This window comes from Entelurus aequoreus, linkage group LG10 (assembly GCF_033978785.1).
Source record: "Entelurus aequoreus isolate RoL-2023_Sb linkage group LG10, RoL_Eaeq_v1.1, whole genome shotgun sequence".
NCBI classification, from domain to species: domain Eukaryota; kingdom Metazoa; phylum Chordata; class Actinopteri; order Syngnathiformes; family Syngnathidae; genus Entelurus; species Entelurus aequoreus.
The window spans coordinates 3330859-3475037 of record NC_084740.1 but is presented as its reverse complement, the minus strand read 5'-3'; the positions used below and the strand labels follow the sequence as shown (position 1 = coordinate 3475037).

The window sequence follows — 144179 nt, the reverse complement described above, 5'->3', positions numbered from 1 at the left end:
CTCTCCACACCCTCTGACACCGCCTAATATGAGCCCTAGTCGAGGGCACAGCGATTTCCAGTTCCTGTTGGGGAAACAAGGGGGGTTGATAGCCCAACGAGCACTCAAATGGGGACATACCGGTAGCGGAGCTCTTCAAGGAGTTGTAGGAAAATTCCACCCAAGGCAAAAACTTGCTCCAGGACGTGGGTTAACGACTGGCGACACAGCGTAGCATGGTCTCCAAGCTTTGGTTTGCCCTCTCAGCCTGCCCGTTGCTCTGGGGATGGTATCCCGATGTGAGGCTGACCGAGGCCCCGATTCCCTTGCAGAAGGCTCTCCATATTTGTGACGTAAACTGAGGCCCTCGGTCAGAGACGATGTCCACCGGGATACCATGTTGCTTGACGACGTGTAGTGTGAGAAGATCAGACGTCTCTGAGGCAGAAGGTAACTTGCGCAGAGGAATGAAGTGGGCTGCCTTGGAGAAACGGTCAACAATAGTAAGAATGGTGGTGTTACCTCTGGAGGCTGGGAATCCCGTGACAAAATCCAGGGCGATGTGTGACCAGGGACGGGCAGGAATGGAGAGAGGGTGAAGGAGACCAGCAGGAGGCCTGTGTGATGTCTTACTACGGGCACAAGTAGTACAAGCAGCGATGAACTCACCTGTATCCTTGGCCATGGATGGCCACCAAAAACGTCTTCGCAGCAGCGATAGGGATCGTTGAAAGCCAGGATGGCAAGAGAACAGACTGGAGTGCCCCCAATCCAGGACCCTGGATCGTAGCTCCCGGTGGACATAAAGCTTGTTGGGTGGTCCACCTCCCGGTCCTGGATTGGCGCGCAGCGCAGACTTGACCAGGTCCTCCACCTTCCAAGTCACCATTCCAACGATGCGAGTGGGAGGGAGGATGGGCTCCGCCACTGACGGACAAGTGGTCTCTTTCACGAATAACCGAGATAGTGCGTCAGCCTTAGTGTTCTTAGACCCAGGCCTGAAAGAGAGCACGTAATTGAAGCGGGAGAAAAACTGCTGCCACCTTGCCTGGCGATTGTTGAGTCTTTTGGCAGCTCGGATGTGCAGAAGGTTGCTGTGATCGGTCAGGATCTGGAACTGGTGTCTAGCTCCTTCCAGCCAATGTCTCCATTCAGCCAGGGCCTCGTGGACCACCAATAATTCCCTATTCCCAGCATCGTAGTTTAGCTCGGCCTGGGTCAGGCGCCTAGAGAAAAAAAACACAGGGTGAATCAAATTGTCACTTCTGGACCGTTGTGAGAGAATAGCCCCAATCCCAGAGTCTGAGGCGTCCACCTCCACCAGGAAAGCACTGTCTAAGTGGGGGTGGACGAGAATGGGGGCTGAAACGAAACGCTCTTTTAAGTCCTCAAAGGCTTTTCTAGCCAAAAGTGTCCACACAAAGGGCACGTTAGTTGACGTGAGGGAGTGGAGCGGTGCAGCAACCCTACTGAAGTCCCGAATGAATCGCCGGTAGAAGCCGGCGAAGCCAAGGAACCTCCGAAGTTCCGTCCTAGTAGTAGGTTGAGGCCACTCTACTACGGCCTTAACCTTCTTCGGGTCGGGTCTTATGTGCCCCTTTTCGACCACAAATCCCAGGAACTCCACTGAAGAGGAGTGGAAGCTGCATTTCTCTGCCTTCACGAATAGACGATTCTCCAGGAGACGTTGCAGGACACGCCGGACATGTTGCTGGTGGTCAGAGAGGTTACGGGAGAAAATCAGAATGTCGTCCAGGTATACTACCACGAATTGGTCCAACATGTCCCGGAGGATGTCGTTGACAAGTGTTTGGAAAACTGCGGGTGCGTTGGTAAGACCAAAAGGCATTACCCGGTACTCAATGCCCCATATGGGTGTTGAAGGCCGTTTTCCACTCGTCCCCCTCTCTGATCCGTACCAGGTGATAGGCGTTACGGAGATCCAGTTTGGTGAAGACGGTAGCAGGTGCCAAGGACTCGAAAGAAGAGTTGAGTAGCGGAAGAGGGTACTTGTTCTTGATGGTGATGTTATTTAGGTGACGGTAATCAATGCAGGGCCGAAGGGACCCGTCCTTTTTGGTCACGAAAAAGAATCCTGCGGCCAACGGAGACTTGGACGGGGTAATGATGCCCGAGGCAAGGCCCTCCGTAATGTATTCCCTCATAGCCTCCTTCTCTGGAAGAGACAGATTGTAAAGGCGGCTAGAAGGCAGAGTAGCGTCAGGGAGTAACTCAATGGTACAGTCATAGGGTCTATGAGGGGGTAGTCCCTGTGCACGTACCTTGCTGAAGACATCGGCTAAGTCATGGTAGCAAGCAGGGACCAGGGATAAATCGGCCGGGGGAGTCGTGGTAGTGGAGTGGTGGACCGGAAGGGACGCTGACCTGAGACAGTTAGCCATGCAGGGTGTGCTCCAAGCCAGAATTTTTCCGGAAGTCCAAGAGATATGGGGGTTGTGGAGACGAAGCCAAGATCTTCCAAGAACCAGTGGGGCTACTGGAGCTTCCAGCACCCAAAAGCTGATGGTCTCCCTGTGGTTACCGGAAATGGTCATGGAGAGGGGCTCCGTGCGGTACTTGATGGGGCCCAACGGCCGTCCATCCAGGGCTTGTGCAGGCAGTGTCTTGTCCAGGGAGATCAGGGGAATGCCCATCTGCCGGGCAAACTCGTAGTCCAAAAGACTCTCGTCTGCTCCAGAGTCCACAAATGCCTCCACTTGTACGCTCCTCTTGTCCCAGGCCAGAGTAGCGGGTAGCAGAATGTCTGGGTTTTCTTCCTTACGGGGAAATAAAGTATGGCTCACCAGGATTCCCTCCGCCTTGAAAGAGGGAAAAGGTTGGTTTCTAGAAGCTGCTCTCTGGCCTCGCTCAGCTGCACGTTCACAAAGTCTTAGATCAAATTGGAGGGCCAACTCGATGAGGTCTTTGCAGGAAGTAGGTCTGTCTCTCAGCAGACCGTCCTTAATCTCCTCAGAGAGGCCGCGACGGAACGCGCTTTGGAGCGCCCGGTCCTCCCAACCGCTGTCCGCCGCCAGGGTCCGGAATTCCAGGGTGTAGGCTGCCACGGAGCGTGAGCCCTGCGAGATGGAGTGCAGACGTCCGGCCGCATCCCCCCCATCCTTGGGGTGATCGAAGACGGCCCGAAATTCAGCACGGAAAGCACAGTAGTCAGAGTTGAGACCCACGGTCCTGTCGACGGCGGCCGTAGCCCACTTAAGTGCCGGTCCGGAAAGCAAAGCAAAAATGAATGCAATCTTGGCGCCATCGGTGGAATAGCGGGAGGGCTGATGACAAAAAATGAGGTCACATTGTACCAGAAAACCCCTACATAGCTCAAAGTCTCCCTCAAAGGGCCTCGGACTGGCAATCCTGGGTTCCCGTTCCAGACTGCAGTGTTCAGGTCTCCGGACTTGGGACGCATGTGGGGGTACCACGGGCCCGGGACTGGCCCCAGGGCATAGGCTGTCCAGCCTAGTATACAGTCGGGAAAACGCTCTATCCAGACTGTCCTCAAGGGCAGAAAAACGAACCTGATGCTCGCTCACGACGGAGCTAAGGATAGCCAGGTCAGAAGTTCTGGATGGCCGGGCCTGGGCTTGCCGTTGTCGCCTGGTTCCGACATGTTGTGGCCAGAACGTACTGTTATGTACAGAGAAGGGAAGGAGGCGACAACCAGGGCACAACTGCGGTTCACAAGATTTATTCAAACCTTTGATGATTACGTGGCGTGTGTATGCTACTCAAAGTGAATGAGTGTAGACTATGTGTAATATTAATAGTGTAAATGTTACCAGGGGTTGTGGTCTGTGAGTGTTGGTTGTATCTTTCGTCGAGTCCAGAGGGGCAAGGCAAAGAGGCAGTTTGTGAACAGGCAAGAGGTCGAGGGCAGGAGCGAGGCAGTGTGGTCTGGGTCCGAGCAGGGAGGTCGTGGATCGAGGAAGTCAGTCACTGCGGAAGACACAAGGGACATGAACAAGGGAGACACGGAGAGAGAGCAAATAGCAAAGCACAGGGGAGGGAATGCCAGACGTGATGCTTACTGGGAAGATTAGCGACGTCTGGCAAAGGTTCCTCGGGTCCGCTGGTCTTTATGCCGCTCCCCATTGTCAAGTCCAGCTGTGCTGATAAGTGATTGTTTGCAGGCTTGTTGCTGTGTGGGTGTGTTGTGCTCAGCGCGAGCAGAGGCGTGTCTGAGCATGCTGCCAGCAGAGGGGTTAGCAGAGGTGCCTGCAGCTCCAGCTGTAGAGGAAACGCGGGTTCAACTCCGTGTCATGACACTAAGTCTGTGTAATAAGACTTTGGAGTAATAAAAAGGATGAATCACTTTAAACTGCATGAGTCTAAGTCTGTGTAATAAGACTTTGGAGTAATAAAAAGGATGAATCACTTTAAACTGCATGAGTCTAAGTCTGCTGTTCATTGAGCAATTGTCAATTTGAGAGCGTGTTCGTTCCCATTGCTGTTTGGGTATTGTTGTTCTTACTTGCTGTTCCCAGGCTCTTTTAACACCGTCTGCTGACGTCATGGACATAATCAAGCAGCTGGCAAATTTGCCTTTTTACTTGTGGGTGATACATTTAGTAATTCTAAGAGAGGGTGTTTTTCATTTACAAGCAGAGACTTTGAAATGTTTTCTTTAATACATTTTCTTACCTGCAAATAGCAAAACCAACTGAATTGAATTTGATTCGCAATTGCTCAAATGACGCAAGACTGTCCTCGACATAAATGTCTTTTATGCATTTAATTCCATTTGAGTACCAGTTAGAAAATGTTCTGTCTGTTATAGATGGAATAAATGCACGATTGTGGTGAGTACATAGTTACATTGGAAATATGTCATTGTTTCTTAATTTGAGAAATCATTTTGATATCATTTTTTACTACTACACTATGGCTTGTTGATTTCATAGAAGAGACTGGTTTAGTAAAAAGTAGAGATAGTAATGATGTGTAAGGTTGAACTAATGACCGCAGTTCCAATTTCAGCCACAAGGGAGCAGAATGAAGTGATTCCTTCTTTGGGAACCCCATCTTCCAGGAAGTCAATGCTTCAGATTTGATGCCCAATAATCATTTTTGAACATTGGAAGACCCAGCCCCCCTTCCCTTGTAGATCTGAATAAGTGCTTTTTAGATATTCTGCATTTTTTATATCCCCACAAAAAATCTAGAACTAAAGATTCAAGTTTTTGGAAAAAATCTGCAGGAATTAAAATTGGTAAATTGGTAAATTTTAGCAGAGTAATCATTGTGATAGCATTCACTCTACCTAACATAGAGAGAGGTAGGGTCCTCCAATACTCTATACACACTTTCGTGCTTCAGTAAAGTTCAATTTGAGTAATGATTCAGAGATTCAGAGATTCAGATTCAGAGCTTTATTTGTCCATTCTTAACATGTACAAGACACATAAGAACTGAAATTACATTTTCGGCACAATCCCGCTAAGAGCAGACATACGTTACAGGGAGACAAGACGGGACCGCCAACGGATCAGCCACTTAGGGCGCACCTTAAAAAGGTGGGAAAAAGGTGACATTGGGGAAGGGGGGGAGAGTAAAAAAAATATCAGTCTGAGGCTGGACCCTCAGGAATGGTCCAGACTGAGTCCGAGGAAAAAACCTCACATAGCATGGCACACATAAACATGGTACATGTAATCACAACAACTCGCAACAGAGTCATCCGACAGGACTTTGGAGGCCGGCAGCTGCTGTTGAGCGCTACTCAGCCCCCACAACCCCGGAGGAATTAAGCAGTGGTGAAGGCGTTGATTTGGGGAGGGGTGTGTGCTTGCATGTATGCCCAATTAACTTGGGTGAGATGTTGGAATTGTCTTTATGGGCCGAGGCCGGCCCCAAGAGTTCAAGAGTTCAAGAGTCCGACCCAGGTGCTTTTGAAAAAAAAGGGAAAGGTCAAAAGCGTCCATCTTTGAGGAGTCCTCAGGGGAGTGTTTTCAAACAGCCTGTTCCTCAAGGCCATTTGAGGGAGTCAAATCGTAGATTAAGATGTTGTTTTTTCTTCGAGCAGTCAAAACAATGACATTCCTGCTCTATATGCTGGCTCTGACAATTCCAATTTATTCTTTCTCTAACTTCATCAAGATGGAATCTACCTTGCGATTCAAATCAGCAATCGCTCCAGTCTGTGATCCCACAGCACGACCCAATCCTTCCATTGCGTTGAACAGCCTGTTGGCCCCTTGAGTGGCTGCCATCGTCTTCCGAATTTGACGATACACCAGAGCAATGCCCAGCCCAATCAGCAAATTCCCTGCGATCACAGCTCCAAATAGGTAGATGTCTTCCACGTCCTCGATGGAAAGGACTGAGAGGCACATGATTCTCCAAGTATTCCAGGAGTCTCTCACGTACCCCGCAGCAATGGTTCCATCAGGGCAGCCAGGCTCCCCCGAACCTCTTTTCCTTGTCGAAAAGACTGTGTCAATTGCGTCGAGAGTCCAGTTGATCAAATTCATTTTGATGTTTAGATTTGAGGACAGCTCAAGAAAAGAGGCTTCAAAAAGTTCGGACAAAGACAAGGACACAAGAAAGCAAGCGGGAAGGAGGAGGAGCAGGGAAAAATGCGACCACCCTCACCAAGAGGCAAGACAGAAATTCATAATCTTTAGATATTTTTAAGCCGAGCTAGGATATATACTGTAGTTTTCTGCAACTTTAACTGGGTTTTGACTGATCTTCACATTATCTCCTAGGAACATAAGCTCGCTTTTGGACCAGTTTATTTTATAACCAGATATTCCACCAAAAGAGTCGACATATTCTAAAAGAAGTGGTAATGCAATTTCTGTCTCAGTAAGTGTAACAAGTACATCATCTGCATGAAGTGAGATGAGACTCTGATGTGCCCACTGAAAGTCCTTTAATATTAGAGTTCCTTCTTAAGCCCAGAGCCAGTAGTTCTAGGGCCAAATTGAAAAGTAAGGGTGAAAGGCAGCCTCCCTGTCTCACGCCGCCATGCAATTCAAAACTATCCGATATTACATTATTAGTTATGACATATGATTTTGGTGCAAAATAAATTATTTTAACCCATTTTATAAAATGTTCTCCCAACCCAAATAATTAGAGAACATGAAGTAGATAAGCCCACTCAATTGAATCAAAAGCTTTATGAGCATCCAGAGTCAGGACGGCTGCCTTTTTGTTTCCTGTGCAGTCCGAGTACAACAAGTTCAATCATCTCCGTACATTCCCAAAAGAAGGTCTGTCCGGGATGAAACCCACCTGATCCCGATGGATCATTTCTGTTATGTGGTTGCTTAACCTTGTTGCGAGTACCTTAGTTAGAATCTTATGGTCTAGATTGAGCAGGGAGATAGGTCTATAATTGGCTGGATCGAGTGGATTTATTCCCTTTTTTGGTATTATACATATATGAGCTTCATACAAGGAGCTTGGAAGTTTATTGTTTACGGAAGAGTCATTTAACATTCTTAGTATTATAGGGGAGAGCATTTTCGTTGTTAGGCCTATTTTAGGGGGGCTCGAGCCCCCCTAAAATATTCTTAAGCCCCCTAAATAATTTGGTGTTATATATATATATTTATTTATAATTTATTTATTTTTTTACAAATACATGCCGACATATTCATTATAAAGTGGCCCGAATATAAATAATCATATAAGCTGTCATTATTCCCTCAGTTTCCCCTCACTTCATAGCGTAAGGTAGAGAGCCACTTTAGTGCGTCGCTATCCAATCTATTCCACTTGTTCATATAGAAAATGCCCACATCACTCAAAATCCAGTCCGCATTTTCTCTGCGACCTTGCTTGCGGTCCTGCAGGTGTACGAAGCACATTAGCACACAGCACTGCAGAACAAGAACGTGAACGGATGCAAAATGGACGTAAGAAACTTTTTCAAGAAAGTAAGTATTCATCACTGCTTGTAGTTAAATGTATTAGCTCCACTTTACACCACGTCTGTGTTTGACAAAAAGTTACATTCCCGCTCTAAAACAATGCTGCTACTTAGCTAGCTAGTTAGCCTGAAATGCATCATGAAGGTCCTGGTTATTTATAAAGTTAAATGTGGAGCATCAGCTGTGTTTCTCACTTTACACATGGAGGAGAACAGGAGCTGAGCTCATTCACGTATGACATCATCAGTAGATAATAATAATAATCACTCCACAACCCCTATTGACCTGTAGGAGTCAGGGCAGAGGAGCACAGAAAGTGAGAGGGGAGAGGCCTCTTTTGGAAAGGTGAGTAGGAGAATAATGATACATATAAATAAATATTAAAACAATTTTTTTTTAAATGGTTTATCGATAAGCCATTTGTTTTATTTATTTCTGGGTGGATCATGTTGGCTATTGGTCCTCCTAATTGTCAATCATTCTGGTGATGTTACGTAAGGACATACAGTATATATATATATATATATATATATATATATATATATATATATATATATATATATATATATATATATATATATATATATATATATATTATATATATATATATATATATATATATATATATATATATATATATATATATATATATATATATACATATACACTAGCGTTCAAAAGTTTGGGGTCACATGTAAATGTCCTTATTTTTGAAGGAAAAGCACTGTACTTTTCAATGAAGATAACTTTAAACTAGTCTTAACTTGAAAGAAATACACTCTATACATTGCTAATGTGCTAAATGACTATTCTAGCTGCAAATGTCTGCTTTTTGGTGCAATATCTACATAGGTGTATAGAGGCCCATTTCCAGCAACTATCACTCCAGTGTTCTAATGGTACAATGTGTTTGCTCAGAAGGCTAATTGATGATTAGGAAAGCCTTGTGCAATCATGTTCACACATCTGAAAACACTTTAGCTCCTTACAGAAGCTACAAAACTGACCTTCCTTTGAGCAGATTGAGTTTCTGGAGCATCACATTTGTGGGCTCAATTAAACGCTCAAAATGGCCAGAAAAAGAGAACTTTCATCTGAAACTCGACAGTCTATTCTTGTTCTTAGAAATGAAGGCTATTCCACTAAATTGTTTAGGTGACCCCAAACTTTTGAACGGTAGTGTATATAATTTATTTATATAATAGATTGTGTGCTACAGAATTACAACCATTGGCGTTGTTAGGCCTATTTTGGCGTTGTAATAAACAAATAAATAAAAAATGGCTTATCGATAAGCCATTTTTATCGATAAGCCATCGATAATCATGTGTGCTTACGGACTGTATCCCTGCAGACTGTATTGGTCTATATTAATATATAATGTATATATTGTCGTTGAATGCAGCTGTACTTGTAATGTTCATGTACCTTTTTTACTAAATCTATACTTTGTGTCCATGGATGTTTTGTTTCTTCCATACATTTCTTTAGTCTGTTTTTAATTGTTACATTTTTCCTTTCCACTAGTCCTGCACTTTGTGGATGATAAGCACAGTCATTTTTTAGATCAATGTGGAATAATGGTCCTATATTCTTGATTAATTGATTTGCAAAATGAGGTCCATTGTCACTGTATAGATTTAGTTATACCATATCTTGGTATTATATCTTTGCATAATGCTTTTGCTACTGTTAGCACATCTGCTTTTCCTGTAGGAAATATTTCTACCCACTTTGAAAATGCATCTACTACGACCAGACAATAATGTTCTCCTTCACTCCTATTTTGTTCAATAAAATCCAGGCCTAGATGCTGGAACGGGTGTTGTGCTTTGGGGAATTGGCCTCGCACAGGTCATGCATGCCCTGCAACAATTGTTTGGAATAAGAATAAAAGCTGTAGGTAGTATAGTACAGAATAAAAGCTGTAGGTAGTATAGTACAGAATAGAAGTTGTAGGTAGTATAGTACAGAATAAAAGCTGTAGGTAGTATAGTACAGATTAAAAGCTGTAGGTAGTATAGTACAGAATAGAAGTTGTAGGTAGTATAGTACAGAATAAAAGCTGTAGGTAGTATAGTACAGATTAAAAGCTGTAGGTAGTATAGTACAGAATAAAAGCTGTAGGTAGTATAGTACAGAATAAAAGCTGTAGGTAGTATAGTACAGAATAGAAGTTGTAGGTAGTATAGTACAGAATAGAAGCTGTAGGTAGTATAGTACAGAATAGAAGCTGTAGGTAGTATAGTACAGAATAAAAGCTGTAGGTAGTATAGTACAGAATAAAAGCTGTAGGTAGTATAGTACAGAATAAAAGCTGTAGGTAGTATAGTACAGAATAAAAGCTGTAGGTAGTATAGTACAGATTAAAAGCTGTAGGTAGTATAGTACAGAATAAAAGCTGTAGGTAGTATAGTACAGAATAGAAGCTGTAGGTAGTATAGTACAGAATAAAAGCTGTAGGTAGTATAGTACAGAATAGAAGCTGTAGGTAGTATAGTACAGAATAGAAGCTGTAGGTAGTATAGTACAGAATAGAAGCTGTAGGTAGTATAGTACAGAATAAAAGCTGTAGGTAGTATAGTACAGAATAAAAGCTGTAGGTAGTATAGTACAGAATAAAAGCTGTAGGTAGTACAGTACAGAATAAAAGCTGTAGGTAGTATAGTACAGAATAAAAGCTGTAGGTAGTATAGTACAGAATAAAAGCTGTAGGTAGTATAGTACAGATTAAAAGCTGTAGGTAGTATAGTACAGAATAAAAGCTGTAGGTAGTATAGTACAGAATAGAAGCTGTAGGTAGTATAGTACAGAATAAAAGCTGTAGGTAGTATAGTACAGAATAGAAGCTGTAGGTAGTATAGTACAGAATAGAAGCTGTAGGTAGTATAGTACAGAATAGAAGCTGTAGGTAGTATAGTACAGAATAAAAGCTGTAGGTAGTATAGTACAGAATAAAAGCTGTGGGTAGTATAGTACAGAATAAAAGCTGTAGGTAGTATAGTACAGAATAGAAGCTGTAGGTAGTATAGTACAGAATAAAAGCTGTGGGTAGTATAGTACAGAATAAAAGCTGTAGGTAGTATAGTACAGAATAAAAGCTGTAGGTAGTATAGTACAGAATAAAAGCTGTAGGTAGTATAGTACAGAATAAAAGCTGTAGGTAGTATAGTACAGAATAAAAGCTGTAGGTAGTATAGTACAGATTAAAAGCTGTAGGTAGTATAGTACAGAATAAAAGCTGTAGGTAGTATAGTACAGAATAAAAGCTGTAGGTAGTATAGTACAGAATAAAAGCTGTAGGTAGTATAGTACAGAATAGAAGCTGTAGGTAGTATAGTACAGAATAGAAGCTGTAGGTAGTATAGTACAGAATAGAAGCTGTAGGTAGTATAGTACAGAATAAAAGCTGTAGGTAGTATAGTACAGAATAAAAGCTGTAGGTAGTATAGTACAGAATAAAAGCTGTAGGTAGTATAGTACAGAATAAAAGCTGTGGGTAGTATAGTACAGAATAAAAGCTGTAGGTAGTATAGTACAGAATAAAAGCTGTAGGTAGTATAGTACAGAATAAAAGCTGTAGGTAGTATAGTACTTCTGTATAAGATCCATATTCCCTCCTGTAGAGGCATGAGTACAACTATGGCTCAATACTGCTGCCCACTTATACACATTTGTTGGTAGGATAGATTTATTGTCTGGACATTCGTAGATGTCTTCTTTGTTCAACATGGCTCCGTTTTTTAAATTATTTTTTTAAATCCATTTATCATTTTCTTTTGGAGTACTTTGTTGTTGCATGTCTTTTAGTATATCATTCTTCATGTCACTAGTTTGTAGTTTAAAAACTTGTATTTCTTCTTCTGCTGTTTGTTTTGCAGTTTTGTCCGCAAACGTGATATTGCGTCCGTTCCGTTGGTGTGTGCCGCACATTTGCATATTGCTATTTTAGCTGGTAACTGTACCGCTTTTAATCATTCTTTTAATAGTTGTCCATGTGTTACAGCTTTTCCTGTTGATGTTATCATTCCTCTATTTTGCCAGTGTTGTGCAAATGTGTGTACTGCTGAGAATGCATACAGGCTACCTATGTATATTGTAATATTTTGATCTTTTATTAATGTACATGCTTTAGTGCTACTAGTTGCATTGAGTCATTTGATGGTCATTTGGTAGCTTTCAAAAGTTCAGTTGCTGTAACAACCGCACATCCTATTCTATTTTTATTTCACAGAAAGCTGCTTTAGCTTCTAAATTCCACTCTACATGTGTTGACATTTTTAGATCTTTTTCATACATTCATTTACTTAAAGGAACTACTATTTCAGCGTAATTTGGTATCCAACTTCTACAGTAATTAGTTCATCCTAGAAATGACATCATTTGCATTATTCAACAATATTCAAAGCAAACAGATGTAATGGTTATAGTTACTCGCATTGTACTATCAAAAGTCTATAGCTCACTGAAAGATGTTGAGATTGCCATGCCTCCTTATTTATTCTATGTTATGCCATTATCTTATCTTAGCTCAGCACCCAGATGTATGGTGTACTGCAAAAAATATTATAAACTAAGAATGTTAGACTACACTTTAAAGTTAAACCACTTAAAACTTACACTTAATACATTCAGTTTCAAACGTCCACTCCAGATGTGCCACACACACACACACACACACACACACACACACACACACACACACACACACACACACACACACAAACACACACACAAACACACACACACAAGGTTGTGTGTGTGTGTGCGTGAGTACACACACACACACACACACACACACAAACACACACACACACACACACACAACCCTTAGTTACACGCTTTTTGTATGTGTCGTAACCCTCAGTTACACGCTTTTTTTTCCTTCTATGCGTCGTAACCCTGAGTCACAGGCTATTTTTCCTTTGTAATTCAAAACGTACCCACTGAAATCTGCGTTCCTTCCTCTTGTCCTCGGTTTCCCGTCAGTCGTGAAGATCCCAGGCCAGGGTGCAGAGAATCCGCTCCTCAATGGGAGATGTGTGTGCCACGGTCTTCTGACTTTAGTAACCCAGCTGGAATCGTCAGACGTGTTGGAATCCGGCTCGAAGGACCACGAAGATGTCAGGTTCAAACACTGATGACATCTATTAATCAGACAAGAAGCAAGGAATCAATCAGAGACAGAGTTCAATTTAGCTCATGAGGAGAACGCATGGAGCCGGACCCTTAGTCCCAGTCTCACCCTACACTCTAAGGTTCAGCTCTTGCATCCCTCTTTTTATTCAGGAGTTCCACAGTCAACAATACTGAGGCCGCATCTAAAAGGAGTGGTCACATTTATTATGCAAAGCAGGTCCAGGACGCACGATACGTGACGGAATGTGCTGGGGGCCTTGTGATTTCGCCTTGTCCCCGCTTCGTCTGCGTGTTGGAATCTTATCTTCGTTGAGGTCCTTGAAGTCTCTGCTTCGTCCGCGTGCTGTCATCCCATCCCTGCCGAGGTCCCTGAAGTCCTTGGCTGCCAGCGGGCCAAAACAAAGATAACATCTGTGGCTGAGGCCACCCCTCAGACAAGAAATTTGTGTCCTTGCATGGATTAGAAAAAAGTCTAACTTGAGCACAATAGCTAATAACTAAAGCAACGGACTTTAAGCATACTAAAGTTAGTGTGATAATATATACACAATTATTCTAACATGTGGACTCGTCAGACCACAGAACACTTTTCCACTTCATCAGTCCATCTTAGATGAGCTCAGGCCCAGCGAAGCCGACGGCCTTTCTGGGTGTTGTTGATAAATGGTTTTCACCTTGCATAGGAGAGTTTTAACTTGCACTTACAGATGTAGCGACCAACTGTAGTTACTGACAGTGGGTTTCTGAAGTGTTCCATGTGGTGATATCCTTTACACACTGATGTGGCTTGTTGATGCAGTACAGCCTGAGGGATGGAAGGTCACGGGCTTAGCTGCTTACCTGCAGTGATTTCTCCACATTCTCTTTGATGATATTACGGAGCGTAGATGGTGAAATCCCTCAATTCCTTGCAATAGCTGCTTGAGAAAGGTTGTTCTTAAACTGTTCAACAATTTGCTCAGGCATTTGTTGACAAAGTAGTGACCCTCGCCCCATCCTTGTTTGTGAATGACTGAATCTACTTTTATACCCAATCATGGCACCCACCTGTTCCCAATTTGCCTGTTCACCTGTGGGATGTTCCAAATAAGTGTTTGATGAGCATTCCTCAACTTTATCAGTATTTATTGCCACCTTTCACAACTTCTTTGTCACGTGTTGCTGCCATCAAATTCTAAAGTTAATAATTATTTGCAACAAAAAAAAAAGTTTATGAGTTTGAACATGAAATATGTTGTCTTTGTAGCATATTCAACTGAATATGGCTTGAAAAGGATTTGCAAATCATTGTATTCCGTTTATATTTACATCTAACACCATTTCCCAACTCATATGGAAACGGGGTTTGTATGTATGTGTATGTATATGTATGTATGTATGTGTGTAGTATGTATGTATGTGTGTAGTATGTATGTATGTGTGTAGTATGTATGTGTGTGTGTGTATGTATGTATGTGTGTGTGTGTGTATGTATGTATGTGTGTGTGTGTATGTATATATGTGTGTAATAACTCATCATGGCTGCCTCGGTGCTATCATGCGTGCACCAAGAAAAATTCCTAGTTTGTGATCCCGTTCTCAAAGAGTGGCAATAAAAACTACTGTGATTGTGATTGTGAAGTATGTATGCAAGTAAAATGCTGTGTCTTGATGTCCAAGACACATTTCTCCTCTGAAACAATAAAGCTAATTATTATTATTGTTATTATAAAAGGGGCATTCCACCGAATGTGTCCCATCCCCAGGAATGAAAACATCTACATTATTTAATGACACAGTGTCCTTCACATTCATCTCAATGCATATGCAAACACATCTACGCTAATAACATTTTAAATGTAATAAGTTAAACCACATTGAAGACTGAATAAAAATGTAATAAGTTAAACCACATTGAAGACTGGATAAAAATGTAATAAGTTAAACCACATTGAAGACTGGATAAAAATGTAATAAGTTAAACCACATTGAAGACTGGATAAAAATGTAATAAGTTAAACCACATTGAAGACTGGATAAAAATGTAATAAGTTAAACCACATTGAAGACTGGATAAACATGTAATAAGTTAAACCACATTGAAGACTGGATAAACATGTAATAAGTTAAACCACATTGAAGACTGAATAAAAATGTAATAAGTTAAACCACATTGAAGACTGGATAAAATAGAATGCTGCATGTCCTCCTCACATAAATGATGTAGAAATATTTTACTCCTTAACAATTGTTGTATCTTGTACAGAGTTGTGTTACTACTTATCCCAACTATTACTAACCTTCATTTGCTTTCAAACTACTAATGTTTGTGCTGAAACTCACACTTGAGTCATGTTGCTGGTTTTAAACACACAGCTGTCAAACTCAAGGCCCCGGGGCCACTTCTCCACATTTTGTCATTTATGTGATTATTTCAGGCAATGACATAAAAAGTACAAAGTTGACAACACACAATAATATAACTGAATATAGTGCAAAAGGTCATGTAGTACAGTATGTAATGCAAGATTGTCCAGTTTAGCCTGAAAGGGAAGAAGAGAACTTCTTGAGTCGTCATTTGGAGTGGCCCGTGAAAGCCTGCAAATGAACACTTCCTTCTTTCTGACTAAATATATTTCTTCTATTCATTTTTTAAGATAACATGCTAGAGCTGTGCGGTATGGACCCCTGGGAAAAAGTATGAAAATGATGGAGGATGTTCATTCCGTTGTTTCATTTTGTAGAAAAAAAGCAACTAACAGACATGACACGAAACTAGCCAGGTAGCAGATCATACTGCGCCAGATCTGATGTCAAATCAGCAGATCTGATGTCAAATCAGCAGATCTGATGTCAAATCAGCAGATCTGCTGTCAAATCAGCAGATCTGATGTCAAATCAGCAGATCTGATGTCAAATCAGCAGATCTGATGTCAAATCAGCAGATCTGCTGTCAAATCAGCAGATCTACTGTCAAATCAGTCACACCCGCTCAGTGAATGTGTCTGGGACTCTCAGATGGACGGTCCAAAGGATTGATTAGGGTCAGTTGAGGGAAGGACTCTGCAACCAGTCAGCTTGTGACCTCACTGCAGGAGAGCACTCATCCCCACAACACCAAAACATTAGTAAAACACTTCTATCGCGCCAAAATGCTTGTTGCCTGCCATTCAGACCAGGCTCCTCTCTCACATTGGTCATGTCAACAGCACCCGCTCCTCTCATGGCACTTAGCCACTGATGCGTTTATGGCCACACAAAAAGTGGGCCAACTCTAACACCACACAAAGTGTAAATTCCAGGTGATTGCACTAGGACTCCTCTAACAGATGTGTGCATATTCTATTTTCATTTATTAAGGATTTTAATTTACGGATATTAATCATAAAACGCTGTTACTAGATTACAATAATGCTAATAAAAATGTATATGTTTCAGGAATGTACAATTTATTCCATGCGTACATCTCATTGTGCAAAATGTAAATGTTTTAGGGGAACTAAATGTGATCTTTGAAAGGGGTTCAAATACTTTCCCCACATAGACAGTAGTACATAGTTGATGAAGAACAATATTTGTTGTCATTTTCATTGTCAGTGGGCTAAATCACCCACATTGCAAACTAATCTCACTTGTTTATATGAACAAGAGGATAGTCGGGTGTTGCTCACAGGTGCTCCACTGAAGGAATCAATAAAGTACTATCTATCTAATGCTCAGAGTGTTGATTATATGAACAAGAGGATAGTCGGGTGTTGCTCACAGGTGCTCCACTTAATGCTCAGAGTGTTGATTATATGAACAAGAGGATAGTCGGGTGTTGCTCACAGGTGCTCCACTTAATGTTTGCCTTTGCTCTCACACATGAAAAATAACACGGAAGAGTGTAAATATTTTTCTTCACAATAAAAACCATTTTAAAAATCCCGTACTCGTCTTCATTTTCTGTTATGTTTAACATATTTATTTGGCAAGAAATCCCATGTTAAAAATAAAGACAAAGAAAGATGCTGGTGAAATTCTGCTTTTATTTTCTGTATGTTCAAATGTGTCTGCTTTCACTGGCTTCTAGAAGAACATCATCCCTTCATCTTGAGGCGCCTTCTTCTGGGATTATTGTGTCAAACCCACAGCATTCAAAGGGGTCATGTCATATGATGTTGGCCTACATTTCAAACACTTTCTTGTGGTCTACAGAACATGTAATGGTGATGCATTGGTCAACATTTTGTTCCACAGACCATCTTCAAGTCTCTTCAGGATGCTGCATTTTAATTTTGGGCTGAATGAAGCCCCCCTGCAGGCCAAAGACAGCATCTTCACCATCTTGTAGTGCTTCCATATTGAGTCTACTGACAGATATAAGTCACAACTAAATGCCACTTATTGTGACAAGGGAGAATTTCAGCATTCATGTGCACGTACAAGTCAGAAAAATAAGGATTAAGTGAATAAAAATGTCGGACTCACACAAAGCTCTTTGAGGAATCTTCTGGCATATACTGTACATATCCAGTGATGTCACTAAAGTCTCCAATTCCAAACGGCTCGTTCGGAGGAAGTTTGAAAGAAGGCAAGATTGTTTTACAAATATCTCAGGAGTTATGGGGATCAAATCCACAAGTAGGATAGGACTCCTGTCAATATACTACCACCGTATCTGTCCTTAGAACACTCACAATAAGAACTTTCTTCAGTATACAAACATCACACTCTGTAGTTGACATTATTACCTAGTGACATTTGTAAGAGGGCTGAGTATATGATGCTTACTTTGGACACTTTTCAAACATTGCTAAGTAAGTTAGCGCCCTCTAGGCCTCCTCTTTAAATGTGTGTCAGTTATTAGAAATGACACATTTCATTTGTTTCCAACATATCAGTTACGTTTGGTTCTGCATTTCTTAACATATGGAAGTCTATTGCAAATTCTACTTGGATGGTAATAGTACTGAGAGTTTCCTCTTGGACACACAGCAATATATCTTAAGTACGGGTTAGGGTTAGGGTTAGGGTACCCTAAGAAGTGAAGACAATCAATGAAGGCTACTTTCACTTGATAGATTAGATATGATTCTTATCAATCATGATTTAATGTTGATGATGCTTTTATTTCTAAGAGGTCTTTGTGGTATGCTCTTCATGCTCTTGCTTGCCTTCAGCGTCACCTACATTCAGCTCAGCCAACATGTCTTGCTTGCCTTCAGCATCACCTACATACAGCTCAGCCAACATGTCTTGCTTGCCTTCAGCATCACCTACATACTGCTCAGCCAACATGTCTTGCTTGCCTTCAGCATCACCTACATACTGCTCAGCCAACATGTCTTGCTTGCCTTCAGCATCACCTACATACTGCTCAGCCAACATGTCTTGCTTGCCTTCAGCGTCACCTACATACTGCTCAGCCAACATGTCTTGCTTGCCTTCAGCGTCACCTACATACTGCTCAGCCAACATGTCTTGCTTGCCTTCAGCATCACCTACATTCAGCTCAGCCAACATGTCTTGCTTGCCTTCAGCGTCACCTACATACTGCTCAGCCAACATGTCTTGCTTGCCTTCAGCGTCACTTACATTCAGCTCAGCCAACATGTCTTGCTTGCCTTCAGCATCACCTACATACTGCTCAGCCAACATGTCTTGCTTGCCTTCAGCATCACCTACATACTGCTCAGCCAACATGTCTTGCTTGCCTTCAGCATCACCTACATTCAGCTCAGCCAACATGTCAGCCAGATTGAGCCCCAACACTGGATCCCTCTCCTGCAGGATCAAAGCACTACTTCAAACATGTGTTTGTTTGGGTTAAAGGGGAACTGCACTTTTTTTTGGAATTTTGCCTAACATTCACAATTATTATGAAAGACATGACTGATGGATTTTTTTAATGCATTGTAAATATGAAATAAAAGTAAATAAAAGTCCGCTTACAACGGAGCTCCACTATTCTGCCCATAAGATCTGAAAACCATTCAAAAAGCCCCAAAAATACTCCATTTACATTTTGTGACTTGAATATTGAGCAAGTATTATTGAAATTGTTATTATAAGTGCTAACGCAGACAAACTATTTCTAACTAAGGAAGTAATAACTTCCTGTGTTCATCGAGTGGTCCGCTGTTTCCTCGCTTCCCTGCTCCTTGGAAGTTTATTGTAGATCGTAAATCATGCCTCTCACCTAGAAATAGTTGGCTGAGGATGTAATCTGACAAGTTGGGACACTTTACCCGCCATTTAGGACTTGGTACTGGCGAGAACGACATGAAAAGCGCTTGTTCTCCCCACCCTGTTTGTTGGTGAGGAATATGAGACATTCTTCATCTAAATGGGAAAATAGGAACATCTGAGCAGTCGGCATCCTAATGACAGCAGACATTGTACAGTAAGTGAGGTTTTATTATGTTTGTTGACTCATGAAGTCTGCAGTGAGGAGACATCTGTGATGTAGTGGGGGGGGGGGAGCAAACTTTGTGATGCATTTTTTAAATTGATGCTGAAAATGATCAAAATACATAAATATTAAATATGATTTATGTGCCAGTTATTAAATTACATATACATCATGTATATAAAACCTTAATTGATGAAGGGCTTTTATAGGCAGACTATAACGACTCCCAAGGGCTTCATTGAAAGCAGACTTAATTGTATTTATTTCATATTTAGAATGCATAAAAAAAGTAAAACTAAAGTGTTTTTGTCTTACATAAGAATTGTCAATGATGAGCAAATTTCCCCAAAAGTGCAGTTCCCCTTTAATAATCTCATGCAGTGTTAGTAGAACACTTACTCTATTTTTGAAGGTCTGAGTGCTTCCGGTCAAAGGTAGCATTGGAATGCTTCTTCTCCTCAGTATGATGGCTTCTGCGAGTAAAGACTTGGCCGTCTGCTCAAATAGAAGAGACGTGTCCAAGTCCCATTGGCTCTTTAACTCTTCATACTTGTTGACAAACCTGCAGCAGCACAGCACGAGTACGCTTGAGCATTTACCACTAGACATATCATGTCATCACCTTTTCAACACACACACACACACACACACACACACACACACACACACACACACACACACACACACACACACACACACACACACACACACACACACACACACACACACACACACACACACACACACACACACACACACACACACACACACATTTGATAATCCCACTAAAGAAAAGTACACAATAGTCAGAGAAAAGAGTAGAATAGAAATGTGCAGACTAACTACAATCCCACACTTGCTTTTGAGTTGTACAATCGTTAGAAAGAAGACATTCATTGGACTGTCTGATGGTTTAAAGCAGAGGTCTCCAAACTTCTTGACTCAGGCTTCAGACCCTCAAAAACCCTCAACTTGAGGTATTTTTTTACATTTAAATTCATTAAATGACATCAAAGATACACATATATAGATGAAAAAGTGGATTTATAAAGTAATGTGTTCTTTTGAACAGACTTGAATACTGTAGATATGTATACTATAAATAAAACATCAGGATGTTGTAATATTTATCTGTGGTCATTTTAACATTGATTTGTTCAATTCCACAAGTATTGGGACCCAAGTTATTTATACTTGATTTAAATGATATTTGTTCAGTATGTAATAAATGTATTATGTTTGCAGATGATACAAATGTATATTGTTGAGGAGAATAGTTGAAGGAAGTGTTGAAGATAATAGAGGTTGAGTTGCTTCAGCTAAAATAATGTTTGGATATGAATAAGTTATCATTACATGATAAGAAAACTACATTTATGGTGTTTAGTGGTGCAAGGACTAAATGTGAAGCAAAATTAAAATTGAATCAAGTGGAAATTGATACAGTATATGAAACTAAATTCTTGGGAACCAAATGTGGACAGTACTCATACTTGCCAACCTTGAGACCTCCGATATCGGGGGGGGGGGGGGGGGGGGTGTTCGTGGTGTTCGTGGTTAAGAGGAGAGTATATTTACAGCTAGAGTTCACCAACTCAAGTATTTCATATATATATATATATATATATATATATATATGAAATATTTGACTTTCAGTGAATTCTAGCTATATATATATATACATATTTATTTTATTATACATATAAATAAAATAAATACTTGAATTTCAGTGTTCCTGAGGCTATCCAGTAGATGGCAGCATTGTCCTGTTTAACTTCTTCGTTCATGAATGAGTATATCATTTCGGCCACCGTGTTCAATGGAGAGGTCTGTTCTACAAAATGTACAGGCAACATACACCTTCCCCTTCAAACTGTCCTGGATGAACTGAAATTCTTGTTTCCATTTGTTTTGGAACTCACAAGCGTATTTCTTCATCTTGCTCGTCGACGGTGTCACCATGTCTGTAACTTCCTAGTTCTTCTGCTTCGTCTCCTTGTTGTGTGCGCAGTTGTGCACTCTACTCTCTAAAAGCCCAAGATGTTATGACGTCATTGGGCAGGCAAGCTGTTTATATTGTGGGAAAGCGGACGTGAGAACAGGCTGACCCCACTCAGGTCCGCATTGAGTTGGAGTGGGCGTGGCCTCCAGCTCCGGCTGAATTCCAGGAGTTTGTCGGGAGAACATTTCTGCCGGGAGGTTATCGGGAGAGGCGCTGAATACCGGGAGTCTCCCGCTAAAAACGGGAGGGTTGGCAAGTATGAGAGTACTTATTGTCATGTTTTATTCATCTTCACTTCCCTGCATAATAAACATTGCCCTGTGAAAGAATATTCTATAAAAGGAAAAAATACAAAAAGCCCTTTGATCACAAAAGGGATGATTAATGCCTGTAAAAAGAAAAACAATCTCTACAAACTGTTCATCAAAATCAATCAATCAATGTTTATTTATATAGCCCTAAATCACAAATAAATAAATAAAAACAAAAGTGGAACAAAGATATAAGAAGTACAAAAATAAATTAACTGATATGATAAAAAACACTATATGAAAACAAAAAGAATATAAAAGGAACTTGGGATGTTTTGAATAATCTAATCAAACAAGAATATTCAAAGTTGACATATCCTGATTACTTTATTGGTAAAAATGGAGAAGATTATAATATGAGTCATGTAGTTAATATAAACAATTAAAAAAACATATCAGGCTAACAATGACTAATTAATTGAAGTGAATTACATTTATATAGCGCTTTTTCTCTAGAAACTCAAAGCGCTTTACATAGTGCAACCCATTATCTATATCTTCAAGCTACATGGGACGGTGTGGCGCAGTTGGAAGTGTGGCTGTGCCAGCAACCTAAGGGGTTCCTGGTTCGATCCCCTGCTTCTACCAACCTAGTCATGTCCATTGTGTCCTTGAGCAAGACACTTCACCCTTGCTCCTGATGGGTTGTGGTGATGGCAGCTCATCAGTGCGTGAATGTGGAAATAGTCAAAGCGCTTTGAGTACCTTGAAGGTAGAAAAGCGCTATAACCCATTTACAATTTAAAGCAGTGTGGGAGCAGGTGGGTAAAGTGTCTTGCTCAAGGACACAACGGAAGTGACTAGGAATTGAACCTGGAACCCTCACGTTGCTGGCACTACCAAAACGAGCCACGCCGGTTTTTATAAATGGCAATGAAGATGATCATTGACAGCCCTAATTATCCTTCAATCTAAGGTATTCCTGCTGAGGATGCATCACCAGTATCTTGTCACACCTGCAAGCTTCAGTTTGGAAGACCACCACGTCTCATGTTTTCATAGCCTTGAACCCTCCACACATAGATTTGTTTGTATTTCCAATGTTTGTCATTAACATAGAGGTCATGTGAAGCTCCAGTTTCTCAAATGTTTCCCTTTTCTAGATTTATATTTATTATTTACCTTTGTCAGTTTCAAGTTACTTAAGTGACAGTTGTGTGTTTTCGAACAGTAAAATAAGGGTCCTGCAATTTCATCCATGTGTGTATATACTGTACCTCTGACTGGTAGAGACGAAGTTTGATTTGAAAAGGTTGAACGGCTGAGAAGTCACCTCGTACTGGTCATAGAACTTCCTGAAAGCAGACAGTGGTGAAATGTAACGTAGAGGTGGTCTAACATAGCACAGTAACAGAAACACTGCAGAGATTCCACTCACGCTCGAACTTCATCTTCTGCGTAGAAAATTTCAGGCACAGGGTCTGGTTTCTTGTTCCGGAATCTTGTACAGGACCTCACATGAAGTGGTTCACGTTTTGGTGGAAAAGCTTGGTACACATCATACCAGATCGGTTTCTCTGCTGGCTTTATCACTCCAGACCGCATCAGATCTCCAACTCTGTTGATCATATAGCCCAACAATTCATGAACATGTTGAATAGTGCTCAAATACAGTTCCAACTAAGCAAACATGCATACTACTACTTTCTACTGTAAATATATATTTATTTGAATTGCATTGTAAAATAATTTGATAAATTTTATATTTGAACCGTTGTGCTGGCCCAAATAAAACACATTATGAAGTACTAGCAGTCCATTGAATGGATCACAACTGGACTCTTCATATTTTCATTTTCGCTTCTAATCCCAGCAGGTTTTATCAATTCATGCTCAAGGACTTAAATACCACACTTCAAGCCTGGGTATGACAAGGTGGTAAGTACTATCTTGACTTTATAAATGAGATGAAATACAATCAGATAAAATTGATATTTAATCAAAACTATTTTTAGAATAATTTTAGACAAGTTTCATATTGACTGTGTTAGTATGCAAGCCAACGACCAGTTTTTTGTACTGAAAGTGTTACAGATCTAGTATTTTCAACCGGGATTCTTCTATGATCCCCAAGGCTACCCGGACCAAAATGTTGTGCAAAGACACATTTTTGTTTAAAATGACCTCTCTCATACATCTTTTCTTCCATATCCTTTTACTCTGCATTTGTAGACGGAGCATCTTATTTTGTAGAATAAAATAAAAACAAACATTTGTCGTGTGCCTACGACGTAACCAGTAAGTAGTTGTTGTTTTTTTTCAACATATCTCAACCATTTTAAACATCCACCAGGTTGAGCAATGATTGTCTTTGACAAAACATGTCAAAAAAATAAAAGCAAATACAATTGGAATATTAGAAAATAATAAATTATAATCAAAAATAGAATAAAATACCAAATTCAAAAAAATAAAAAATAAAGCTAATCTAAATCCCTTTAAAATGATCAAATAAATATATCAATGTTAGGCTTTTGTACTTTTAATCATATTCCAAGACTTAATTGAGAATTTAATAACATTAAGCCAATGTGAAAATGTAGGTTTTACTTTCAGAAATAGACATGTATAAAAAATGTAGCTTGCAGCATTTCTATGCTAGATCATTTATAAATATGATCTCTGGTAAATGTAGGATCCCCTCCAAAAACACATGTACAGTATTACATTCCACAAACAAATGAGTCACATGCTCCACAGATATAACAGCCCTCAATCTCCATGTTAACTTTTTCAAAAAATCCTTTGAAGGGTATATTCCATCATTAATTTGAAATTGTATTTCTTTAATTTTGGGAATAATTGGGTATGTAATATATCTTGTCCTTAGCTCAACTTTTGTAAACCCCTTTAGGATAAATTGTCTATGAATTGTGCCCGGAAAACATTATTTCACTAAACCTGCCCTCATATATTTGTTGGAACACTTTTCCTCACAGAAATCAACATCTTCAATATTAAGCTTTCTCACACAAGGAGTGGTGTTTGAATATAAAACATCTTTAAAGACTTTAAAGGCCTACTGAAAGCCACTACTAGCGACCACGCAGTCTGATAGTTTATATATCAATGATGAAATCTTAACATTGCAACACATGCCAATACGGCCGGGTTAACTTATAAAGTGACATTTTAAACTTCCCAGGAAACTTCCGCTTGAAAAGGTCGCGGTATGATGACGTATGCTCGTGACGTCACGAGGTCAAGGGAAGAGTTTGGACCCAATTCAAATACTTCTGTTTTCTTCGACAAAATTCCACAGTATTCTGGACATCTGTGTTGGTGAATCTTTTGCAATTTGTTTAATGGACAATGGAGGCTGCAAAGAAGAACGTTGTAGGTGGGATCGGTGGAGCGGCGGACTACAGCAACACCAACACCAGGAGGTTGTGTTGTGTTTTGAGCAGGATAGCAGACGCACTACAGTGAGTAAGCCCGCCGCCGCATCTAAGTTAGCTTCTGTTTTTTTAGCTTCGCCAAGCGGAATATTATTAATCGTGTATTTACATGTTCATGGTTTAATAGTATTTTTGATCTTCTGTCTATCCACCCAGTCAGGGTTTTTTTACTATTTAGTTTCTATCTGCATTTGAGACTGATGCTATCACGTTGGCTACGTAGCTAGGTTAGCTTCTATTTTTTTAGCTTTGCAAAGCTGAATATTATTAATCATGTATTTACATGTTCATGGTTTAATAGTATTTTTGATCTTCTGTCTATCCATCCAGTCAGGGTTTTTTTTAAAATTTAGTTTCTATCTGCATTTGAGACTGATGCTATCACGTTGGCTACGTCGCTAGGTTAGCTTCTTTTTTTTTTAGCTTCGCAAAGCTGAATATTATTAATCGTGTATTTACATGTTCAGTCACTGTGAATGTCCATTTCGCATGCTCGACTCTCATTTTCAAGAGGATATAGTATCTGAGGTGGTTTAAAATACAAATCCGTGATCCACAATAGAAAAAGGAGAGAGTGTGGAATCCAATGAGCCAGCTTGTACCTAAGTTAGGGCCAGAGCGAAAAAAGATACGTCCATCACTGCCTCTCAAGTCCTTCACTGTAACGTTCCTCATCCACGAATCTTTCATCCTCACTCAAATTAATGGGGTAATCGTCACTTTCTCGGTCCGAATCTCTCTCGCTCCATTGTAAACAATGGGGAATTGTGAGGAATACTAGCTCCTGTGACGTCACGCTCCTTCCGCTACAGGCAAGGCTTTTTTTTTATCAGCGAGCAAAAGTTGTGAACTTTATCGTCGACTTTCTCTACTAAATCCTTTCAGCAAAAATATGGCAATATCGCGAAATGATCAAGTATGACACATAGAATGGATCTGCTATTCCCGTTTAAATAAAAAAATTTCATTTCAGTAGGCCTTTAATGTATTGCTTTGGTGATCTTCTGAAACTGATTTTTTGAACAACAACATTGGTACTTTTCATACAGTTTTTCATAGGTTACCAAAATGCCACAAGTGTCCATAAAATGTCTGACAGCCAAAATACCTATAGAGTTGCATTCTTCTATATATATGGATGTTCTAATGACTAGAATGCGAGGGTTATTCCATATAGGTGTGTTGTGTGGAGAGAAACTGTGTTGAAACCATCATTTGCATTAAAGTAGGGTCTGTTGGTGAAAATCAGAGTTTGACTGCTAATGGATTTACATGGAAGTCACAACGCAACAGAAAATGTATTCCTCCCTATCTCTGGAATGATATACCAATCACAAGATCATTTTTTTAACCAATTTAGCTTAAAGACTCCATTCATTACATTGAAGTCAATCATATTTAAACCACCCTCTTCGACACCTTTAACCATATCTTCTTTTCTTATATCATGACATTTATTTTTCCAAATACATTTTAGGTTGATATCATGAATAGTTTCAACAATCTTGGTTGTAGCAGGCAGGAAACAATCTGGGTAGATATGTCTGGATATGCTATCCATTTTAGTCAGCAAGATTCTTCCAAAGATGGATAAGTCCCGTGTTTAGGAATCAATACGCTTTTCAAAGTTGACCTTATCTGCTCTGATCTTCTTTTGACATAAAAATGCCTAAATATGATATTGTGCAATGTTATGCTTGGACAATGGTGTAAGGTGAGGACTTCACACTTGTCCGTGTGTAAGTAGAGTCCAGAAGCCTTAGAAAACCAATCAATAGCTTGTAGGGCCACAGGGATTTGATGATGATTTTCAAAAAAAGAAGTGTGGCGTCGTCAGCCAGTTAACTTATCAATATCTCTTTTCCCATCACTTGAATGCCTTCTATAAAAGAGTTCTTCATGAAAACAGCTAACATTTCTGCCAGCGTTATAAATAGTAAAGGTGATCTTCCACAGCCTTGTCTCATTCCTCTTTTGACATCAAATATTTCACATGTCCCTTGGTCTAGAGCTACCTAACTATTACTATTGGTGTACAACATTTGAATTGTGGCAACACATTTGTGTCCAAATCCAAAAAGTTTCAAAGTTTGTAGAATGAATGGATGTTCAACACAGTCACATGCTTTATAAAAGTCTAAAAACAAGATGAGAATGTTGATGATAACTTTGTAGTCCACCAAGTTTAAAACTAGCCTGATGTTCTAGAACGTCCTTTTAAGTAACCAGACTGTTTCCTCAATAACACTAGAAATTCATTTTTTTAATCTGGAAGCAATAGCACCTGAAATAATTGTATCATCTGTATTGAGTAAATTAATTGGTCTTAAATGATTGACAATTGGCAGGTTTAGGGATGAAAACAATTAGACCTTGCTTAATGTTTGTACTTAATTCCTGTTTCTATATGCACATTGATAATGCTTTGTTTATATACAATGTGGCATTGCAAAAGAATTGGTAAATGTTAGCAGTAAGTCAGTCAGTGCTGGGTAATTTATTTAAGGACATTTTTATGATAACCAAATCTAATTCCTCTATTTTTTTTTAAAGTTTTGCCACATAAGTCTTTGAAAGAGTCGTCTATTTGTAGTGTACATGTTTTCATTTTCTGAAAAAAGGTATCCATGTGGTCTAATGAGTGACGTGAAGAGTACAACTTAGAATAGAAGGAGAACATCTTTTTGGATGCTTTTAGCTTCTTTGTATTCTTTTCCATTTATTCATGAATTTTTGACAGAATTTCTGTTGGCTACTCCTCTCCAGACTACTCAAGTAGGAAGACTTGTTTTCCCCCTTCCTCAATATAAGCACATGACCTTCTGCTTTTTCCAGGTAAAGTTGATCCAGCTTAGATTGTAATTCTACTTTCTGAAGTATTACCACCAACATCAATACACACTTTGCTTACTTCCTGGAAAAAAATACATTCATAACTCATTTTCTTTTGCTCCAATTCTTTACTGAATTTAATGCTAAATTCCCTGATTTTAAATTGAATGAATTCCCATTTATTGATATAATCTGAGATTGAACCATCATCTTCAATATCATTTATTATGCTTTTAATTGTATTGCAATAATCCTCATTTTGTAACAAACTGGCGTTAAATTTCCGGTAGCTTTTATTTCTCATGTCTTTTACGATAGGTCCTATTGTTAAAGCAATAAAGCAGTGGTCGATTAAGGGTGCTTTTGAAATCAAAGTACTAAGATTAAGATTAGTTTATTTCAAAGGGGACAATGCAATTTCATAAAACACATGACTGCACATGGTTCAAAAAGCCAGAATTAGCCAGAAGGCTAGTTTTCATCTGTAGTCTCCTGGCCATGACGTAAAAAAAGCAGTAAAATTACAATTTCAAAGAAAAAGAAAAAAAGCACACAATGCATACATGATATAATACAAATAAAAAATGCAACATAACATAGCATCAAAACAGGCTCATCTTTTAGTGCTGGCAGCTGTAGGCGTTGATAAGCCACATTTTCCATTTTTTTGTGAAGGCCTTGTAAGTTGTGATCAGTTCAACCTCCGCAGGTACTGACTTCCACACCCTTACTGAGCAGGCCCACTTACTGAAAGTGCAGAGGAATATAACAGTCACCTCCGACAGAGCCTCCAGTGTTTCTTTGGCTGATGAACTCATCATGCAGTACTTTATAGCTCACTTTGAAGGCTGTCCCACCTTCAAATACTGTATTTGTTTACAATGCCTAGCTTTTTTTATCCATAACTTTAATTGCTTGTTTGTACAAGATTTCCAATAGGTTTTTTAAACTCTGACCAGCCTGAGACCAGCTGGTAAGGCAATAGTTGAAGTGGCTGAAAATCATCAAATGCAAATACAATTTTGCAGCTTCAGTTGACATTTCATTTCAAATTGCACAAACATGTGCAAGATTAAACTTGATTATTTTACACAGTTTGCCAATATGGGCTTTAAAGGAGAGCTCTGAATCCATCATTAACCCTATTAGAGGTAGATGTGTGTATATTATCACTGACTAACCAGTAGTCTAGTCTACATTTGTTGGGTTTAATCCATGCATAGGCAGCGATCTACATTTCTGCCAGTGGGTGCTCGGTATGTGTGTATTAAAAAAAAAATAGACGTTCAGTGAAGTTAATATCCCATAGGATTTGTGGCTTTATTATATTGTAAAACGGACCAAACTCGCCACAAAATTAACTACAACAATATCTATTTTTCAAAAATGATTTTAAAGATTGAAAGTTGCCATTAATCCCACGTTGGTGCTCGGCATTGTCCGTGGGTGATCTATGAATCCATGTATAACTTTTGACATTGGGATGTAACATCCTCCATGTTAGGGCTGGGAGATACATGGAATATACTGGATATATCGCGGGTTTGTCTCTGTGTGATGAAGAAAATGACTATATGGTGATATTGGAGTTTACGTTCTCACACAGTTGCTTTTAGCTGAGGGGCATTAAACTGCATGCGTTTCTCACTCTTTCCTGTCTCTCCTTCTCACAGAGACATAAAACAAGCGCACCTTCTTACATACGTCACACGCTCCCGCGGAGCAGACAGGTAGCTACATGGTAACGTTAGCTGTGATGCTAAAGGTGCGAATCTGTTAACAAATGGAGGAATAATTAATTCCCAAGAAAATCAGCATGCGGTTCATCGCCTGACGGTGGTTTGGCTTCAAGCGGGAAGATGTGTTTACATGTCAACATCTCCATTCAGTGCCACACCAACTAAATGCAGAAGCAACTATTTCCACATCAACACCGTAGGTCATATACTATTTGATATGCAGCTCATTTTTATGCGACACTTATTGAAATATCTTGTGTGACATCATGCACAAAAGTGCACTTTATTTGTTTTAAACTATTGTAGTGGCGTTCTGTACAAAAAGTGCACTTTAATTTAGTGTTGTTTTGATATGTCATCTTAGTGACATCATGCACAAAAGTGCACTAATAGCTGGTTTTAAAATGTCTTTGACAATCTTGCACTTTCTGGTTTGGAAATGACATGAATGTTTGTGCCACTGCTTAAAGGCCTACTGAAATGAAATGTTATTTAAACGGGGATAGCAGATCCATTCTATGTGTCATACTTGATCATTTCGCGATATTGCCATATTTTTGCTGAAAGGATTTAGTAGAGAACATCGATGATAAAGTTCGCAACTTTTGGTCGCTGATAAAAAAGCCTTGCCTGTAGCGGAAGTAGCGTGACGTCACAGGTTGAAAGGCTCCTCACATTTCCCCATTGTTTACACCAGCAGCGAGAGCGATTCGGACCGAGAAAATGACGATTACCCCATTAATTTGAGCGAGGAAGAAAGATTTGTGGATGAGGAACGTGAGATTGAAAGACTTGAGTGCAGTGCAGGACGTATCTTTTTTCGCTCTGACCGTAACTTAGGTACAAGCTGGCTCATTGGATTCCACACTTTCTCCTTTTTCTATTGTGGATCACGGATTTGTATTTTAAACCACCTGGGATACTATATCCTCTTGAAAATGAGAGTCCAGAACGCGAAATGGACATTCACAGTGACTTTTATCTCCACGACAATACATCGGTGAAGCACTTTAGCTACGGAGCTAACGTGATAGCATCGTGCTTAAATGCAGATAGAAAGAAAATAAATAAACCCCTGACTGGAAGGATAGACAGAAGATCAACAATACTATTAAACCATGGACATGTAACTACACGGTTAATACTTTCCAGCTTGGCGAAGCTTAACAATGCTGTTGCTAACGACGCCATTGAAGCTAACTTAGCTACGGAGCGGCGGCGGGTGTTGTAGCTTTCGACGACACACCGGCCGCCATCAGAGTCGGCAAGAAACATATATTTCCCCAAAATTACGTACGTGACATGCACATAGCGACACGCACGTACAGGAAAGCGATCAAATGTTTGGAAGCCAAAGCTGTACTCATGGTAGCGCGTCTGCTATCCAACTCAAAGTCCTCCTGGTTGTGTTGCTGCAGCCAGCCGCTAATACACCGATCCCACCTACAACTTTCTTCTTTGCAGTCTCCATTGTTCATTAAACAAATTGCAAAAGATTCACCAACACAGATGTCCAGAATACTGTGGAATTTTGAGATGAAAACAGAGCTTTTTGTATGGTGACACATTGGGTACCAATACTTCCGTTGCTGCCATGACGTCACGCGCATACGTCATCATACATAGACGTTTTCAACCGGAAGTGTGGCGGGAAATTTAAAATTGCACTTTATAAGTTAACCCGGCTGTATTGGCATGTGTTGCGATGTTAAGATTTCATCATTGATATATAAACTATCAGACTGCGTGGTCGCTAGTAGTGGCTTTCAGTAGGCCTTTAATAACTGTTTAATAAATACACTTTTGCTAAATTGACTTAGTTGTGATTTCACTCTCTGCATGAACGTTTAAAAGTAGCATATATTAATGTAGTATGAAGAAGAATGTTTTAATGTAGACACATAGAATCATCATACTGCTGTGATTATATGCATCAAGTGTTCATTCAAGGCTAAGGCAAAATATCCACATATATATCCTGTATCATGACATGGACTAAACATATCCACATATATATGGTGTATGGTGACATGGACTAAACATATCCACATATATATGGTGTATGGTGACATGGACTAAACATATCCACATATATATGGTGTATGGTGACATGGACTAAACATATCCACATATATATGGTGTATCGTGACATGGACTAAACATATCCACATATATATGGTGTATGGTGACATGGACTAAACATATCCACATATATATGGTGTATCGTGACATGGACTAAACATATCCACATATATATGGTGTATCATGACATGGACTAAACATATCCACATATATATGGTGTATGGTGACATGGACTAAACATATCCACATATATATGGTGTATGGTGACATGGACTAAACATATCCACATATATATGGTGTATGGTGACATGGACTAAACATATCCACATATATATGGTGTATGGTGACATGGACTAAACATATCCACATATATATGGTGTATCGTGACATGGACTAAACATATCCACATATATATGGTGTATGGTGACATGGACTAAACATATCCACATATATATGGTGTATCGTGACATGGACTAAACATATCCACATATATATGGTGTATGGTGACATGGACTAAACATATCCACATATATATGGTGTATGGTGACATGGACTAAACATATCCACATATATATGGTGTATGGTGACATGGACTAAACACATCCACATATATATGGTGTATCGTGACATGGACTAAACATATCCACATATATATGGTGTATCGTGACATGGACTAAACATATCCACATATATATGGTGTATGGTGACATGGACTAAACATATCCACATATATATGGTGTATGGTGACATGGACTAAACATATCCACATATATATGGTGTATGGTGACATGGACTAAACATATCCACATATATATGGTGTATGGTGACATGGACTAAACATATCCACATATATATGGTGTATGGTGACATGGACTAAACATATCCACATATATATGGTGTATGGTGACATGGACTAAACATATCCACATATATATGGTGTATCGTGACATGGACTAAACATATCCACATATATATGGTGTATGGTGACATGGACTAAACATATCCACATATATATGGTGTATGGTGACATGGACTAAACATATCCACATATATATGGTGTATCGTGACATGGACTAAACATATCCACATATATATGGTGTATCGTGACATGGACTAAACATATCCACATATATATGGTGTATGGTGACATGGACTAAACATATCCACATATATATGGTGTATGGTGACATGGACTAAACATATCCACATATATATGGTGTATCGTGACATGGACTAAACATATCCACATATATATGGTGTATCATGACATGGACTAAACATATCCACATATATATGGTGTATGGTGACATGGACTAAACATATCCACATATATATGGTGTATGGTGACATGGACTAAACATATCCACATATATATGGTGTATGGTGACATGGACTAAACATATCCACATATATATGGTGTATGGTGACATGGACTAAACATATCCACATATATATGGTGTATCGTGACATGGACTAAACATATCCACATATATATGGTGTATGGTGACATGGACTAAACATATCCACATATATATGGTGTATCGTGACATGGACTAAACATATCCACATATATATGGTGTATGGTGACATGGACTAAACATATCCACATATATATGGTGTATGGTGACATGGACTAAACATATCCACATATATATGGTGTATGGTGACATGGACTAAACACATCCACATATATATGGTGTATCGTGACATGGACTAAACATATCCACATATATATGGTGTATCGTGACATGGACTAAACATATCCACATATATATGGTGTATGGTGACATGGACTAAACATATCCACATATATATGGTGTATGGTGACATGGACTAAACATATCCACATATATATGGTGTATGGTGACATGGACTAAACATATCCACATATATATGGTGTATGGTGACATGGACTAAACATATCCACATATATATGGTGTATGGTGACATGGACTAAACATATCCACATATATATGGTGTATGGTGACATGGACTAAACATATCCACATATATATGGTGTATCGTGACATGGACTAAACATATCCACATATATATGGTGTATGGTGACATGGACTAAACATATCCACATATATATGGTGTATGGTGACATGGACTAAACATATCCACATATATATGGTGTATCGTGACATGGACTAAACATATCCACATATATATGGTGTATCGTGACATGGACTAAACATATCCACATATATATGGTGTATGGTGACATGGACTAAACATATCCACATATATATGGTGTATGGTGACATGGACTAAACATATCCACATATATATGGTGTATGGTGACATGGACTAAACATATCCACATATATATGGTGTATCGTGACATGGACTAAACATATCCACATATATATGGTGTATGGTGACATGGACTAAACATATCCACATATATATGGTGTATGGTGACATGGACTAAACATATCCACATATATATGGTGTATGGTGACATGGACTAAACATATCCACATATATATGGTGTATCGTGACATGGACTAAACATATCCACATATATATGGTGTATGGTGACATGGACTAAACATATCCACATATATATGGTGTATGGTGACATGGACTAAACATATCCACATATATATGGTGTATGGTGACATGGACTAAACATATCCACATATATATGGTGTATGGTGACATGGACTAAACATATCCACATATATATGGTGTATCGTGACATGGACTAAACATATCCACATATATATGGTGTATGGTGACATGGACTAAACATATCCACATATATATGGTGTATGGTGACATGGACTAAACATATCCACATATATATGGTGTATGGTGACATGGACTAAACATATCCACATATATATGGTGTATGGTGACATGGACTAAACATATCCACATATATATGGTGTATGGTGACATGGACTAAACATATCCACATATATATGGTGTATCGCGATATGGCCTAAAAATATTGAGATATTTAAAAAAGGCCATATCGCCCAGCCCTACTCCATGTGAAATAAATTGTTGTCCGTCATAAATGAGCGTATAATATTGTTTCTATTTTTCACCTGCCTCGGAGGCCAGCGATCCTCCCATTGGTCAGGTGTCACATTCCAGTCTCCTCCTAAAATAACATGATCCCTACCTTTGATTTCTGTTAACACAAAATCGATATGTTCCATTAAAGTTTAGTTCTGTTGCTCATTGTTGAAGCCATACATGTTTGTCAATATGATAAGTTGACTGTAACTAATACGATCAACCAGTGACCATGTTCATCAGCTGTGTGAGTCACAATCTCTCCTGGGAATTAGTCAAAACAAATAGCAAGAGAGCAATGAGAACCCTGGCTGAACAGGATTGTGTCTCCCTATTGAGTCATCCAAAAAGACGTGTCCACATCTGAAGGGTAAATTGTAAAAAATATATATGTTTTATTATTATTATTTATTAATATTTAATACTCTCTGTATTTGCAGTTGTTTTCTTTCCTTGACATGTATTGCTGATGTTGAAAGTGCTTTGACTTGTGTGTGCATTATAAAAGTATGTTTGTTGTTCAATAAAAAATAAATACATGTAAAAAAATACAATGACATTTTTGCCCTTCGCAGTAGAAGAAAAGTGCTTTCCTTTGAACCATATTTTAAGCCCCTAACATTCAACATTTTCAAAAGATATTTAGGCTAGTAACATAAGAAGAAAAGGCAAATAATTATAAATGTAATAGTTAAGTAACCTTTTCTCCTTGTTTGGTGCTGTGAGCTCAGAGGAACTTCCCTCTCACAGTAGTCATCATTTCATCTTCTTAACCTCCAATTGTAGAGGGCAATGTTACTTTCTTACCGTGAAAAGACAGTCCCGACCCTCTCTAGTCTGCTACCCGCCATTGTTGCTTCTTTGCAGCCGCACGGTGGGACGACTCTGACTCTTCTTCTTCTTCAACTTTCCTAGCCCCCATTTACTTCCGGGGTCTTTCCTCTTACGTCATGTCCTCTTACTTACGTCATTTCCTCTTACGTCATTGACAGCGATCGATAGAATCAATAGAATCCAAATCTCCTGAAAATGGTGGTGTCACTGAATGATATTTGTCTTTATCTTTCCCAGGGGACTTATGTCAAACACCAGCAGGCTTCGAAACATTTCAAGCGGAGTGTTAGGGCCGCGAATTTAACGAATACATTTAGTTTTAATAAAGTTTGATAATGTTGATTGATAATGAATTAACTTATTGTACACTGTTATTCATTTCCGCATATGTTCACAAGTCAAATGTGCAGTCAGGAATATCCTCAAGTTAATTTGTCTGACTAATACTTGTCCGATTAATGCAGACGTTTTGTTAACGCTATATAAAAAATAAAAAAAACCCAGCGACGGGCAGTAAGAGGAAATGACGTAAGTAAGAGGAAATTACGTAAAAGAAAATGACCCCGGAAGTAAATGGGGACTAGGAAGGTTTTTTTGTTTTGTTTTTTTAAAATTTTATTTATACATTTCAAAAATCAAATAAGTACAAAAGTAGTACAAAACAGTACAAAAAGAATACAAAGCAGGTTATAAATTCAAAGTAACTAAAATAGAATGCAAAAAAACATATATATTATATAAACAAAGTGCAAAGCCATAGGCTCACTCAATTTCAGTAAACAACTCAAATTTGGAACACAGCATAATCGTCTTCACAGCTTTCTGGTTGCTAGAGGTAGAGAGTGTCTTAATGTACACTTCTAACTCTTTTTTAAAGGCACAAAAGACAGGTCGGGTATTGAGAAACTTACATTTATGAATATAACACTTAGCCAATAGTATAATGAGGTTGCAAAGGTAAAATTCCTTTTCAAATTTTTGTTCATATAGTGTAAAACCAAATATCACATCTTTAAAACAAAGCACAAATTTGTCAAGAATATTGTCCAGGATGAAGCGACAGATGCCCTGCGGTTAGGAAGGTTTTTATAATGGGAAGAAAATTGGCGTGACGACAGCTGTCACGCCAATTTTCTTCCCATCACAAACACCTTCCTAACCCCCATTTACTTCCGGGGTCATTTCCGTTTACGTCAGTTCCTCTTACGTCATTGACAGCGATCGATAGCACTTCGTTTGACTCTTTTTTTTATAATACAGCGTTAACAAAACGTCTGAATTATCAACAATAATGTTGATTTAAAGTACAGACATTTAACATTATATATTAATATTACTGAAATGTTTCAACAATAATGTTGATTTAAATTACAGACATTTAACATTATATATTAATATTACTGAAATGTTTCAACAATAATGTTGATTTAAATTACAGACATTTAACAGTATTATATATTAATTAATATTAGTGAAATGGTTTCAACAATAATGTTGATTTAAAGTAGTACAGACATTTAACAGTATTATATATTAATTAATATTTTTTGCACGTTACCACGAAGACAGAAGTTCGCAGCACTCCGCTTGAAATGTGGCGAAGCCTGCTGGTGTTTGACATAAGTCCCCTGGGACAGATAAAGACGAATATCATCCAGTGACACCACCATTTTCAGGAGATTTGGATTTATCGATCGCTGGCAATGACGTAAGAGGAACTGACGTAGGCGAAAATGACCCCGGAAGTAAATGGGGGTTAGGAAGGTTTTTTTTTGTTATTTGTTTTTTTTTTGTGATTGAAAGAAAATTGGCGTGACAACGCCTCACGGAGCTTTGGCCAGAGTCACACTTCCGGCGGAAGTTCTTCTTTTTGTTCTTCTTCTGTTTAATGGTGGTTGGCAAGCAACCTCCTGGTGTGCATTACCGCCACCTACTGACTGTGGACGAGGTGGATCCCTACTCTATATTCTTTTATTTAAGCCAGTGTTTTTTAACCCTGTAAGACCCAAATATAGGAAAGAAAAAAATAAATATTTGATCTTTCAGGTGTAGTTGTAGGAGGCATTTGATGCAGGAATTGAAGAGTTAAAAAAAAAATGTTTATGTATGTTTTTAGAGAAGTGTTGTAATATTGCAACATTGGGCTTTGAAGGGAGCAGAATTTGTGTATTTGTACTCACGTTGAACAACTAAGGGTTCATTTGCAGGGTTGATTGCTTACTTATCCCCATAAAGGTATATACCATTAATAATAATCACACATTAGTTATATTTTTATGAAGTCATCTATTACAAATATACAAAATATGAAACAAGATAAAACTCTTAAAAAACTATTTTCCCCCTCTTTTTTTTCTTTTCATGACATTGCTCATGAAGACTTTCATTGGTGGTGAAAGTCCTAAAAACAGTCCCTGTGGTCTGTAACACAAAGGTGAACATCAGGTGTGTTGGTGTATCCTGTATTGCATCATCATCTCATCCACACAGTTGTGCTCTTCTGCTACACCTGCAGGCATTTCAACTTGTGCTCTTCTGCTACACCTGCAGGCATTTCAACTTGTGCTCTTCTGCTACACCTGCAGGCATTTCAACTTGTGCTCTTCTGCTACACCTGCAGGCATTTCAACTTGTGCTCTTCTGCTACACCTGCAGGCATTTCAACTTGTGCTCTTCTGCTACACCTGCAGGCATTTCAACTTGTGCTCTTCTGCTACACCTGCAGGCATTTCAACTTGTGCTCTTCTGCTACACCTGCAGGCATTTCAAGTTGTGCTCTTCTGCTACACCTGCAGGCATTTCAAGTTGTGCTCTTCTGCTACACCTGCAGGCATTTCAACTTGTGCTCTTCTGCTACACCTGCAGGCATTTCAAGTTGTGCTCTTCTGCTACACCTGCAGGCATTTCAAGTTGTGCTCTTCTGCTACACCTGCAGGCATTTCAACTTGTGCTCTTCTGCTACATCTGCAGGCATTTCAACTTGTGCTCTTCTGCTACACCTGCAGGCATTTCAACTTGTGCTCTTCTGCTACACCTGCAGGCATTTCAAGTTGTGCTCTTCTGCTACACCTGCAGGCATTTCAACTTGTGCTCTTCTGCTACACCTGCAGGCATTTCAACTTGTGCTCTTCTGCTACACCTGCAGGCATTTCAAGTTGTGCTCTTCTGCTACACGTGCAGGCATTTCAAGTTGTGCTCTTCTGCTACACCTGCAGGCATTTCAACTTGTGCTCTTCTGCTACACCTGCAGGCATTTCAAGTTGTGCTCTTCTGCTACACCTGCAGGCATTTCAACTTGTGCTCTTCTGCTACACCTGCAGGCATTTCAAGTTGTGCTCTTCTGCTACACCTGCAGGCATTTCAAGTTGTGCTCTTCTGCTACACCTGCAGGCATTTCAACTTGTGCTCTTCTGCTACACCTGCAGGCATTTCAACTTGTGCTCTTCTGCTACACCTGCAGGCATTTCAAGTTGTGCTCTTCTGCTACACCTGCAGGCATTTCAAGTTGTGCTCTTCTGCTACACCTGCAGGCATTTCAAGTTGTGCTCTTCTGCTACACCTGCAGGCATTTCAACTTGTGCTCTTCTGCTACATCTGCAGGCATTTCAACTTGTGCTCTTCTGCTACACCTGCAGGCATTTCAACTTGTGCTCTTCTGCTACACCTGCAGGCATTTCAAGTTGTGCTCTTCTGCTACACCTGCAGGCATTTCAAGTTGTGCTCTTCTGCTACACGTGCAGGCATTTCAAGTTGTGCTCTTCTGCTACACCTGCAGGCATTTCAACTTGTGCTCTTCTGCTACACCTGCAGGCATTTCAAGTTGTGCTCTTCTGCTACACCTGCAGGCATTTCAACTTGTGCTCTTCTGCTACACCTGCAGGCATTTCAACTTGTGCTCTTCTGCTACACCTGCAGGCATTTCAACTTGTGCTCTTCTGCTACACCTGCAGGCATTTCAACTTGTGCTCTTCTGCTACACCTGCAGGCATTTCAACTTGTGCTCTTCTGCTACACCTGCAGGCATTTCAACTTGTGCTCTTCTGCTACACCTGCAGGCATTTCAACTTGTGCTCTTCTGCTACACCTGCAGGCATTTCAACTTGTGCTCTTCTGCTACACCTGCAGGCATTTCAAGTTGTGCTCTTCTGCTACACCTGCAGGCATTTCAAGTTGTGCTCTTCTGCTACACCTGCAGGCATTTCAACTTGTGCTCTTCTGCTACACCTGCAGGCATTTCAAGTTGTGCTCTTCTGCTACACCTGCAGGCATTTCAAGTTGTGCTCTTCTGCTACACCTGCAGGCATTTCAACTTGTGCTCTTCTGCTACATCTGCAGGCATTTCAACTTGTGCTCTTCTGCTACACCTGCAGGCATTTCAACTTGTGCTCTTCTGCTACACCTGCAGGCATTTCAAGTTGTGCTCTTCTGCTACACCTGCAGGCATTTCAAGTTGTGCTCTTCTGCTACACCTGCAGGCATTTCAAGTTGTGCTCTTCTGCTACACCTGCAGGCATTTCAACTTGTGCTCTTCTGCTACACCTGCAGGCATTTCAACTTGTGCTCTTCTGCTACACCTGCAGGCATTTCAACTTGTGCTCTTATGCTACACCTGCAGGCATTTCAAGTTGTGCTCTTCTGCTACACCTGCAGGCATTTCAACTTGTGCTCTTCTGCTACACCTGCAGGCATTTCAAGTTGTGCTCTTCTGCTACACCTGCAGGCATTTCAACTTGTGCTCTTCTGCTACACCTGCAGGCATTTCAACTTGTGCTCTTCTGCTACACCTGCAGGCATTTCAACTTGTGCTCTTCTGCTACACCTGCAGGCATTTCAACTTGTGCTCTTCTGCTACACCTGCAGGCATTTCAAGTTGTGCTCTTCTGCTACACCTGCAGGCATTTCAAGTTGTGCTCTTCTGCTACACCTGCAGGCATTTCAAGTTGTGCTCTTCTGCTACACCTGCAGGCATTTCAACTTGTGCTCTTCTGCTACACCTGCAGGCATTTCAAGTTGTGCTCTTCTGCTACACCTGCAGGCATTTCAACTTGTGCTCTTCTGCTACACCTGCAGGCATTTCAAGTTGTGCTCTTCTGCTACACCTGCAGGCATTTCAAGTTGTGCTCTTCTGCTACACCTGCAGGCATTTCAACTTGTGCTCTTCTGCTACATCTGCAGGCATTTCAACTTGTGCTCTTCTGCTACACCTGCAGGCATTTCAACTTGTGCTCTTCTGCTACACCTGCAGGCATTTCAAGTTGTGCTCTTCTGCTACACCTGCAGGCATTTCAAGTTGTGCTCTTCTGCTACACGTGCAGGCATTTCAAGTTGTGCTCTTCTGCTACACCTGCAGGCATTTCAAGTTGTGCTCTTCTGCTACACCTGCAGGCATTTCAAGTTGTGCTCTTCTGCTACACCTGCAGGCATTTCAACTTGTGCTCTTCTGCTACACCTGCAGGCATTTCAACTTGTGCTCTTCTGCTACACCTGCAGGCATTTCAACTTGTGCTCTTATGCTACACCTGCAGGCATTTCAAGTTGTGCTCTTCTGCTACACCTGCAGGCATTTCAACTTGTGCTCTTCTGCTACACCTGCAGGCATTTCAAGTTGTGCTCTTCTGCTACACCTGCAGGCATTTCAACTTGTGCTCTTCTGCTACACCTGCAGGCATTTCAACTTGTGCTCTTCTGCTACACCTGCAGGCATTTCAACTTGTGCTCTTCTGCTACACCTGCAGGCATTTCAACTTGTGCTCTTCTGCTACACCTGCAGGCATTTCAAGTTGTGCTCTTCTGCTACACCTGCAGGCATTTCAAGTTGTGCTCTTCTGCTACACCTGCAGGCATTTCAACTTGTGCTCTTCTGCTACACCTGCAGGCATTTCAACTTGTGCTCTTCTGCTATACGTGCAGGCATTTCAAGTTGTGCTCTTCTGCTACACCTGCAGGCATTTCAAGTTGTGCTCTTCTGCTACACCTGCAGGCATTTCAACTTGTGCTCTTCTGCTACACCTGCAGGCATTTCAACTTGTGCTCTTCTGCTACACCTGCAGGCATTTCTCTCTGATTCAATCAAGCCAGAGTGTGACTTTCCATAGTTTGTCTTTCTTTTCCGCCTTTATGTTGTTTACAAAATGTAATGAGGTCAACAGGGATTGGAATGGGTCAGCAACAGGTGGTGGACCACCAAGTGCTCAGGTAGACAATAGTGTCTGCCTGCTAAGTCGCTTTGGACTAAAGTGTCCAAATTCCATCAATGTAAATGTAAATGCTTTAATGGCTCTAATGATCACACTAAAAGGAGAACATGCTTACCCCCATTACATCCACACATGCAGGAACATTCCTTTCCCCAGGACTGAATTGTCTGTTGATATCTTCTTTGTGGACAAAGTCATGGAATTTTAGGTCAGGCTGATCAAATTACTACATCTTTTAGAGATACAACTTGTAAATCAGTCACCAGAACACGGGTAGAATGTAGACTATCCATGTATAGAGAAAGTACTTCAGGCAGTGATGTAGTACAACCTGTTTGAACTGCAACAAGCCAGCATTCTGACTACCACATTCACCCAGTGTTGTATAATTGCAACAATTATATAACAAGCTCTAAATTAAATTTGATGCATCTGTTCCACAATAACTACATATGTACATGCTCTAGACTAGTGATCCTCAACAGGCGGACCGCGGTCCATGTCCGGACCCAGCGACGTGTCCGTCCGGACCCTCAACGAATAATAGTAAAAAAAAAACAATTGTATTTTTATTTTTTATAATTATAATTATTATAAAAAAATATAATAATTGTATTTATCTTTGAGTTATCACTAGCGCAAGTCAACGTTCTCTGTTGTTTTTAGTCAAATATCTCCACGTTTAGTTTACACTTCTCCGTGTCTTACTCACTCCGTCTCTCTCTCTCTCTCTCTCTCTCAGAGAGAGAAAGCGAGAGACGGAGTGAGAGTGAGAGAACGCCACTCTGATTGGCTGCGGAATCAGCCAATCAGAGTATGGGTGTCATCTCTATGACAACTAGGCGCTGATAGGCTGTTACCACCTGGGTCATACAGAGCTCATGCCACACATGCATGGAACTTTCACTGCAGACACACAGTTGTCTCGTATCGCTACTTCGCTAACTGTCAGTCACTGAATGTCAATCAAATCACAACGGCATGCTCCAAGTTGGCTCAGGCTGGTAGAAGAAAGGTGGACAGGGAAAACCGACGTTTCAAGGAAGAATGGACAGAGCAATATGTTTCCATCCTAGTACCAGACCAATGTGTCTAATATGCAACAGTACTGTGGCTCTGGTGAAAAGTGAACATCTGAAACGTAACTATCTGAAAGAGCACCGCGAATTTGAAGAGACATTTCCTCATGATTCTGAGCCAAGAACAAAAGAAATCACGAGGCTGAAAAAGTCATCAAGCAAGATTTTTGTTAAATGTATGACACAACAACAAATAGCAACAGAGTGCTCACTCAGAGTGGCATACACTGCAGAAAGTCAGTGTTCAAAAACAAGAAAAAAACATACAAAAATGAGGGGTATTTTATTTGAACTAAGCAAAATGATCTGCCAATAGAAGAAGAACATTTGGCTTGTCAAGACTTTCCAAAACAAGTCAAATGAAGCCAAAAATATCTTCAAATAAGTATATTCTCACTAATAACAAGTGCACTTTTCTTGGTAGAAAAAACAAATAAGAGACCCTTTTGCTCAATATGTTGAAGAATATTCTTAAAGTAAGTAAATGCTAGTGCCATTATCTTGACATCATGATATGTGCTCGGCATCACAATTTTTTTTTTTCATGCTTGAAGTAAGAAATGATGACTTTAAAAAAGTAGTTTTCTACTTGTGAGTGTTGATGACACAACACTTGATATTCTAGTTTCAAGCATGTTTTACTCAATGTAGGCCATCAAATCTCAGCAACAAGCTGTAATATCTAACTGTCAGAAAAATTGTATGTACATTTTCAAAAAACTTTCCGTTCTGAGTTCCCAATGAACAGACAAGAAGCTGTCTTTGTTGCACCAAGCAAAGGCCTGGAAAATTCCATTGTGTAGGATGGGAGGAGACGGGAGGGGGTTATCTATTGTCATCCAAGACCTGCTCAAGCTGAATCCAGGACCAGCCCAAGCCCGAGGTATCTTTTTCTTTTGTGTTAATGTGACCGAAAACAATGACTGTTTACATACTCCCATTCCTTTGGAAGCAGATGTTGGTGTGTAAACGGAGTGTCCAAATAAAGGAGGAGACGTAAACCTTTTTTCGTCAGAGCGTGCTAAGACACTGTGCGAGGTTACAGGTCGATGGCGTCTCTCCTCAATTGAGTCCAAATTTAATTCTGTCTCTGTTTGATTCTTTGCTTCTTGTCTTGTTTAATAGATGTCATCAGTGTTTGAACCTGACACTTACTGAGATCATTTAGGACCAAAACCCTTAAAACAAGTAAAACACTCTAACATCAAATCTGCTTAGTGAGAAGAATGATCTTACCAGACAGAAAATAAGCAAATATTACCCTTATTTGACATATTTCATCTTACTTAGATATCACTTTTTGCAGTGTGGGCTTTGGGTAAACACAAGAAGGCATTCTCTGGTGCAGAAATAATGAAATAATGCTTGACTGAAGTGATGTGTGTCATGTTTGAAGGCAAAGAAAAGAGGAAATGACAGCTGAAATAAATGTCTGTGATGCCACAACTACCAGACGTGCTGAACTTCTGGCTGGTGATTTGTCCAAGCAGCTTTGTGATGGGATAAAAAAGGCAGAGTGCACATCCCAAGCAGTGGACGAGTCCACTGACCATGCTCAGTTGTTGGTGTTTGGGAGGTATTAAGATGAGGAAAAGGGGGAGTTGTGACGCCATCACCTTGTGGTCATTCCTCCCAAGTTCCATCTGCTGCAGAAGATGGCCTAGCTGTCACATCCTCACAATGTTTGGCAGCTGGGAGTCTGCCTTCTCTACCATGAACATTGTGAAGAACCAGTACCGCAGCAGACTGACCAATGAACACCTGGATCAGAGTCTGCCTTCTCTACCATGAACATTGTGAAGAACCAGCACCGCAGCAGACTGACCAATGAACACCTGGATCAGAGTCTGCCTTCTCTACCATGAACATTGTGAAGAACCAACACCGCAGCAGACGGACCAATGAACACCTGGATCAGAGTCTGCCTTCTCTACCATGAACATTGTGAAGAACCAGCACCGCAGCAGACTGACCAATGAACACCTGGATCAGAGTCTGCCTTCTCTACCATGAACATTGTGAAGAACCAGTACCGCAGCAGACTGACCAATGAACACCTGGATCAGAGTCTGCCTTCTCTACCATGAACATTGTGAAGAACCAACACCGCAGCAGACTGACCAATGAACACCTGGATCAGAGTCTGCCTTCTCTACCATGAACATTGTGAAGAACCAACACCGCAGCAGACGGACCAATGAACACCTGGATCAGAGTCTGCCTTCTCTACCATGAACATTGTGAAGAACCAGCACCGCAGCAGACTGACCAATGAACACCTGGATCAGAGTCTGCCTTCTCTACCATGAACATTGTGAAGAACCAGTACCGCAGCAGACTGACCAATGAACACCTGGATCAGAGTCTGCCTTCTCTACCATGAACATTGTGAAGAACCAGCACCGCAGCAGACGGACCAATGAACACCTGGATCAGAGTCTGCCTTCTCTACCATGAACATTGTGAAGAACCAGCACCGCAGCAGACAGACCAATGAACACCTGGATCAGAGTCTGCCTTCTCTACCATGAACATTGTGAAGAACCAGCACCGCAGCAGACTGACCAATGAACACCTGGATCAGAGTCTGCCTTCTCTACCATGAACATTGTGAAGAACCAGTACCGCAGCAGACTGACCAATGAACACCTGGATCAGTGTCTGCCTTCTGAAAGTTTTATTGAAGTTCTTATTTATTTTTGTATCAAAGAAAGTCTTTCATGTATTTTATTGGATATTTATTTTATTTGTGTTCATTTTAAGAAAATGTTAAACTAGTACTTACCTCCTGCTACTAAATAAGCTTGACCGACAATAAACGGACCCAGCCTGTTTCAAAATAACATTTGTGGACCTTGAAGATTTGTACTTGAGGACGTCTGCTCTAGACATTCTAATAACAAGCAACATTTGACTTACTTGAATCTGAGGAATCCAGTTCAATGAAACAATTAGATTTGGTTGGAAGGAAACCTTGAGAGGTTGTGAGTTCATGGCCAGAAGGTGTGACTTATAAACAAAAGTACGATCCAATAGCCTTGTGACACTGAACAATAGGACCCAATGACTATGGAAATGTGGTCACATTTTTTTACAAAAAATACAACAGATTGTTTTTTAGGATGGTTAAAGGTAACGTTGTTATTTACAACAAGGGGTGTTACAGAGTTAAATATGTGTATGCTTTATAACTTCTGTGCATACTTGCCAACCTTGAGACCTCCAAATTCTGGACATTTGGGGGGTCGGGGTGAGGTGGGCGGGGCCAGGGTTAAGGGGGAGGAGCATATTTATAGCTACAATTCACTTAAATTCAAGTATTTCTTACATATATATAAATAAAATAAATACTTGACTTTCAGTGAATTCTAGCTATATATAAATATGTATTTTATTATATATATATACATATAAATAAAATAAATACTTGAATTTCAGTGTTCATTTATTTACACATATTAAGATTAATTAATCTTAATATGTGTAAATAATTAATCTTAATATGTGTAAATAAATGAACACTTAAATTCAAGTATTTATTTTATTAATATACACACATAACACTCGTCTACTCATTGTTGTATTTGAAAGTGCAATGTTTTGCAGCCAGTAGCACAGCCTTTGAAGGAGTGTAGGTGTGGGCAGTGTAATATTCTGGGTGGGAGTCAATAACCAGGCGAGGTGATGAAGTTACGTCTCTTTACTTCATACTTCAGAACCCACTCCCACACTTGCCGTCAGGGTGCGCAATACAACGTCAACCGTTGGCCAACCAAAAAGTAACCACAGAACACTATAGAGACTACTTTTTAAACCGCTGGCCAACCAAAAAGTAACCTTTTGTTTGGCCGGTTGACCTGGCTGGGGTAAAAATGCTGGTTTAAATCAGGTGTCTCCAAACTTCTTGACTCAGGTTTGTAAAGTAGACAAAATGTGGCAAAACAAAAGGATGTTTTATTTTGTTCAATTCAAGGTTGACTTGTATAGTCTTTAATCACAAGTGTCTCAAAGGGCTGCACAAACCACGCTGGATCTCAATCCCAATCAGAAGTACTTTATTCATCCATTCCTTCAATTGTACAGAAGAATTGTTATATTTACTTTCAAGTTATTTCTACTATGCTAAGTATGAGCTCACTGTTGGCGGTGGAAGTAAACTACCCAACATTGATGCAGACACACCTTTTTCTTCCCTTTTTGTCCAAAGAAGAATCAAGAAGAGAAGCTAAAGGGAAGCCAAGCGTTAAGCAGAATTGAAAGTGGAGTCCAAACTCGTATTAATTCCCATCTCTAATCAAGAATGGAGTTGATTGTCGGTTAAAAAAAGCAACCAACTTCAAAAAAGTTGACTGCAGTGAATCAGAGTGAAGCACAAAGTCCATTTCATGTACAAGTCTTTAACAACACTTATTCAACATCTTCTTTTAACAACACTTATTCAACATCTTCTTTAACAACACTTATTCAACATCTTCTTTAACAACACTTATTCAACATCTTCTTTAACAACACTTATTTAACATCTTCTTTAACAACACTTATTCAACATCTTCTTTAACAACACTTATTTAACATCTTCTTTAACAACACTTATTCAACATCTTCTTTTAACAACACTTATTCAACATCTTCTTTAACAACACTTATTCAACATCTTCTTTAACAACACTTATTCAACATCTTCTTTAACAACACTTATTCAACATCTTCTTTAACAACACTTATTCAACATCTTCTTTAACAACACTTATTCAACATCTTCTTTGACAACACTTATTCAACATCTTCTTTAACAACACTTATTCAACATCTTCTTTAACAACACTTATTCAACATCTTCTTTAACAACACTTATTCAACATCTTCTTTAACAACACTTATTCAACATCTTCTTTAACAACACTTATTTAACATCTTCTTTAACAACACTTATTCAACATCTTCTTTAACAACACTTATTTAACATCTTCTTTAACAACACTTATTCAACATCTTCTTTTAACAACACTTATTCAACATCTTCTTTAACAACACTTATTCAACATCTTCTTTAACAACACTTATTCAACATCTTCTTTAACAACACTTATTCAACATCTTCTTTAACAACACTTATTCAACATCTTCTTTAACAACACTTATTCAACATCTTCTTTAACAACACTTATTCAACATCTTCTTTAACAACACTTATTCAACATCTTCTTTAACAACACTTATTCAACATCTTCTTTAACAACACTTATTCAACATCTTCTTTAACAACACTTATTCAACATCTTCTTTAACAACACTTATTCAACATCTTCTTTAACAACACTTATTCAACATCTTCTTTAACAACACTTATTCAACATCTTCTTTAACAACACTTATTCAACATCTTCTTTAACAACACTTATTCAACATCTTCTTTAACAACACTTATTCAACATCTTCTTTAACAACACTTATTCAACATCTTCTTTAACAACACTTATTCAACATCTTCTTTAACAACACTTATTTAACATCTTCTTTAACAACACTTATTCAACATCTTCTTTAACAACACTTATTCAACATCTTCTTTAACAACACTTATTCAACATCTTCTTTAACAACACTTATTCAACATCTTCTTTAACAACACTTATTCAACATCTTCTTTAACAACACTTATTCAACATCTTCTTTAACAACACTTATTCAACATCTTCTTTAACAACACTTATTCAACATCTTCTTTAACAACACTTATTCAACATCTTCTTTAACAACACTTATTCAACATCTTCTTTAACAACACTTATTCAACATCTTCTTTAACAACACTTATTCAACATCTTCTTTAACAACACTTATTCAACATCTTCTTTAACAACACTTATTTAACATCTTCTTTAACAACACTTATTCAACATCTTCTTTAACAACACTTATTCAACATCTTCTTTAACAACACTTATTCAACATCTTCTTTAACAACACTTATTCAACATCTTCTTTAACAACACTTATTCAACATCTTCTTTAACAACACTTATTTAACAACACTTATTCAACATCTTCTTTAACAACACTTATTCAACATCTTCTTTAACAACACTTATTCAACATCTTCTTTAACAACACTTATTCAACATCTTCTTTAACAACACTTATTCAACATCTTCTTTAACAACACTTATTCAACATCTTCTTTTAACAATTAAGTGCATCGGAATGAAACTTTTCTTCCTTCAGCTTTTCACATCTTAAATCAAAGTCATTCATTCATCTCACTAATATTTCAATCTTTGGAAAGATGAGCCTTCCCACAGAAGTCTTACATGCTTGATGTTTACAATCTAAGTTGATATCTCTCACATGACATTGATGATCACATGATATATGGATGACTTGATGATCACATGAAATATGGATGACAGTCCTTCCTACAAGGGTGACTTGATGATCACATGAAATATGGATGACTTGATGATCACATGAAATATGGATGACAGTCCTTCCTACAAGGGTGACTTGATGATTGTCTGGAAGCGTGCCATGCGGAAAGGTGAAAGGTCATAGGAGGGCATCTCTCCCAGGCTAAGTTCACAGAGCAGCTTACCAATGATGGGTCCAAACTTGAAGCCATGACCTGGACAACACATGTCACCACAATCATCAAATCTCAGGAAATAGTACATCTCTCACACTTTTATAGTACATCTCTCACACTTTTATAGTACATCTCTCACACTTTTATAGTACATCTCTCACACTTTTATAGTACATCTCACATACTTTTATAGTACATCTCACACTTTTATAGTACATCTCACACACTTTTATAGTACATCTCTCACACTTTTATAGTACATCCCACACACTTTTATAGTACATCTCTCACACTTTTATAGTACATCCCACACACTTTTATAGTACATCTCCCACACTTTTATAGTACATCTCACACACTTTTATAGTACATCTCTCACACTTTTATAGTACATCTCTCACACTTTTATAGTACATCCCACACACTTTTATAGTACATCTCACACACTTTTATAGTACATCTCACACACTTTTATAGTACATCTCTCACACTTTTATAGTACATCTCTCACACTTTTATAGTAGATCCCACACACTTTTATAGTACATCTCACACACTTTTACACACAAGCTCAATCAACAGCTGAACTACCCAATGAATTAAAAGTTACACTTTTGTTAAAGATAAAACACAAATAGTAGCAATTTGTTATTGTGTGTCAAAAAGGTTGTTTCGTGACACTTCCCGACAAAGTCACATTTCTGAGGAAGGACTTTTTAAAAATTCTGAGCATTTATTTGAAGGGACATTTTTTAATCTTCTAGTGTGTAAGCACTAGGGGTGTAACGGTACACAAAAATTTGGGTTCGGTACGTACCTCGGTTTAGAGGTCACGGTTCGCTTCATTTTCGGTACAGTAAGAAAACAACAAAATATAAATGTTTTGGTTATTTATTTACCAAATTTGTAAACAATGGCTTTATCCTTTTAACATTGGGAACACTATAATAATTCTGCCCACGTTAATCAACATTAAACTGCCTCAAGTTGTTGCTCAGATGACAAAAAATGACAAAACTATTTTTCTACAAAGTGCAACATTAAACAGTTTCAAGTCAACTCATCATGCTTAATTTATTACAGCATTTGGGAAGCCTGTAGTTGATTTTTATTATGTAAATGTTATATTTGTATCAACATGTGATAGCAGGGACCCTGCCATTCAAAACTAGGCTGCTACATTACTAATGATTCATGTAACTAGAGCTGAAAAAATAGTACAATAGCAATAGGAGAGACTACACACACACACACACACACACACACACACACACACGCACGCACGCACGCACATGCCGCAAAATGAGCTAAAGCTACGCTAAAAGCTAATTAGCCTTCACCTCAAGCCAGGACTGCGAGCGAGCTGAGCTGCAGTTGAAGTTTCTAGAAGGTCAACGGGCTCATAGTGATGTTACTAGTAGTTGACTGGGAGGTGTTTATTATCATTTGGAGAGAGTCCGCTGCCTGATGCTCACCTGCTAAACACCTATCTGCTCCACGCTGAAGCGCTGACTACATGCGCTCTGAATACGCACTGCTGATTGGCTGTTACCGCTCTGAATACGCACTGCTGATTGGCTGTTAGCGCTCTGAATACGCACTGCTGATTGGCTGTTAGCGCTCTGAATACGCACTGCTGATTGGCTGTTAGCGCTCTGAATACGCACTGCTGATTGGCTGTTAGCGCTCTGAATACGCACTGCTGATTGGCTGTTAGCGCTTTGTGTGTAACCAATCAGATGGTTGTGTGGGCGGGACAATGCTGGCTGCTGAGACAGAGGCAGAAGAAGCAAAGCAGCTTGTTAACACTTTAGCTTAGAAACTCATTCGGTACACCTCCAAACCAAACCGAAACGGTTCAATACAAATACACGTACCGTTACACCCCTAATATAAAGTAAATGTCTAGGCTTCTGCTGCTTTATGTCAATGTCTCTACCTAGCAACACATATACAGTACATATACATGCAAATCCAATGTAATTAGTCATTAGTCCAGTATTGTGTTGGCTGGTACCTGAGAATCCTGCACCTATTACAATATTGTCGTAAGCAGGGTGGCAGTCCAGCACAAAATGATGATCGGGTGTTACCTGGGAAAATATAATGTAGAAAATTACAGATCTTCAGAGTAAATAATACACTTAATTTTGTGTATATACAGTGGTGGTCAAAAGTGTACATACACTTGTAAAGAACATCATGTCATGGCTGTCAATCATTTCTACAACTCTTATTTTGTTGTGATGTAGTGATTGGAGCACATACTTGTTGTTGTGATGTAGTGATTGGAGCACATACTTGTTGTGATGTAGTGATTGGAGCACATACTTGTTGTTGTGATGTAGTGATTGGAGCACATACTTGTTGTTGTTGTGATGTAGTGATTGGAGCACATACTTGTTGTTGTGATGTAGTGATTGGAGCACATACTTGTTGTGATGTAGTGATTGGAGCACATACTTGTTGTTGTTGTGATGTAGTGATTGGAGCACATACTTGTTGTTGTTGTGATGTAGTGATTGGAGCACATACTTGTTGTTGTTGTGATGTAGTGATTGGAGCACATACTTGTTGTGATGTAGTGATTGGAGCACATACTTGTTGTTGTTGTGATGTAGTGATTGGAGCACATACTTGTTGTTGTGATGTAGTGATTGGAGCACATACTTGTTGCTCACAAAAAACATTCATGAAGTTTGCTTCTTTTATGAATTTATTATGTGTCTACTGAAAATGTGAGGGTGAAAAGTATACATACAGCAACATACAGGATCAATTTTGGTGATGTAGAAAAGTTACAATCAAATCAAAGTAGCTTCATGGCCTCTTAACTTCATGTGAGTGATTAGGATTGTTGACTTCTCTCAGCACATTGAAATAGAGCATGATTGACCACACCTGTTGACTTCTCTCAGCACATTGAAATAGAGCATGATTGACCACACCTGTTGACTTCTCTCAGCACTCCAACCTTCAAAGGTGACTCCAACCTTCAGAGGTGTCAACAGCACTCAGAGAAAGTTGTGTAAGATGGATGAAGAGTACTGTTTGTCACTCGTTAAGTCTATGCCTAGAGACTGCAAAACTGTTATAGAAGCCAGAGGTGGTGCAACAAACTATTAGTGGTGTGTTGTATTGTTTTGTTTGTTTTTCATGAGTCCATATTTTCCTCAGAATTGAGTGATTCCATCATTTCTTCACTCTGCTTGATGATGCTGTTACTATCACAATTTCATTTCTTGATTTCTTTTCGTGATTCTTAAAGCCAGAAAGTTGTCATTTGAACATTTGAAATGATCGTAGTTTTGTGTCATGCCTGTCATCTGCTTATTTCTACAATATTAAACAAATGAACGTTGGAGAATAGTGATCAGGTCAATGCATACCCCAGTGAGGAGACGGCTCGCTGGCGCATTTAACTTGAAAATAAACCTACAGTATAAATGCCTTACAAGTGATTGTCAATCACTATGACACCCAGGTTTTAGACCATGGCTACTGACCGTATACATGCAGCTCTCCACCACAGCAGGCTCAGGGATGAGGCCAGGGAGATGTTTGGTGATGTAGCGCCGAAGAATGTCAATCTCAGACTTGTCTGTCTGCTTGTCTCTCTGGTCAGGGTCTGTCTGACTGCCGCTATGGTAGCAAATCTGCAACTCAAATAGAAACCTCATAATTGATGACCATTACTATTGCTGTGATTAATAAACAACTATTAAAATACACAGGTGGACAAAATGGTTGGAAGCCTTCTGTGAACAATGAAATGAGAAATGACTTTAAAACTAATGGAAACAATATCAAAAACTGCTACTCAGCAACCTTCTGGGTAGCATATCTCCAAACCCATTTGCTTGTTGGTGGAGAGTTTCTTCAAGCAGAGGATTTTTCCTCCATTTGTGTCCAGTCTTGCTCCTACATGATGAAGGCAGAGGAAACTGGAAGGCTGACAGGGTTACCTCAGGGATTGTCAACTTTGGAATAAGCTTTTGTGTGGCACCAAAACTTCTTGGATTTGATCCAGGTGTCATTTGTAAAGTGTGTCTCCCACTGCCACTGTATATGTCAGGGGCCCCTCTACAGTGGAGATGGTGCCCTGCTGCCACGAGGGGCAAAAACTGACTGGTCCACACTGAAACACCATGTTGACTCCACATTTCTTCACATCACACTTACATTTGTCGTAAGATGATTCACTTTGGATTTCAGGTCCCTGTGGCGAAACACCATTGCAAGAGTCCTATTCATGGTTACGGCAAGCAAAGAGAAAACTGTCCATTTTGTGTAGCAATGTTCGGTTTTCGCCACCCATTGCCTTAGTGCCTTTTTTGAATGTTTGCACAAATCTTTCGGCCAAGCCATTTGTGCCCAGGTGGTAGGGGTAGGCTTGGATTCCATTGTCTTGAACAAATTCTTCTACACACGCTTACAGCTCACCAGACTTTATCCTCCTCTCCACTTTTTCCTTCTACATGCTTCAGCCCCGGGACTCAGGGCTGCTTAGACCAGCAGCCGGACTTTGGTCTCAAGGCGGGTCGCTTCTGGGCTTCTTTCTTCTTCTTCTGCACGCGATGGTCCAGACTTTCAGAGCCTGTTGGTGTGCTGGATTCCCGTTCCATGTGGCGGCCGTTTCCTTTTTCCATAGCTGGGTCAATTGCTTTGGTCAGGTCATGAGCTTTTGGTGGCATCTTCTCCAAGATGAGTGCGTTTGATTCATGTGAACTATTTCATTGGTGTGTGACAAGGAAGCATTTATAGGCCGCATGTGAACCCCAAAACAAAACTCCATAAGTGAGATGCAGCATTCTAGAAAGAGCAAGGTTGAAAGAATGTGTGAAAGTACCTTCATCAGACCGGGGTATTCATTGGAAGGCAGACCGTAGATGTGGTCTTTGGCCTCCTCGCCCTCAGACAGCAAGAAGCACGGGAAGCGTTTCTTCACATGGTAAGTGTCCGCTATCTTTTCTTTCCAATAGCATACATTAATTTTAACAACCTGCAAGAAAATAAATGGGATTGATTTTAAATGGGAATAAAATCAGTGTGTTTTTCCAGGGAGACCACGTTGTTGCCCTTTCTTCCTGGCAGCTTTGCGCTCCCCTTTTTTTTGGCTTCTATAAAAAAAACAATATGGTATTGCCCGGCCAGAGCGATATAGCATCCCTGGCCGCTCTGCAACGTTTAGGTAACATGGGAGTAACACAGGTACTTAGGCTAATGTCACAGTGTTTAGGTAACATGGGAGTAACACAGGTACTTAGGCTAATGTCACAGTGTTTAAGTAACATGGGAGTAACACAGGTACTTAGGCTAATGTCACAGTGTTTAGGTAACATGGGAGTAACACAGGTACTTAGGCTAATGTCACAGTGTTTAGGTAACATGGGAGTAACACAGGTACTTAGGCTAATGTCACAGTGTTTAGGTAACATGGGAGTAACACAGGTACTTAGGCTAATGTCACAGTGTTTAGGTAACATGGGAGTAACACAGGTACTTAGGCTAATGTCACAGTGTTTAGGTAACATGGGAGTAACACAGGTACTTGGGCTAATGTCACAGTGTTTAGGTAACATGGGAGTAACACAGGTACTTAGGCTAATGTCACAGTGTTTAGGTAACATGGGAGTAACACAGGTACTTAGGCTAATGTCACAGTGTTTAGGTAACATGGGAGTAACACAGGTACTTAGGCTAATGTCACAGTGTTTAGGTAACATGGGAGTAACACAGGTACTTAGGCTAATGTCACAGTGTTTAGGTAACATGGGAGTAACACAGGTACTTGGGCTAATGTCACAGTGTTTAGGTAACATGGGAGTAACACAGGTACTTAGGCTAATGTCACAGTGTTTAGGTAACATGGGAGTAACACAGGTACTTAGGCTAATGTCACAGTGTTTAGGTAACATGGGAGTAACACAGGTACTTAGGCTAATGTCACAGTGTTTAGGTAACATGGGAGTAACACAGGTACTTAGGCTAATGTCACAGTGTTTAGGTAACATGGGAGTAACACAGGTACTTAGGCTAATGTCACAGTGTTTAGGTAACATGGGAGTAACACAGGTACTTAGGCTAATGTCACAGTGTTTAGGTAACATGGGAGTAACACAGGTACTTAGGCTAATGTCACAGTGTTTAGGTAACATGGGAGTAACACAGGTACTTAGGCTAATGTCACAGTGTTTAGGTAACATGGGAGTAACACAGGTACTTAGGCTAATGTCACAGTGTTTAGGTAACATGGGAGTAACACAGGTACTTAGGCTAATGTCACAGTGTTTAGGTAACATGGGAGTAACACAGGTACTTAGGCTAATGTCACAGTGTTTAGGTAACATGGGAGTAACACAGGTACTTGGGCTAATGTCACAGTGTTTAGGTAACATGGGAGTAACACAGGTACTTAGGCTAATGTCACAGTGTTTAGGTAACATGGGAGTAACACAGGTACTTAGGCTAATGTCACAGTGTTTAGGTAACATGGGAGTAACACAGGTACTTAGGCTAATGTCACAGTGTTTAGGTAACATGGGAGTAACACAGGTACTTGGGCTAATGTCACAGTGTTTAGGTAACATGGGAGTAACACAGGTACTTAGGCTAATGTCACAGTGTTTAGGTAACATGGGAGTAACACAGGTACTTAGGCTAATGTCACAGTGTTTAGGTAACATGGGAGTAACACAGGTACTTAGGCTAATGTCACAGTGTTTAGGTAACATGGGAGTAACACAGGTACTTAGGCTAATGTCACAGTGTTTAGGTAACATGGGAGTAACACAGGTACTTAGGCTAATGTCACAGTGTTTAGGTAACATGGGAGTAACACAGGTACTTAGGCTAATGTCACAGCTTTCAGTCTAACGACAGCACACCGTGAGAGTGATGGCTGCACACCAAGACAAGGCAGCCGTGCCAAAAAACAAACAATTTGTAGGCTACAAACATTGACAAATGGGGGACATTCTCCTTATTGGAAGAAGAATAGCTTTGAAATCAGTCATCCTTTTTTTCAAATTTGCAACATCGATTTTCGTATTTCACGTGAAGGAAGAAATGACATAAATCAACATAAAAATCTGTTAAGCAGCAGCATTGGTCTGGTCGGCCATAAATACTGTTTGTCCAGCCAATATCAGCTTTGACAAGAATGGGAGATGATGAAATGACAAATGCTGAGGTGAACATGTCAATGGTGTGTGGCAAAAATTATTATTATTATTATTATTTTTTGTCATAAAAAAATACAATCATGTGTGCTTACGGACTGTATCCCTGCAGACTGTATCGATCTATATTGATATATAATGTAGGTGCACTAATTGTAAGTGTGTCTTGTGTTTTTTATGTCGATTTAATAAAAATAAAAAATTAAAATTAAAATTTTTTTTCCTTGTGCAGTCCTGGTACCAATCGATCCACGGACCGGTGCTGGGCCGCGGCCCGGTGGTTGGGGACCACTGGATTTTTGTGATTGCCCTGTGTTGTTTCTTGCTGATGTATAAACTGCTTGGCTTCATCAGGACATCTTCTCGTGGAGGCACCACACCCTCACTGATGTCATCAAAGTGGAGGCACCACACCCTCACTGATGTCATCAAAGTGGAGGCACCACACCCTCACTGATGTCATCAAAGTGGAGGCACCACACCCTCACTGATGTCATCAAAGTGGAGGCACCACACCCTCACTGATGTCACCAAAGTGGAGGCACCACACCCTCACTGATGTCATCAAAGTGGAGGCACCACACCCTCACTGATGTCATCAAAGTGGAGGCACCACACCCTCACTGATGTCATCAAAGTGGAGGCACCACACCCTCACTGATGTCATCAAAGTGGAGGCACCACACCCTCACTGATGTCATCAAAGTGGAGGCACCACACACTCACTGATGTCATCAAAGTGGAGGCACCACACCCTCACTGATGTCATCAAAGTGGAGGCACCACACCCTCACTGATGTCATCAAAGTGGAGGCACCACACACTCACTGATGTCATCAAAGTGGAGGCACCACACCCTCACTGATGTCATCAAAGTGGAGGCACCACACCCTCACTGATGTCATCAAAGTGGAGGCACCACACCCTCACTGATGTCATCAAAGTGGAGGCACCACACACTCACTGATGTCATCAAAGTGGAGGCACCACACCCTCACTGATGTCATCAAAGTGGAGGCACCACACCCTCACTGATGTCATCAAAGTGGAGGCACCACACCCTCACTGATGTCATCAAAGTGGAGGCACCACACCCTCACTGATGTCATCAAAGTGGAGGCACCACACACTCACTGATGTCATCAAAGTGGAGGCACCACACCCTCACTGATGTCATCAAAGTGGAGGCACCACACCCTCACTGATGTCATCAAAGTGACTCATTATTCATTCTTTCATTTCCTTCCAATCACTGCAAAACAAAGACTAAGCGTGCAGACAAATGTAGATGCACTGATTGTGTATTTGTGCGGCAAAGAGACAGCCGGTCGTCTGTTGGTGTCTGAAGTAAAAATAAATTTTGGACAGTGAAATGAAAAAGATAAGTCGCTTTTGCAAAATATGGGATTTTACTCGTGGTAGAGAAGGCTGGTAACTATTTAGTGGTAATCACAGCTCAACATCCGCTTAATGCTGTTTATCGCTTTTTGTGCCTGAAATCTTCAAATGTTTTCAAATATAATATCATCATTATTCAATTGTGAATATTATTATGGCTAACTGACTCATCCTCCTGAAGGCCAAAATTGGCGCGGGCCTTCCATTTAGTGCTCAACTGCTGCTATGTCACACAACTGCTTTATAATATTGTACAGAATAGCTTGTCTGTAGTCTGGGACCACAACAGTTGAAATGCAAAAACAAAAAGTGTTGTATTACCTGCAGTGGAAGCTGTATGCCAGTGTGGAGCAGCACTCTATTAGCCCAAGGTCCAGCAGTAATGACAACACCCTTGGCTTGATAAACACCAGCAGACGTTGTCACGGTCACCATAGGGCCAGGCTTGATGTCTGTCACCTTCTCTTGGTCTTGCAGGACACCACCCAACTTCTCAAACTGGCCCTGGTAATCAAGCACATACACAACAATTAGGGGTGTAACGGTACACAAAAATTTGGGTTCGGTACGTACCTCGGTTTAGAGGTCACGGTTCGGTTCATTTTCAGTACAGTAAGAAAACAACAAAATATAAATTTTTGGGTTATTTATTTACCAAATTTGCAAAATCTTCCACCAAAAATATTTTTCTAGGTGTAATATTTGATGTGAAGTAATGGGAACCTTGGATAGGTCAATAATTCATCATGACATTGATTTTGATTCAATATTATGTTTTGAGCAATGACAGTTTGAAAGAAAATAAAACATTAGTCAACATTGCAACTTTTTCTAAATGACATTTAACCTTTAAGCTTTTTTATTTCACTTTTGTTACGCTTTTGTTTATTTGAATAGTATTTTTAGAATGTGCCGTGGGCCTTTAAAACATTAGCTGTGGGCCGCAAATGGCCTCCGGGGCACACTTTTGACACCCCTGCTATAGATAATAAAACATTAAATGTGATAAATCTATGGATAAAAAGCAGAGCCTGGCGACGCATGCGCGTTTATCATAACTCTCTCTCTCTCTCTCTGCCCCTCCCTCACCAATGCTGCTGTTTGTTTTGTTTTTAACCCCTTCTTAACCCTGAACGTACATTGAAAATACACGCAACCCTAACTCAAAATGCCGGACATTTGAGGCATTTAAGAAACTCCGCCCTGACAGCTCCGCAAAAGAGGACATGTCCGGTGAAAAGAGGACGTATGGTCAGTCTATCCTAGCCCGTTAGCTACTAGCATGCCGTGTGTATACGCACGTTGTGTAAACACGTTGTGTTTACACAACGTGCGTCACGCTACTTAATATGTCCGTGTGGAAACTCGTTCGGTACACCTCCGAACCGAACCGGAACCCCCGTACCGAAACAGTTCAATACAAATACACGTACCGTTACACCCCTAACAACAATACATCCTTTTTTGCTTAGGAATCTACTTCAAGCTTGTGAGCAGGCTCTTCTCTCAACAATATGTTGGAATATGTTGTTATTGGTTTGAATGTCATGCTATCTACATGTGATGTATCTACATGTGCACAACAGGGGAGCTGTTTATCTCATGACAGTAGCGTACAGTATGTGTGTTTGTGTGTATGAGTGTACAGTATGTGTGTTTGTGTGAAAGAGTGTACAGCATGTGTGTTTGTGTGTATGAGTGTACAGTATGTGTGTTTGTGTGAAAGAGTGTACAGCATGTGTGTTTGTGTGTATGAGTGTACAGCATGTGTGTTTGTGTGTATGAGTGTACAGTATGTGTGTTTGTGTGAAAGAGTGTACAGCATGTGTGTTTGTGTGTATGAGTGTACAGCATGTGTGTTTGAGTGTACAGTATGTGTGTTTGTGTGTTTGAGTGTACAGTATGTGTGTTTGTGTGTATGAGTGTACAGTATGTGTGTTTGTGTGTATGAGTGTTGTTGGAAGCAGATCAGAATCATATCCATATTTAAGTGTTACTTCTTTCTAAACTCCTATAGTCATATAAAGAATAGCTAGTATTCTTCCTTCTTTTGAGTCTCATAGTAAGGTGTCGGCCTTCTAGATTGGAATGTGTCAGAGTAGAGATAACTCGGAGTAGTCTAAACAAAGGGAGTGGGGGCGAGGGACAGAGGGAAGATCACGGGACATCCGGGGGTTTGAGGGGAGACCGAGCTAGACCGGGCGAGGGAACGCGGGTGTGCTAGATTGGTCTCACGTTTGTCCTCTAAGCTTGGAGAATAAACCACAAAATACCAACTACTGCCTGTTGATTGAATATAAACATCAGCTTATTGCCATAAAAAGAATCTGGGAGAGACTAGCAATTTGAATTCCCCATTGGAGGAATGCTGGTCAACACAACAGTGTACAGTATGTGTGTTTGTGTGTATGAGTGTACAGTATGTGTGTTTGTGTGTATGAGTGTACAGTATGTGTGTTTGTGTGTATGAGTGTACAGTATGTGTGTTTGTGTGTATGAGTGTACAGCATGTGTGTTTGTGTGTATGAGTGTACAGCATGTGTGTTTGTGTGTATGAGTGTACAGTATGTGTGTTTGTGTGTATGAGTGTACAGTATGTGTGTTTGTGTGTATGAGTGTACAGCATGTGTGTTTGTGTGTATGAGTGTACAGCATGTGTGTTTGTGTGTATGAGTGTACAGTATGTGTGTTTGTGTGTATGAGTGTACAGTGTGTGTGTTTGTGAGAATGTCAACGTGTTGTCTGAGCGATGTCAGTGAGTGAGTGGGCGAGTAAAGAGAGCGAGAGAAGGGGTGCATGCACTGTGCAGTAGAGTGATGAACGGGTTTGGTTGTGTCCTGCAAAACTAATAATAAAGCAACCAGATTGTCACAAATCGGCATGTACTGACTGAGTGGTGGTCAAGCACCCGTAGCAACAACCCACAGATGGGCACGTACTGACTGAGTGGTGGTCAAGCACCCGTAGCAACAACCCACAAACTGACACAGCGAGATATTTAGCTTGAGCAGGAAGTGGAAAGGCGAGTTGATTAATGACGTATTACCTGCTTTATTCTCTTAATTTGGTGAGTCACTGACCCAGTTAATGGCGACGTCAACCCCATTCAGTAAAAAACTTGCGGGTTTTGAACGTTTCCTTCATGACTAATCTGTAGGGTTCTTTTCTTACCTGCACCACCTTGAGGGCCGGTCTGCATATAAGATCCCAGCAGTTCTTTTCTTACCTGCACCACCTTGAGGGCCCGGTCTGCATATAAGATCCCAGTAGGTCTTTTCTTACCTGCACCACCTTGAGGGCCGGTCTGCATATAAGATCCCAGCAGTTCTTTTCTTACCTGCACCACCTTGAGGGCCCGGTCTGCATACAAGATCCCAGCAGGTCTTTTCTTACCTACACCACCTTGAGGGCCCGGTCTGCATATAAGATCCCAGCAGTTCTTTTCTTACCTGCACCACCTAGAGGCCCCGGTCTGCATACAAGATCCCAGCAGGTCTTTTCTTACCTGCACCACCTTGAGGGCCCGGTCTGCATACAAGATCCCAGCAGGTCTTTTCTTACCTGCACCACCTTGAGGGCCCGGTCTGCATATAAGATCCCAGCAGTTCTTTTCTTACCTGCACCACCTAGAGGCCCCGGTCTGCATACAAGATCCCAGCAGGTCTTTTCTTACCTGCACCACCTTGAGGGCCCGGTCTGCATACAAGATCCCAGCAGGTCTTTTCTTACCTGCACCACCTTGAGGGCCCGGTCTGCATACAAGATCCCAGCAGGTCTTTTCTTACCTGCACCACCTTGAGGGCCCGGTCTGCATATAAGATCCCAGCAGTTCTTTTCTTACCTGCACCACCTAGAGGGCCCGGTCTGCATACAAGATCCCAGCAGGTCTTTTCTTACCTGCACCACCTTGAGGGCCCGGTCTGCATACAAGATCCCAGCAGGTCTTTTCTTACCTGCACCACCTTGAAGGCCCGGTCTGCGTATAAGATCCCAGCAGTTCTTTTCTTACCTGAACCACCTTGAGGGCCCGGTCTGCATATAAGATCCCAGCAGTGGTGTCCACAAAAGCACCATCCCCGTCAGCCAGGACGACATTAGGTATGTGCTGATGGAAGTTCTCCCGAGTCAAAACCACCATAGGAATCTTGTTCTTCTCCAAGCTGTTCTTAAAGCCAATGTAGCTCTGACTCTTCTCTGGTCCCATCACCAGAAGTCCTGTTCGCCTGTGGGAGTTTTAATGCAGCATTGAACATGAAATAAGAGTAAAGCTGAGCATAGTTGCTCTGCATAGATTGTGTGCATCATTGAACATGAAATAAGAGTAAAGCTGAGCATAGATTGTGTGTCTCTGACCTGAACAGCGTGACTCCAGCCTCCCTCTCCAGTGTGGCCCACAGTTCATAGCCTTCATCCATCATGAGAGTGTACAAGTCCTGCTCGTACGCCTTGCGAATCATGCGGGTTTGACCATGGGAGCTTCCTCTAGTGTGAGGTACAGTAAACTAAAAAGAAAAAATAATAATTATTATAATAGTGGGTTGTAGTAGATGTAGAGTTTGTTGCTGTTGCTGACATCACAGCCAAGGGCTTTGGTCAAATTATTTACAAAAGTTAGTAAGTTTTATGTTTTGCATTCTGTTCCTTTACTGTACTTCAACAGTCCTCTAGAAAGGTTTTCAAAGCAAGCAGGGAAGGTTACTGATCAGCTGCATTAGCATCTTACAGCCCTAGTATGCAAACCAACTATCTTACATCTTACAGCCCTAGAATGCAAACCAACTATCTTACATCTTACAGCCCTAGTATGCAAACCAACTATCTTACATCTTACAGCCCTAGTATGCAAACCAACCATCTTACATCTTACAGCCCTAGTATGCAAACCAACTATCTTACATCTTACAGCCCTAGTATGCAAACCAACTATCTTACATCTTACAGCCCTAGTATGCAAACCAACTATCTTACATCTTACAGCCCTAGTATGCAAACCAACTATCTTACATCTTACAGCCCTAGTATGCAAACCAACTATCTTACATCTTACAGCCCTAGTATGCAAACCAACTATCTTACATCTTACAGCCCTAGTATGCAAACCAACTATCTTACATCTTACAGCCCTAGTATGCAAACCAACTATCTTACATCTTACAGCCCTAGTATGCAAACCAACTATCTTACATCTTACAGCCCTAGTATGCAAACCAACTATCTTACATCTTACAGCCCTAGAATGCAAACCAACTATCTTACATCTTACAGCCCTAGAATGCAAACCAACTATCTTACATCTTACAGCCCTAGTATGCAAACCAACTATCTTACATCTTACAGCCCTAGTATGCAAACCAACTATTCTTAGCAACTGGCAACTGCTGGTGAGTATTTAAGTTGTGCAGAAGTCCTGAAAATGTGAAGTCAAACTGTGTCACATTCCTGTTTTTCTCTGGTGTGCTTCTACAGACCACCTCTGTGTTAAAATCCACAACTGCATCAAAGGTGATAGACAGTCTAGAGACAATTTTCGGTCGACATGGACTTCCCATCACACTGGGGTCAGACCAGGGTCCTCAGTTTAAATCAGAGGAGTTCAGTGAGTACTGTGACACCAACGCCATTAAGCACGTGAAAACCACGCCAAGATGGGCGCAAGCAAACGGCGAGGTGGCGCGTCAAAATGCTTCGCTGATGAAGAGGATTCGCATCACTGTCTCAGATGGACTTGATTGGAAGCGAGAACTCAGAAAATATGTCCCAGTATACCGGAGCATCGATCACACAACCACGGGGAAGAGCCCCGCTGAGTTGCTTTTCAACTGAAAACTGAGGGGGAAGTTGGCAAGCATCACGGCAGCAACACACGCTGATCTGGAAGTAAGAGACAGAGACGCAGAACAAAAAGGACAATCCAAGATCTATGCAGGTGAACGTTGTGGAGCCAGATATTCAGATGTCAATGTTGGTGACACTGTCCTGGTGAGACAAGAAAAGACTGATAAACTCACCACACAACGCCACATAAGGTGGTGAGCAAATCAGGAAAGCAAGTAGTTGTTGAGTCTCCAACGGGAGCCAGATACACAAGGAATACAACATTCATGAAACCATACAACAACGCTCATGAGACACTCACCAGAATGGATGCATCCCAGGACGCTGAGGACTGCACCATGATAGAGAGACACAACCTGCTCAACGTGCAGAGCAGAGAATCACCAGCCATGACACCCGAGAGACACAGAGGCCTTCTAGAGGGATACGTTTGCCACACAAGCTGGCAGACTATGTGATGACATAGACGTTTATCTTGTTACGATCTGGTGATGTAGGTGTAACATTTAAAACAAAAAAGGGAGAAATGTTTGAGTCAAGTTGAGTGACAATATTGTGTGATGTTGTAATGGGAAATGAACAAGTTCAAAATAAGGTCAAAGCAAGTTTAAAGTATAATATATTTATCGACTATTCAAGAGTGAAAATGTGTGTTAATAGTGAATTGATGCATGGTTGAGAATACTGAGAAAATATACAGAATATTTGAGTTTGCGTTTCATAAGGAATGTTTTGAATAATGCCTAATGTTTATATTTGATATTTGAAAATAATACTGAGAAAACATACAGAATATTTGAGTATGTTAAGGAATGTTTTGAATACTGCCTAATGCTTATATTTGATATTTAAAAAATAACCTGAAGTTTATTTGTCAGGAAAGGAGGGATGTCATGTACTGTTTTGTCATGTCAGAGCCACCGTAGCCGGTGTTCAGTGTGTGACGTCACGAGAGCGAGGGAGAGTTTGGACTCTCAAAGTTGTTAATAAACCGGAGCCATCCGAGGCATTGAGTTGAGTCGTGTTGCCTGACTATTATTAAATTAAGACACCTAAATAAGTATATAGGTGAAACAGAGGACATAACAGTATGTACACATACATAGGCTATTATTTACACAGTTGTGTAACAAAAATAAATTTCTCCTTGCGGATCAATTCTGATTCTGATTCTGATTATTATTATTATTATCCCTTCTACTGCAACTGTTGTTGTTGTTAGATTAACGCGCGTTCACCCTATTTGCTGCTTCTCCCGCGAATGTCTGCACTGTACTGTACTACGCACGCCCCCCCCCCCCCTCCTATTTTTTTTATTTTTTGGGGGGGGGGGGGAGAGATTCGGTGAACGAATTTTTTGAACGAATCATTTTAAGGAACTGATTCTAGTGATTCCGTACAGTCAAAAGAACTGCCGATCCCATCACTAGAATATGTAGTGAACTGTGCAATGTACTAATAAAAGTGTCAATTAATCAAATAATCCTAGTCAAATAGTACAGCAGGTTAATAAGTGACATGAAGTGTGAGTACAAAGCACACTTTTACAAGTCAATGTACTTTTATTTTAGTGGTCGAATGTTGACTTTTCCTTCATTTATTGCACGCAGAAGAGGTGAAAGTTAGTGGACTCTGACTCCTGCAGGTGTCAAGTTGACGTCTTTAAAGTGAGTCCTGCAATGTCAAGTTGACAAGTTGACGTGTCAAGTTGACGTGTTAGCTGCCAGTGAGTGTCGCACCTGCTCAAGGAGGAGAGTTTTCTTCTTCTTTTTGGCCAGCTGGTAAGCCGTGAAGGAACCTTGCACGCCGGCCCCGACCACGATGTAGTCATACACTTCCTTCATCTCCTTGTTGTCCGCCATGACAGCTCCTGTGCCGCCGCCAGCCTCTGGTCACGTGTCCTGTGCCACTTGGACCCTGTGCCTCCTGTCACGTGCACCTTGGGGGGCGGGGCTAGTACTACTAATATATTACAAGTACTAGTAAGTACTACTAGTATTACTAGTAAGTATTACTAATATATTAGTATTACTAGTAAGTACTACTAATATATTACAAGTACTAGTAAGTACTACTAGTATTACTAGTAAGTACTACTAATATATTAGTATTACTAGCATACTTGCCAACCCTCCCTATTTTCCCAAGAGACTCCTGAATTTCAGTGCCCCTCCCGAAAATCTCCCAGGGCAAACATTCTCCCCCGAATTTCTCCCGATTTTCACCGGAACAAGAATATTGGGGGCGTGGCTTGATAACTCTGCCTTTAGCGTGCACTTTCTCTCCATACAAACAGCGAGCCTACACAGTCAAATGTTGTACATACGGCCTCTGCTTACACACCTAAGTGAATGCAAAGCATACTTGGTCAACAGCCATACAGGTCACACTGAGGGTGTAAACAACTTTAACACTGTTACAAATATGCGCCACACTGACTTCTCAAAGTCCTGACTTAAAGGTGTGGACAATGCTGAAGAAACAAGTCAGAAAAGCAACACATTTAGCTGAACTGCAGCAATTTAGTGGTCAAGTGGTCAAGCAGAAGCTTGTGGATGGCTACCAAAAGTGCCTTATTGCAGGTCAACTTGCCAAGGAAGCAAATATTAACATTGCTGTATGTATACTTTTCACCCTCACATTTGCAGTAGACACATAATAAATTCATAAAAGAAGCAAACTTCATGAATGTTTTTTGTGAGCAACAAGTATGTGCTCCAATCACTACATCACAACAACAACGAGTATGTGCTCCAATCACTACATCACAACAACAACAAGTATGTGCTCCAATCACTACATCACAACAACAACAAGTATGTGCTCCATTCACTACATCACAACAAGTATGTGCTCCAATCACTACATCACAACAACAAGTATGTGCTCCAATCACTACATCACAACAACAACAAGTATGTGCTCCAATCACTACATCACAACAACAACAAGTATGTGCTCCAATCACTACATCACAACAACAACAAGTATGTGCTCCAATCACTACATCACAACAACAACAAGTATGTGCTCCAATCACTACATCACAACAACAAGTATGTGCTCCAATCACTACATCACAACAAGTATGTGCTCCAATCACTACATCACAACAACAACAAGTATGTGCTCCAATCACTACATCACAACAAGTATGTGCTCCAATCACTACATCACAACAAGTATGTGCTCCAATCACTACATCACAACAACAACAAGTATGTGCTCCAATCACTACATCACAACAAGTATGTGCTCCAATCACTACATCACAACAACAACAAGTATGTGCTCCAATCACTACATCACAACAAGTATGTGCTCCAATCACTACATCACAACAAGTATGTGCTCCAATCACTACATCACAACAAGTATGTGCTCCATTCACTACATCACAACAAGTATGTGCTCCAATCACTACAAGTATGTGCTCCAATCACTACATCACAACAAGTATGTGCTCCAATCACTACATCACAACAAGTATGTGCTCCAATCACTACATCACAACAAAATAAGAAATGATTGTAAACTCAAGACAGTCATGACATGATGTTCTTTACCAGTGTATGTACACTTTTGACCACCACTGTCACATGAAGGACCTGCAAACTAGACCAACATTGAAATGAGCATCATGTTGTAATGACACCTGTGTCATGTTGTAATGACACCTGTGTCATGTTGTAACGACACCTGTGTCATGTTGTAATGACACCTGTGTCATGTTGTAACGACACCTGTGTCATGTTGTAATGACACCTGTGTCATGTTGTAATGACACCTGTGTCATGTTGTAATGACACCTGTGTCATGTTGTAATGACACCTGTGTCATGTTGTAATGACACCTGTGTCATGTTGTAATGACACCTGTGTCATGTTGTAACGACACCTGTGTCATGTTGTAACGACCCCTGTGTCATGTTGTAACGACACCTGTGTCATGTTGTAATGACACCTGTGTCATGTTGTAATGACACCTGTGTCATGCTGTAACGACACCTGTGTCATGTTGTAACGACACCTGTGTCATGTTGTAATGACACCTGTGTCATGTTGTAATGACACCTGTGTCATGTTGTAATGACACCCGTGTCATGTTGTAACGACCCCTGTGTCATGTTGTAATGACACCTGTGTCATGTTGTAATGACACCTGTGTCATGTTGTAATGACACCTGTGTCATGCTGTAACGACACCTGTGTCATGTTGTAACGACACCTGTGTCATGTTGTAATGACACCTGTCATGTTGTAATGACACCTGTGTCATGTTGTAACGACACCTGTGTCATGTTGTAACGACACCTGTGTCATGTTGTAACGACACCTGTATCATGTTGTGATGACACCTGTGTCATGTTGTAATGACACCCGTGTCATGTTGTAATGACACCCGTGTCGCGTTGTAATGACACCTGTGTCATGTTGTGATGACACCTGTGTCATGTTGTAATGACACCCGTGTCGTGTTGTGATGACACCCGTGTCGTGTTGTAATGACACCCGTGTCGTGTTGTAATGACACCCGTGTCGTGTTGTAATGACACCCGTGTCGTGTTGTAATGACACCCGTGTCGTGTTGTAATGACACCCGTGTCATGTTGTAATGACACCCGTGTCATGTTGTAATGACACCCGTGTCATGTTGTAATGACACCCGTGTCATGTTGTAATGACACCCGTGTCATGTTGTAATGACACCCGTGTCATGTTGTAATGACACCCGTGTCATGTTGTGATGACACCCGTGTCATGTCGTGATGACACCTGTGTCATGTCGTGATGACACCTGTGTCATGTCGTGATGACACCTGTGTCATGTCGTGATGACACCTGTGTCATGTCGTAATGACACCTGTCATGTCGTAATGACACCTGTCATGTTGTAATGACACCTGTGTCATGTTGTAATGACACCCGTGTCATGTTGTAATGACACCCGTGTCATGTTGTAATGACACCTGTGTCATGTTGTAATGACACCTGTATCATGTTGTAACGACACCTGTGTCATGTTGTAATGACACCTGTGTCATGTCATGTCGTAATGACACCTGTGTCATGTCATGTTGTAATGACACCTGTCATGTTGTAATGACACCTGTGTCATGTTGTGATGACACCTGTATCATGTTGTAATGACACCTGTGTCATGTTGTAATGACACCTGTATCATGTTGTAATGACACCTGTGTCATGTTGTAATGACACCTGTATCATGCTGTAATGACACCTGTGTCATGTTGTAATGACACCTGTGTCATGTTGTAATGACACCTGTGTCATGTTGTAATGACACCTGTGTCATGTTGTAATGACACCCGTGTCGTGTCATGTCGTAATGACACCTGTCATGTTGTAATGACACCTGTGTCATGTTGTGATGACACCTGTGTCATGTTGTAATGACACCTGTGTCATGTTGTAATGACACCTGTATCATGTTGTAATGACACCTGTGTCATGTTGTAATGACACCTGTATCATGTTGTAATGACACCTGTGTCATGTTGTAATGACACCCGTGTCGTGTCATGTCGTAATGACACCTGTCATGTTGTAATGACACCTGTGTCATGTTGTGATGACACCTGTGTCATGTTGTAATGACACCTGTGTCATGTTGTAATGACACCTGTGTCATGTTGTGATGACACCTGTGTCATGTTGTAATGACACCTGTGTCATGTTGTAATGACACCTGTATCATGTTGTAATGACACCTGTGTCATGTGGCACTTAGCACAAGTCTGTTAATCATCTGGAACAAACTCTAGATGTTGATGCATGTTAATAATGAAGCACAACTGCTAAAATTGGGAATTCATCAACAGCCAAATGAGCTCCATGACAAACTATTGCACAGTCAGATGTTGAAATAAATGTATAAAATACTGAACAAAATATAAACACAACACATTTCAATTTTTGCTCCCATTTTTCATGAGTTGAACTTGAAGATCTGAAACTTCTACTATATACCTATTCATCTCAAATATTGTTCACAAATCTGTGTTAGTGAGCATTTCTTCTTTGCCAAGATCATCCATCCCACCTCAGAGGTGTGGCATTTCAAGATGCTGCGTGATAATTGCACAGGTGTGCCTTAGGCCATCCAATGTGAGCATTTGTCCACTCCAGTGGGTTACCACGACAACGATGAACAGCAGTCAGGTTAAGACCCCATTCAGAATACAGATTCACTTCCCTGAGACGGTTTCTCAAAGTTTGTGCAGACATATTTGGTTATGCAAACCAATTGTTGCATGATCATTGAGGTGCACCTGCTGGATGTACTGACACATTCTCTCAAACGCCTTGGGAGACGGCTTTATGGTAGAGAAATGAACATTCAATTCATGGGCAACATCTGTGGTGGACATTCCTGCAGTCAGCATGCCATAACTTGTGGCATAAAACTGCACATTTCACATTGGCCTTTTATTGTGGCAATAATCATGATATGCCACACCTGGGAGGTGGGATGGATTATCTTGGCAGAGAAGAAATGCTCACTAACACAGATTTGTGAACAATGAGAGGCGCAGGTGTTTTGTGTAGATAGTAAAAGTCATCTGCACTTCCTGATAAAAAGCAGTTCTGTCTGCCACATGTTTTTAGTCTTAAAGTGACACACACATCAAGCAAGCTTCAGTCTGGTCTGAGCCCTCACTAGTGGTGGACTACAGCGTGGTGACGTCGTTGCCTGCTCCATTTTGGGTTCACACTTGACCAGACAAACTGTACTAGGACTAGTTTAGTGTCAATGGTGATGCACCTTCAACCACTTTCTGATCTGCAAAGGAATGTTGAAAAGAGGGCGATGTAGTCTTAGAAAAGTTTTCTGTATTTCCAGAAGAGGTACAGACAAATACAAGATGCTAAAACATAGGCTATTTAAAGATGAAGCTACAGCGGCATGGGACAGACTTAACAAGTTTTATCACAAAATATCTGGTACTCTACACAGTATCACAAAGTCCATGGCCCCCCCCCGCCGCCCCATGACAAATCTACACAAAATGCAATAGTTCTCCAATTGAGAGGAATTGTACACATTTACAGAATATATACATCGTTTATGAGCATCATGTACAGTATGTTATACAAATAGAGCTACCGGTGGTGCAAAAGCAGCAAAAATAAAAATGCATACAAGTCAAAAGTACAATATTTGTGTTAAACGGACAAGAATACGTATTATAACCATGAACACAGGCTATTAGCGTCCAAATATTTGCTCAAAGTGAACAGACAGCTGATGTCAGTCATTTCAAAATAAGAGATTGTCATTAATACTTCATGCAAAGATATAAACCATAGTAGATATTAACAATGACCTGTGACAAACTAAACGTGCGAGCCAAGTGTATTTCTTTCCCTTCATGACATTTCAGTTACGGTGCAGCGCTGGAGAGGAGTGTCACCATCTCCTGCTGACTGGAGGCAGGTGGTGGCATAGTGCTAGCTGCTTCCTCTTTGGGCTGCTTACTAGCAAACTCTGTGATGCTGAAGACAAACTGCAGGCAGCCTAGTTTGATGTAGCTGCCATGGTGGAGCATGGCTGTGCCCTCCCAGCCGGCTCCACTGCTGCCAATCAGGCTGGAGCTGCTGGCCTTGCAGCTGCACCATTGATCCACACCACCCTGTGGGTGGCTGCTCATCACCCCGCCAGCTGGGAGGACAGACCTGGGAGCCTGGACATCCACCTTTTTTCTGCTACGACCTGCACACAATACAGCAAAGTCTTAGTAGTAATGAACAGTTCCAACATCTTGCTCATCCAACACGTGTCCTGTGTGGCATTGAGGAATAGAGTGGCCAAACAATGAATACATGAGGACTGCAGCGTGGGGCCAAAGATGTCATGATCTGTTATCCAACACTTGTCCTGTGTGGCATTGAGGAATAAAGTGGCCAAACAATGAATACATGAGGACTGCAGCGTGGGGCCAAAGATGTCATGATCTGTTATCCAACACTTGTCCTGTGTGGCATTGAGGAATAGAGTGGCCAAACAATGAATACATGAGGACTGCAGCGTGGGGCCAAAGATGTCATGATCTGTTATCCAACACTTGTCCTGTGTGGCATTGAGGAATAGACTGGCCAACAATGAATACATGAGGACTGCAGCGTGGGGCCAAAGATGTCATGATCTGTTATCCAACACTTGTCCTGTGTGGCATTGAGGAATAGACTGGCCAAACAATGAATACATGAGGACTGCAGCGTGGGGCCAAAGATGTCATGATATGTTGGGAAGGAGCCACCAGGATGCAGAGAAAAAGTGTCTTTAAGCATTCAAAGAGTAAATCTAAAGATAGAAATAAAGAATTGCCTGGATTTATTACTAAAACTTGGTGTATGCTCAAACCATATTAAAAGTGTTTCTTTTGTAAGGTGGAATTGAGGTCTTTGGGAAAGGTTGCTGTCCACCTAAACAGCTGCATAGTAGTACAGGAAATCTATTCTTTCTTTGGTGAGGGCAGCCCTGGCCACCTTTTCCACTTCCACTGCAGAAACATGGAGGCTGCAAGACATAATCCCTCCAGCTCGGGTCCTCAACCCTTTAATGTCGGCAATGTTTTCAAAAAAGGGCCTTCCAGGTGTGGCAGATGAATACAGCAAAAATACAATTCACCATAACGCTTGGCAGTTTTCTCTTTGGAGAGCTTGGCTGCAATGTTCACCAACTTGTGACCTTAATCTGATGTGTGACATGTATTGATACAGAATACAACTACTTCTATTTATATTCTAAAAGTCAAGTATTCATATTTTGTTAGGGGTGTAACGGTACGTGTATTTGAATTGAGCCGTTTCGGTACGGGGGGTTCGGTTCGGAGGTGCACCGAACGAGTTTTCACACGGACATATTAAGCTAAACTAAAGTCTTAACTAGCTGCTCTGCTTCCTTCTGCCTGTCTGTCAGTCCTCTACACAGCACCCAGCACTGTGCCATCCACACAACCATCTGATTGGTTACACACAGAGCGGTAACAGCCAATCAGCAGTGCGTATTCAGAGCCCAATGTTACAAAGTTGTCTTGCAGAAGATGCAATGTTCTTCATAACAGTGTTTTCACATGACGTAACCAATCAGGACATAAGCCATGTGGAGGAAAACATAACAATATGTCATCTTTAAAAGAAACTATTTCCACCTCTGCTAAAGCTAAAGTTAAACTTTTGCAGTGATCTCGGCTGTCAGAATACAGCAAACAGAGAAAACTGTCTACAGTACTACACCTTACAAAACAATGAGCGTAGACACAGCTATTGTCTAAAGACATAAATCCCATAGTTACATCATTATCTCCAAAAATACAAAGGATTACACAATTGACTTTGGTGTATTACTGTTTTGATTGTCCACGACACATATGCATGTGTGTAGCTACATGCTTACTGAAGAAATTACGTCTTTTAATGAATAGTAAACAAAAAGAAGTAGCTTAATATAGTTGTTTGCTTTGTCGATGCCACGTAGGCGTAGGCCTATGTATGTAGCTACATGACTATTTAAGAAATGTATAGTTTTTTATGAATGTAACTTCTCTCCCTTAATAGGCTATCTATTAGGGTGAATACCATTAGTAGCAATGTTAGCATAAGTCATCATACCATTAGTAGCAATGTTAGCATAAGCCATCTTTTATTTTTCCTGTAACATTTCAATGTGTAGTCTGTGATGGCTGCTTTTTCTGCATTGACCGCAAGCATTTGGCAGCAACAAGCACATTGCAATATTTTCCTTCTGAAACCTGAATTTGTTGAATGTAGCCTTGGGTAAAGCCCTCTCTTCAGTGATGCAGGTTGCGCTGCGGGTGATGTGATATCTGTGTGTGTGTGTGTGTGTGTGAAGGGAACAGCGGAGTGCCGAGAGAGATGGCTAAAAGAAAAACGACGACAGGGGAAAGAAAGCAAATGGCCCAGAGAAGCTCTCAAAGGTTTTGGGATTATTTAAAAGTGAAAAAGACAAATGTTGTGAAATGTTTACACTGTCAATCAGAGCTGGAATTTCACAATAGCACATTACAATAAAATCATCCTGTCTAAGAGCAGCAGACAAGCAGAAATAAGGTAAAGATCTATTTTGGCAGCTAACACCATCTCATATGTTTGACTGGCAAAATAATAGTTTATTTCAACACATAGGGGCATGTGAGGACATCTACAGTTTGGATGTAAATACTGACTTGTTAGTCCAAAAATCCAACATCACTCTTCCAATAATACCTTTTCAAATGTGTTACATTGTCACTCAACTTAAACATACTTTGTCAGAAAGTATTTTTTTTTAGTTTGGTTCTGTACGTGTTTTTTATTATACATATACCTGTAAGTAATATATGCAATATCAATGTTATGTGCATTTATTACAAAAAAGAAAGGCCATGGGAAAAATCCTCGTTTATTTCAACTGTGTTACTTAAAAGACGTAATGAAGCTACAAGGTGTGTTTTACTTGATTAATCAATGTAATTATTCCATAGATTACTCCATTGTTAAAATAATAGATGTCTGCATGTAGCCCTAAAACAGATATGTTTAATTTAACTTTAGTGACGGAACAGGAGTTTCTAACAGCCTCCACACAATGCACCGTACTTACTAGTGCACCATCATTCTTATTCATGTTACAGTCCACCAGAAAAAAGCATTTAGTGATATTATTATATGTACTTACTGATGATGCCTTGGACCTTAGTTACCAGGCCACTGGGTGGAGATGGTGAGGTTTTTTCAGAGAAGTCACAAGAGTAGAGAACGTTGTCGACTGTGGACCCATGCTCGCTGTAGTTTAGCAGCTCATAATGTTTGGTGTTCTACGAACAGGCCAGTCAAGGCACATTTATTAACCAATACATAAAGAACAATCATTTCATTGCTTACCACAACCTTACCTCATCAAAGAATATACAAGCATGTTTCCCCGATATGTAGTTGCAATGACCATAGTTTGGAAGGCACACGTCCATATCAGCACCTTAAAAAGAGGTGAAACGCTTTTGCATTAGCAACTATGCCAAATAGTCAACAATGTCACTTTGTATTAAAAGTAAATACAAGAGCACACAAAAAGCTGGATGACCCCATGAGCTGCTTTTCTAAAAATTGTCCAAAAATTTTTAGTTCCTGTTTTTGGTGTTTTATTTAGTTTTGCCTTTAAATAACAACCAGCTGTCAATAACATTTCAGTATTTTCTCATCAGACAAATTGTGCTGCAGAATCAACATGATTGATTGGGCTGCAGTAATGTAAACACACATTTAAGAAATACCTTGTAATACTACACAATTTATATATTTTGTAAGAATATTCAATGTGTACTTGGTATTCTTTGTTTTACTGTACAATACAAACACGCTTAGGATATAAATTAGTCATGTGATGTGATCGTCTGCCAGATACACACAACAGAATATTTGAAAATAGGATTTTCTTAAATGTCTTCATCAAATCTCAACCTGGATCCTCAGCTGGCTCTCTTGGCATGCAGGTATGCTGCTGCAGAGGTTGATTGGCAGGTTGGAGACAGCTACTCATTTTTCTAAGATTTATTTCCATAGTTTTATTTCAACCCAAAAAACCTAAGTACGATTTTTTTGTCAGAACAAAAAGACAATGTTAGTATCCACAATTTGCATTTTGTTTTAAAAACAAAACAATAAAAGTTTTCATCGTCATCTTGGAAAATAGTATGTTTTCTGCCTCTTATTGGTATGTATCCCTTATTATACATCACATCTACATTTTGAGATCTAACTCATTTCCCTAACTTGTTTGTCACCTTTATTTTTTTAACTATTGATTGAAGACAAAAGCTGAGATGAAGAACGCAAACCTCTGTATCTTTACTATTTATTCACTATTTTAAGTTGTTAGAAACTTTTTTCATCTTAATTGACATATGATCAGTTGAAGGCCTACTGAAATGACATTTTTTTATTCAAACGGGGATAGCAGATCCATTCTATGTGTCATACTTGATCATTTCGCGATATTGCCATATTTTTGCTGAAAGGATTTAGTAGAGAACATCAACGATAAAGTTCGCAACTTTTGGTCGCTGATAAAAAAAGCCTTGCCTGTACCGGAAGTAGCGTGACGTCACAGGTTGAAAGGCTCCTCACATTTCCCCATTAAACAATGTGGAAATGTGAGGAGCCTTTCAACACCAGTAGCGAGAGCGATTTGGACCGAGAAAGCGACGATTACCCCATTAATTTGAGCGACGATGAAAGATTTGTGGATGAGTAACGTGAGAGTGAAGGACTAGAGTGCAGTGCAGGACGTATCTTCTTTCGCTCTGACCGTAACTTAGGTACAAGCTGGCTCATTGGATTCCACACTTTCTCCTTTTTCTATTGTGAATCACGGATTTGTATTTTAAACCACCTGGGATACTATATCCTCTTGAAAATGAGAGTCGAGAACGCGAAATGGACATTCACAGTGACTTTTATCTCCACGACAATACATCGGCGAAGCTCTTTAGCTACGGAGCTAACGTGATAGCATCGTGCTTAAATGCAGATAGAAACAAAAGAAATAAACCCCTGACTGGAAGGATAGACAGAAGATCAACAATACTATTAAACCATGGACATGTAACTACACGGTTAATGCTTTCCAGCCTGGCGAAGCTTAACAATGCTGTTGCTAACGACGCCATTGAAGCTAACTTAGCTACGGGACCTCGACAGAGCTATGCTAAAAACATTAGCTATCCACCTACGTCAGCCAGCCCTCATCTGCTCATCAACACCCGTGCTCACCTGCGTTTCAGCGATCGATGGAGCGACGAAGGACTTCACCCTATCATAGATGCGGTCGGCGGCCCGGAGACAGAGGAAGTCAAGGTGAGGTCGGCAGCTAGCGCGTCTGCTATCCATCTCAAAGTCCTCCTGGTTGTGTTGCTGCAGCCAGCCGCTAATACACCGATCCCACCTACAGCTTTCTTCTTTGCAGTCTTCATTGTTCAATAAACAAATTGCAAAAGATTCACCAACACGGATGTCCAGAATACTGTGGAATTATGTGGTGAAAACAGAGCTTTTTGTATTGGATCCAATGGTGTCCGAATACTTCCGTTCACTCCGTGACGTCACGCGCATACGTCATCATACTGAGATGTTTTCAACCGGAAGCTTCGCAGGAAATTTAAAATGTCACTTCATAAGTTAACTCGGCCGTATCGGCATGTGTTGCAATGTTAAGATTTCATCATTGATATATAAACTATCAGACTGCGTGGTCGCCAGTAGTGGCTTTCAGTAGGCCTTTAATTAGTGTAGCAATGTATGCATGTAGCATCATGGACATAAAACATGCCGCAATAATTCTGGCTCAACATTTTTAAACATTTTGCATGGCCAAATTTTAATTCCATTTTACAGGAGTACTGTTAAAGAGATAAGTGATCTTACTTGACTTGATCACAATTGAATTGTGGGATCTTTCTGTTTGAAAGGAGTTAATTTGAGCTTTACTTTTTTGTCTACTTGCGATTGCTATGATTTCAGTCTGCATATAGAAAACAAATTCATTATAATAAACCAAAGTATAAAAATACTTGCAAGAGCGATAAAGCCTCATTTTCAAGTGAATCTCAAGTACACTCGCATACAGAGGCAGTGACAGGTCCTCACCGCTGCACAGTGTGGGGATTATAACATACCAACAGAATGTTTCTTGCCTTGTCTCAATGAGGTTGACGTAATGCCTGGACTTACTGTACATCCTAAAAACACCAGTTGTCACGCAATAGCCATTGTTGCATCAGATTCATCTTTGTGGATTGGACGTGTGATGTTTGTAAACCAGCAAAGTCTTTACAACAACTATTTTAAGTGAACGTTGACAACAGATTCCCAGTTGCTAGTTTCTTTTCTGAAAAGGGACAAGCAGTAGAAAATGGATGGATGGATGGAATCTGCAAGTCGGTTTCCATTGTTCAGGTGAAAAAACTGTTCAAAAGACAAGTGTTTGGCCTGTGTGTAACAGCTGTTTGATATCAGTGCATAATAAAGTGCCACATGTCATGCTATGTAGATTCTAGAACCCTCTGGGGAGCTACTTGTAACCAAGACACAAGCTACAGGTAGCTTGAAACCTTTCCAATGATGCGCTGAACTGTTCATCAACTGATGAAGTACATGGTGAAAACATGGCTTATGAAGTAATTAGCATAATCATTTGGCATTTCCAACTAATTCACAACTATAGAGAAATACAAAAGGTAGATGTGTACACATCATAATGTCTTACCAGATCCTATGTATAACGTCCTATAGCACATGTTGACAGATTTCCCTTTTCCTGTCAATGGGTAGAAGATTGCTCGGGCCTGCAACTTTTTCTGATCTGAAAAAAAAAGTGAAACTTTGGAACATTTAGGTGAAATACCAACATGATGAAATTAGACTGAATAGCAATGTTGAAGTTACGGTCAGGGAGGGACGTGGGGGTTTTGGAAGCATTACTGGCAACTGTAGGACGAGTGTCAGGGTCTTTGAATGGGAATAGCTGTTGGATCCTCTGCCATGCAAGCAGTTTGATCATCTCTGCATCCAACTTGTCCAGCTCGATATCTACAGCAAACACATGGGCGCACACATTTGACATTTCTCCTATTCAATTTTTCCCTGATAAACAGGCTGAAAAAGACAGGTGGTTTTCAAATCTGGGCCTACAGCAGGGAAATAAAAAGTGCTGGCTGCATTTTTTAGTGCCCATAGCAACACACTTCCTACTTCTGTCAACAAACGTGTCTGTTTGCTAATCATGGCAGACTTCACAAAAGACTATATTTGGACAAATGACGATTCACAAGCATAACTTTTTGAACCTACATATACGAAGGATGAACTACGAAGATGAGTGTTGGAGCAAAGTAGGGCTGGGCAATTATATGATCGTGATCGCAAATCATTTGAGTTCCATCACGGTCATCAGCTGTTGGCATTTTTACCTTGATCAAACAGTTAGAAGTTACCGCAGTAGTAAACAGTAGAGAAGCAGTGGTGCTTGGTATTATCCTGCACGGATCAATCCACCTTTATTGACCGTGATCTGTGTGCGTCTGTTTGTGTACATTTGTAAAAATGTTTGTTTCCCCCTTATGCGTCACCTCCCGTTCCACCATCGCAAAAGTGAGGCTTGTCACAACGTAATTAATGTCCAATCAGCGCTGTGACTTCTTAGTCATGTGTCTGCAAAGATTCAACTCCTCAGATATAACATATACTAAAAAATTATGCGGGCATTTTTTGTTCGAATAATTTTTGAGTTTGTGGATAAAAAACATTTTGCTCCTGAAATAATCATTAAACTTGTGTTATGTGTTGGTAGTAAGGTTGTCCCGATACCGATATTTTAGTACCGGTACCAAAATGTATTTCGATACTTTTCTAAATAAAGGGGACCACAAAAAATGGCTTTATTTTGACAAAAAAAATCTTAGGGTACATGAAACATATGTTTATTATTGTAATTTAGTCCTTAAATAAAATAGTGAACATACTAGACAACTTGTCTTTTAGTAGTAAGTAAACAAACAAAGACTCCTAATTAGTCTGCTGACGTATGCAGTAACATATTGTGTCATTTATACACCTATTATTTTGTCACAATTATGAGGGACAAACTAACAATGGATTATTAATCTACTTGTTCATTTTACAGCTTACTTTCTCTTTTAACATGTTCTATTTACACTTCTGTTAAAATGTAATAATCACTTATTCTTCTGTCGTTTTGATACTTTACATTAGTGTTGGATGATACCACAAATTTAGGTATCTATTTAGTTACAGGATCATACATTGGTCATATTCAAAGTCCTCATGTGTCCAGGGAAATATTTACTGACTCTATAAACATAATATGAAAAAAGGATAAAAGATTTTGTGATGATAAATATTGATGTAATCATATTAGTGTCGACTAGATACGCTATTGTACTTGGTATCATTACAGTGGATGTTAGGTTTAGAACCACCGCTGACATTTGTTTACATTCAGGGGTGCTAGCTTGCTGTTAGCAGTTAGCTATCATTTCCTAGACTAATGAACCTTGCATTTCTGCATTAATAGTGTGCATTCAGCTGTGTATACAACTTAAGTGTTTAGACATGCTCCCATTGGCCAAAGAAGTATTTTTTGGGGTCGTATTTACAGAGCTGGACAAGTAAAACTTGCAAAAGCTGCCTTACAACTTTCAAGTCCACAGGTCTGTCCACCGCCCCCCAGAGGCAGTGAAGCGTAGTTCATGATGCTTATGAGTCTATTTTAACAGAGTTTTGCGAGGGGCCAACTTCACACAGGTAAAATGGTATGTTAAATGTGAAGTTTATGTTTTTGTATGGACTTAAATACATGTAATTGCTTAAAATTCTCTTTGGGCCATCTTATATGTGATCTCTGCAGTGAATGACATTTCATGGGAGGAGTTAGAGCAGGTCTTCCTGACAGGGCCATCAAAGGTCAAGAGAATTGATAGTTCTTCTATTCCAGTATTTATCATTTTGTCTATTTTTTTAGTGAAGTGGACAAGCTCTGCAGAAGGCTGAAAAGGATCACTGCCATAAAGGCTGTTTTGTGAATGGTTAAGTTTTTGCAATAAAACATTTAAAGGCCTACTGAAATGACATTTTTTTATACTTCATACTTGATCATTTCGCGATATTGCCATATTTTTGCTGAAAGGATTTAGTAGAGAACAACGACGATAAAGTCCGCAACTTTTGGTCGCTGATAAAAAAAAGCCTCGTGACGTCACAAGCTGGAGTGCTGCTCATATTTCCCCATTGTTTACACCAGCAGCGAGAGATTCGGACCGAGAAAGCGACGATTACCCCATTAATTTGAGCGAGGATGAAGGTTCGTGGATGAGGAAAGTGAGAGTGAAGGACTACAGTGCAGTGCGTATCTTTTTTCGCTCTGACCGTAACTTAGGTACAAGGGTTCATTGGATTTCACACTTTCTCCTTTTTCTATTGTGGATCACGGACTTTTATTTTAAACCACCTGGGATACTATATCCTCTTGAAAATGAGAGTCGAGAACGCGAAATGGACATTCACAGTGACTTTTATCTCCACGACAATACATCGGCGAAACACTTTAGCTACGGAGCTAACGTGATAGCATCGGGCTCAAATGCAGATATAAACAAAAGAAATAAACCCCTGACTGGAAGGATAGACAGAAGATCAACAATACTATTAAACCATGGACATGTAACTACACGGTTAATGCTTTCCAGCTTGGCGAAGATTAACAATGCTGTTGCTAACGACGCCATTGAAGCTAACTTAGCAACGGGACCTCACACAGCTATGATAAAAACATTAGCGCTCCACTTACGCCAGCCAGCCCTCATCTGCTCATCAACACCCGTGCTCACCTGCGTTCCAGCGATCGACGGAAGGACGAAGGACTTCACCCGATCATCCGTGCGGTCGGCGGCTAGCGTCGGATAGCGCGTCTGCTATCCAAGTAAGTCCTCCTGGTTGTGTTGCTACAGCCAGCCGCTATTACACCGATCTCACCTACAACTTTCTTCTTTGCAGTCTTCATTGTTCATTAAACAAATTGCAAAAGATTCACCAACACAGATGTCCAGAATACTGTGGAATTATGAAATGAAAACAGAGCTTTTTGTATTGGATTCAAAGGTGTACCAATACTTCCGTTTAACTAGTGACGTCACGCGCATACGTCATCATACAAAGACGTTTTCAACCGGAAGTTTAGCGGGAAATTTAAAATTGCACTTTATAAGTTAACCCGGCCGTATTGGCATGTATTGCAATGTTAAGATTTCATCATTGATATATAAACTATCAGACTGCGTGGTCGGTAGTAGTGGCTTTCAGTAGGCCTTTAAAACAACTTCATTTAATCTATGTCTCTGTAGGCTATTTAGGGCTGTTTTGTCAATATAAACCCATGCAATGGAGCATTTCAAAATATTTCATTTTATTGTAGACTATTTAGTCTATAAAGGTTTTTTTTAAAGTTTAAATTGTTCCAAGCTTGACAAACAACTAGATCATGGCGTTTTATTTGGATTTATCTATTTTACGTTCAACCAGTAGGGGACCCTATCCAAAAACTAAAAAGGGGTCTAAACGTGCTGACACATACTATTGCTTTTTTCCTACTAAACCCTTTTCTCTATACAATGCTGCTGCGTTATGCACTCACCCACATCAAGACACAACAAAATGCGCACGATGCAGTCCCAAAGCCAAAAGCAGTCGACCCAGTCATTGAAAAAGGAAAAAAACAATGCACAGAAGATAAATCCACAACCACTTATGGGCCCTGAAAGGTCGGACCGCCACACACGAAGAAGAAGGCTCAAACACAGAGGCGACCAGTCTGAAGACAAAAGTGAATACGAAAACCAGGCAAAAAATACGCCGGACGAAGCAAGGTGGAGTACCCTCAACCCTGACACCGCAGCACGCAGCAGAAGCATGAAAAAGGCAGTGCTCTACGCACGGATGTGTTACAGGCACATTTGTTCAATTTGTCAATGAATCAATACTTCCTGTGGCTAATGGACGTGTGCGGCCAAAAGAGGTGGGGGAAATCGATTTTTAGATGCATTGCAATTTGGAAACGGACGATTATAAAATCGATTAATAAACGTCAGTCAAAAATCTATTTATTTATTGTAAATTAAGTAATTCAGACAGTTTTATAATTTGGCTGAGTGCAGCGAGCCTAATCACAGAGACATACGACCAGCTCTATTATAGGGCACTTAAGTTCCAGTTTTACACACATTTCAATGCATTTAATAAACATGATGGGAAATTTTTATGACAAATGTACTGTTTTTAAAAGTTGCAAGAGATAAACGCTTATTTAGTGAAACAAAAAACATTTTTTAAAGACTGTATCAATATACATAAATTAAAGGTGCATCAATAATCGATTATTAATCGAATCATAGCTCCTGAATCATAATTGTAATCAAATCGTGAGGTGGCCAAAAATTCCCACCTCTAGCAGCCAATATGTGCATAAATACAATTTGTACAAAAATGAGGTGTGTGCAGCTTACATTTCTGTGCACTCGATAGTCTGGTATTAGGGATGTAACACTATTGCATCCTCACAGTTTGGTATGCATCTCAGTATAAAAAGACCTGGCACTGCCATCTTTTCATACCTGCTTTTGAAGGCACAGTCCCCAGGCTTGCGTTTGTGGCACCACATTACAAACCTTTCTACATCGGTGGATTGCAAGGGATGGCCCAATTCTGTGACTACCTCATTTCATAGAAATCCCCCGACTGGACTTCTTTGGGGTTATGTTAAAAATGTGTATTATTAAACGAAGATACGGGACATAGACACTTTGAAGATCAAGAAAAAATGAATGATGCCATTGCCACTATTGTTTAGGCTTTACTACTGCGAACCTGACAGGAAGTATGAGTCATTTGCGGCTAAAGATGCCCATATAAAATGAGGCAAAAACCCCACTATTCCTTATTTTGTAATAACTTACACAGATTTGTGTCTTTACTTTGGCAATACATCTGTTAAATTGTAAAAATACTTTCTGGTCAGATTTGTAATTTGTTGAAGCATCAGGGCTGTCTTTGTGGTGTTCATGAGTAAGTGCAAAGCAACAGTATAACAGCCATCTTTAAAAAGTATAATTTACAAGTGTTATGTGAAATCTGGGCTGGTAAATGTACCACAATATAAAAATAACCACAATATTCAACCCAACAGACAGCATTGTGTTTTGGAATACTTGACATTTGTCACATAATTCACAAAAACTGCCCAAACATGTCCTTATGGTATTTGTTTTGTTTTTTTAACTGTGCAGCCTTTGGTACCATGACAATCTTTATTTTTGGTCTCGATCATAATTAACTACCACTGTGAACTCAGCCTTAGCAAACAGGAGTTATAGTGCTAAACAACTGTAGTTAAGATATTATTCCTTAAGTATGACAAATTAAATATGATTCAACTTTTGTGAAAACATGTATTCAAAAAAGCTTACTTTTTCCAAACACCCATTTTTGCAAATATACAGAGGGGTCATTTTATACCAGGTCAACACGGTATGTCATATCCATGCACCTACCCCCCTTATCATCCAGTTGGTCTTTAAAGCAGTTGGTGATGGTGGAGAGTGTACTGGGCAGCAGTGTGCCTGTCCGTTCAGGGCCGGCCTTTATGTCTGCAAACCAGACAAAAGAAGTCATATTTTACACTAAAACTTAATGAACACATTTTACATAGAGGTTGTGGGTGCAAAAATGTTCAACATTTCCCATCCTTCAAATATTTAACATAATAGTCCAAGATCTGATTCATCAGTGACACTTCAAAATAATTGGAACTTTCTGCAAGCACCTACTGTTTGTGTCTGGAGAGCTGAAGTTAGTCACAAAAGTTGTTGTTAAATTCCTACACCCGGTCAAACTTTGAAAAAGCCTCACCATCTCCACTCAGTGTCATTATCATAAACCATATCATTATCAAATGAATTAGTCAAAAAATGTGGACTTTAACATGAAATTTGGCACGGTTAACTGCTGCCTGCCTTTAACCTCCGACTTATGATTAAACTAATGGCGCGTGTGATTTCACCGCAGTGATGTCCATTGAGCAAAGTTTGGAGGTCTTATTGCACACAAGGTTTTTAAAAGTTAGCCACTTTTTGCTGAAGTTTGCATTTCCCCAGTTTCCAGACATGCATTCCTTTTCCCGTTTTCACCACAGCATTGAGCACGTTCACAGGATATAGCATTATTTTTAGCTTTTGTCATTGGAAGGACCCAGGTACGATTCCCTGGCTGACTGGGAACCAGTGCAGAATTGTGGTAAAAACTATTAATGTCTGTGTAAAGCAAACTTCCATCCATCTATCCATGTTCTACCGCTTGTCCCTTTTGGGGTTGCGAGGGGTGCTGGAGCCTATCTCAGCTGCATTCGGGTGGAAGGCGGGGTACACCCTGGACAAGTCACCACATCATCACAGGGCCAACACAGATAGACAACATTCACACACTAGGGACCATTTAGTGTTGCCAATCAACCTATCCCCAGGTGCATGTCTTTGGAGGTGGGAGGGGCCTATCCCCAGGTGCATGTCTTTGGAGGTGGGAGGGGCCTATCCCCAGGTGCATGTCTTTGGAGGTGGGAGGGGCCTATCCCCAGGTGCATGTCATTGGAGGTGGGAGGAAGCCAAAGTACTTGATGATTTTTAATGCCATTTAAGTCCTTAATTTTTGCAAAATCCATTTAATGAGCTTTTTAATGACCCGCGGAAACCCTGTATTATATCTGTCAGTAGACTCCATATGGAAGCGCTAAAACTACAACATGGCTAATGAGGAAAAGACACAGTCGAAGTGTAATTTTGACCAAAGAACCATTACATGTTATGTAGACCACAATGACATTTTTTAAATGTAGAAAAAAAAATCTTAATATGACCCCTTTAAGTCAGAGAGTTATTAATGTTTCATAAACACTGATGAGCATTGCAATAGAACAGTGGTTTTCAAGCGTTTTCCACCAAGTACCACCTCAGAAAAAACATGGCTGTCCAAATACCACTATGAGCAACATTAAAAATACAGTAGCGTAGTAGGTCTAACTATTCATTACAAACAAGGCAGAGTTTTTTTCAAAACAAATATATTGAATATTTTGGCCACTGTAACATTATACACAGTTTGAACAGCAACACTGTTTGAATACAGGAAAATAAAAGACTGCACTTTAATCAAATGATTCTTTAAATGGAGCTGTAACACAGTTTGAGAATCACTGCTATAGAACTAAATTGGCTCATTTTAGAATGCATGTCAGAAGTCACGGGCGCATACTAGTGAGCACCCATGTAACAGAATGACATCATTACATCATTTACATGCTTCAAAAAACTCTAAATGTCAGAGCTGCGATAAGTTAAATATGATGCTTGCCATTGACTTCTGTTTCTACGTTGTATAATGAACAGTTTATCCTGAACAAATCTCCTAACAACTTATGAGCAGTACCTTGTGTGTAGTGCATACCTGGAGTTGGTGATGACAAAGCAGTGTTTGGGTGCTCCTCTTGGTTGTCTTTAGGGAGTGTTTCAGACCGAGCACTAATAGAGATAGCATCGGAGAGTTTTCCGTCACTGCTGATACACTCTTCCTGGGTCCTATGGTTCTGTTGGTTACGATGTGACCATTGAGCTGGAGTGCAAGCTTCTTTAGTGCTGTTGGGCTCCTTCTTGAGGGTTTGGGGGCCTATGTGGTTCACTGGGTCAGAGGCAGTAGCTGTATCAGGCTTTAGCTCTCCTTGTGTGCAACACTCAGTTTTACAGTCGACAGGTCCGTTTACTTTGGGAGGATGAATTTTTTCATGTAGAGGTCCATTATGTTTCCTACAGTTCTGGCATTGTGGCAGGCGGCATTTACAAGCAAATTGCTGTACCAATGTGTCCCTTGCTGGAGAGGTCTCCTGGTGGTTATCAGGTGCACTGCAGGATTTAGAGTCAGATGAATAAGTCCTTTCTGAAAAGGGCTGACTTTTCACATTCTCAGGAATTTTACATGATTTACAAATGTCTTTCATGTCAGAGTCCAACTGTGCTGGTGGGGATATTGATAGGAGGGTGGATGAAGTCTTTTGCTTGGTAGACAAGTGCCGCATGATGCTGCATTGAAGGGCGATGACATCCTGGAGCCACTGTTTGAGACATCAAAACAACATTTAATAACGCACTTCATTTACTCTTTCAATTTCTATTCCATCTATTTGTATTTGTGTTTGACTTTCTCTTCTTCTGTTACTGAACAATATTTTAGTTTTACCGAGGTTTAGGGATAGTCTGTTTTTGTCAAAGCATCTTTTTAATGTGTTCATTTCTTCTGTTATTATTTGTATTATCTTCCGTGTGCAACAACACTGCTGCTGCACATTTTTTACTATCTATTGCATTGCTCATTTCCTCTGTAGTTTGGATTAAATCATCAAAATTGAAATATTAGCTCTGTATCCATATTGGTTCTCAGCGAGTATTCTATATTAATCCAATCTGTTATTGAACAGTTTTTCAATTATTTTATAACATTGTGGAAGTAAAGGACAGTGCGTGATGATGTCATGTTATCGATGGGAAAATGCATTTTTAGACAATATGATTTGCCTGAGCGGCTAGGACACCCCGAGAGTAACAAGCGGTAGAAAATGTAGCAGAAAGGATAAATAAAAATATAAAAAATAAAATAATTTAACTCGGGACTTCCCGCACGCCGGATTTTGGATGCTGGCGGGCCGGATCCATTTTCCATCCATTTTTATATACTAGAAAAATTCCCAGTTGTCCCGTTTTTCTGTAACACCCATTCCTGTCATTTTCAACGGCTGACAAGGAAAGTTGCACAACACTTTGACACTGAGGAGGTTTGGCAGACAAGAAAATACATGTCTTTCACGGCTCCAACTGGTGTCGGTTCCAACCCCAGAAGGGACCAAAAGCAAAAATCTTGTGGCCATTTTCATCTTTGAGTCATATAGTTTAATTCCCACTATTAGGACATACATTTATGGTTTCTATATTCATAGTACGTTTCAGTACCGTTTACCGATCTTTACGAGTCAAACCGTTTCAATCATATTTTCTACATTCCACTTGCATTTCAGTTGTTCTTTAGCCCTTCAATTTTCTAAACATTCTCCAACTTTTACTCTTTTAGGGGGAGTCGTAGTTTAAAACGTGGCGAAAAAAGCTTTGCGTCATCGTGGAGAAATGCTTCACGGCGGTTTGAGAAATGCCATGACCCGCCATCCTATGTGTGACGCCTTTTACCTGGGCATTACTTCACAAAGTGTTTCAGCTATGGCAGTGAAAACAATTCATATTCCTCCCTTAGCTGTCACGTTGTATGCAGTCAAACAGCTTGCTGATGCGACATGAACAACAGCATGTATGTGGCGTCGTTATATTGTGTAAAAAAAAAAAAAAGAAGAAGAGAATGATCACACAGTAGGTTTGTCCTGCTACCAATATTTTGGTACTGGTACCAAAAATGTATTTTGATACTTTTCTAAGTAAAGGGGACCACAAAAAATGGCTTTTATTGGCTTTATTTTAACAAAAAATGTTAGTGTACATGAAACATATGTTTATTATTGTAATTTAATCCTTAAATAGTGAACATACTAGACAACTTGTCTTTTAGTAGTAAGTAAACAAACAAAGACTCCTAATTAGTCTGCTGACGTATGCAGTAACATATTGTGTCATTTATACACCTATTATTTTGTACACATTATGAGGGACAAACTGTATAAAATTGATTATTCATCTACTTGTTCATTTACTGTTAAGATCTGCCTAATTTCTGTTTTAACATGTTCTATCTACACTTCTGTTAAAATGTAATAATCACTTATTCTTCTCTTCTTTGATACTTGACATTAGTTTTGGATGATACCACACATTTGGGTATGGATCCGATACCAAGTAGTTACAGGATCATACATTGGTCATATTCAAAGTCCTCATGTGTCCAGGGACATATTTACTGACTTTATAAACATAATATGAATTCTTAAAAAAACAAAAAAAGATAAAAAATATCGATATAATCATTGTAGTATCGACTAGATACGCTCTTGTACTTGGTATCATTACAGTGGATGTCAGGTGTAGATCCACCCATGGGGTTTGTTTACATTGTGATGCCACTGAGCTATTGTATCCTCCTACGCTGTGTCGTGAAGCATATTTAGCTATTCCTCGTCCTGCAGTGATAATGGTACTTGTAAGAAACTTACTTTATTTGTTGCCATGGAGACCAGGATTAGTGATTTAGAAATAGCTAAAACACTGTGTATGGATGTTAGCCGCTAGATAGCCATGTGTTAAAGCAGCTCTTCCTGAGGGTGTTTCAGTGTTATAACTTCACCTTTATCTTTACTTTCTACACACTCCCTTGTCTGTCTACACACTGTGTCTGCTTGTAAGTACTCTGTGTGTGTGCTACACTACATGCTCCACTGCTCGTAAACCCAGCAATGACACGACGTGACAACGGCGCGCAGTCATGCTTATTAAAAAAAGGGGAAAAAAAGACAACCAGTACTTTTTAGAGGCGGTATAGTACCGATTATGATGAATTATTATCGCTCTACTTTACTAGTACCACTATACCGTACAACTGTATAACAGAAAATCCCAAATTATATTTTTAAATAGTAAAAAAATCACACTATACAAGCTAGATATCAAAATAATTGTTAACAGTTACCGTAAATTCCAGACTATAAATCACTACTTTTTATCTACGCTTTAAACCCTGGGGCTCATAAAACGGTGCGGTTAATTTATGAATTTTTCCTCGTTGACGGCCATAATGCCAGAAAAAACAAGCAAAGACACTGAAATGGTGCGTTATTGTTTGTGCTATGTGCCATCTTTTGGACAGGTTCGCTCACTGCAGGTGCTGCAGTGCCCTTCTGTTTTAGAGCTTTCAACTGGGAGTACATCTGCTGCTCCATCTTGTAGCCGTCCATAGCGTTTCCCGTATGGATTCTTCATTCATCACTCCAAACAACGTTTTTAAGTTTTCCAATATAATCAAAACTATTTATACTTACTAAATAGTTTTTACAGTGGGCTCTGTACAGAGGATGTCGTTGTGGCTTGTGCAGCCCTTTGAGACACTTGTGATTTAAGGCTATATAAATAAACATTGATTGATTGATTGATTGATTGAAACCGTCCCATATGTGGTGTCTGGAGAAGTTTTCTTGTATATTCGTACGAGCTATCGTAATCAAGCTAATGTGGTTAGCATTAGCCAATATGCCAAGACATTTACGGTACAAGTGTCTGTATTAGTATTATTAACTTATAATGGCATTTTTTTGTATTGCTTCAGTTTAAAAAATTCCTCAGTAAATTCCCCAAGACGTCACTGTGGACTGTTTAGCTGGTTGGAGAGCCAGTGGGTTCATGACTAGGGATGATACTCGAAACCGGTTTTCCCGGTTGTTTGATAAGAAATGAACTGAGTCCTCGGACTCAAATCCCTTTTTGAGAACCGGTACCCGTTATCGAGACCACTATAGTAAATAAAAAGAGTTGGTTCTTTATTCGAATCCCTCGGAACGAATCCCGTCCCGACCAGAAATGCTCCGTGTGACATCACAAGAAATGGCGTCACGTAGCTCAGTCATTAGGCGCAAATAGGGAAAGCAGGAAAAAAATGGACGGGAAAAAGCACTCCAAGGTGTAATAAAGTTCAAAACAAAAAGGTATAATCCAATGAATAACTTTACTGAGAAATTTGAGCAGGGTAAAAATACACGAACACTTTTACGACCAACCTGAAACATAACAACCAGGCTAGCAACGCACCTCCTTTACGGCAGCTGTCGCAACCTTCTTAAAGCAACCGCAGCACATACATATATGCCATCTCCCTTTTTGAACTTTTGTTTTTCTTTACTTGTAAACGTTACAAAATCACACTGTATATGTGTTGTCTGTCTAATTATAAATCATGCAGACGAGGCGTGTTGGCTGAGTTCTTGACGTTTACTTTCACAGCGTGCTCATAATAACCTCATTCTTAGCTGCCGGGTGACGATATGCAACACTTTTCGGGGCTACCGCGCATGCTCGTCACTCCCGTTGCATGCTGGGTAGTGTAGTTGTTATATTCCCTAGCTCATAACATCTTTCCCCCTATATAAAGAAATAATGTTAACTCAATAAAGTGTATTTCTTTTTTTAGCTTTAACTTTTCATTTTTTAGCATTGTAACCACATTTGCAAACAACTTTTCTCTTCATAGAATTTTCTTTCAATAAAGAAATAAAGTGCAAAAATGTCAAAGCATCATAACAAACAGTTATGTCAAATAGCAGCAGAATTGCACTTTTTGGAGAGCTGTATTATTTCCAGTTTTGTGCCCAAGGGACTGATTTTATTTAACACTATATTATTATTTATACACCTATAGTGATCACAGAGACAGCTTGTTTTTGTGTTACTGTATATATTTGTTTTTATGAAAAATCACACTTAATATACTTTGGGTAACAACAGTTAATATTTATTTATTTTATTTAATTTTTTTAGGGGGGTAAAAGTCAATATTTATTTATTTATTAGATTAAATTGTTTTCTTATATAATAAAAGTGAGCTTTTGTTAAACCAAATATTGTGTGTTTTTTTCCATATACAACAACCTATCTGGACTTGATAAGAGAATCGATAAGGAATCGGTTCGATAAGAGGATTCGATAATAGGCTCGAACTCGATAATTTCTTATCAAACATCATCCCTATTCATGACCATGACTTCTGTTTTGTTTGACCATGACTTCTGTTTTGTTTGATCTTCCGTTTTACTGCCGTGCTACAGGCACTGTTTGGAAACAATAAGGTATGTAAATAAACATTTACAAAAACTTTCTCTGTAAATAACTCATTTCACAACGTATATTTTTTTGCGGCTTATAGTTCGGTGCGGCTAATACATGAAAAATAAAATTTTCCTTCTAAAATTTAGTAGGTACCGCTTATGCGAAAAATACGAAAATTTTAAATTCTATCAACAATTTTTTTGCCCTTAAGGGGGCTGTTTGCAACTTGCTTAAAGTAAATACATTTCAAGCCAGAAAAAAATAAAAACTTACCGTATGTTGCTATTACTGGTTCAACAGAACACAAGTGTCTATATATTTCACAATTACCACTTATATTAAATTAAATTTGCTTGTCGGTTTTGAGGAATTTGTTTGGCTTTCCGGCTTGTCGCTCACCGCTGACTCACAACACGTACACACAGGGAACATGTATACATAACATAACAAAACAGGACCATAGAAGCAAGCAACAATTCAATGATAGCAAACGTTAACTATCCAAATCGCTACCATTAGCTGACAACACACAAAGCTAATGCATGTACATATTTGGGAGTAGTTACATCATTACATGCTGAAAGTCATAAGAGCGGGATAAAACACATTGGAAATATAGCACCCTCTAGGCATTGGCGTAAAGGTTGCAAACAATTCCTTGTTTCCCCTTACCTCCTGCTGCTCCTCCTCTGTAGTAAGATGTTTCCTGTGTTTGTGTTCAGGCACACCACTACAGACCAACTCCAACTGTCGCGTCCCTGCAGGATGTAGACCGCAGGGGGGGTTCCTGTACTGAAACTTGATGGCATCTGGCACCTGAGATCAAACAGTAAAAAAATAAAGATGCATATTTTCAGGCAACCACATTGTATCCCACCAGAGCAACTTCAACTGTCTGTTATGCATGTGTGCAATACCACATTATTCAGCTATACTGCGTGCATCCACAGTAACCAAACATCCCTTCCACCCAGAAACTGCAAACCGAGGCGATGCACTAATAACAATCAAAATGGAAGAAAAACAATATCATATTAGAACCAAGTACTAAGATCCTAAAAATCTGACCTGTGTTGTATGCAAAACAACATTTACAGCAGCATTGGCCTGAGCCCTATAAGTCCATGGTATGTCCCAGACATACCCAAACACAATAAAATGAGAAACATAAGATCCCAGCATTTACATTGTCACCTGAAATGCTCTAATTCAGAGATGCTGTATGTGTGGAGCAGGGAGGGGTTTGATTCCTGACAGCGCACCTGCTTTGGAGAAAACTAACATTACAAGGTATATGACTGGACAAGGAAACATTTTTTGGGATGCTCACCAAACCTTGTAGGTGCACTTTGAAGTATTGTATAGCTTTGCATTAGGGCTGGGCGATATATCGATATACTGGATATATCGCGGGTTTGTCTCTGTGCGATATAGAAAATGACTATATCGTGACATTGGAGTATATGTTCTCACGCAGTTGCTTTTAGCTGCTGGCATTACACTAAAGGCTCTTCTCACTCCTTATTGTGTCTTCTTCTCACAGACAGCAAGCGCACCTTCTTACACACGTCACATACTGTCACGTCATACGTCACATACGTATACGCCTTAGCGGAGCAGAGAGGTAGCAGCATGGGTTAAGTGAGCTGTGGTGCGAGTGGTTATACGAGAGAAAGAAGGTGTGAATCTGGTAACAAATGAAGGAAGAATTAATTCCCAAGAAAAACAGCAGGGGGTCCATCGTCTGGCGGTGGTTTGGCTTAAAGGGGGAATATGTCGAACAGACAACCGTAATTTGTCAAGTGTGGGGCAAAAGCGTTGCTACAAAAAGTAGCATTACTGCTGATATGTAGCATCATTTGAAAAGTCCCCTGGTAGAGAATGAAAAGTGCTTACTCCGCATGTTAATATCTCCGTTCAGTGCCACACCATCAAAATGCCCGAGCAACCATTTCCACATCAACACCGTATGAAAAAAATAGTCAACAACAGAAGGAGTTTGCTGTAAAGTTCAAACTTGAATGACAAGAAAAAGGAAGTTAAAGACTAAGTCTAAGATAACGTCCGCAGGAACCTACCACATAGTGAAGGACATACACTATTTGATTTCCTATTATGCAGCTCATTTTTATTTGACACTTATTGAAATATCTTGTGTGACATCATGCACAAAAGTGCACTTTATTTGTTTTAAACTATTGTAGTGGCGTTCTGTACAAAAAGTGCACTTTAAAGGCCTACTGAAACCCACTACTACCGACCACGCAGTCTGCTAGTTTATATATCAATGATGAAATCTTAACATTATAACACATGCCAATACGGCCGGGTTAACTTATAAAGTGACATTTTAAATTTGCCGCTAAACTTCCGGTTCGAAACGCCTCTGAGGATGACGTATGCGCGTGACGTAGACCGGCGAACACGGGTATGCCTTCCACATTGAAGCCAATACGAAAAAGCTCTGTTTTCATTTAATAATTCCACAGTATTCTGGACATCTGTGTTCGTGAATCTGTTTCAATCATGTTCATTGCATTATGGAGAAGGAAGCCGAGCAAGCAAAGAAGAAAGTTGTCGGTGCGAAATGGACGTATTTTTCGAACGTAGTCAGCCACAACAGTACACAGCCGGCGCTTCTTTGTTTACATTCCCGAAAGATGCAGTCAAGATGGAAGAACTCGGATAACAGAGACTCTAACCAGGAGGGCTTTTGACTTGGATACACAGACGCCTGTAGAGAACTGGGACAACACAGACTCTTACCAGGATTACTTTGATTTGGATGACAAAGACGCAGACGTGCTACTGTGAGTATGCAGCTTTGGCTTTTTTTTGCGTATGTACGTAACTTTTTTAAAATATATAAGCTTTATGAACCTTGGGTTAGGTGAACGGTCTTTTGGGCTGAGTGATTGTGTGTGTTGATCATGTGTTTGAATTGTATTGGCGTGTTCTATGGAGCTAGGAGCTAGCAGAGGAGCTAGGAGTTAGCATAACACGTACCGTACCGTACGTGCGCGTCACGTACGTAACTTTTTAAAAATATATAAGCTTTATGAACCTTGGGTTAGGTGAACGGTCTTTTGGGCTGAGTGATTGTGTGTGTTGATCAGGTGTTTGAATTGTATTGGCGTGTTCTATGGAGCTAGGAGCTAGCAGAGGAGCTAGGAGCTAGCATAACAAACACGCAGGTGTTATTATGCAGGATTAATTTGTGGCATATTAAATATAAGCCTGGTTGTGTTGTGGCTAATAGAGTATGTATATGTCTTGTGTTTATTTACTGTTGTAGTCATTCCCAGCTGAATATCAGGTACCGTGAGTATGCAGCCTTGGCTGCTAAACATTCGATAACTTGACCGTATGTACGCGTCACGTACGTAACTTTTTAAAAATATATAAGCTTTATGAACCTTGGGTTAGGTAAACGGTCTTTTGGGCTGAGTGATTGTGTGTGTTGATCAGGTGTTTGAATTGTATTGGCGTGTTCTATGGAGCTAGGAGCAAGCAGAGGAGCTAGGAGCTAGCATAACAAACACGCAGGTGTTTTTATGCAGGATTAATTTGTGGCATATTAAATATAAGCCTGGTTGTGTTGTGGCTAATAGAGTATATATATGTCTTGTGTTTATTTACTGTTGTAGTCATTCCCAGCTGAATATCAGGTCACCCCCTGCTCTCACAGCATCTTCCCTATCTGAATAGCTTCAACTCCCCACTAGTCCTTCACTTGCACTTTACTCATCCACAAATCTTTCATCCTCGCTCAAATTAATGGGGAAATTGTCGCTTTCTCGGTCCGAATCTCTCTCACTTCATGCGGCCATCATTGTAAACAATAGGGAACTTTGCGTATATGTTCAACTGACTACGTCACGCTACTTCCGGTAGGTGCAAGCCTTTTTTTTATCAGATACCAAAAGTTGCAATCTTTATCGTCGTTGTTCTATACTAAATCCTTTCAGCAAAAATATGGCAATATCGCGAAATGATCAAGTATGACACATAGAATAGATCTGCTATCCCCGTTTAAATAAAAAAAATTCATTTCAGTAGGCCTTTAATTTAGTGTTGTTTTGATATGTCATCTTAGTGACATCATGCACAAAAGTGCACTAATAGCTTGTTTTAAAATGTCTCTGACAATCTTGCACTTTCTGTTTTGGAAATGACATGAATGTTTGTGCCACTGCTTAATAACTGTTTCATAAATACACTTTTAGTTGTGATTTCCCTCTCTGCATGAAAGTTTAAAAGTAGCATATATTAATGGAGTATGAAGAAGAATGTTTTAATGTAGACACATAGAATCATCATACTGCTGTGATTATATGCATCAAGTGTTCATTCAAGGCTAAGGCAAAATATCCACATATATATGGTGTATCGTGACATGGACTAAAAATATTGAGATATTAAAAAAAGGCCATATCGCCCAGCCCTACTTTGCACGCATGACCCACACATTAACTTTAAGCTGTTGAATTTGCTTCTAAAAATAAAAAGTACAACAAAAACAAGGAATTATAATTAAATGTCTTATACTGAGGGGCTTTGTGGGGTCCTCCGCATCTCAAGTGTATCAATGATTTGGCTTTAATGTCTGGGCTGCTGGCAGTGATTGATGTCTTGCTGGCAAAGCAATGCAGGGTTTCAGAGTGCGCTCGGTAGGGATGGGAATCGAAAACCGTTTTGTTTCGATTTGTCAGTTTTGATAATTACTGTGTCAATTCCTGAGGGCACGGATGACATCTTCATGCGCCACAAAGGCTGGAGTCATTAACGAGGAAGGATGACAAAAGGGTGGTAGCCTGCAATACTTGCAAAGTTGATATTTCATCAGAAAAGCTATTCTACAAATATGCAGGAACACCAGCACTCACAGAATGTGAGCCGTAAGTGCATCTACACCAGCCGTAGCGCCTCATCTGCTGTTAATACTAAGTAACACTGCCTAACATGTGCACCTCATTTTAAAACATGATATTATTAACTGTAAACACTTCTGATGCATTCATTTTGCATTACATGACGAGACAGCATGTTGGCTTAGAGCAGGGGTGTCAAACGTACGGCCCGAGGGCCGGATCAGGCCCGCGAAGAGGTTTTATCCGGCCCGCGGGATGAGTTTGCTAAGTATAAAAATTAACCTGGAATTTTTTAATGAGAGAAACTGCTGTTCTAAATGTGTCCACTGGATGTGGCAAAAGCAATTATTTGTATCTTTGTAGATTATTCTAACCTGACTCTCGCCACAGGCCTTTGTAGTTCGCTGAGCTCCACTCAAGGATCTGGGCTCGAGGGCAATGCAAACTCCTTCAAGATAGCAAAAAATAATGAACCAATCAGAATTTCATAGATGTGACGTAGCGCCTAAGCGACTGTTTGATTCAAACAACAATGGCGGCACGCAGCGAGGAGTCGTGTGCTGACATTGATTCTGCATATTTTCTTTGCACAAACATTGATCGTCTACTGACATTGCTGCGTTGTTTCAGTAAAAGTTCTCTAACTTTTCGCTCTGTCGTTATCCAATATGTCGGCTGTTCTGTTTTGCATTTCCCAGCGTCGTTCTCATCAGCGTCACGGGTTGATTTCATTGTGAGTGGTTGAAGCAGCATGTCATTCAAGATAACGGACAAGTGGTTTATCCAATCACATACAATTATTTTTTTACAAGGCCTTCTGAAATACATCTTCTATTGAGAAGTCCCAGATCCTTGTGTGGAGCTCAGCGAACTACAAGGATCTGGCGAGAGTCAGGTTAAGATTATGCCACATATGTAAAAAAAACAAAAAAACACATGATGTTAGCGCACCAGTCGAGGAAAATGAGCAAACTACATAAATAACGGCCTGTAATTTGATTTTGATATTATTTCCTTATCTTGATAGATTGAAAATTAACACCAATGTTCGACTGATGAACATTATCACATAATTTATTCAGAAAGTATAAATAACGACAAATAAAGATAAAATACTATTTAACCGCAACATGTAAGTGTAAAAAAAGAACAACAACATTATGATTTGTACAATTTGTTTTATTGTTCAACAAAGAAAACAACGTCTTTATTTTTAAGTTATCGTGCCGTGATTTTACCAGCCCGGCCCACTTGGGAGTAGATTTTTCTCTATGTGGCCCTCGATCTAAAATGAGTTTGACACCCCTGGCTTAGAGGCTGCATGCTCCCCTGCTGTCTAGCGTATGCTTACTAAACAATAACATATGATTATTTTTCTGCAAAATATTGGTTTATGTTTATAGTTGATGGCTGCACAATTGTATCAGACATGACTTGTATTGTTTTTGGATGATTTAGTTTTACTTTTGTGCTCAGCTCATATATTTAAAAAAGAAAGTAAGAACAATTCTGTTAGCACAACTGTTCCAACACATTCTTGTGTAATTAGCACGGAATAATATTTGTTGCATTTTTTCTTCCTTAGTAAAACATTGTAATATTTTATAGGTATAACAAATGTTTTTTGTCCTGGGGCCTCCTTGCGCCCCGGCACCCCATTGAGGCTGTGGCCCTCTTAAGACCTCACTGTTGGAATTGTACACTCATGTTTCTTCTAAACTAAACCAAGTTGATGCAAATTAACATGGTTATTTACACTATCTCCAAACGAGAATTGACAAGAGAATCCATAAAGAACGATATCGGAAAAATCTTATCAATTCCCATCTTTCGTGTTCGGCCACATCTTGCCGTCCATGATTGACAGTTAATTCTGCTTGAACAGAGAGACAGCACATTGGCTGAAAAACTTAAAGGAGAGTGGCCGCACGTCTACCGCGCCATGGCCGACTGAGCAAGCGACTTGCGCAGACACTAGCTAGGTTTGTGCAAAACACTTTGGATCTTACTAAATCAGGCCCTAACACCAAGCGGAAAACAGCGTGTGCAATCCATAAAATAGCATGTGGGCGTGTTGCATGCGATTTACTAAACACTGCGTGCGCAATTGTCATATGTTCTCACATTTGACAACATGAGGGCTCCCTTGGCGATGCTTTGCCACAGAGGGGTGCTGATGCACTGCAGATGAGCGGCGATGCAACTGATGCTGCCAAGTACACAAAGTTTAGATCAAATGTGCAGCATCAAACAGCTGTTTAAGTGACCAATCCACTTAATAGATATGGTAGGAGAACAAGATGTGCAGTCTGTCAAAGTGTTTATCACTGGGCAAAGGATTGCGGCCATAAAAATAACCACGCTAAACTAACAGGGGATGAAGGACTAACAAGAGTTTGAAGAATGCCACATTACTTTGTTGTGTTGTTCAACACAGATATCTTCATGGTGGACTTTTGGGGACTTGCTGTGATTTACACAGCTTGCACCAGAAGTGTTTGGTGAAAAATGGCTTGATCATGATATGAGTCAACTAACACAAATTGAGGTGCAACAAATGAAAGACATAAAAAATGCAAGACCATTCAAGTTTGGCGATGGGAGAATGGTCCATAAAATCCCAGCTGTGATAGCACAGACTTGACAGAAGTTGTCCCAGCCAATATCCCTTTCATTTGAAGAAAAACCTCAATGAAAAGAGTAGGTGCCGTTTTAGACATTGAGAAAATAAAATACTCCGGTGGGGGCGGGGGCTGTGTCAAATATCAGCGGATATTATTGGGACCGGGAAAGCAGGGGAGTGGTTATGTAACACGCTCGCCAGGGAAGATGTTACTGTTGTATTGTTGTTTGCTACACAAAATAAAGTTGTTTATCAAGACAAAACTTTCGTCGGTGTTGCCGTCCAGGGCCTTAAGGGGGAACTGCACTTTTTTTTTTATTTTGCCTATCGTTCACAATCATTCTGAAAGACATGACGACAGATCTTTGTTTTTTTTAATGCATTCTACCTCTTAAATAAAACCTAAATAAAGCCAATGGGAGGTGATCTATTCTGCCTATGAAACCCAATAAATAATCATCAAAAAAAGGGGCCAAAAATATTTATTTTCCATTTGGTGACTTGAATATAAACCAAGTATTAGTGATATTGTTAGTATAGGCGCTAACACACACACCTTTTATAGAGGCGTCTTGATCACAAGCTTGTGTGCCTTTTTTGACATCATCAACTGAAAAGCTGATTCCTCGTTTCCTTGCCCGTCAAACTTTTTTGTGGATCACAAATCATGCCTCTCACCTGGATTGTAGAAGTACGTGGACGTATCCCGACAAGTTTGTACTTGTTGACATCTAATTTAGACCCGCAAATGGCGAGAACGACACCCTTTTCTTTGCAAGGATTATGAGTCATTCGTCGTCTAAATGGGAATATAACACAATTCTGGCGGTCGGCATCCTAATGACAGCATACCTTGCACAGTAAGTAATGAAGTCTGCAATGAGCAGTAGTACCGTAATTTCTGGACTATAAGCCGCTACTTTTTCCCCTCGTTCTGGTCCCTGCGGCTTATACAAGGGTGCGGCTTATTTACGGCCTGTTCTTCTCCGACGCCGACGAAGAGGATTTCGGTGGTTTTAGTACGCAGGAGGAAGACGATGACACAATGATTAAAGACTGACTTTTCATATACCGGTAGGCTGGTTATTTTGATAACGTACAGGCAAGCACTTTGTATTAATTTGCACCGTTGTATTATTTGTACTCTGCACGAATGCTGTTCGCCATGTCAAAGATGTGAAAGTTTGATTGAATGATTGAAAGATTTATTGTTAATAAATGGGATGTTTTGCGTTCCCAAACAGTCATCTCTGTCCCGACAATCCCCTCCGTGGTAGCAGGAACCCCTATATACTACGCTAATTACACATCAAAACCCTGCGGCTTATAGTCGGGTGCGGCTTATATATGGAGCAATCTGTATTTTCCCCTAAATTTAGCTGGTGCGGCTTATAGTCAGGTGCGGCTTATAGTCCGGAAATTACGGTAATTAGTGATGAAGATTAAAAAATTTAAAAAAAGCAAACGTGATCCGTTTTTTAAAAATGACTGCGACTATATGCTTAAAATGATCAAAATACATTAATATTAAATGTTATTATAAATGTGCCTGTTACTACATTACATCATATATAAAACCTCAACGGGGGTGTTTGGATGTTTAAGGGTTTAAAAGGCAGAATAAATCGGCTCCCATTGCTCCATTGCAAGCAGACTTTTGATTGCATTTATTTACTATTGAGAATGCATTAAAAAAACAAAACATCTTCATAATGATTGTGAACGATAGGCAAAATTCCAAAAAAAGTGTAGTTCCCCTTTGACACAATCCACTTCGCACATGTTTAGATCAGCTTTGCGTGTTACCAGGTTTGCACATGTTTTAGTACACGCGAAACTTAAGTAAAAATCAGCCCCTTTGTGTGTGGTATCAATCCCTTGTTCACAGCCAAACAAATATGCTTCTGACCATGAAGAAACAACAACAAACATTTTTTTTGACTGTGCTCTGCCCACAAGAAGGTTTTTATCTAAAGGAAAAATATCGTCACATTTTAATCTTGCAAGATCTTCAAACCCCTAGTGAAATAAGAATAAAGAAAAGCGCTATACAAGTATATTATAATAAATGTTGCACCAACTACCTGAAGGGGCAGTTCTAAAGGATTTCTCCACTAAAGAGGTTACATATAGAATATCCAAGTGCAGTTTACCTTGATGGTCTTCTTGTTGTACTGCCGTGTGGCCCGATTGTTGGGAGAATAGGGTCGATGTACTCTGCGCAGGAAGTCCAACTTGACAGCATGTTGGGACATTCTGTCCTGAAATTGGTCGAAAAGCTGACAGCGGTTGGACAAGCTGAGGCTCCCCTGATTCAGCTGTGCAATAGAAAAAATATTATAAAACCAAGAAAGATGAAACATTGTTCTGAGAAAATCATGTTTTGTGGTAGCTTAGCTTTCATACGTGCCACTTTTCTTAGAATTCAGTTTTTCATTTTCCCTAAAAGTTTGTCATGGTTATCATATACCATCTTGGCTATTGCCAAACAAACGTATTCGTTTTCCTGCGCAATCTTCTGCAAAATTAAGTGCCTAAACAACTATCCTGTGCGTTAGTGACTCAGTCTTGTCATATTTACACTGCATGAATTCCTGCGTCTTCATAAGGGTTTCTGTAGGTTCAAATGTATTTTTACAATTTAAGACCGATTTCACATCTGTACTGCCAAAATAGTACAAAGACATGAACGAAAATGTGAAGTCTACAATGACTTGCAAAGTATATTCATTTATTCAATGCTCTTTCATATTAGAATACAACATGTTCAACCTATCCAAAAACACCAAAAGGCTAATACTGTATTTGTTTGGAACTCAGAAATCAATATTGGCCAACATTGTAATGGTTATTCTGTGTATATGTATATACTGTATTCTTTATTAATTTGAGCTCTTGTCCCTTGGTTGCAATCTCCTCCAGAATGTTCTTGAGTGATGCAAATGTTTCCTTGTAACTTCTCCTCATTCTGGCTGATTGAAAGCGTTTGCTGCTGGCACTTTGTTTTTCCCACTTGCCAGTGGATTCCAACATCTTTTAAAGTGTTCTTGCACTTCATATCCACTGACTTTAATCATGCATTCAATTATATGTTCTGGAGCCACAAACAATTGAACTTGCACTTTGCATTTTGTAGTTATAAAAAGCGTCCTCAAAAAGCAAAACATTTAAAAGCGAGCCTTAGGTTTATGCATTTGTTTTAAATACAAATAATGCTTAAACATTTTCAAACTTTTCTAAAATGTATTTAATCAACTTTATGCAAATTTAAAATAACACATTTGAATTCTTTGATTTATTCATTTATAAATTATTTATTTGTATTTCACATAGTTTTTTGCATGTTAAACTATCCTTATTCTCTCTAAAATGAGTTTTCTGTTAACTAGACGGGTTAACTAGATTTGATTCGGTTTTCGTCTGACCGTTCCTAACAAAACCTGGGGTACTTGTTCCTCTGTGTCTCACCACTGAGTGCTCAACATGATTTGGGCACATCCATTTGCCGGTAGGTAAAGCTGTAAGTGGCGGGTCGAGACAGTCCGTGTGGAATAGAAGAGGACAATAGTCACACTGTATCAAAGGAGCCAACCTGCAACTCCTACAGGAGGAAACGTAAGACAGTAAGGATATGATCGGTCTGTAGATACCGTATTAGAATACCTGTTGCATGAGAAGCAGACTTTGACTGGTAATGGTACCAGACCATTGGGATCTAGCTCATACTGGGGTCGCCTGAATGGCTTCCCAAGTAATTCCTCCTTTTTCCTCCGCTTACTGCTACCTGAACACATAGACAAAAGATGTTATTCCTTAAAAAAGAAAGTGCTGCATATATATATATCCAGTAATTGGTTATGAAGTTTATAGTTCAGTCCAAATTTTAGACCTGTATTTATTAGTCTCAATGACCATAATGGAACCTGATCGGAACAACCCTAATTTACATGATAAAACTAGGGCTGCAACAACTAATCGATTATTAAAATAGTTGCCGATTAATTTAGTCATCGATTCGTTGGATCTATGCTATGCGCATGCGCAGAGGTTTTTTTTATTTTTATTTTTGATTAATTTTTGTATTTTTTTTAATAAACCTTTATTTATAAACTGCAACATTTACAAACAGCTAAGAAACAATAATCACAATAAGTATGGTGCTAGTATGCTGTTTTTTTTCAATAAAATACTGGATAGGATAGAAATGTAGTTTGTCTCTTTTATCCGATTATTAATCAATTAATCAAAGTAATAATCAAAAGATTAATCGATTATCAAATTAATCGTTAGTTGCAGCCCTTGATAAAACCATTTTGTGTTCATCGCTAAATGGAGACATTTGTATTCTTTCTGACTAAGGACTTATTTGGAGTCTGTCTATTGTAAAACATTGTGTTTTCTAAACAATTTATGATAATAGTTGTATAACAATATGTTCAATTCACAAACTTTGCATCAACAAGTTAGAACATACTACAGACTGAAAGGAAAACTGCAATTAACAAAATATATATATGTGTGACCTGTGCTGGCAAAATGAGTCGGAATGCGCACAGGCTAATTTTGACCTACAGGCAAATAAGTGAAAAAAATGTATCTTGGTTGAAATTGAGATTTTCACAAAAATGAGTCCATAAAGCCACAATCTAGCGATCCCAATCATCGAAATAGCAAGAAAACATCTTAAATCACCTTTATTTGAAGGTTTTGTACGAGGTATGTCTTCAGAAATTAGTCCTTTGTGTTAAAATTCCTTGAGAAAATCAAGTGTTTTCAACGCTCACTCGCGGCAATAAGGGGGAATGCCCCTAGCCATATTTGGTATCATTGTGACGCCAAGTTTACCTACTTTCTAAAAATGAGCATGGAATTCCCGATGACGCCATTCTGAACCAATAGAATTCGAGTTTTTAAACCTGTCCCGACGTAAACAAATCCGGCTTGTTGCTAACCGGTCGCTGTGAGGCGTACCCTCATTGGTTGAATCACCCCGCGCGGTGCATTGTGGTATCATGGCAGCGCCCTGATGAAAAAGAACACACAGTAATTCGAGCGGAATATTTGGTGAAAAAAGGTGATTTTCGAACATTTAATTATTATTTTTGTGAATAAGTTAGACTGTTTTACATTCCGTAATGGATTTAGAAGGTGGAGAGGGTACACAGGCGGTTGCAAGTGCGCTAAATTCACTGCAGTCGTCGAATCTTCTTAGTGCTGCTGGTCAGGAATATTACGGACAGCTGACCAGCTGACAAACTGACCAGTGAACAAAAAAAACTGTGACATAACAGTGTTGAAATTTTTGTACATAACCGTTTTCAATAGAGTTGAATATATATTTTTCCTTTAGACATGGGATTTGACTTTAATTGTACCAATTTTGGTGTTGCTACAAGGACTTTTAAGGTATGGTTGCTATGGAGTTTTGTTTTGGAACATTCTGTTCTGGAACAGTAAACTTTAAGCTGGTCTTTCTCAAAACGGACCCTCAAACTTGGTCGACTTCAATCGGATGTAACTCGGTCATTTTCTGTCCGATTCCAACAAACCATATATCATTTTGAAGGTCTTTAGATGGAGAATGTGTAAATAACAATAACTCAGTTTTTACAATTTCCTCATTGTGACTCATTTTGCCAGCACAGGTCACATATTTGACCAATCATCCACAATCCCTTTGTGAGATAAAAACACGTCTTTCCCTTTTCTGTGCATTCTAAATAGTGAAAACTGGTAGTATGAGGGAGCTAATAATGCAGGTAATTAGGATTAACCTATTCCACCTATAAAGCGCTTAAAAAACATTGAAGAACCACCAACAACGCTCCATTTACACACTGTGACCTGAATATTCACTAGGGAAGTATTGTAGATACCACGATATTGCCGTTTCAAAATCTTATTATTAATGCCGTGAAGTGTGACTGTATTAAACAAAAACTTGGTGAACGCGGTTTGAAAATAAACTGCATTCACTCCAGAATCCTCTGCACAACACAGACCGCAATGTAGAGAGAGAAAGAGGAAGCAGGATGGGAAGTGAAGTACAGTAAATAAGAGTAATTGTTTCGTTTCAAACTCTGAATAACTGTTTGGGTTATGTAGCTGACAAACCCTGGCGAAAGCATAACCTCTGTGGCGGAGTCTCCAGCATTCCAAGCCTAAATAGACTCGGTAGAGGCGCACTGTGCCGAGGGAAAGCACCTGTTGCAGACCGAAAGCTACCATCACCCGGAAAAGATAAAGCCAGCGAAGCTAAACGTCTATTTGTGAGGTATTTACATTATCAACAGTAAAAATGTGCGTTAACTTTTCTGAGAAATTGAATTTTCCAAACTGATAGAAAACAAATTTCCACTGTACTCAGAAAGTAAAAGTTGAGAGACAACTATGTGCACATCCATCCATCTACTACCGCTTGTCCCTTTTGGGGTGGCGGGGGGTGCTGGAGCCTATCTCAGCTGCATTCGGGCGGAAGGCGGGGTACACCCTGGACAAGTCACCACCTCATCACAGGGCCAACACAGATAGACAGACAACATTCACACACTAGGGACCATTTAGTGTTGCCAATCAACCTATGCCCAGGTGCATGTCTTTGGAGGTGGGAGGGGCCTATTCCCAGGTGCATGTCTTTGGAGGTGGGAGGAAGCTGGAGTACCTGAAAAGGAACCCACACAGTCACGGGGAGAACATGCAAACTCCACACAGAAATATCCCGAGCCCGGGATTGAACTCAGGACTACTCAGGACCTTGGTATTGTGAGGCACATGCACTAACCCCTGGCCACCGTGCTGTAGCCTATGAGCACACGGACCTATTTAATCGGATTAACGTCACTTCCTGTCAATGGGAGAGGACGCAAAGAAAAAGGCTCAGCTTTTGCTACCGGGTTTGTTTGATAAGTTTGAAGACTTTTGATTTGTAATCACAGCCACAGGAAACTTACGTGGCATCTTCGAACTGATTGATCCATTGACAGGCACTGACACGCTGAAATAAGGCAAGTTGGCTTGTCCTTCTATCGTAATTCAAAGCCATTGCGTAGCAACCAGAAGCTACAGCACGAGCTTGAAGCTGTTTTACAGTGCTTCCGACGACATAGTGATATAAATTGACAGGCCGACACCTCAAGTTGATCTCTGAACGGTGCAAGGTACGGAATTGTTGAAATAAACAAGTTAAGTGCCGCAAGTCGCTAAAGAAGCAACTGCCGTTAGCGAGCTGATACAAGAGGCACGCGCGTCAGCGAGCTGCTGCAATGTCAAAAACTAAAGGAAAAACTCAAATCCTGAAACCTTTGGTGTCATCTGAATCAAATGATTCTCTGACACATGACACAAGGGGGAGCCAGATTTGATGTTGGACACAGGAAACTAGCAAAAACTAAAGAAATTAACAAAAAATGACAGTGACCGTGTCGGACATGCAGAAATGCACAAAGCAATGTTTTTTTACAGTGGAAATCACTGCTTCTTCAGCACCTGCAGTGAGAAAACTCGTCCAAAAGATGGCGCCACAGCACATCTTTCCCTATGGTATGGTGCTGCGGATGTCAAAGTAAAGTATTCCAATTTAAGGTGTGAGCCTGAAAATGCACGTCATATATTTTTCAGGGTCCAGGTATACAGGAACATTGTAATCTGAATTATGATCAGATGAAATACATTTTGCCCATGTACACGTGGCTATAGTGGATGGTCCCGCACAATTCTTTGCACCTAAAAATACTTGTTTGCCCAGGAAAGAAGTCAAGGTAATACTTAAAATGATCAAAATACTGCATTACATGTGATCCAAAATGTGCCTGTTACTACATTACACACATAGAGCATGTACAAAACCCAAAACCAGTGAAGTTGGCACATTGTACATCCATCCATCCATTTTCTACCCCTGGGCACGTTGTGAAATTCATAAATAAAAAGAGAATACAATGATTTGTAAATCCTTTTCAACTTATATTCAATTAAATACACTGCAAAGACAAGATATTTCATGTCTGATGTAATGTAAAGTTTTTTCTGCAAATAATCATGAACTTTTAATTTAATGGCAGCAACAGATTGCAAAAAAGGCATTTTTACCGGTGTGTTACATGGCCTTTCCTTTTAACAACACTCAGTAAAGGTTTGGGAACTGAGGAGACACATTTTTGAAGTGGAATTATTTCCCATTCTTGCTTGATGTACATCTTAAGTTGTTCAACAGTCTCCCTTCTCATATTTTAGCCTTCATACTGCACCACACATTTTCTATGGTCTGGACTACAGGCAGGCCAGTCTAGTACCCGCACTCTTTTACTATGAAGCCACGCTGTCGTAACACGTGGCTTGGCATTGTCTTGCTGAAATAAGCAGGGGCGTCCATGATAATGTTGCTTGGATGGCAACATATGTTGCTCCAAAAGCTGTATGTACCTTTCAGCATTAATGGTGCCTTCACAGATGTGTAAGTTACCCATGCCTTGGGCACTAATACACCCCCATACCTTTTACACTTTGCACCAAGAACAATCCGGATGGCTCTTTTCCTATTTGGTCCGGAGGACACAAGGTCCACAGTTTCCAAAAACAATTTGAAATGTGGACTCGTCAGACCACAGAAGACTTTTCCACTTTGCATCAGTCCATCTTAGATGAGCTCGGGCCCAGCGAAGCTTTCTGGGTGTTGTTGATAAATGGCTTTGGCTTTGCATAGCAGAGTTTTAACTTGCACTTATAGATGTAGCGACCAACTGTAGTTACTGACAGTGGTTTTCTGAAGTGTTCCTGAGAACCATGTGGTGATATCCTTTACACACTGATGTCGCTTTTTGATGCAGTACCGCCTGAGGGATCCAAGGTCATGGGCATTCAATGTTGAATCCTCCAGATTCTCTGAACCTTTTGATGATATTACGGAGCGTAGATGGTAAAATCCCTAAATTCCTTGCAATAGCTGGTTGAGAAATGTTCTTAAACAATTTGCTCAGGCATTTGTTGACAAAGTGGTGACCCTCGCCCCATCCTTGTTTGTGAATGACTGAGCATTTCATGGAATCTACTTTTATACCCAATCACGGCACCCACCTGTTCCCAATTAGCCTGTTCACCTGTGGGATGTTCCAAATAAGTCTTTGATGAGCATTCCTCAACTTTTTTGCCACTAGTGCCAGCTTTTTTGAAACATGTTGCAGGCATCAAATTCCAAATAAGCTAATATTTGCAAAAAATAACAGTTTCTCAGTGTGAACATGAAATATCTTGTCTTTGCAGTCTATTCAATTGAATATAAGTTGAAAAGGATTTGCAAATTATTGTATTCTCTTTTTATTTACCATTTACACAACGTAACAACTTCACTGCTTTTGGCTTTTGTAGATAAAATGAAGTAGGAGGTAGAAGTGGAAAAAATGATCGGTTCTCTGATGCATCACGATTAGAACGTGGACGATGCTGAATTGATGGACCAATGTCCAAATATGGAATATTTATGTATGGTAAAGTAATACAGACAGTTTTAAAATGCAGATCTAACACGGACACACACGGAGAATGGAGAAGGAGTACACGCTAACCGCGGTGCTAAACTAGCTTGAATGTTAAGTAGTGAAAGCATCCATCCATCCATTTTCTACCGCTTGTCCCTCTCGGGTTCGCGGGGGTGCTGGAGCCTATCCCAGCTGCACATAGGCGGTAGGTGGGGTCCACCCTGGACAAGTGTCCACCTCATCACAGAGCCACAGATACAAAATGCTTTGTAAATTTCCAGAAAAGTCTTACTGGAACTGTGTTACAGCAGAGGACAGGAGCAAGTATCAATAATATCCACACAGTGTGGTACACACTTTTCTGCCAGAAAGAAATGGGTGGCTAGACCAGTGTTTTTCAACCTTTTTTGAGCCAAGGCACATTTTTTGTGTTGATAAAATGCGGAGGCACACCACTAGCAGAAATCATTAAAAATCTAAACTCAGTTGACAGTAAAAAAGTCGTCGCAATTGTTGGATATGACTTTAAACCATAACCAAGAATGTATCAATATAGGTCTTGTCTCAAAGTAGGTGTACTGTCACCACCTGTCTAGGGCTGCAACTAACGATTAATTTGATAATCGATTAATCTGTCAATTATTACTTCGATTAAAAATCGGATAAAAGAGACAAACTAAATTTCTATCTTTTCCAGTATTTTATTGAAAAAAACAGCATACTGGCACCATACTTATTTTGATTATTGTTTCTCAGCTGCTTGTACATGTTGCAGTTTATAAATAAAGGTTTATTTAAAAAAATAAGAATAATAATAATTTAAAAAAATAACAAAAATAAAAAATTGCCCCTGCGCATAGCTCCAACGAATCAATGACTAAATTAATCGCCAACTATTTTTATAATCGATTTTAATCGATTAGTTGTTGCAGCCCTACACCTGTCACATCACACTCTGACTTATTTGGAGGTTTTTGATGTTTTCCTGTGTGTAGTGTTTTACTTCTTGTCCTGCACTCCTATTTTGGTGGCTTTTTCTCTTTTGTTGGTATTTTCCTGTAGCAGTTTCATGTCTTCCTTTGAGCAATATTCCCCGCAGCTACTTTGTTTTAGCAATCAAGAATATTTCTTTTTTTTTTATCCTTCTTTGTGGGGACATTGTTGATTGTCATGTCAAACTTGTGATTTAGGGCTATATAAATAAACATTGATTGATTGATTGATGTTCGGATGTACATTGTGGACGCCGTCGTTGCTCCACAGTAAGTCTTTGCTGTCGTCCAGCATTCTGTTTTTGTTTACTTTGTAGCCAGTTCAGTTTTAGTTTCGTTCTGCATAGCCTTCCCTAAGCTTCAATGCCTTTTCTTAGGGGCACTCATCTTTTATTTATTTTTGGTTTAAGTGTTAGACATCTTTTTACCTGCACACTGCCTGCCGCTGTTTCCCACATCTACAAAGCAATTAGCTACCTGCTGCCACCTACTGATATGGAAGAGTATTACACGGTTACTGTGTTGAGCTCAAGACAGCACAGACACTCAACAACACATCATTTGCAGACTATAATTACTGGTTTGCAAAAAATATTTTTAACCCAAATAGGTGAAATTACATAATCTCCCACGGCACACCAGACTGTATCTCACGGCACACTAGTGTGCTGCGGCACAGTGCTTGAAAAACACTGGGATAGACGACACAAATCTTTGAGCCGTAGGCTTACAGCGACTGGGAGGCAAGGCTTCAAACAACTGTGGAACCACCATCCACAACAATACAACAATACAGCGAGTGTAAAGTAAGTCAACATGCATGATTGAAAGTGTTTGAAAATGAACATGTCATGGTTGGTCTGTCAAACCTTCTTATAGTTACACATATGTTTTACCTAAAGTTCTTTATTATTGAGTGCTATCGGTGAGATTGAGTAGTGTGTGTGTGTGTGTGTGTGTGTGTGTGTGTGTGTGTGTGTGTGTGTGTGTGACACATACTGTAGCAGAGCAAAATGTACTTGTGTTTATGAGTATTGTGTTGTTGACGACCACTGCTTCTTCTAATTTACGTTAAAACTTAGTGTTAACAAATCCTAGCAGAAACATGGCAATGTGTTTTGTTTTTACAGGACTAAGCTCAGGGTTTGTGTGGCACTGTGTGTGTCAGTCAGATGATTATAATAATAATAATTAGCATCTAATAAAAATAACATTACATTTGCTGTTCCCTGATTTGCATAGTGGGCATGCAGCCAACAAGTTCAATGCCACAGGTTCGTCATCTCCGACCATTATTCAATCAAAGTTTACTTATATAGCCCTAAATCACGAGTGTCTCAAAGGGCTGCACAAGTCACAACCACATCAGGGCAAGAAAAAAACTCAACCCAATGGGATACAATGAGAAACCTTGGAGGGGACCACACCTACAATACTGGATGTCTTCCAGAGGCAGCTGCTTATCATCCCTCGTCAAAAACTGGCAAAAGACTTCAATGCAGCTCAGTCATATGTAATTGCCAAAGTTTCAAATAGTTGACAGGTGTCTTCTGTGTGAGACTACATCTCTCAAAGACTATCTTTACACTGCAGGCCAAAGTGGCCCAAATTGGATTTTTTTGAGAGCTGATTATTTTGTTTCCACAGCAAGTAAAATGAGATTTTTATCAGACTGCAGTATAAACGCTCATGGTCCCCCATGCGGCCTCAACGTCACTTCCATAAAGGGAAAAGTTGACCGGGAGGAAGTCACTGCTGCTACTACAAAGTAAAACAAAAGTTGCAACACCTTAAAAATGAGTGGGTTTTTTTACGTGAAAGCAAATGAAAGTAATATAATGAATGGGTGGATGTATTAGTGTAATATATTTGGGAGAGTTGTAACCTTTTTATGGGTGTTAAGTAGAGGAGAGACAGACATCAGCGTGGATCTACCAGAGCTTTGTTTTTCCACTCACATGTAAGCATATGCGCCACAGCTTCAATTCTCGTCTTTCAACAATCGCTATTTCTTCGGAATCAAAATATATATTCATATAATACATATAATCTATTGACAAGTGATGCACCAAAAATTCAGTCTTAAATAAAAACCGAAACCGGATGTTGTGATAAAATGACCATTTCCGCGGGCGACTGTGACTTTCTTGCGCACACAAGCGACGTAGCTCGCCCTAAGCTGACGAAAAAAATCACATCCAGGTGGCATTGCGTTTAGAGTGCAGTCACATTTTAAAAAGATGTGGCCTGAATCTAATGCCAAAAGATCAGATTTGTAGCACTTTGTAGCGTTTAGACTGGCATCCCATCTGTCACTTGAAGGCAAATAAAATCAGATTTGCTGTGCAGTGTAAACAGGGCCATATCCATCCATTTTCTACCGCTTGTCCCTTTTGGGGTCGCAGGGGTGCTGGAGCCTATCCCAGCTGCACTCTGGCGGAAGGCAGGGTACACCCTGAACATGTCACCACCTCATCACAGGGCCAACACAGATAGACAACATTCACACACTAGGGACCATTTAGTGTTGCCAATCAAACTATCCCCAGGTGCATGTCTTTGGAGGTGGGAGGGGCCTATCCCCAGGTGCATGTCTTTGGAGGTGGGAGGGGCCTATCCCCAGGTACATGTCTTTGGAGGTGGGAGGGGCCTATCCCCAGGTACATGTCTTTGGAGGTGGTAGGAAAAAGGAGCACCCAGGGGGAACTCACACAGTCACAGGGAGAACATGCAAACTCCACACAGAAAGACCCCAAGCCTGGGATTGAACTCGGGACCTTCGTATTCTGAGGCACATGCACTAAACCTACTCAGTGGTCTAGTGGTTAGAGTGTCCGCCCTGAGATGGGTAGGTTGTGAGTTCAAACCCCGGCCGAGTCATACCAAAGACTATAAAAATGGGAGCCATTACCTCCCTGCTTGGCACTCAGCATCAAATATTGGAATTGGGGGTTCAATCACCAAATGATTCCCGGGCGCGGCCAACGCTGCTGCTCAATGCTCCCCTCACCTCCCAGGGGGCGATCAAGGATGATGGGTCAAATGCAGAAATTAATTTCATCACACCTAGTGTAATCATTAGTACTTTAACTTTAACCACTGTGCCACACGGGCCCATATAAGAACACTATTTTTGTATAGATAGACAAAAACTGCAGTTACATATTATGACCATAAGGTGTCATATTGCACCATTTTTTACATTTATTTATGTTATAACTTAGTTTCTGCCATGTTACTTTGTTAATAATGCTTGTGTTGCTTTCATAAGTACATGAAACAGTTACCTACAATAACTTTTCTTCTACAAATGACATCACTTTGAATGTATTTTTTTATTTTTTCAAATAAAACCTACTTAAAGGATTAGTACTTTTTTTTAATTTTGAGCACAATAATAATGGCCATGATAATTTTGGTCACAATAACCGTGATAAGAAATGTTCATATAGTTACATCCCTATAATATACAATATAATAATCAAAGAAGCATAAATAATTGATTTATAATGGAATCGTAGCCCCTGAATTATAATGGAATTGTGAGGTGCTCAAAAATTCCCAGCTCTAGTTGTAGGTTTGGGGATGGTTTTAAGAGGGTTTTATAGGTGGAGAAGATCATATCCTCACTAGCAGTTTTCACTCTTTAGTGTGCACACAGAGGGGAAGGATGTGTGTTCATGTATCACAGAGGGATTGTGGATGATGGGTCAAATGTTCCTTTTCCTTGTTTTTGCTTGGTTTAATTGAGTGGTTGCTTTCTAAGAAAAACATTTGAATGACTTCCATGTGACATAGGTTAGGTATCCACTGACCTGGTAGTGCTGTGGTGCATGTGAGCTCACTAGGAAGCTGGAATTGCGTTGGATTTCTCTCCATAGCGGCTGCTATTAGCAGCTGAAAAGGCCTCTTGAGAAGACGTGGGGTTGGAGCAGACGATGCAATGCTCTCCAGCTCAGTGCCCTGAAAATCCTCATCTGGCTCAGCTGCCTCTTCTTCTCCATCATTCTGCTCCTCTGATGGAGTAGGGGTCGACGAACTATTGGAAGTTGGCGTGCCTGGCCGGCTGCTTGGTCTGCTGCTACTCCTACGGTCCAAGAGGCGTACCTGGGCCACACGAAGACCCGGCCCAGCTGCTCCAGCTCCGGGAGGAAGTCCATCAAGACGTAATGGCCCAGCACTAAGCTCCAACTCCATAGCTGGGGAAGATGAACGCTTTGCACAGGACTTTTCTAGCAGGCCATTTGTCGGCTCAGACTTTTGCTCCCGTTTCTGGAAGACATTTTACAAAAACTACTAGGGTGTTCTTTTGTCAATTGCTCATCAGCAGTGTGATGGTAAGTTTGGTGTAGGACGGACATTTTGTGTAATCAGTCAACTACCTTTTTCCGAACATTGCAACGGTGACACATCCATTCTCCTGGGGGAAGCATCTCTTCACTCAGGGGCGGGTCACTGGAATTCAAACAATCAAGTAAGGTTTTTGTTTAAAGACAAAAAAGTACATACAGTGCATCTGGAAAGTATTCCCAGCACTTCACTTTTCCAACACTTTGTTATGTTACAGCCTTTTTCCAAAATGCCCTCAAAATTCTACACACACTACCCCATAATAGCAATGTGAAAAGTTTTAAATCACATGACATTCACACCAAAGAGATCAATCTTTGTCTCATCAGACCAGATAACTTTGTTTCTCATGGTCTGAGAGTCTTTCACGTGCATTTGATGCAAACTTTCAGGGGAAAATATGTTCCGTCTGGCCACTACACCATACTGGGCAAATTGGTGGGTTGCTGCCAAGATATTTGTCCTTCTGGAAGGTTCTCCTCTCTCCACAGAGGAATGCTGTCGCTCTGACAGAGTGACCATCAGGATGAAAACCAACACTTCCCATCCAACCTGATGGAGCTTGAGAGGGGCTCCAAGAAGAATGGGCGAAACTGACAAAAAATAAGTGTGCCAAGCTTGTGGCATCATATTCAAAAAGACTTGAGGCTGTAATTGCTGCCAAAGGTGCATCAAGGAAGTATTGAGCCAAGGCTATGAATACTACAGAATTTCCTCTCTGGTCAACAAAAGCACCTTGAGGATTCTGGCGGGAACTCTCGTTCAACCCTTTTTCGATTACGCATGCACCTCCTGGTACCCTAGCACCTCCAAAACCCTCAAATCTAAACTCCAAACATCTCAGAACAAGCTAGTCAGGTTACTTCTAGACCTCCACCCCAGATCCCACCTCACTCCTACCCACTTCTCTAAAGTGGGCTGGCTCAAGGTGGAGGACAGAGTTAAACAACTTGCACTGAGCCTAGTCTATAAAATCCACTACACCTCCCTGATACCGAAGTACATGTCAAACTACTTCCTTAACGTAAATGACCGCCATAACCACAACACCAGGGGGTGCTCCACTAACCACGTTAAACCCAGATTCCGAACTAACAAAGGTCTTAACTCATTCTCTTTCTATGCCACATCAATGTGGAATGCGCTCCCAACAGGTATAAAAGAAAGGGCATCTCTATCCTCCTTCAAAACCGCTATAAAAGTTCACCTCCAGGCAGCTACAACCCTAAACTAACACCCTCCCCGGATTGCTAATAATCAAATGTAAACAATCAAATGCAGATTCTTTTTCTTATGCCTTCTGATCTCTCTCTCTCTCTCTCTCTCTCTCTCTATGTCCACTACTTGATGTCCATACCCCCCCCCCCCCACCCCACCCCCCCTCCACACTCCTGATTGTAAATAATGTAAATAATTCAATGTGATTATCTTGTGTGATGACTGTATTATGATGATAGTATATATGATAGTATATATCTGTATCATGAATCAATTTAAGTGGACCCCGACTTAAACAAGTTGAAAAACTTATTCGGGTGTTACCATTTAGTGGTCAATTGTACGGAATATGTACTTCACTGTGCAACCTACTAATAAAAATCTCAATCAATCAAAAAAACTTGTGTACATTATGACTTTATTATTTTTTATAAACTTGCAATTTAAAAATACATTAAAAAACTTTACATTGTCATTATGGGGTAATGTGTGTATCATTTTGAGGGAAGAAGTGGTTTGAATAAGTCTGTAAAATACTAAATATTGAAAAAGTGAAGCACTGTGAATTACTTCCAATGCACTGCATGTGAATTAGCTTACATTATTTTCAAAAAGTAGGCCATGGTTTCGACATGCTAATAAACAAGTTAAGAAGTGTGTTCATTTAAGAACTGTTCATAATTACCCTTAAAGGTCCATTTATTAGTAGGGAAAGAAAGGAATAGAGAATGTGTAGCAGTAATGTATATGATTTTGGGCTTCACATTTAATCTAATTTGAATCACAATCACCATTTTGGCTGCCACAGATAATGGCTCCACATTTGTTTATCAAACAAAGCACTTTCACAGCCCGCGGCAACATGAAAGTAACAGCGGCCCATTTTGAAGCACAGTAAGGCGTGTCCTCCCACACCACAGGTCACTGTGTATGTGTTTTACCTCAAACTTTTGCATTCCCCTACTCCTTTTTGGACATACTGAACTGTAAATTCTGATGTAACTTTGTAAGCATGATCAAAATAAACTATTAATGTTACCAAATATGTGTATTATTTATTTAGCCTTTTTATTGCTTTATTTTATAAGCTGACGTCAAGTTTACCTAAAAATGGATTAGTGAATAACATTAATTAAAATGAAAATAAATGATTGGTTAATACATAGTAGGGGTGTAACGGTATTGTAGATACCGCGGTTTTGCCTATCCAGCTGCACTCGGGCGGAAGGCAGTGCACACCCTGGACAAGCCGCCACCTGAAACTGTCACCCTGTGTCTTGTAATGTCCCGTCTTGTAATGTCCAATGTTATTATGTATTTTACTATGTACTGCTTTTATGTTACTTGTATTATATATTATTACTTTGAACTGTTTTATATTTTAAATTTTTATCCTGTAAAGCATCTTTGAGTACACTGAAAAGCGCTATACTAAATAAAATGTATTATTATTATTATTAAAATATATTTAGAGCCAGCGAAGCCAAACATCAGTTTGTGACATATTCACATTATTAAAAGTTAAATAATCAGTTAACTACAGCATTTTTCAATCTGATAAACAAGTCCACTGTGGAGGACACTGCCTCTCATAAGTACAAGTTGAAAGACACTAAAGTGAACATTGTTTTACACTGGATGTTTACATTGTCACTTTAAAGACACTCAACTGTAATATTTGCTTGAAACAGTAGATGTCCTTGCACTTACAAATACATGTTTGGACTAGGGTTGTACGGTATTAGTATAGTACCGCGACACCCATCCATCCATCCATCCATTTTCTACCGCTTATTCCCTTCGGGGTTGCTGGAGGCTATCTCAGATGCATTTGGTACCAATTAATCATTTTCGGTACTATACCGTCTCTAAACAAACCTCACCCCCTCGCGCCCGCGTAGAAGTCACGTCGTGTCATTGCTGGGTTTAGGTTTACATGTTGGGCAGCGCACACACACAGAGTACTTACAAGCAGACACAGTGTGTAGACAGAAAAGGGAGAATGGACGCATTTTGGTGTAAAAGTAAAGATAAAGGTGAAGTTATAAGACTGAAACACCCTCAGGAAGAGCTGCTTTAAGACATGGCTAACATCCATCCACCGTCGGCAGTGTTGTAGCTACTTCTAAATCACTAATCCTCGCCTCCATGGCGACTAATAAAGTAAGTTTCTAACAAGTAACATTATCACTGGAGGACGAGGAATAGCTAAACATGCTTCACTACACAGCGTAGCTCACCGGCGTCACAATGTAAACAAACGACATTTGTGGATCTACACCCAACATCCACTGTAATGATATCAAGTAAAGGCACGTATCGAGTCGATACTCCAATTATGTCGATATTTTTTGGCATCACAACATCTTTCGTTTAAAAAAAATGCATTTTATGTTTATAAAGTCAGTAAATACGTCCCTGGACACATGAGGACTTTGAATATGACCAATGTATGATCCTGTAACTACTTGGTATCGGATTGATACCTAAATGTGTGGTATCATCCAAAACTAATGTAAAGTATCAAAGAAGAGAAGAATAAGTGATTATTACATTTTAACAGAAGTGTAGACAGAACATGTTCAAAGAGAAATTAGCAGATATCAACAGTAAATGAACAAGTAGATTAATAATCATTTTCTACCACTTGTCCTGAATAATGTGTACAAAATAATAGGTGTATAAATGACACAATATGTTACTGCATACGTCAGCAGACTAATTAGGAGTCTTTGTTTGTTTACTTACTACTAAAAGACAAGTTGTCTAGTACGCTCACTATTTTATTTAAGGACTTAACTGCAATAAGAAACATATGTTTCATGTACCCTAAGATTTTTTGTTAAAATAAAGACAATAATAATAATAGACAATTTTGTGGTCCCCTTTATTTAGAAAAGTACTGAAAAGTACAGAAAAGTGGATTATCAAAATAATTTTAGTACCGGTACCAAAATATTGGTATTGTTACAACACTAGTTTGTACAAATAAATATGATTAGAAAATTGTAGCATTGTGTTTCTGTTCAATTATAGTAAGTGTGTTCATCATAATCATTGCCATTTTACACACTATGGCATTTTACAGCCTTTTTTATGGACATATACCAAAATAATATCGTACCGTGGCCTCAATACCATGATATAAACTTGTGTTAAGTTGGCCCACGCCCCTCGCAAAACTCTGTTGAAATAGTCTCATTTGTTTGTGCTGCGTTTGTGCAGTTGAAATGAAATGCTGCTTTCGTTTTTGAGTTATTAAAGATTGTTTTATAGGTCAACCAAAGGTCACCCAGCTCCCCCACATTCTCCAAATTAAGTTCAAATTAAGTGAAAATAGTCCAATTCGTTTGTGCAGCAAAAAATATTGATTGTGTTGCTTTCGTTTTCGAGATATTAACGTTTCAAATTTCCGGAAGCGACGTCATCATGCCCCTGACCCCCCTTGGTTCCTCAAACTACGCTAAAATCAACTCAAATGAAGCCAAACTAGTCTCATTCGCTTGTGCAGTTGAAATGATCGATTGTGCTGCTATGGTTTATGAAGTGACGTCATGAACGAACCGGAATTCTCCATTTTCCAACCAAACAGTCTAGTTTTGTGGACCAAACAATATCAAAATGGTCTAATGTAGTTGGGCTATGTTTTTGCTGGATTTTGACGTTGAAACTATGGATTATGTTGCTATAATTTATGAATTAAATATTAGGATGTGGAAAAGCAATGTGAAGGTCTGTCCTTGGAGCATCATGTCCTCTCTGGTGGACACTCCTTTGTGCTGGAGTTGCAATGGCTGCGTGTTTGTGGCAACATTAAACTCCTCAAAATTGTATCTTCCCTTTTCTGCTTAATACTGTTTGTCTTTGTATTCAACCTTTTCTGAAAAGAATTCAATCAATTTTCAAAAGAAACATCAAGATAAAAAAGCTTGATGATTTGGTCCGTCAGAAGGAGAAGCTGAAGAATCTGTGTCATCAATAGTTGCAGTATCATTTGTCTGATGACTAAAACCTACTGCTGACCAAATGTTGTGTCTGCTTCATTTAAGAAAAAGTATACAGGGCCTTTGCAGCGATTATTAGTTTATTAGTATTCCAACTGCTCACTAAAAACTGCCCATATACTGGAATCTGGAGTTGCTATGTTGCCATTTTAGAGTATGGCCTCTTTTAAAAGGGCAGAGAACTGAAAAGATGAAATCCCTGTCTACTGCTGATTTTTGGAGCATCTCGTTTTAAGAAGAAATACATACAATTAGCATCAATTACTTTATTTCTGCAATTTATTTGACTACCAATTAAAGTGTTACACCCAACATGGGGCCTTGATCAAAATGGATATAGGTATCTGCAAACCTTACAGTCAATGCAATGCAAGTTGGAAAACACTTACATATTATGTTGCATGCATAGGTAAATGTTCATTCCTTTGCAAATTAACTTGTATTTAGGTCTGTTGAGTTAAGTTGAGACTAATGAACCTTGCATTTCTGCATTAGTAGTGTGCATTCAGCTATGTATACAACTTAAGTGTTTAAACATGCTTACATTGGCCAAAGAAGTCATTTTTTGGGTCGTATTTACAGAGCTGGATAAGTAAAACTTGCAAAAGCTGCTTTACAATTTTCTATTCCACAGGTCTGTCTACCGCCCCCCAGAGGCAATGAAGCGTAGTTCATGATGCTTATTTGAAACATACTAACTCAAGTTATAGCAACACAATCGATAGTTTCAATGGCACAAACCAACAAAAACATAGCACAAACAAATGGGACTGTTTTGTTATTGTTTGGACCACAAATTATACCTATGGTTGACCTATAAAAGAATCTTGGAAACGAAAGCAGCACAAACGACCATTTCAACTGCACAAAAGAAGGAGACTATTTCAACAGAGATTTGCGAGGGGCACGGGGCTAACATCACACAGGTGTGATAATATTGAACTGAGATTTTGACACCGTTACATCACTAAGATATAGCAAATGTTCAAATAAAAAGCATAGAGATTCATAGATAAACAAAAACTACAATAAAAATTGTCAATGCATTAATAAATTAAGGACAAGGTTCAGGTTTGAAACAGTAGCCTATAGGCATACCTTGGTAAAATGTCTCCTCTTTAGTTTTGGGCAGCTAAGCATGCATCCATCCATCCATTTTCTACCGCTTGTCCCTTTCGGGGTCGCGGGGGGTGCTGGAGCCTACCTCAGCTGCATTCCCCATGCTCTACTTATTTTCAACAGTATAACCATTGCTAGCCTTGGTTGTAGTTCCTTTTAGTCTGTGTTTTTTGATAGTACTGACAATAACTACATGATTGCCATGTGTTGTGATATCGTACACAGGTATGACATACTTCTTCCTGAAAAAAGCCTAATTTATGTGAAAAATAGAGTAGCCCAGTCAATGCAGCTGGATTTGGCTGCGTATCTGGCAACCTCAGTAAGGGAGAGGACTACAGAATTTTGACCGTGATTGCAGTAGCATTTCTGGCCACATTATTACATATGGCTCCTTTAATAATGTAAATGTCTCAAACTTATGTTTGGCTTCAAATATCTTTTCTGGATGACAGTTTATGAGGAGGCGACATGATTAGGGTGTATCCCCCCCAACCCCACATCAAGAGAAACAAGCAGTGAGAAAATAGATGGATGGATTGAGGATTTATCAAGTAGTTTTTCAGTTTCCTCATATTTACCACGTTCAACTTTTTTTTGTTGGTGATTACATGTGTGCGGTACGACGTGACCGGCTGGCTTTGTCGCCTTGGAAACGCTTGAGACGAAAGTATTGCTTAGCAAAACGCAGACTTTCTTACCGCCGCCAAAAAGGTTATGTTTTTGCCAGAGTTTGTTTGTCAGCAACATAACTCAAATAGTTATGGATCGATTTTGATGACATTTTACAGGAAATGTAAAAAAAAAAAACAATTTCTCTCATCGACTACAAACACATTTCCCTTCCTGCTTACGGTGTTCCACGCCCCCACCTTGGCACCACACTACGCATAGGATTCTGGGAGATGTAGTTTATTTTCAGACACAGCCAACGCTAAAGCGCCGAAAAAAATACACACCAAGTTTTTACCGTCAGGCGTCACGGTATTATTGTGTTGAAAGCAAAATACCGCTGTATCTACAATAAGGCTGAAACGACGCGTCGACGTAGTCGACGTCATCGGTTACGTAAATACGTCGACGCCGTTTTTGTGCATCGACGCGTCGCATATTTACGTCACACTATCGTCATGGCAGACCGCAAAGCAGACGATCAAAGCAGACGATGCGAGGAGGGAAAAGCATGCCAAAAGTGGTCAAAAGTGTGGGAGTATTTCAATAAACGGCCTAATAATGTTGTTGTATGCACACTGTGTCGAGCGGAAATGGCCTATCATAGCAGCACAACGGCTATGAACGAACATTTGAAAAGAAAACCATCAACTAGTCAATCGTCCGCGCGAGCATACGTTGTCATCATTACACAAAAACATGAATGTGTCATTTGTATCTGCTAGGGGTGTAACGGTACATGTTTTGTATTGAACCATTTCGGTACGGGGCTTTCGGTTCGGTACGGGGGTGTACCGAACGAGTTTCTACGCTAAAGCTAACTTTAGCTGCTAAAGTCTTAACAAGCTGCTTCGCTCCTCTGCCTCTGTCTCAGCACGCAGCATTGTCCCACCCACACAACCATCTGATTGGTACACACGCAGCATTGTCCCACCCACACAACCATCTGATTGGTACACGCAGAATTGTCCCACCCACACAACCATCTGATTGGTACACACGAAGCATTATCAGCCAATCAGCAGCGTGTATTCAGAGCGTTACCAGCCAATCAGCAGTGCGTATTCAGAGCGCATGTAGTCAGCGCTTCAGCGTGGAGCAGATAGGTGTTTAGCAGGTGAGCATCAGGCAGCGGACTCTCCCCAAATGATAATAAACACCTCCCAGTCAACTACTAGTAACATCACTATGAGCCCGTTGACCTTCTAGAAATATAAACTGCAGCTCAGCTCACTCGCAGTCCTGGCTTGAGGTGAAGGCTAATTACCTCTCAGTTCCAGCCACATCGACCCCTTCTGAGCGCCTATTTTCAGCTGCTGGGAATATTGTAAACAAGAAAAGAACCAAACATGTACACATGCTAACCTTTCTTCATTACAACTGTTAGTCACTCACTGGAATGAGTAGAATTGGTTATTGTGTACTGTGTTGGACTGGATCTTTATTTTGCACATTTTAAAAGCAATACTTAATGTTTACAGTGCTCCAGAATATTTAGATTGGCACTTTTTTGTATTGGATGTTTATCTTTATTTTTGCACATTTTAGCAAACAAGCAATACTTTCACTTTTGTTGAAATGTTTACACTGTTGTTACAGAATATTTCGTTTTGCACTTTTTTGTATTGGATGTTTATCTTTATTTTTGCACATTTTAAAGCAAAATAAGCAATACTTTTACTTTTGAAATGCTTATACTATTGCAGAATATTAAGATTTGCACTGGATGTTGACTTTTATATTTGCACATTAAAGGCCTACTGAAATGAATTTTTTTTATTTAAACGGGGATAGCAGATCTATTCTATGTGTCATACTTGATCATTTCGCGATATTGCCATATTTTTGCTGAAAGGATTTAGTATAGAACAACGACGATAAAGATTGCAACTTTTGGTATCTGATAAAAAAAAGGCTTGCCCCTACCGGAAGTAGCGTGACGTAGTCAGTTGAACATATACGCAAAGTTCCCTATTGTTTACAATGATGGCCGCATGAAGTGAGAGAGATTCGGACCGAGAAAGCGACAATTTCCCCATTAATTTGAGCGAGGATGAAAGATTTGTGGATGAGTAAAGTGCAAGTGAAGGACTAGTGGGGAGTTGAAGCTATTCAGATAGGGAAGATGCTGTGAGAGGCGGGGGTGACCTGATATTCAGCTGGGAATGACTACAACAGTAAATAAACACAAGACATATATATACTCTATTAGCCACAACACAACCAGGCTTATATTTAATATGCCACAAATTAATCCTGCATAAAAACACCTGCGTGTTTGTTATGCTAGCTCCTAGCTCCTCTGCTAGCTCCTAGCTCCATAGAACACGCCAATACAATTCAAACACCTGATCAACACACACAATCACTCAGCCCAAAAGACCGTTTACCTAACCCAAGGTTCATAAAGCTTATATATTTTTAAAAAGTTACGTACGTGACGCGCACATACGGTCAAGTTATCGAATGTTTAGCAGCCAAGGCTGCATACTCACGGTACCTGATATTCAGCTGGGAATGACTACAACAGTAAATAAACACAAGACATATATATACTCTATTAGCCACAACACAACCAGGCTTATATTTAATATGCCACAAATTAATCCTGCATAATAACACCTGCGTGTTTGTTATGCTAGCTCCTAGCTCCTCTGCTAGCTCCTAGCTCCATAGAACACGCCAATACAATTCAAACACCCGATCAACACACACAATCACTCAGCCCAAAAGACCGTTCACCTAACCCAAGGTTCATAAAGCTTATATATTTTTAAAAAGTTACGTACGTGACGCGCACATACGGTACGGTACGTGTTATGCTAGCTCCTAGCTCCTCTGCTAGCTCCTAGCTCCATAGAACACGCCAATACAATTCAAACACATGATCAACACACACAATCACTCAGCCCAAAAGACCGTTCACCTAACCCAAGGTTCATAAAGCTTATATATTTTAAAAAAGTTACGTACATACGCAAAAAAAAGCCAAAGCTGCATACTCACAGTAGCACGTCTGCGTCTTTGTCATCCAAATCAAAGTAATCCTGGTAAGAGTCTGTGTTGTCCCAGTTCCCTACAGGCGTCTGTGTATCCAAATCAAAAGTCCTCCTGGTTAGAGTCTCTGTTATCCGAGTTCTTCCATCTTGACTGCATCTTTCGGGAATGTAAACAAAGAAGCGCCGGCTGTGTACTGTTGTGGCTGACTACGTTCGAAAAATACGTCCATTTCGCACCGACAACTTTCTTCTTTGCTTGCTTGGCTTCCTTCTCCATAATGCAATGAACATGATTGAAACAGATTCACGAACACAGATGTCCAGAATACTGTGGAATTATGAAATGAAAACAGAGCTTTTTCATATCGGCTTCAATGTGGAAGGCATACCCGTGTTCGCCGGGCTACGTCACACGCATACGTCATCCTCAGAGGCGTTTCGAACCGGAAGTTTAGCGGCAAATTTAAAATGTCACTTTATAAGTTAACCCGGCCGTATTGGCATGTGTTATAATGTTAAGATTTCATCATTGATATATAAACTATCAGACTGCGTGGTCGGTAGTAGTGGGTTTCAGTAGGCCTTTAAAAAGCAAATAAGCTACTTTTAATTTTGTTAAATGTTAAAAGTTTTAAATGTTTACATTGTTACAGAATATTTAGTCATGTTGTTGTCAATGTTGACTGAGTGGCCATACTTCTTTTTTTTTGTAAATAAAAGCCATGCCTTTTGAAAAAACGGGCCTACATTTATTTTTTCATCTTCATTTTGAATAAAAAAATAATCGGTAAAAGGAAAAATAATCTATAGATTAATCGGAAAAAATAATCGATAGATTAACCGATTAATCGAAAAAAAAATAATCTATAGATTAATCGATAGAAAAATAATCGTTAGCTGCAGCCTTAATCTACAATACCGTTACAATATCCACCTATATAAAAAACTTATATTGTGACACAATTTTCAGCCATATTGCCCAGCCCTTGTCTACATGACATGTTATTGTGGTGCTCTTGCCAAAATGTTGCATAGATTTTGTGTTACAAAGTTGTATAAATATCTTTGTCATGCCTACATGACTTGATTTCAAATTTCTGGGACTTATGGGTATCCTCAACACACAAAACAGGTGCCTACAGGTACGAAAGGTTGCTTTTGAATAATAGGACCCCTATAAGCAAGAGAACAGAGAAGCTTTCAGTAGCTGGACCATACATCAGGATGTGCTATGTGAAAAGCTACCCTATCCATTCTTTCAAATGCCAGTCACAATTATGTTAGTAGTTCAATGTTACAACCATGAAACGTGACACGAAACACTGCCAATGATGACATCTTTAAGCGGACAAAATTACAAAGCCACACTTCTCGACATACGAAAATGACATTTTATTCAATGCTAATTGTTGAGGAAATACTTTCTCCTAAACTCGCTTTTCAAAGTGTTGCTAAAATGGCAGTAGAAGAGAATGAAGCCGGGAGGTCGCCATATTGTAAACAGATGCCATTTTTTATTTGCCGCGGTCTGTGTATGGCCATTGTAGCAAACTTGGCCACGTTATAAACATCCTGACGCTATAGTTAACAACCAGCCTGCAAATGAGTTCTATGTTTTGCAAATTTAACATCTAATATGGATTTCCGTTCAATCCGTGGCATGTGAGAATGGACGATTAAGAAAAAAGTGAACTTACCAACACTGGAGGTGGAAGGCTGCAGGACAGTGATCACAGCACAACAGATCGCCGCCTTCCCTACAACTGTCGCATGTGTCATGGTTGGTGGCCCTACCACTTCTCCGGACGTCTCTGCCCAACTTCCGACTCCTCTTTTCTACCTCCTCAGATTTCGGGGGCGCCAGAAGTGTCTGGATTTGCTGTGAAAGTAGTTTAAACAAGTCGGTCACAACTTCCCCTGAACTGTGCATATACAGGCAGTACATTTGCATATACAGGCAGTACATACGCATATACAGGCAGTACACACGCATATACAGGCAGTACACACGCATATACAGGCAGTACATACGCATATACAGGCAGTACATACGCATATACAGGCAGTACACACGCATATACAGGCAGTACACACGCATATACAGGCAGTACACACGCATATACAGGCAGTACACACGCATATACAGGCAGTACATACGCATATACAGGCAGTACATACGCATATACAGGCAGTACATACGCATATACAGGCAGTACATACGCATATACAGGCAGTACATACGCATATACAGGCAGTACATACGCATATACAGGCAGTACATTTGCATATACAGGCAGTACATACGCATATACAGGCAGTACATACGCATATACAGGCAGTACATACGCACATACAGGCAGTACATATGCATATACAGGCAGTACATATGTATATATAGGCAGTGCATATGCATATACAGGCAGTACATACGCACATACAGGCAGTACATACGCACATACAGGCAGTACATACGCACATACAGGCAGTACATACGCACATACAGGCAGTACATACGCACATACAGGCAGTACATACGCACATACAGGCAGTACATACGCACATACAGGCAGTACATACGCACATACAGGCAGTACATACGCACATACAGGCAGTACATACGCACATACAGGCAGTACATACGCATATACAGGCAGTACATACGCATATACAGGCAGTACATACGCATATACAGGCAGTACATATGCATATACAGGCAGTACATATGCATATACAGGCAGTACATATGCATATACAGGCAGTACATATGCATATACAGGCAGTACATATGTATATATAGGCAGTGCATATGCATATATAGGCAGTGCATATGCATATACAGGCAGTACATATGCATATACAGGCAGTACATATGCATATACAGGCAGTACATATGTATATATAGGCAGTACATATGCATATACAGGCAGTACATATGCATATACAGGCAGTACATATGCATATACAGGCAGTACATATGCATATACAGGCAGTACATATGTATATATAGGCAGTGCATATGCATATATAGGCAGTGCATATGCATATACAGGCAGTACATATGTATATATAGGCAGTACATATGCATATACAGGCAGTACATATGCATATATAGGCAGTACATATTAATATACATTGAACATTAGTGTCAAATCCTAATGTGACGTGGCCTCCTTTCCCGGTACAAGCTACTAGATTCCAAATACAATAAATGCTTTTGACTAGACTGCTTTAAATGTTACCATGATGAGATATGGACATAGAAATGAAGCACTAAATGTGCATGTTGGGCTGACAAGCTTACCTCCATTAAGCCCCCGGAGGTATCCAAGTCGTACACAATCGTCGGGGTCTCCATTTTGTCCCACATTCATCCAAGGCAGAAGTAACAATTGAACAAGTGTTATTAATATCTAGCGCGCACACAACGATGAGCGGAATGGCAGCGATGCAGTTTTCATCTACAAAATGGAACAACGACGGCTAGCTGCAGTTAGCCGCTAATAAGCTAACGACAACACGAAGGTTGCAGACTCGCTTAGCAAACTAGCCTAGCAGACTCGCTTAGCAAACTAGCCTAGCAGACTCGCTTAGCAAACTAGACTAGTAGACTCGCCTAGCAAACTAGACTAGTAGACTCGCCTAGCAGCCTCGCTAGTAGACTTGTTAGCAGCCTTACTAGCAGACTAGTTAGCAGCCTCGCTGGCAGACACACTAGCAGACTAGACTCGCTTAGCAAACTCGCCTAGCAGCCTCACCAGCTTGTTTCGCGTGCGTGTAAAACAATAGAAATATACGACAGTAGTTTGCCAAGACGCTTGCGTTTTCGCGCCCTCCGTTACCGTGAAGGCCGAGCCAATATGGCGTGTGTGGTGTCTAAAGACGGCTGTGGTTGGCTCCAAATGCCCCGTCTGCGGCCTTGCTGGCCGGCCATGATTGTGGCAAAGATGGAAAGCTCTCCGCTGCCATTGTCAACACATCAGCTAGTCCCCAAACATACACGCACAAATGACAGTCGCGCGATCCAAGCGTACGATTTCCCGAAACGTTGGCGATAGAATGTCGTGGAAGATATAATAAGGGAAGATATAATGTCCTGGAAGGGCGCGCAGAGTAAAAAGGCGGGAGCTATTATTGTTGTGAAGAAGGCAGCGGATCTTTACAGGCTGCTAGCTACATTCTCCCCGTTAGCACGCCCGACTGAGCATGCGCAGTGAAGGGGATGCAGCAAGGACAATTCAAGCGGGTATGCGTGTTTGTCTATAGTACTGTATAATATACAATACTCTATATACACATATTGTACATCCGACACTGTCTATAGTACTGTATAATATACAATACTCTATCCGACACTGTCTATAGTACTGTATAATATACAATACTCTATATACACATATTGTACATCTGGCACTGTCTATAGTACTGTATAATATACGATACTCTATATACACATATTGTACATCCGACACTGTCTACAGTACTGTATAATATAAAATACTCTATATACACACATTGTACATCCGACACTGTCTATAGTACTGTATAATATGCAATACTCTATCCGACACTGTCTATAGTACTGTATAATATACAATAATCTATATACACATATTGTACATCCGACACTGTCTATAGTACTGTATAATATACGATACTCTATATACACATATTGTACATCCGACACTGTCTATAGTACTGTATAATATACGATACTCTATATACACATATTGTACATCCGACACTGTCTATAGTACTGTATAATATACGATACTCTATATACACACATTGTACATCCGACACTGTCTATAGTACTGTATAATATACGATACTCTATATACACACATTGTACATCCGACACTGTCTATAGTACTGTATAATATACGATACTCTATATACACACATTGTACATCCGACACTGTCTATAGTACTGTATAATATACAATACTCTATATACACACATTGTACATCCGACACTGTCTATAGTACTGCATAATATACAATACTCTATATACACATATTGTACATCCGACACTGTCTATAGTACTGTATAATATACGATACTCTATATACACATATTGTACATCCGACACTGTCTATAGTACTGTATAATATACGATACTCTATATACACATATTGTACATCCGACACTGTCTATAGTACTGTATAATATACGATACTCTATATACACACATTGTACATCCGACACTGTCTATAGTACTGTATAATATACGATACGCTATATACACACATTGTACATCCGACACTGTCTATAGTACTGTATAATATACAATACTCTATATACACACATTGTACATCCGACACTGTCTATAGTACTGTATAATATACAATACTCTATATACACATATTGTACATCCGACACTGTCTATAGTACTGTATAATATACAATAATCTATATACACATATTGTACATCCGACACTGTCTATAGTACTGTCTAATATACGATACTCTATATACACATATTGTACATCCGACACTGTCTATAGTACTGTATAATATACGATACTCTATATACACATGATGTACATCCGACACTGTCTATAGTACTGTATAATATACGATACTCTATATACACATATTGTACATCCGACACTGTCTATAGTACTGTATAATATACGATACTCTATATACACACATTGTACATCCGACACTGTCTATAGTACTGTATAATATACGATACTCTATATACACACATTGTACATCCGACACTGTCTATATTACTGTATAATATACAATACTCTACATACACACATTGTACATCCGACACTGTCTATAGTACTGCATAATATACAATACTCTATATACACACATTGTACATCCGACACTGTCTATAGTACTGCATAATATACAATACTCTATATACACATATTGTACATCCGACACTGTCTATAGTACTGTATAATATACAATACTCTATATACACATATTGTACATCCGACACTGTCTATAGTACTGTATAATATACAATACTCTATATACACATATTGCACATCCGACACTGTCTATAGTACTGTATAATATACAATACTCTATATACACATATTGCACATCCGACACTGTCTATAGTACTGTATAATATACAATACTCTATATACACATATTGCACATCCGACACTGTCTATAGTACTGTATAATATACAATACTCTATATACACATATTGTACATCCGACACTGTCTATAGTACTGTATAATATACAATACTCTATATACACATATTGTACATCCGACACTGTCTATAGTACTGTATAATATACAATACTCTATCCGACACTGTCTATAGTACTGTATAATATACAATAATCTATATACACATATTGTACATCCGACACTGTCTATAGTACTGTATAATATACGATACTCTATATACACATATTGTACATCCGACACTGTCTATAGTACTGTATAATATACAATACTCTATATACACATATTGCACATCCGACACTGTCTATAGTACTGTATAATATACAATACTCTATATACACATATTGTACATCCGACACTGTCTATAGTACTGTATAATATACAATACTCTATATACACATATTGTACATCCGACACTGTCTATAGTACTGTATAATATACAATACTCTATCCGACACTGTCTATTTTATTATTATTAACACAAATATGACTGTATATACGACAGACATTGCCCTCCAAAATAGTTTCTCTCTCTTTGATGAAATAACATTGGAGGAATTGTTAAAATGTGTAAATGGGACAAAACAAACAACATGTTTACTTGACCCAATTCCTGGGAAACTTATCAAGGAGCTTTTTGTTTTATTAGGTCCATCAGTGTTAAATATTATAAACCTATCACTTTCCTCTGGTACTGTTCCTCTAGCATTCAAAAAAGCGGTTATTCATCCTCTACTCAAAAGACCTAACCTCGATCCTGACCTCATGGTGAACTACCGGCCGGTGTCCCACCTACCGTTTATCTCGAAAATTCTCGAAAAAATTGTCGCACAGCAGCTAAATGAACACTTAGTGACTAACAATCTCTGTGAACCTTTTCAATCCGGTTTCAGGGCAAATCACTCTACGGAGACAGCCCTCGCAAAAATGACTAATGATCTATTGCTGACGATGGATTCTGATGCTTCATCTATGTTGCTGCTTCTTGATCTTAGCGCCGCTTTCGATACTGTTGATCATAATATTTTATTAGAGCGTATCAAAACGCGTATTGGGATGTCAGACTTAGCCTTGTCTTGGTTTAACTCTTATCTTACTGACAGGATGCAGTGTGTCTCCCATAACAATGTGACCTCGGACTATGTTAAGGTAACGTGCGGAGTTCCCCAGGGTTCAGTACTTGGCCCTGCACTCTTTAGTATTTACATGCTGCCGCTAGGTGACATTATACGCAAATACGGTGTTAGCTTTCACTGTTATGCTGATGACACCCAACTCTACATGCCCCTAAAGCTGACCAACACGCCGGATTGTAGTCAGCTGGAGGCGTGTCTTAATGAAATTAAACAATGGATGTCCGCTAACTTTTTGCAACTCAACGCTAAGAAAACGGAAATGCTGATTATCGGTCCTGCTCAACACCAACATCTATTTAATAATACCACCTTAACATTTGACAACCAAACAATTAAACAAGGCGACTCAGTAAAGAATCTGGGTATTATCTTCGACCCAACTCTCTCGTTTGAGTCACACATTAAGAGTGTTACTAAAACGGCCTTCTTTCATCTCCGTAATATCGCTAAAATTCGTTCCATTTTGTCCACAAGCGATGCTGAGATCATTATCCATGCGTTCGTTACATCTCGTCTCGATTACTGTAACGTATTATTTTCGGGCCTCCCTATGTCTAGCATTAAAAGATTACAGATGGTACAAAATGCGGCTGCTAGACTTTTGACAAAAACAAGAAAGTTTGATCATATTACGCCTATACTGGCTCACTTGCACTGGCTTCCTGTGCACCTAAGATGCGACTTTAAGGTTTTACTACTTACGTATAAAATACTACACGGTCAAGCTCCTGCCTATCTTGACGATTGTATTGTACCATATGTCCCGGCAAGAAATCTGCGTTCAAAGAACTCCGGCTTATTAGTGATTCCCAGAGCCCAAAAAAAGTCTGCGGGCTATAGAGCGTTTTCTATTCGGGCTCCAATACTATGGAATGCCCTCCCGGTAACAGTTAGAGATGCTACCTCAGTAGAAGCATTTAAGTCTCATCTTAAAACTCATTTGTATACTCTAGCCTTTAAATAGACTCCCTTTTTAGACCAGTTGATCTGCCGTTTCTTTTCTTTTCTTTTCTACTCTGCTCCGGGGTGGACCGCTAGCCTGTCCATCAGATGGGGACATCTCTACGCTGCTGACCCGTCTCCACTCGGGATGGTTCCCGCTGGCCCCACCATGGACTGGACTTTCGCTGATGTGTTGGACTTTCACAATATTATGTCAGACCCACTCGACACCGAGGATGTCGTTGTGGCTTGTACAGCCCTTTGAGACACTTGTGATTTAGGGCTATATAAATAAACATTGATTGATTGATTGATTGATAATATACGATACTCTATATACACATATTGTACATCCGACACTGTCTATAGTACTGTATAATATACGATACTCTATATACACATATTGTACATCCGACACTGTCTATAGTACTGTATAATATACGATACTCTATATACACACATTGTACATCCGACACTGTCTATAGTACTGTATAATATACAATACTCTATATACACACATTGTACATCCGACACTGTCTATAGTACTGTATAATATACAATACTCTATATACACATATTGTACATCCGACACTGTCTATAGTACTGCATAATATACAATACTCTATATACACATATTGTACATCCGACACTATCTATAGTACTGTATAATATACAATACTCTATATACACATATTGTACATCCGACACTGTCTATAGTACTGTATAATATACAATACTCTATATACACATATTGTACATCCGACACTGTCTATAGTACTGTATAATATACAATACTCTATATACACATATTGCACATCCGACACTGTCTATAGTACTGTATAATATACAATACTCTATATACACATATTGCACATCCGACACTGTCTATAGTACTGTATAATATACAATACTCTATATACACATATTGTACATCGACACTGTCTATAGTACTGTATAATATACAATACTCTATTATAATATACAATACTCTATATACATATATTATTCTGCTCTTGCTTTTTGCTGGTTCGATAGCTAACATGATATAATCCTTGATGAAAAAAGAGACCCAAGCATCTGGAGTGTAGTTTAGGCCTTTTTGGATAGATAGAATAGAATAGAATAGATCAGGGGTCGGCAACCTTTACCACTCAAAGATCCATTTTGGCAAGTTTCACAAATTAAAGAAAGTAATGGGAGCCACAAAAAAATTTTTAAAATTTAAAATGAAAAACACTGCATACAAAGCTTAAATGCTTTGTGCTATCTCGCCGATTGTATTGTACCATATGTCCCGGCAAGAAATCTGCGTTCAAAGAACTCCGGCTTATTAGTGATTCCCAGAGCCAAAAAAAAGTCTGCGGGCTATAGAGTGTTTTCTATTCGGGCTCCAGTACTCTGGAATGCCCTCCCGGTAACAGTTAGAGATGCTACCTCAGTAGAAGCATTTAAGTCCCATCTTAAAACTCATTTGTATAATCTAGCCTTTAAATAGACCCCCCCTTTTTAGACCAGTTGATCTGCCGTTTCTTTTCTTCTCTCCTCTTCTCCCCTGTCCCTTGCGAGGGGGAGTTGCATAGGTCCGGTGGCCATGGATGAAGTGCTGGCTGTCCAGAGCCGGGACCCCGGGTGGACCACTAGCCTGTGCATCGGTTGGGGACATCTCTGCGCTGCTGACCCGTCTCCGCTCGGGATGGTTTCCTGTTGGCCCCGCTGTGGACTGGACTCCCGCTGATGTGTTGGATCCACTGTGGACTGGACTTTCACAATGTTATGTCAGACCCACTCGACATCCGTTGCTTTCGGTCTCCCCTAGAGGGGGGGGGGTTACCCACATATGCGGTCCTCTCCAAGGTTTCTCATAGTCATTCACCGACGTCCCACTGGGGTGAGTTTTTCCTTGCCCGTATGTGGGCTCTGTACCGAGGATGTCGTTGTGGCTTGTACAGCCCTTTGAGACACTTGTGATTTAGGGCTATATAAATAAACATTGATTGATTGATTGATTGTCAGGGGTCGGCAATGCATGCGGCTCCTCGACCACTCTGATGCGGCTCAGCTACATACAGGTACATGCCGACCCCCCGTCAGTGTAAGATGTGTGGCTGCTGAGGTAGTACGCCTTGCTGTCACTTACGTGAGTAAGCTGGGATTGCATTCTTCATGTGGTCGAGCAGGTACACTGTTAGGGCAGACTGTAGAGGGCGCCAAATGCAGTATCATCACGCTCTGATATTCGGGAGTCTCCCGGGAAAAATGAGAGGGTTGGCAAGTATGACGCTATCAAGTGCCATTCATTTAAAACCCGCGGGCTGCACTAACATCAAATTTCCACATTAAAGTGTGTGCCGGTACGTGTGTCGGAGACCCCTGGTTAACATAGCACAAAGCATTGAAGCTTTGTATGCGGTGTTTTTCATTATAAATTTAAAACATTTTTTTGTGGCTCCCATTATAAATGATAAATGGGTTATACTTGTATAGCGCTTTTCTACCTTCAAGGTACTCAAAGCGCTTTGACACTATTTCCACATTCACTCACACACTGATGGCGGGAGCTGCCATGCAAGGCGCTAACCAGCAGCCATCAGGAGCAAGGGTGAAGTGTCTTGCCCAAGGACACAACGGACGTGACTAGGAAGGTAGAAGGTGGGAATTGAACCCCAGTAACCAGCAACACTCCGATTGCTGGCACAGCCACTCTACCAACTTCGCCACGAATTACTTTCTTTAATTTGTGAAACTTGCCAAAATGGCTCTTTGAGTGGTAAAGGTTGCCGACCCCTGTGCTATGTTAACCAGGGGTCTCCGACACACGCACCGGCACGCACTTTAATGTGGAAATTTGATGTTAGTGCAGCCCGCGAGTTTTGAATGAATGGCACTTGATAGCGTCATACTAGGGATGTGCGTATCGATCCTGTGGTATCGATATATCGATACTCACACGCTACTCATTTGGCATCACTTTTCTGAAAAAAGTATCGATATAAACCAAAAAACGGCGTGTGGGGGGTGCAAGCATCACTTTCAGATGTTTTTGATGACTTACTTAACTTCCTATGTGCTGGGACACACCTGTACCTGGCAGAGTATAGAGCTGGCCCAGTCACGTGACAGGAGACAGCCAATGAGCGTGGTCAACGTGCAACACACACACACACACACACACACACACACACACACACACACACACACACACACACACACAGCCAGCCGACAGCGATGCAGCCAGGCATATCCAGTGTTGTCCAATTGTTGACTTAAAACAGGCATTGTTTTTTTTTTTTTTAGTAATGTTTACTGAATATTTTTGTGTGGAGTTTGCATGTTCTCCCCGTGACTGCGTGGGTTCCCTCCGGGTACTCCGGCTTCCTCCCACCTCCAAAGACATGCACCTGGGGATAGGCCCCTCCCACCTCCAAAGACATGCACCTGGGGATAGGCCCCTCCCACCTCCAAAGACATGCACCTGGGGATAGGTTGATTGGCAACACTAAATTGGCCCTAGTGTGTGAATGTTGTCTGTCTATCTGTGTTGGCTCTGCGATGAGGTGGCGACTTGTCCAGGGTGTACGCCGCCTTCCGCCCGATTGTAGCTGAGATAGGCTCCAGCGCCCCCCGCGACCCCGAAGGGAATAAGCGGTAGTAAATGGATGGATGTTTAAATGATTATCCTAAATTCAAATAATTTCCACACAGGGGAATTCACTGTTAGTTGAAAATTGCTTGAGTATTTAAAACTAGATAAGAAAGAGATACAATTTGGAGATTCTTCATCTTTGCATTACAGTTTTATTTTTTTCCAAGAAAATCTTGAATATATGATTGAATGTGATTTTGGTTTTAATCTGTGACATGATTTCTTACATTTCGAAAACATTAGCCTATTTCATATTTCATTAATTGCTAATTATATCACAAACTTTAAAAAATAACTGCAGCTTCTTGCAATTCAGATTTGACTGTTAATTGGAAAGCCCTAATATTTAATTATTATTATATATAATATATAGTTATTATTATATGTAATATTTAATTTATTTTTCATATTTATGTTATTTATTTTAATTTTATTATATATTGACCATAATAAATGTGGTATAAATGGTCTGTTTTTGTCTTGTGATTTGTCTTAAATAATAACAATAGTAATAATATTTTTGACTGAAAAAAAATTGCCAATAAGAAATTATTGGTATCGATGAAAATGCAAGAAAAGTATAGGTATTGTATCGAATTCTAAAAGTGTGATATCACCCATCCCTACACCATACTTGCCAACCCTCACATTTTTGCCAGGAGACTCCCGAATACCAGAGCGTGATGACACTGCATTTGGCGCCCTCTACAGTCTGCCCTAACAGTGTACCTGCTCGACCATACATAGAATGCAATCTCAGCTTGCTCACGTAAATGACAGCAAGGCGTACTAACTCAGCAGCCACACATCTTACACTGATGGTACCAATACCCAGAATCCCATGCAGCACTAACTCTTCCGCTCAACCAACGCACGGAGAGGGGGGGGGGGGGTTTGATGTGTGGGGGGATTTGGTGGTAGCGGGGGTGTATAATGTAGACCGGAAGAGTTAGGGCTGCATGGGATTCTGGGTAATGGTTGTGTTGTGTTTATGTTGTGTTACGGTGGGATGTTCTCCAGAAATGTGTTTTTCATTCTTTTTTGGTGTGGGTTCACAGTGTGGCGCATATTTGTAACGTAACAATGTTAAAGTTGTTTGATACGGCTACCGTCAGTGTAAGCTGTGTGGCTGATGAGTAAGTATGCTTTGCTGTCCCCTGTGTGTGCAAGTAATTACAACATACAGCATGTGGCTGGACTGGCATGCTGTATGTAAATGCTATAGAGGACAATTACTGCAGTGCAATTAGGGCACGCCCTTTACTTAGTAATTAGAGTGTAAATAGGATTATTTTTTCCCTGGGAGTAATGAATGAGAGACACTGAGATCCATGAGTCTCCTGGGAAAATCGGGGGGTTCAGCATATATGTAGCTGAGCTGCATGTGGCTCCGGAGCCGCGGGTTGCCGACCCCTGGAATAGATAGAATGGACTTTATAGTCATTATATTTGCATACAACGAGATTAAGGACTCCAATTTAAGGTGTGGTAGTGGGAACAAATATGGGATCAAAATAAATTACACAAGAAGTAGTAAAGATAAAACTAAGAATTGAAATAAATAGACTGCTATCCAATAAAAATAATAAGCAATCCTGTACAATATACAAAATACTGTACAGTATACAGAACAAGGCAAGAGTACCAAAGTGATAACAATCAGTTATTGCACTCGAAGGGTAATATTGCACAGTAGGGTATTAGGGTAGGATATTGTATGGGGTGAATTATTTATTATAAGTTAGATTTCAAGATGGTGACAGCTCTGGGAAATAAGCTGTCTCTGAGCCCGTTTGTTCTGGCTCTGATGCACCTGTAGCGCCTGCCCGATGGTAGCAGGTGGAACAGGTGGAAGCCAGGGTGTGTGCTTTCCTTGGTGATGTTTTTTGCTCTGTTGAGGCAATGGGAGTTGTGTAAATCCTTCAGGGAGGGGAGGGGGCAGCCGATATTTTTTTTGTGCAGACTTTATGACCCTCTGAATCGCCTTTTTGTCTGCTTCAGTGCAGCTGGCGTACCACGCTGTTATGCAGTACGTCAGCAGGCTCTCGACAGCCGAGCGATAGAAGGTCACCATCAGCTGCCTCTCCAGTCTGTTCTTCCTCAGCACCCTCAGGAAGTGGAGTCTCCGCTGGGCCTTCCGGATGACCGCAGTTGTATTTTGGGTCCAGTAGAGGTCAGCAGATATGAGGGTGCCGAGGAACTTGAAAGAGCTGACTCTCTCCACCTCCTCGCCATTGTTGTAGAGGGGGGTGGGGTCTGCAGTGTTTTTCCTGAAGTCAAAGATGAGTTCCTTGGTTTTAGTGGTGTTCAGTGCCAGGTTATTCACTAAACACCACGCTGAAAGTTTGAAGACATCATCTCTGTATGCAGACTCATCCCCCCCTGTAATAGATCCAACCACCGTTGTGTCATCGGCAAATTTGATGATGGTGTTCTCTGGGTGGGCTGGACTACAGTCATGGGTGTAGAGGGAATACAGCAAAGGACTCAGCACACAGCCCTGTGGAGAGCCCATGCTGAGTGTGCGGGAGGAGGAGAGATGGGGGCCGAGTTTCACTGTCTGGGGTCGGTTGGTCAGGAAATTTTTAGTGAAGGATCAATCGTATTTTTTGTAAAACTGTGAACAAAAACACATAAACATTTTACATTCAGCATATATCTATATACAACATACATGTGCACATAGCTATATAAACCAATATAGAAGTCTGCTATGTAACCTATTTAGCATCCAAACCAACAAAATGCTGCCAGTAATTAGCTTTCAACAATAGGCACAAATATATTACTAAAGCAGTCTTGAACTGAAAATGCACAAATAATGTGTCACAATATACACATGCATGTTGCATTCACATAAACTTACAGGTTTAGACCTTCAAAGTTGAAAAGTAAGCTTGAAGCCTGCAGTAAGTGCTGTTTGTTTGACATCTGCTCTCTACCTGCTGTCTGAAACACACACTAAGCTGGCTACGGCAAGACAGGAGGGTCAAAATAGAAGACAAACTGCAAAACTGATTTCCACCACTAGGTGTCTTACAAAATAACATTGTGGGGCATAACACTGTATGTGTGTTGATGTGTGCGTACACATGAATAACATAACAAATACATGAACATAACAATGAACAGAGTTGTACTTTTTACATGTCAGGGCCCTATGCAATATGTACACATATTCTTAATATAGTATACATTTTAACTGACCTTTATTTGACTATGTTTGTCTTTTTGTAGGTGGCTAAAATATGCGGTGCTGCTGACCGCCGTCTAACGTTACGTTACTGTGTGTGATACATTGACTAACGTTACGTTACTGTGTGTGATACATGGACTAACGTTACGTTACTGTGTGTGATACATTGACTAACGTTACGTTACTGTGTGTGATACATGGACTAACGTTACGTTACTGTGTGTGATACATTGACTAACGTTACGTTACTGTGTGTGATACATGGACTAACGTTACGTTACTGTGTGTGATACATTGACTAACGTTACGTTACTGTGTGTGATACATTGACTAACGTTACGTTACTGTGTGTGATACATTGACTAACGTTACGTTACTGTGTGTGATACATTGACTAACGTTACGTTACTGTGTGTGATACATCGACTAACGTTACGTTACTGTGTGTGATACATTGACTAACGTTACGTTACTGTGTGTGATACATGGACTAACGTTACGTTACTGTGTGTGATACATTGACTAACGTTACGTTACTGTGTGTGATACATTGACTAACGTTACGTTACTGTGTGTGATACATTGACTAACGTTACGTTACTGTGTGTGATACATGGACTAACGTTACGTTACTGTGTGTGATACATTGACTAACGTTACGTTACTGTGTGTGATACATTGACTAACGTTACGTTACTGTGTGTGATACATTGACTAACGTTACGTTACTGTGTGTGATACATGGACTAACGTTACGTTACTGTGTGTGATACATTGACTAACGTTACGTTACTGTGTGTGATACATGGACTAACGTTACGTTACTGTGTGTGATACATTGACTAACGTTACGTTACTGTGTGTGATACATGGACTAACGTTACGTTACTGTGTGTGATACATTGACTAACGTTACGTTACTGTGTGTGATACATTGACTAACGTTACGTTACTGTGTGTGATACATTGACTAACGTTACGTTACTGTGTGTGATACATGGACTAACGTTACGTTACTGTGTGTGATACATTGACTAACGTTACGTTACTGTGTGTGATACATTGACTAACGTTACGTTACTGTGTGTGATACATGGACTAACGTTACGTTACTGTGTGTGATACATTGACTAACGTTACGTTACTGTGTGTGATACATGGACTAACGTAACGTTATGTGTAGGTACCTCATGCAACCCTGCTTAAAAAAAATCACTTGATAAAAAGAAAGAATAAGGTAGCAAACTGCAGTGGACGCAACAGATTGCCCGTGTTTGCAATGACGTTATAACCATAGACATCTTATTAGTAGACGCAGCATTGGCTGCTGTGACGTGAGAAATTGGGCCGCCATCTTGAAGTGGTGATGAGGATCCGGCGAGCAGCCTAAACTGGACAGTTGACAGGTAGAAAACAAAGATGGTAAACTGACAGTTGACAGGTAGAAAACAAAGATGCTAAACTGACAGTTGACAGGTAGAAAACAAAGATGCTAAACTGACAGTTGACAGGTAGAAAACAAAGATGCTAAACTGACAGTTGACAGGTAGAAAACAAAGATGCTAAACTGACAGTTGACAGATACAAAACAAAGATGCTAAACTGACAGTTGACAGGTAGAAAACAAAGATGCTAAACTGACAGTTGACAGGTAGAAAACAAAGATGGTGTTCAGCGTTTTCCTGTTGAAAATAGGAATCGGGGGATTACTTTTCACAAGTAAGATTTGACATTAACGTACTATTGGTTGTATTTTGTGAAAAGAATATTAGCACAGAGTTGAGAAGGAGCAAAGATCTTCAATATTTGTATATGAAAATCACAAATAAATCTTCTGGGGGAGGATGACGCCCCTACAGGGGTTTGGTTTGCAAACTTTCAGCCCCACCTAAAACAAAATTCACCAGCCGCCCCTGATTATGATGCATTCTCATTTTAGGCAAAATATAAGACAATACTTTCTTAACAGTATAATTGTAACCAGGAATAAGTCTTCAAGTAACAATATTCAAATTCTATCATTGTTGGGTAAGACAGAATTTGGTTTTATTCTGAATCCAGTGAAAAAGATTGGTGGTTTTAGCTGATATAAAGACTTTCAGGTGTTTATATATGTTTATGTTGAAGTATTTGGCAGACGCTTTTATCCAAAGCGACATACATACAAAAATACATATAAAACAATGACTGTAAACATGATCATTTAAGGGAAGAATGTAATAGAAAATATCAATACAAAGTGTCAAGACAGAATAAAACTCTCTGCTGCTGCAGCAACAGAGATACAGTCTATAAGATATATAGATATCTAATGTTGTTTATGTAGCATGTATATATAACCTCATCATATTGTTACTTCAACTTCAAAATAGCTGACCCTTCTCTGGGATTATATTCCCAGTTTTGATCTGGGACGTCAGGTCACTTATAGCATATAAGAATATTCTATTACTGTTAAGCAAACTATGAATAATAAAACATGTGTCCTTTATCATAGCTACACGTATGAGAAAAAATCGTGTGAAAATGAGTGGTATTCAGTGAGGTAAGATGAATTAAATGTTCATTGCTCCTGCCAAATGAATTGCACTGAGTGGAGCGGATCATAGACACGTTGTAAGGGTACGCAGCATCAACCGCTATTGCCTACTGGCGCTGACGAGACGCAGAGCCGCCATCTTGGAGTGGTGATCCGCTCCACTCAGTTTTTTTCAATTTATAGCACTTTTATTATTTCATTATCTTTATCTTGCAATTTTACTTTTTTATCCAAACCCTTTCACCGTATTTCAATGTTTATCAATCAATGTTTATTTATATAGCCCTAAATCACAAGTGTCTCAAAGGGCTGCACAAGCCACAACGACATCCTCGGTACAGAGCCCACATACAGGCAAGGGAAAACTCACCCCAGTGGGACGTCGATGTGAATGACTATGAGAAACCTTGGAGAGGACCGCATATGTGGGTAACCCCCCCCCCCCCCCCCCCCTCTAGGGGAGACCGAAAGCAATGGATGTGGAGTGGGGTCTGACATAACATTGTGAAAGTCCAGTCCACAGTGGATCCAACACATCAGCGGGAGTCCAGTCCACAGCGGGGCCAACAGGAAAACCATCCCGAGCGGAGACGGGTCAGCAGCGTAGAGATGTCCCCAACCAATGCACAGGCTAGTGGTCCACCCCGGGTCCCGACTCTGGACAGCCAGCACTTCATCCATGGCCACTGGACCTATGCAACTCCCCCTCCATAAGGGAGAGGGGAGCAGAGGAGAGAAGAAAAGAAACGGCAGATCAACTGGTCTAAAAAGGGGGGTCTATTTAAAGGCTAGATTTTACAAATGAGTTTTTAAGATGGGACTTAAATGCTTCTACTGAGGTAGCATCTCTAACTGTTACTGCTAGAACATTCCAGAGTACTGGAGCCCCAATAGAAAACGCTTTATAGCCCGCAGACTTTTTTTTGGGCTCTGGGAATCACTAATAAGCCGGAGTTCTTTTGCACTATCTTGTTTAGGTTATGCATTGTTTATGTTCTTTGTTTTGTTTGTTTTGTTTTTTGCTCTATGCTTTTTAACCTGTAAAGCACTTTGGTCCAATTTAAAAATGGTTGTAAATGTGCTATATAAATAAAGATGTCTCCAGAGAGGTCTTGTGCTCAATGGCAATATTATTATTTCACAAAAAAAGAAAAGAAAATTAAATGAAGACATTAAATAAGATGAAACATATATCAAAAGGGTAATGGGAATTTTTAGAATCCTCACTTTTTGACAGAGTTAACTTGACTAATATCCAGTTTCCTGTGAAGTACATCGGATCACATTCATGTGATTGGTACCTATTCAATTGGATGACATTCATGTGATGCACATGCTCAGAACACTAAGTCAATACATCATCAAGTAGTCATACTCACATTGTAAACAAGCCTAGACTTCACTATACCAATCCAAAATATTACATTTGTACAATTTCTTTAAATGTTTGAAGAGTTTGAGTTCATCACTCAGGCTGTTCCGTCTTGTCACTCTACACCAGGGGTGTCAAACTCATTTTCATTGAGGGCCACATCGCAGAAATGGCTGCCTTCAGAGGGCCACTTTTTTCAAATTAATTAAAATATTGCTTGCGGGCAATAACCTGTGATTCATTATCAAAAATAAAAAATAAAATCATTTGACAGCATTAATAAAAGCGATAGAAAATGGATGGATGGATGGATATAAATGTATTCCAGTTTTCACCTCATATTATTACATTATTGCCTATACACTTGATTATTACATTTTTTCATGTACAAACTAATGGATAAATCATACGTAAAGGTGACAAGCAAATATTCAACTTTTAAATCTTTACTAACATATTTTTGTAATACACTATATAATAATGTAATATTTGGCATGATTAGATAACGTTAAGAAGATACGCATTTTTTCCCTGTCAAAATCGAAATAATTATTTGCATTTAGTAAAAAAATTGAAGTATTTTATTAACACACACTTTTCCCAGGCTTTCGCGGGCCACATACAATGATGTGGCGGGCCAGATCTGGCCCCCGGGCCTTGAGTTTGACACCTGTGCTCTACACGATGTTGTTTCCTTGTGCTAGAGTGTTGTTTCCTTGTGCTAAAGTGTTGTTTCCTTGTGCTAAAATGTTGTTTCCTTGTGCTAAAATGTTGTTTCATTGTGCTAAAGTGTTGTTTCCTTGTGCTAGAGTGTTGTTTCCTTGTGCTAAAGTGTTGTTTCCTTGTGCTAAAGTGTTGTTTCCTTGTGCTAAAGTGTTGTTTCCTTGTGCTAAAGTGTTGTTTCCTTGTGCTAGAGTGTTGTTTCCTTGTGCTAAAGTGTTGTTTCCTTGTGCTAAAGTGTTGTTTCCTTGTGCTAAAATGTTGTTTCCTTGTACTAAAGTGTTGTTTCCTTGTGCTAAAGTGTTGTTTCCTTGTGCTAAAGGGTTGTTTCCTTGTGCTAAAATGTTGTTTCCTTGTGCTAAAGTGTTGTTTCCTTGTGCTAAAGTGTTGTTTCCTTGTGCTAAAGTGTTGTTTCCTTGTGCTAAAATGTTGTTTCCTTGTGCTAAAATGTTGTTTCCTTGTGCTAAAGTGTTGTTTCCTTGTGCTAAAATGTTGTTTCCTTGTGCTAAAGTGTTGTTTCCTTGTGCTAAAATGTTGTTTCCTTGTGCTAAAATGTTGTTTCCTTGTGCTAAAATGTTGTTTCCTTGTGCTAAAGTGTTGTTTCCTTGTGCTAAAATGTTTTTTCCTTGTGCTAAAATGTTGTTTCCTTGTGCTAAAATGTTGTTTCCTTGTGCTAAAATGTTGTTTCCTTGTGCTAAAGTGTGTTGATATTTTGCCCTTCCACATCTTTCTATGAATAAACTTTGAATATTATAATATTCTTGCTTTAAACTTGATAAGCTCTGTCAAATATTCTACTCAGTCAGGACATTGGAACACT

At 40.0% G+C, this 144179-nt stretch overlaps 3 protein-coding genes across 7 annotated transcripts; all 3 read right to left on the bottom strand.

The window, feature by feature from the left end:
• Positions 1-16997: 16997 nt before the first annotated feature.
• mrps23 (mitochondrial ribosomal protein S23) lies at positions 16998-35786 on the bottom strand. Of its 4 annotated transcripts, XM_062059850.1 has the most exons (7): positions 35588-35780; positions 23075-23254; positions 22914-22991; positions 19783-19945; positions 18698-18755; positions 18477-18517; positions 16998-17286 (listed from the first exon to the last, which is right to left on the bottom strand). In XM_062059850.1, exons 1-7 carry the CDS (start codon positions 35629-35631, stop codon positions 17236-17238), a joined length of 615 nt encoding a protein of 204 aa, XP_061915834.1. In that variant the 5' UTR covers positions 35632-35780; the 3' UTR covers positions 16998-17235. The 4 variants fall into 4 exon arrangements, with proteins under 4 accessions (XP_061915834.1, XP_061915832.1, XP_061915833.1 ...); XM_062059848.1 differs by having other exon boundaries at positions 16998-18517; positions 35588-35786; XM_062059849.1 differs by having other exon boundaries at positions 18477-18755.
• A 13099-nt stretch (positions 35787-48885) lies between these two features.
• On the bottom strand, positions 48886-65793 carry pipox (pipecolic acid oxidase). The gene is made up of 8 exons (XM_062062000.1): positions 65627-65793; positions 62406-62554; positions 62062-62275; positions 58374-58556; positions 54323-54475; positions 52980-53129; positions 51491-51566; positions 48886-49512 (listed from the first exon to the last, which is right to left on the bottom strand). Exons 1-8 carry the CDS (start codon positions 65747-65749, stop codon positions 49382-49384), a joined length of 1179 nt encoding a protein of 392 aa, XP_061917984.1. The 5' UTR covers positions 65750-65793; the 3' UTR covers positions 48886-49381.
• Positions 65794-70729: 4936 nt separating this feature from the next.
• Positions 70730-127870, bottom strand: phf12b (PHD finger protein 12b). 2 transcript variants are annotated; one of them, XM_062059846.1, is made up of 15 exons: positions 126949-127870; positions 125345-125526; positions 113668-113740; positions 113101-113557; positions 102484-102604; positions 102289-102421; positions 100974-101138; positions 91999-92142; positions 85973-86633; positions 84028-84123; positions 78389-78496; positions 78174-78269; positions 74806-74888; positions 74589-74727; positions 70730-71621 (listed from the first exon to the last, which is right to left on the bottom strand). In XM_062059846.1, the coding sequence occupies exons 1-15, from the start codon at positions 127012-127014 to the stop codon at positions 71293-71295; spliced, it is 2853 nt and encodes a 950-aa protein (XP_061915830.1). In that variant the 5' UTR covers positions 127015-127870; the 3' UTR covers positions 70730-71292. The 2 variants fall into 2 exon arrangements, with proteins under 2 accessions (XP_061915830.1, XP_061915829.1); XM_062059845.1 differs by having other exon boundaries at positions 70732-71621; positions 78353-78496.
• Positions 127871-144179: the final 16309 nt, after the last annotated feature.

Excerpts from the sequence above, each read along its gene's own strand:
- pipox (XM_062062000.1), bottom strand. The coding sequence starts at position 65,749 with ATGGCGGACAACAAGGAGATGAAGGAAGTGTATGACTACATCGTGGTC. Across the intron at positions 58,557-62,061 it reads GGGCCCTCAAGGTGGTTCAG|GGCCAGTTTGAGAAGTTGGG; the intron begins GTAAGAAAAGAA and ends CTTGATTACCAG. Across the intron at positions 54,476-58,373 it reads GCATACAGCTTCCACTGCAG|GTTGTTAAAATTAATGTATG; the intron begins GTAATACAACAC and ends ATTTTCTTGCAG.
- phf12b (XM_062059845.1), bottom strand. The coding sequence starts at position 127,014 with ATGTGGGACAAAATGGAGACCCCGACGATTGTGTACGACTTGGATACC. Across the intron at positions 84,124-85,972 it reads TTTGTCATCACCAACTCCAG|ACATAAAGGCCGGCCCTGAA; the intron begins GTATGCACTACA and ends TCTGGTTTGCAG. Across the intron at positions 78,270-78,352 it reads CCCCACGTCCCTCCCTGACC|ATCAGAAAAAGTTGCAGGCC; the intron begins GTAACTTCAACA and ends TTTTTTTTTCAG.
- mrps23 (XM_062059847.1), bottom strand. The coding sequence starts at position 35,631 with ATGGCGGGTAGCAGACTAGAGAGGGTCGGGACTGTCTTTTCACG. Across the intron at positions 23,255-35,587 it reads GTCGGGACTGTCTTTTCACG|AGTTGGAGATCTGATGCGGT; the intron begins GTAAGAAAGTAA and ends TATGATCAACAG. Across the intron at positions 22,992-23,074 it reads GCAGAAGATGAAGTTCGAGC|GAAGTTCTATGACCAGTACG; the intron begins GTGAGTGGAATC and ends GTCTGCTTTCAG.